This window comes from Gopherus evgoodei, unplaced genomic scaffold, assembly GCF_007399415.2.
Source record: "Gopherus evgoodei ecotype Sinaloan lineage unplaced genomic scaffold, rGopEvg1_v1.p scaffold_37_arrow_ctg1, whole genome shotgun sequence".
In the NCBI taxonomy this organism is placed as follows: domain Eukaryota; kingdom Metazoa; phylum Chordata; order Testudines; family Testudinidae; genus Gopherus; species Gopherus evgoodei.
In genome coordinates this window covers 249,401-391,879 of record NW_022060049.1, presented here as the reverse complement: position 1 = coordinate 391,879, position 142,479 = coordinate 249,401, and the positions used below count along the sequence as shown (strand labels likewise).

Sequence of the window (142,479 nt, the reverse complement as noted above, 5' to 3'; positions counted from 1 at the left end):
ATGTATGATATTGTGTTCCAAATCTGTTTGGAAGAAAATCACAGGCCTGCCCACTGAATATGAGAACAATGGACCTTCTTTGACTGAGCCAGTTTTTGTTTACTGGGTGGGGAAGAGGCAGCCTTGAGCATACTCAAAGAAAAACAATACCCAGGCGAGTTCTCAGAAGAGGAGCCTCCTGGGGTAAGAGACAACGATCTGTGTGTGTACAAAAATGAAGAATGGGCACAAGTGGGGACTCTGCTGGCAGGACCGGCACTAGGGTTTCTCGCGCCCTAGGCGCACGGCCATTTCGCCGCCCCCCGCGCTGATCCTGCGGCTCCGGTGGAGCTGCCGCAGTCATTCCTGCGGAGGGTCCGTTGGTCCGTGGCTCTGGTGGAGCTACCGCAGTCATGCCTGCGGGAGGTTCACTAGAGTTGCGGATCAACGGACCCTCCGCAGGCATGCCTGCAGCAGGTCAACCGGAGCCGCCTGCCGCCCCACCTGGCAAAATGCCGCCCCCTGAATAATCCTGGCGCCCTAGGCGATTGCCTAGGCTGCCTAAACGGTAGCGCCGGCCCTGTCTGCTGCTGTGGGACTCTCATGAAACTTGGATCCCAGTTTTTGGAACTGGACAAGCACTGCAAGGAATGACTTTTGGGTGAGAAGGACCTTAATTAGATAGGAAAGCGACGTGTTAAGACATGTAGGCTATAGATTGCATGTTATGGGTTTTCTTTTCTTTTTTTTAACCTGTAACCTTGTTTCCTAACCCTCACACTTCCTTCTAATTGAATTGTTCTCTCAAGCCCTGGTAGATGCACTTCAGTTTGGTTTTACTATAATGTGTCTCAGTGCCTTGAGCATTGAACTGAGGTGAAGTCAGTGAATGGGCTGCACTGCTTTCTCGGAGGCAGCAGTGTGGCCCAAAGACTCCTTGACACCAACTGGCAGAGGACACAGAAGTACACATGGGTTACAGTGTGGGATCTATGTACCAGACCCAGTCTGCCAAAAAAATATAATGTAAGGTCACTAATGAAAGCCTGTGTCACACTAGTCATAAAAATCATTGTGATACGTACAGACAGAAAATATGTGAAGAGTTACACTAAAAATTATGTTCTCTAGGTCTGTGCATTAAGACAGGTCACCAAAAGGTGAACCACAGACCTGTCAGGCAGAGGGGACGAGACACTTATCTCACTGAGGCTGGTTGTGTGCAAACTGAGATTGTCTGGTTCACAATGGTACCCAGGGACAGCCTGAGCAAAATGCTAATGGAAAGATTGAGGGGGCTGCAGGAAAAAACAAAAACAGCTGGGATTCTCCTGCTTATGAGTAAGACAATAAACTTCTGAAACTAGATCTGGGCTGCAGATGAACCCCCAGGTATTCTTTCAATCTGTGGACAAGCAGCCAGCTGGCTTGAAATCTGCAACTAGAAATAAGGTGTAAATTTTTCACGGTGAGGGGAAATAACCATTGAAACTTAACTTACTAAGGGTAGTGATGGATTCTCCATCATTGGCAAGTTTTAAATCCAGGTTGGTTGTTTTCCTAACAAATCTGCTGTTATTCGAACAAGAATTATTTTGGGGAAAGTCTCTGGCCTGTTCTATGCAGGAGGTCAGACTAGCTGATCACAGGGGTCCCTTATGGCCTTGGACTCAATGAACACATCTGCAGTGCTGTGTCCAGTTTTGGGACCCACACTACAAGAAGGATGTGGAAAAATTCGAAAGAGTCCAGCAGAAGATAAAATGATTAGGGGGCTGGAACACATGACTTAGGAGGAGAGACTGAGGGAACTGAGATTGTTTAGTCTGCAGAAGAGAAGAGTGAGGGGGGATTTGATAGCTGCTTTCAACTACCTGAAAGGAGGTTCCAAAGAGGATGGATCTAGACTGTTCTCAGCGGTGGCAGATGACAGAACAAGGAGTAACGGTCTCAAGTTGCAGTGGGGGAGGTTTAGGTTGGATCGTAGGGGAAACTTTTTCACTAGGAGGATGGTGAAGCACTGGAATGGGTTACCTAGGTAGGTGGTGGAATCCCCTTCCTCAGAGGTTTTTAAGGTCAGGCTTGACAAAGTCCTGGCTGCGATGATTTAGTTGGGGATTGGTCCTGCTTTGAGCAGGGGGTTGGACTAGATGACCTCTGAGGTCCCTTCCAACCCTGATATTCTGTGATTCTATGATCTTTGTCTGGGAGAGAGTTCTGGCTCTGGTGATACCATCTGTTATTGGTAACTGATTTTCAGCAGTCTCCCCAGTATGCAGACACAAAGGAAGGGATGGTCCTTGCCTTAAAGGGCTTACAGCCTCCAGTGTCTCATTTCCTATACCTGCCTGGCTGATTGTGGGGCATTTTTGCTCCTCCAGGAGCAGGCATTTTCACCCTGATGCACCAATGTTCCTGGCCCAGGTTTAGGAGAGTGGTGCTGAGGTCCTGGGAGTGGATAGTGCCTGGGCTTTCCTCCTCTCCTGGCATGGTTCCATTTGCTTCTAGGGCAGAGAGAAATCTTTGGAAGCACTTGCTAGGACTGAATGAACAGAAGAGCCACATGCATGGATGTGTCACCTACTTTGTTGGTTTGGCTCCTCACTGTGCAAGAGAATGTGTCTCCTTCCTGTCATGTGCTGTTCCTGCTTTGCCCCATGAAGGAGTTTGGCCACCTGCACTGTTGGGACTGTTGCTCTTTGTAAAAATATAATTTTGCTGAATGTCCCCAAGATGCCAAGTCTGGCTGCACATTGTTGCACTGGGGGCTGGGCAATCACACCCTGCTGAAGGTGTTGGGTGTGACAGCTGCCTTCCATCCAAGCTAAAGGAGGGAGCAATTAAATGCTTTTTTGCTTTTATGATAGCTGAGACAATGGAAAACCACTGCCCAACAACCACATCCTATGCAAGCTTGGGCAGTGTCTGAATCTTGCAGTCTAAGACGTTTCCTGGGGGTTGGGACATGATAAGAAAAGCAGGGGCAGGGGAGTTATTGGATTGAGATTGTGCATCTGTACTGCAGCAGAAATGCCAGAGAAGCACATGGAGAAGGCAGCAAGGAAGCCAATATCTCCTCCCCCACCCCAAAAAAATATCTGTTTGACCCTGAGAAAAGCTAGGAGAGAGTGAGCTTTTGGGCTGAGTGCTGGCTGGAAAGTGGTTGTAGTGTACTGAAAACTGTGTTAAAATTGTGATCTATCATTTTAAATTCTCAGGGGGTTTCCTGGTCCTGCTTGCAGGCTGGGAGCTCTGTAGGGAAGTGTATGATGTGCATCAGTCTGGAAAAAGCCAGCCTGCAGCAAGAAATGGTGTGTTGTATTTCTCTGCCAGAGAGAAGAGCCTACTTGGTCTCTATTTTGGATTCTTGTGCGTTATCTTTCTGAACTCTAAAAAAGAAACTACACTGGATTGGAAGCATAGGCCCCGACTTCTGCTGGCGCCACTGGGTGCTTGACACCCCCTCTGCCTCCCATCCCACCCTGACTCCACCCCTTCCCTGCCCCCTCCTGCCCCTGCCCCACCCCCATTCCAACCTCTTTCCCAAAGTCCCCGCCCCAACTCCACCCCTTCCCTGCCCTTATTCCAACCCCTTCCCCAAATCCCCACCCTGGCCCCGCCTCTTCCCTGCCTCCTCCCCGAACACGCCACGTTCCGCTCCTCTCCCCTCCCTCCCGGAGGTTGTTACACCATGAAACAGCTGTTTTGTGGCAGCAAGCGCTGAGAGGTAGGTGGAGAAGCGGGGACGCGGTGTGCTCAGGGGAGAAGGAGGAGGAGATGAGGTGGGGCGGGGAGGGGAACTTGGCTGCCAGTGGGTGCAGAGCACCTACCAATTTTTCCCCATGGGTGCTCCAGTCCCGGAGCACCCACGGAGTCAGCACCAATGATTGGAAGGGGTTAAGGAGCTGCTCTGGACCCAGGCTGCTCTGCACCACCACACCTGCAATGCATGCACAGGCTGCAGGAGGAGCTGAAAACAGGATCAGAGTAGCTCATTTGCTACCAGAAAGCAGAAGGGAAATAAAGAGAACCCACATTTCATTTAAAAAAAACCCTCATGATTTTTAAGCCAGTATCCTGATTTTGCAGGGTCTGACTCATGATTTTCCAATGGCAAGAGTTGGCAACACAGCGGTGGCTAGTGGCGGTGAGCAGATCTGCACTCTGACACTCTGCAGAAGGAGCCCTGAGGGGGGCCCAGCAGCCAAGGGCCCTGACTGTTGGTGGTCTACTCAACCTGCTGAGGGAAAAGGCTTCTGGGATTTGGCGAGGTTGGAGAAATATTCTTTGTTTTGTTTTGTTTGCATGGCTTTGCTGTGCCCTCTTGCTTGGGGACGCTGATAGGAAGTGACCCATGGAAGTAGCTGCACAATAGTGCAGAGTGCGGGAATCCTTTGGGTTCTGGATTGGAACCCGGTGGAGAAGATGGGCCTGGGCTTCCCTGCCTGTCCTGATGAAGCTGGAGGCACAAAGCCTATCCCTGATACTTCCGACTCAGGACTAGGAAGACCCCAATATCCCAGAGAGTCTTGGCTTGAAACTCTGGCCAGATGAAACCTGAAGCTCCTTTCTGGGCAGTGGAATTAGTCTCTGTTGGAGTCTTTACTTACCCTGGAAGGGGTGGACACAGTTTGTGACCCAGCTGGCTGAGTCACAGAAAGGGACAGGTCACTGCAGGACTGGAGTGTTTATCAACATGGGGTGCCAAGACAGAAGATTGCCTGTTTTGCCCTTGCCTGACCACTAAGTGGCGCCTGTGGGGAGCAGACACATCTGTGTGGAGGGAGAGAAGATAATGAAAAAGAGGAAGATTTGGCAAATCTGCACTCAGACTTGAGCAGCATTTTTATGCCAGTGCTATAGCAGCTACTGAGACACCAAGGGCTCTGTTCCCGACATTGGCGGGAAAACCACATTTGCAGTGCTGAAAGACTTCTGTTTTCCACGAGAGCCTGGTGAGCTGGACATAACAAGGACATGAGCCTCTAAAGTCGCAATATGTGCCCCCCCCCGCCCCAATTTTTTAAAAGAGCGAGATAAGTTTTATTGAAGAAACCAAAGGGGAAATGATCTCTGAATTTTTGGCAAGCCTGAAAAAACTGTCTGCTCCATGTCGGTTTGGGTAATTTTCTGACAGGGTCTCAGAGATTAATTTCTTTTTGGTGTAAAAATCCTGAATTAAGAGGGAAGCTGTTGAATGTTGTGTATAACAAGAAACTGCCACTAGAAGGAGCCATGGAGACTGCACTCTTTGAATCCACAAAGAAAACTGCACCATTTGAAAATAGCCTGGCCCCATGGGGCTAGGAAGAAGGGCCTCCACAGGAGGTGAGGATGATAATGACACAGGCTTGGACATATCATCCCCATCTTTATCTTAATGCAAAGGGAAATGATGTGACATTGACCCTGGAACTAGATACAGGAAGGGCAATGTCCGAGGTCACTCAGGGAGTTACAAATCACCCGGAGGAGGATTGAGAGACACTGAGGTGCTTTTACAGAATTACGATAATGGGCAGACAGAAGTATTAGGCAGTCTTCCCATCATTGCAATATATAAAGGTAGCTGTTCCCCATTAGAGTTAATTGTAATGGAAAGAAATGGTCCCCCACTGATGGGCAGAAAGTGAGTATCCAACGTTTGACTAGCTTGGAGTGTGGTGCACCACATGCCAGACAAAGAGAGGGAACTGAAGGAAAACTACAAAGCTGCATGTAGTATAGACATGGGATTGGTAGAAGGCACAGCAGCAAGGCTGGTTGCATCTGACAAGGCCATTTCTAAACTCCTGAAGGTTAGACTGTGACAAAGTGGGAATTTTCTGTAATATCTTTTATGAAGTTTATGTGTGCCTCAGTTTCCCCTATGAGCTTCAGAGTTACCCTAGGGGTAAAAAGGTTTGTTTGCGCTCTGCAGAGGCTCAGAGACTCTGGTGTGAATGGCTTCTAGCTGCCTGAGGCTTGGGTCCCATATCAATGGAGTTCTCAAGAAGACAATGGCAAACCCAATCACTGATACTTTGATACCAATGACTGGAGTTCTCAAGAAGACAATGGCAAACCCAATCACTGATACTTTGATACCAATGACTGGAGTTCTCAAGAAGACAATGGCAAACCCAGTCACTGATACTTTGATACCAATGACTGGAGTTCTCAAGAAGACAATGGCAAACCCAATCACTGATACTTTGATACCAATGACCATGGATGGCCCACCACTCCACAGAAAGCAAGTAGCGTTTGCCCAGATGGAGAACAAAGGACTGGGGAGGTGCCGGGGGGTGATTAAGTGTTGGCTCTTGAGGGCTTCTGGGCACACACCTGAACTAGGACAGAGCGATCAAAGGGACATAGCTTTGGGCTCTGTGCTTACCAAGACAGACTCTGCTGTAACTTCCTTTTCTCTGTGCTAACCAAGGACTTCCTTTGCTGTGGTGCAGCCAACTAATATACTCTTCTGTGTGACAGCGCTGGCTGGGTGTCCCTGCAGATGCTGGTGGAGGAGGAGTGTTAGGATATAGATATTGAGGCCTGTTTGCAAAGGCCTATACTTTAAGAATTTAGGTGTATTCTTATCACTTAGCTAGTTATAGCGGTATAAAAGAAAGAATCAAAGATCACTGTCTGTGTAATGGCCTTCTCTTATTGTGACAGTCTGAGGCCTGGTAAGCAGCAAAGGCAGCCATAAACTGGAAAGTGTATGGTCACATCCTCACATTCCAAACTAGTCACAGTGAAATAAAGTGCTATTGGGCTATTAGGAGTACAATCCTGCCCTGATATTTCTATCACTTCCAGAGAAAGGGAAGAGCCTAGAAGATAGTATCCTGTCTGGCAAGAACTCACTTGTCAATAGACACAGCTGTAAAACCCTTATGTCTGTATAGATGTAGTTGTGAAATCCTCAATTCTGTATTGTTTTGTATGTGTATTTGCATGGTCTCTGTCTGGTTCTGTGATTGTTTCTGTCTGCTGTATAATTAATTTTGTTGGGTGTAAACCAATGAAGGTGGTGGAATATAATTGGTTAATTAACCATGTTACAGTATGTTAGGATTGGTTAGTTAAATTTCAGTAAAATGATTGGTTAAGGAATAGCTAAGCTGAACTCAAGTTTTACTATATAGTCTGCAGTCAATCAGGAAGGGGCGGGGGGGATGAGAAGAGGGGGATGGGGGAATTAAAATCATGTCTTGCTAAAGGGGAAAATGGGAACAGGGGATGGGAACAGGAACAGGGACACAGGCAAGGTTCTGTGGTGTCAGAGCTGGGAAGGGGGACACTGAGGAAGGAAACTGGAATCATGCTTGCTGGAAGTTCACCCCAATAAACATCAAATTGTTTGCGCCTTTGGACTTCGGGTATCGTTGCTCTCTGTTCATGCGAGAAGGACCAGGGAAGTGAGAGAGTGAAGGAAGAAGCGCCCTAACAAGGAGCATTACTCCCTGTGATCGTACAAGTCTCCCTCAGAGATCTGACTCAGTTGGACTTGCTGAGTGGAGCACTCAGTGCGAAGCAGGGTGCTGAAGGCCCAGAGGTCCAGCCTAAGGAGACAGTGAAGCCATGTGCTTTCCCTGGAGGAAGAGTGAGGCCACTAGGGGGTCTGGCTCACTGAAGGAGTTCTCCCAGAGACTGTTGCAAAGCTGGGCTCATAGGGTCTTGTGGATTGGTGATGGAGACCTGTGCCGTATGCTCTGCGAGAAACAGAAGAAAACCAAATGGAGGAATCGCAAAAAGGTGTAAGTTCAAGTTCACTGAATGGGCTACCCCAGTTGTGTGTACCCCAAAGAGTGATGGCAACATAAGAATTTGTGGGGACTATAACATCAGCATAAACCCCAGGCTGAAAGTGGACCGATATCCAATTGCTAAACAATAAGATTTATTTGCAGAACTGGCAGCAGGAGTGGTTTCCCAAAGTAGACTTGTCTCACAGCTACCAGCAGGGGGTGCTGGAACCAGATTAAAAAATATCTGACAGTGAAGCCACATAAGGGTCTATTGGGTGTGAATGATGCCTTTATGACCACCTTGCGGGGGAGCTAGTGCAACCACTGTGTATCGAACAGTAATTGTCAGGCACTGCAGGAGATGAATGGTGATGTCTGTTATTTCGATGACCTATTAATAAAGGAAAGGAATTCAGAAGAACTTTTAGAAAGGCTAGAGGAGGTTCTACAGAGATTGTTAATTCTAACGCTATATTTTTGCAAAGAAAGTGTTACTCACTTGGAGCATTGTAGAGGTGGAGAAGGGTAAACTTGTTAAAAAAGAAGTCACTGAGAATGCACCAGTAGCACAGAATGTCTTGGAGCTTAGACTGTTTCTGGTCATGTTAAACTACTATGGAAGGCTACTTGCAAATGTAGCCACATTAAGCAGTACGATGTCTGTGCTGTTATGGAAAAATATGAAGTTGGACAGAAAATGAAAACAAGGCTTTTAGGCAGGGCCGGCTCCAGGCCACAGCGTGCCAAGCGCGTGCTTGGGGCGTAATGCCGCGGGGGGCGCTCTGCTGGTTGCTGGGAGGGCGGCAGGCGGCTTGGGTGGAGCTGCCGCAGGCGTGGCTGCGGACGGGCCGCTGGTCCGGCGGCTCCAGTGGACCTCCCGCAGACACGCCTGCGGCAGCTCCACCAGAACCACAGGATCATCGGACCCTCCGCAGAAATGCCTGCGGCAGGTCCACCGGAGCCGCGGGACCGGCTGACCGTCCGCAGAAACACCTGCGGGAGCTCCACTGGAGCTGTGGGACCAGCGAGCGGCAGAGTGCCCCCCGCGGCATGCCGCCATGCTTGGGGCAGCAAAATTGCTAGAGCCGGCCCTGCTTTTAGGTCACAAAAAAGAATCAGAGTTGTTCCAGGCTCATAGAAAATTTAGTCCGGGATCCTCCTAACGCTAGTCTGTGAGTGAGGCCTCTCCTGTAGGCGGTGGGGCTGTCGCCGCACACACTAGTAAAGATGGGAGTGAAAACCCCAGAGCAAGCAGCGTGTGGAGCCCTGAGTCCACCCTCCCCCAGGGGCCGCAGGGACATGGTTCCAGCTACTTTCCGGAGCGGAGCAGGACCAGGATCGGGGCTGGGGCCAGCAGCCTGCCCTGGCCCTGGTGTGCACCGCTGCCACCCCGGAGCCAGAAGCACCCCAACCCCCTGCTGCACCTCAACTCCCTGCCCTGAGCCCCAGCACACCGCTCATGCACCCTCTGGGGGCAGGGAGGGGGCGGAGTTGAGGTGGGGACTTCAGGAAAGGGTTTGGAATGGGGGCAGAGAAGGGGTGGGAAGAGGCGGGGCCTCATGGAAGGGGTGGAGTGGGGGCAGGGCGGGGGTCAGTGAGGGTGTGTGTGTGTCAGTTCATCAGCCCTCAGGCCAATGAGCCAACCTGTGGTCCTCGTGGTCATTTGAGACTACTGCCCTAGGCCCAAAGGCAGGTGTTCCACTGCTAGAGGCAGCTAAGCTTCAGAGATGCGCTGTGATCTCAGCTGCCTACCAGCATGATGTTTATCATACACCATCAGATTCACTGTCCCATTTGCTTCTTTACACAGGGAAACAGAGAGAAAATCCTGTGTATTCAAGCATCAGAGGGGTAGCCGTGTTAGTCTGGATCTGTAAAAGCAGCAAAGAGTCCTGTGGCACCTTATAGACCAGGGGTCGGTAACCTTTCAGAAGTACTGTGCCGTATCTTCATTTATTCACTCTAATATAAGGTTTCGTGCGCCAGTAATACATTTTAACATTTTTAGAAGGCCTCTTTCTATGTCTATAATATATAATTAAAGTATTGTTGTATGTAAAGTAAATAAGGTTTTTAAAATGTATAAGAAGCGTCATTTAAAATTAAATTAAAATGCAGAGCCCCCCGGACTGGTGGCCAGGACGCAGGCAGTGTGAGTGCCACTGAAAAGCAGCTTGTGTGCCGCCTTCGGCACCCGTGCCATAGGTTGCCTACCCCTGTTATAGACTAACAGACGTATTGGAGCATGAGCTTTTGTGGGTGAATACCCACTTCTTCGGATGCACGTGGTGGACTCTTTGCTGCCTGTGTATACAGTCTCTTACCTAAATCATCTCCCTATTGCAGCTAAGGAAGTTGCTCTGGTAATGAGCACAGACCCTGCTTTAGTTAAGGCCAATGCACTAAGCACTTTCAGGGTGGCCAAATCACACAAGCAAAGAGCAACTTGGCCCTTGCTATTTCAGGAAAGTGGAGTTATCCATGGAGAATGGTTGTTTGCCGTGGTGCCTATCAGGGCCGGCTCTGGCTTTTTTGCCGCCCCAAGAAAAGAAAAAAAAAAGGGCGGGGCCACTGGAGCTGCAAAGCAGGGGGGAAAAAAAAAGAACAGGCCAACTGGAGTGACAAAGCAGGGGGGGAACACGGCGTGGCTGGAGCAACAAAGCTAGGGGGGAACACAGCATGGCTGGAGCGGCAAAGCTAGGGGGGAACACGGCACGGCTGGAGCGGCAAAGCGGGGGGAACATGGCACAGCTGGAGTGGCAAAGCGGGGGGGAACACGGCGCAGCTGGAGCGGCAAAGCTGGGGGGGAACACGGTGTGGCTGGAGTGGCAAAGCTGGGGGGAACACAGCACGGCTGGAGTAGCAAAGCACGGGGGGAACACGGTGCGGCTGGAGCGGCAAAGTGGGGGGGAACACAGCACGGCTGGAGTAGCAAAGCAGGGGGGGAACACGGCGCGGCTGGAGCGGCAAAGTGGGGGCGGAACATGGAGCAGCTGGAGCGGTAAAGCAGGGGGGAACATGGAGCGGCAAAGCGGGGGGAACACGGCATGGCTGGAGCGGCAAAGCAGGTGGGGAACACGGTGTGGCCGGCAAAGCAGGGGAAAAATAAAACAAAAAACCCTACAGGGCGGCCAGAGCCAAGGGACTCCATGTGCTGCAGAGTGCGCCCCTGGTGTAATGGGAGGAAGGAGAGGGAGCAGAGTGGAGAGAAAAGGGGGGCGGCCAGCGCTTCAGTGGGGCGCTCGCCACGTGGTCCCGACTGCTGCGCTGCCTGCCGGGAAGGTTCCGCTCCGCTCCAGTCGCCGAGGAGGGAAGGACGCGGGCTGCCCTGCCTAGTTTGCTGCAGGGCGCTCCCCTCCTCCGCGCTGCAGCCCCCTACAGGGTGGCCAGAGCAGCGAACAAAAAAATGCTGCCCCGTAGAATCTGCTGCCCCAAGCACGAGCTTGCTCAGCTGGTGCCTGGAGCCGGCCCTGGTACCTATGAGTAATAATACCAGAAACCTTACAGAAAAGGCTGCTAGGGGAATTACATGAGCAGCACAAAGGGGTGGTAATAATGAAAGAGGAGGTGTGACATAGAGACTCCTTGGCAAAGGGTCCCCTGTTCTTTGCAAACATCTCTCACCTCTGACCTGACAAACTCTCTACACCAAACAGCACTTGAAGGATATTGCTCCATAAACAGTAATCTGTAAGGTTTCTACAGAAAGCTCATAACTTGTCAAGATTCATACTCATTACGGGACATACATATGTACAGGTAATATTTAAGGAATGATGTTTTTATATTGACAACATGCTTTATAAACTTGGAGTAAAAGTCAGTCACCGGCAATCTCAGTGATGGCCTGTTTAAGCAGGAGGGAGTTGTACCTGCTGTGGTTAGCTGGTGATGTAATGCAAGGCTCCATTGTCTGGCCTTGCTCCATCCCAAGACTATCCATGGAAAACCATCAGAGAGAACTGCAAACAACTGAAAATTATTTGAAATAAAAAAAAGGAACATTACAACAGACAGGTATTAACTCTTGGAAATTTAACTGTGGTTGGGCAGAGGCTGAAACATCAGATGTGGGCATGTACTTGTGGCAGGGGGTGTAGCGGGGTGACCACCTGCTCCAGCCTGGAAGGGGTTGGAAAAGCCCTGCAGAGGGCTGGGGCTGGGCAAGGTAAAACCCTGGCTGACTGGGGGACGTGGCTGCAGCTGGGTCCATGCCCCAAACTAAGCAACAGGAAAGGCCAGGGAAGCCAGAAGAAACTGTCTCTCTTGGCTTTTTGAGGGGAAGAGCCTGGCTGCAGGGAGCTAGAGACAGGGTACCTGAGTGAAGCAGGACTGGGGAAAGGCAGAGAAGCTGGGGAGCTCCAGCCTGGAAAGCCCCAGGCTACATCCTAGTACAAGGACAACAGGTACTGGGGGTTGCAGAGGGCAACCCAGGGGTAGACAAAGGCAGTAGGTCCAAACCCAACCTTGCCAGTGATGAGTAGGCTGATACTGCAGTGTGTCCCAGGGCACAGGGGCTAGACAATGATTGGCAGTAGCTATATACTGAAGTGAGGTGGGGATAGTGGGTGGGAGTTTCCCGGGGAGGGGAGACCCAAAGAGAGAGGGGGTATTGCTAGGGGAGCAGCACCCCAGATAAAGGGGCACTGGGTCCTGGGAGGGACTCGAGGGCCAGTGGCAGGTGGATCACCAGCCTGCAGAGGGCACTCTGGGCTGGAAATCGAGCTAATTCCCAAGGATGACCAGGAGTCTGAATGGCTACAGGGTGGAACAGGAAAAAGGCTCATAAAAGATGATCATTTGGGACAACAGGTATTACCAAATGGTGGAACCCTCTTGTGGTGCTCTCCAGTTGCTTTTTCTTCTATCCGTGGTGTTATCAGTCTCCGTAAGGTTGCATGTCAGTCAATAGTGGGAGCTTGCTTTATTCTGTACCTCCCTATGGCTGTAAGTATGCACAATACATGGCTCAGACACTCGGTGCCCAACTTCTGTCCTTGTCATCACTGCTGACAAGCTGGCAGGGTTCAGGAAAGAGCCACCAGAATGAGTCTCTTCTCCAGCTATTACTGTCACTCTGGGGCTGCTCCCTTTGTTGTTCTAGGCCTGAGGCCTCCACTTCTTATGAGGGGGATCACCATGAGGGGAATCATCCCATAAATGAGAGATTGAGTGCTGGGCCTCCAGCCCGTCTGCTTCTCGCCAGGGCTCCCCAGTGAGTCCAGCTGAGTGTAGAGCCCTGTGAGAGACTCAACCCCTTTGGCAGCAATGCAGCCAATAGGAATTGGCAGTGACACCACACAGCCTGTTGAGCCCATGCCCTCTTCCTTAGTCACCTGGATTCCAGGACCGAGGGGGGCAGGTTTGTCTGGGAAAGCCAAACTGAGCTCAGAGCCTGTGTTGGCAGCATCCCCTGTCCCTCTGCTCCCAAATCCCTGTGTTCCAGCTCTCTCTGCTGCACACCCCACACACCCACTTGGTCCCTTTGTCTCAGGTGCTGTCCTGCTGAGCACACATGTTCTGCTTCCCTTGATAGTTCATTCAAACCAACCCAGACTTACCTGCTTGAGACCTACACCCCTTCTCTCACCCTGTCCCAGAGGAAATATTAACCCGTTTACACCTAGGCTGTGGCACTACACAGTGTCCACATTCTCCACAACAGGTGACTAAGGGAAGTCAAAGGAACCACTGAAATATCAATGGCCAATAGGATTCAAGACAATAACATCAAGAAAATAAACACACCTTGTGCTGGTACAAGTCCTTTGCTAGATGTAGACAGTCACGTTGTAAATAGTGGTGCAGAAAAGGCAGAAATATTCAAGAACTATTTCTGTTCTGTCCTTGGAAAGAAGCACCCATCCCAGATGCTATGGCTAAAATAGAAAGCTTATGATCTGTAACACTGGAGGATGTGAAACGACATCTCCCCAAATTAACGGGTGACTTGCACACAGTCTATATGTAGCTACATGAGGAACAAATATTTGATAGTAGGTTTTTAACTCTGACAGATAAAGGTTTAACAAGATCCAATGGCTGGAAATCGAAGCTAGACGAATTCAGACTAGAAAAAAGGCACACATTTTTAACAGTGAAGGGAACCTGCCGTTGGAACACCAAGGACTGTGGTGAATTCTCCATCACTGGCCATTTTTTAATCAAGCTTGGATGTTTTTCAAAGAAATCTGCTCTAGTTCAAACAAGAAATATTTTGGGGAAGTTCTATGACGTGTGTTACACAAGAGATCAGATTAGACTAGTGGTTTTCAACTTTTTTTCATTTGCAGGCCCCTAAAAATTGTGATTGTATGTGCGGAACCCTTTGGAAATCTTAGACATACTCTGTAGACCCTCAGGGCTAGACGATCACCGTGGTTTCTTCTGCTCTTGGAATCTATGAATCTAACAAATCAAGCAAAAAGAATTAGAGGCTAAATATATAATTAATTCCAGTCAGCAGGGTTTCCCAGAGGGCAGGTCTTTTGAAACCAACTGATAGTCTTTTTTTGACAAGATTATGGCTCTGGTTGATACAGGTGTTGCTAGGCTATACTACTCAAGGCATTTGCCTTAGTACCCCATCACAGTTTGATTTAAAAACTCACAGTATATGGAATTAAAAGACCCCACATTAGATGGGTTAAAAATTGGTCACTGGCAGATCTTAAACTGTAGTAGTTAATGGGCAGTTATCAATGAGCAGGGCTGTTTCTGGCAGGGTCCCTCAGATAGCTGTTCTTGGTTCACTGCTGGTTCACATTTTTGATAACACTCGATATGATGATATAAAAATCTTTGCTGGCAGAGTTTGCAGATGTTCCAAGGTACATGGGGTGGGGAGAAATAATTGCTCAGTGACTAAAAATGGAGGTCAAAGTGCAGTTTACAGAGATCTCCTATTGGGCTTCCTTCTGCTTCAGCATGGAGTGCACAGCTCTCAGCATGACATCTCCAGCCATGTAGCAAGGCACCGTATATGTATGTACAGTGCCCAGGCCAATGGGGCTCCCTTTTGGCGCTACCGCAATACAATGACAATATGAACAGCTCTGAGGCGCAAGGCTGGGGTGTATGTGTAAACCTCCCAAAGTAAGTGCTAGGGATATTGGGGGTTTCAAATAATGGAAGATTTGGGCCCACTGGCCTTGGCACTGGTTTGTTGCTGTGCCAAGATGACATGATTCCATGCTCCTGAACAGATCTGTTTGCATCACTAATTGGACCTCATGCAAAACACACGGAGCTCAGTGGAATGACGCCCATTGACTTCACTGGGCACTGGGATTAGGCTCACAGAGATTATCTGGAATACAGAAAACAGCGCAGCTTGGGGACTCATAGATTCATAGACTTTAAGGGACCACTATGATCATCTAGTCTGACCTCCGACACAATGCAGGCCATACAATCTCACCCATTCTCTTCTATAACAAACCCCTAACCTATGTCTGAGTTACTGAAGTCCTCAAATTGTGGTTTGAAGACCTCAAGCTGCAGAGAATCCTCCAGCATGTGACCTGTGCCCCATGCTGCAGAGAAAGGCGAAAAACCTCCAGGGCCTCTACCAATCTGCCCTGGAGGAAAATTCCTTCCCGACCCCAAATATGGCCATCAGTTAAACCCTGAGCATCAGCCAGCACCCAGGAAAGAATTCTCTGTAGTAACTCAGATTCCATCCCCTCTAACATCCCATCCCAGACCACTGGGCATATTTACCTGCTGATAATTTGGCAACTGATCTTTGATTAATTGCCAAAATTAGGCTTTCCCATCATACCATCCCCTCCATAAACTTATTAAGCTTTGTCTTAAAGCCAGATATGTCTTTTGCCCCCATTACTCCCCTTGGAAGGCTGTTCCAGAACTTCACTCCTCTAATGGTTAGAAACCTTTGTCTAATTTCAAGTCTAAACTTCCTAGTGTCCAGTTTATACCCATTTGTTCTTGTGTCCACATTGGTACTAAGTTTAAATAATTCCTCTCCCTCTCCAATATTAATCCCTCTGATATATTTATAAAGAGCCATCATATCCCCCTCAACCTTCTTTTGGTTAGGCTAAACAAGCCCAGCTCTTTGAGGCTCCTTTCATAAGACAGGTTTTCCATTTCTCGGATCATCCTAGTAGCCCGTCTCTGAACCTGTTCCAGTTTGAATTCATCCTTCTTAAACTTGGGAGACCAGAACTGCACACAGTATTCCAGATGAGGTCTGACCAGTGCCTTGTATAATGGTACTAACACCTCCTTATCTTTGCTGGAAATATCTCGTCTGATGCATCCTAAAACTGCATTAGCTTTTTTAACGGCCATATCACATTGGCGGCTCATAGTCATCCTGTGATCAACCAATACTCCAAGGTCCTTCTCCTCTGTTATTTCCAACTGATGTGTCCCCAATTTATAACTAAAATTCTTGTTATTACTCCCTAAATGCATGATCTTGCACTTTTCACTTTTAAATTTCATCCTATTACTATTACTCCAGTTTACAAGGTTATCCAGATCTTCCTGTATGATATCCCGGTCCTTCTCTGTGTTAGCAATACCTCCCAGCTTTGTGTCATCCGCAAACTTTATTAGCACATTCCCACTTTTTGTGCCAAGGTCAGTAATAAAAAGATTTAATAAGATTGGCCCCAAAACCGATCCCCGAGGAACTCCATTAGTAACCTCCTTCCTGCCTGACAGTTCACCTTTCAGTACAACCCATTGTAGTCTCCTCTTTAACTAGTTCCTTATCCACCTTTCAGTTTTCCTATTGATCCCCATCTTTTCCAATTTAACTAATAATTCCCCATGTGGAACCATATCAAATGCCTTACTGAAATTGAGGTAAATTAGATCCACTGTGTTTCCTCTGTCTAAAAAATCTGTTACCTTCTCAAAGAAGGAGAGCAAGTTGGTTTGGCATGATGTACCTTTTGTAAAACCATTTTGTATTTTGTCCCAATTACCATTGACTTCAATGTCCTTAACTACTTTCTCCTTCAAAATTTTTTCCAAGACCTTACATATTACAGATGTCAAACTAACAGTCCTATAGTTACTTGGATCACTTTTTTTCCCTTTCTTAAAAAATAGGAACTATGTTAGCAATTCTCCAGTAGTACGGTACAACCCCTGAGTTTACTGATTCCTTAAAAATTCTTGCTAATGGGCTTGCAATTTCACATGCCAGTTCCTTTAATATTCTTGGATGAAGATTATCTGGGCCCTCCTATTTAGTCCCATTAAGCTGTCGAGTTTGGCTTCTACCTCAGATGTGGTAATATCTACCTCCATAGCCTCATTCCCATTTGTCATCCTACCAGTATCCCTAAGCTCCTCATTAGCCTCATTAAAGACTGAGGCAAAGTATTTATTTAGATATTGGGCCATGCCTAGATTATCCTTAACTTCCATTCCATCCTCAGTGTTTAGCGGTCCCACTTCTTCTTTCTTTGTTTTCTTCTTATTTATATGGCTATAGAACCTTTTACTATTGGTTTTAATTCCCTTTGCAAAGTCTAACTCTACATGGCTTTTAGCCTTTCTCACATGTTCTGACCTCAATAAGGTAGCTTACCTTGCTAATCCCACCTATCTTCCACTCCTTGTAGGCTTTCTGCTTTTCCTTAATCACCTCTCTGAGATGCTTGCTCATCCAGCTTGGACTACAACTCCTGCCTATGACTTTTTCTCCCTTTCTTGGAATGCAGGCTTCTGAAAGTTTCTGCAGCTTTGACTTGAAATAATTCCAAGCCTCCTCCGCCTGAAGTGGAATCTTAGATCGATTTACCTCTCGTCCTCACGGCGCGGAATCGACGTCCGCGGCTCCCCGTCGACTCCGCTACCGCCATTCACGCTGGTGGAGTTCCAGAGTCGATGGGAGTGCTTTCAGGGATCGATATATCATGTCTAGATGAGACGCGATATATTGATCCCTGAGAAATCGATCACTACCCGCCGATATGGCAGGTAGTCTAGACATACCCTAAGATACTAAAGAATTGGCTGTCAGTGTAGTATCTTGGGTAAAATCCAAACGGGTATTGATCGAGTAATGTGCTTGGCCTTTTGGGGTCAGAAGAACATTTTGTATAGTGAGCACAGTTTTAAATAACTTCTCACTTTACTGGACCTATTTGCTGATTGGGAGCCAGAGAACTAGAATGCAGCAAAGGGAACAGTGTGATTTCTTTTTTTTCTTCAGCGTCTCGATAACCAGTGTGGGGGATCCAGAGCATGGTTTGTCACTGGTTGGTGAATCTAGCTGCCGTGTTAACCACCAGTTTGGGGAGAATCTGCTCTCCTTTTTGCAGCCTGCCCTAACCTTGGCATTTTCAGTGTGGGCTACTCTAGGCATCTTGGGTCACACTGTGTAAATACATGTGGACGTGTGCACGTGCGAGCACATGTGTACACTGTGCACACATGTAGTATGGAGCAGGGATGATTTTTTTGTTCTGTGTTTTTACAGCACCTGTCACAATGAGGTCCTGGTCAAAGACCGAGCCTCCAAAGGGCCACCATAATACACCTAATAAATAATAATTGTGTGTGTGTGTGCTGTGGGCGGGGGGAGGGAGGGTACTTGTGTGCACTATATGTTTGGTATAGTATGTGTGTGTGCACCATGTGAATCTGTACACTGTGTGCATGAATGTGGAGTTTGTGGGCACGTGTGTGTAGAATTTCCTGGGGAGAAGCTGCGTCTCAGAGGGAGCTGTGCTTCAGAGTTGCTAGCTAAGCTCTCACAATTTTATCATGTCTTATGATCTTGGGGTGAGTTTTCAGGTGTGGTGAGCAACTGGGGCCAGCCAAGGGGGGACCTTGGGTAAAGGGCCCAGTGCCGAAAGATACCCCCCAGCCAAGGGTCCTTGCAGGCCAGACTGGGAGGGGGATCTTAACCCGATGGGGGGGGCTGGTGCTAGGAAGAATGGTCCCATCACCCAAAGCCTGGACGTGTGTGGCCACCACCAGAACAAGTGTCCAACCCGCAGTATCCCTGCAGCACAACTAGGGCATGAGAAAGAGTTCTGGGACCTACAAGGAAGAGACTGAAGTGCCCTGGGTTTTCCTTTAACCTGTCCCATTTTTCCTTATTCTTTTTTAAAATTAATTGTTAATTAAACAACTTGTATTTGCCTTAAATTGTATGAAATGATCAGTGGGTCAGGGAAGTGCCCAGTGCAGAGAGAGTACCCCGGAGTGGGGACACCCTAACCCCTGTCCCAGATGACCACAGCAGGGTTGGGGGTTGAACCCCCCCTCAGGAATCCTTTGCCAAGGGGTGCTGGTGTCACAATGAGCTTGGAGTGGCTGACAGAATGGGGCAGGGCACTGAGGCTGTTGGAGCAGGTAACACTGAGTGGCCTAGGGGGCAGGCGATGCCAGGATGGGGCAGGGGTGTTGCAGGCACAGAGGGTGCCTGAGGCGAGCAACAGTGGTTCGTGCCCGAAGTGCTTAGCGCCAATGAACACACACCAGGGTGGAGAAGCAAGCAAAGTTTATTTGAGATTTTAAAGTGGTGCTGGGAGACTTATCATGCCTTAGATTCAGCACCCTTACACAAGTGGCTTTTTCCTTTTCAAAAGTTTTTTTTTCCCCCCTCGTCCTTCCTCTCCCTGTAGCAGTTACGTAAGCGCAGGTGCATTAAGTAATCTTGGCCGCAGCAGCTCGTTAGTAAGTTTTCCTTCTGCAAGTTATTTTGTCCTTTTGCTAAAGGTGCACAGGCCTCATTATTTTTGCTTTAGACCAGTTAGAACTGTTGCAACTGATAATGGCTGTTACACCTGGCCTTTTAGGTCGATTAAAGTTCAAACATGGAGGGACTTTTGTCTGCTGAGGCCTAAAACCAGGAAGGCTTCATACCCTTGTGGCCTTCCACCCTCCCGAGTTACCTAGGGTTATGCTTAGTGACACCAACAGTTCCCTCCTTTGAGAAGACTTAATAAACTTTTGGCTGAGTTTTCTCATACTTTGAGGACAAAAAGCGATTAAGCTCTAGGGAGCTGGAGTGCTTTACAACAAGCAAGCAAGAGGAGAGTAACGATACACAACACCACACCAGTGAGCAGGAGGCAAACTATGCCTTCCCCTAGTCCCCCCAGGTTGGGTAACCAGCCCCAGAGGGAATCAGAAATAGTGGGTTCCCTTTTCTGGGCCTTCCAATGTTCAAAAGCCTGTTCGGCTGACAGGATGCACTTGTTAATATCCTGTGCGTTTTCTGGGACATAAGTACAGCATTTATCCCCTATAAAGGCACACACCCTGCCCTGGGAAGCCACACTTCCACCCAGGAAGTGTCCACGTATGTCTTCATGATCACAGATCAAATGGTATTTCTGATGCGTCTGTAAGGGCAGTGGGCCAAGTCTGGTACTCAGGATCACTCCGAATGGCCATCAGCTGGTCATTTAGGAAATCCCGAATTCCTAAACATACTAGATTTTACTGCAATGCCTTCCCAGCCTCAGTAATATTCAATACCATTTTTTCTTGGTGTAGTACTATATTACATTTGTTATTTAACTATTTTTAGGTACTTTTAAAAAGCATCAACATTAATAGCATGGGGGGTTTACATTATTAGTCACTTTCCAGGACACAGGGCGCAGCTTGTAGAATAAACCCCAAACTCCAATCAATACCACATTCCCAAGCATGAGTCCCACAAATGTCCTCCCGCCAGTGTATAATTCTTTGTTTCTTCACCAGGGTCAGTTCTTAATGTCCTTTCTAGTCAGGAATTCCTGGACTTTGGCAATTTCAGTGGAGTGAGTGTTCCTTCTTTTTTTTCAAAACAGTTGTGGTTCAGCATCCTACAGGGGAGAGGTTACCAGCACATCACCCTGTAATGGTTTTGATTCTTCTAGAAAAATTCAAAGGCACAGTAGATCTGTCAGTGGACAAGGGAGAAGTTACTAGTACTTCATCTTGTACTTTTCCCCTACTGTCCAGAAGGCATAGTGGAGCTAGAAGGAGAAATGGCTAATCATCAGTAGGCGAATTCTCCTGCAGTGGAGGGGTCTTTTTGCAGTGAGAATCTTGGGTACAGGCAGTCAGTCTCTGGCACTTCACAGCGGTGTTGGTAGTCAGCAGGACTTAATAAGGGCCTTTTCAGCATGGAGCCAAAGCAGTCTTTCATTGGTGGACCTTTACATCAGTCCAGTTTCCTGGTTCCAAGGAGTGGCAGGGCTGCTAGGGTCTTCGGGTAGCGCTTCCTTACCTGTGAGAAAAGAAACCTAACACATTTCATTCGTGCCTGGCAGTGTTTTGCAAACCTTATAGCTGCGTGGGCAAATTCAAGCCCTCCTTTTCCTGGTTGTTAGCCAAGTCTTGACTGTGAGCAGTGTCCTTGAGTGGAGTCGGTGTCTTATCTATAGCCTGAGCTTGCTAATTTTTTTTTTCAGTTAACTTATTTTGTTTTTTGTTTTTTTTGTTTTTTTTGGCTTTTTTTAACCTGCAAAGGAAACTTTTACTTTTTACTTATATATATTTTTTTAAAATGAACACATAAACATTGTTATTATACAGTACGTTCGTTTTATTATTTAGTATGTGCCACACATACACTTTTACTAAAATAACCTTATTACAGAACTTTGGAGCAACAAGCTAGAACAAGCACACCCACTTTGAGGAATTCATTTAATTTAACCTTTAGTTCAATAGCTTTCCACCATTCCCAGCCCCCTGGCTAGAAATCTGAGGTAGCCAGAAAGATCCCAGGTACAATATGGGGAGTGGGTTAACTTTTTATGTCCTTGCTTTTAAAGACTGTTGGTATGCAAATTTTAACAACAATTTTTGCAATTAACAATTTGGCCCATGAAATTTTTTATTTTTACTTAAGGAAATGCATTAGACTTTAGTATATTACATTTTTTGATTTATTTAAACACTTTGTATTTCAAGTTGAATAAAACAAGTATTTGCATTTTAATTTAATCTTTTTGTTTGATTTTAAACTAGACTGTTTTATAAAAATATTAAACACAATGATTTCGGCCACAAGACAAACACAACAAGACAGAACATAGAACACAAAACATAATTTCTGTTGTGCCAGTAAATGCATGGTACGTTGAATGCTGTTCAGCTGGCCTCAGTTTTCTCTGGTTATTTGAAAGACAAAAAAACCCAGAGGTCTACCCCTTCTGGGCAGACAGTTATTGCTTAAAATATACAAACACCCTTGTTGACCTCAGGCAAAACAGAAGAATTACCCCATATTTTTTTTGTATTTGTTTTATAGGCAGCCCAGGTTTTTAATTACATAACACTGTATACATTTTTTAGCTAATTTAACTAAATTGTTCATAGCCAAATTAAATGATTGCAATTCAATAATTTCTTTGCCTGAATTTATTTACAAACATTTTATAGACACCAAGAACTTTTTTTTTAGCATTTTTACAAAGTTTAACTGCTGTTTTTTTTAGCAACTACACAGTTAACTTCTTACTTTTTCTTAAATTACTTGCTTGTCTTTCAACAGCCACTTTTATTAACTTAACTCACCATTTCAAGTAAGTTCTGGGTATTTGAAATTTTTATGCTTACACTTACTGACTTCTTCCTTCCACTACACCCTCAAAGGTTTTCCAACCCGCTTTTCAATCTCTTTGTCTGTTGCCTGCCTGCCTGGGCCTGATCCTGCTTTCCTTGCTGAACCGTCCCTTCCATGGGCACCAACTTGTTCCACTACCAGTTTAGCTAGGAGGGTGGGCTTTTCAACTAGCCCCCACCCCTCCTGGTCTCTTCCCTTAAACATTCTTACTCACAAGACTACCTGAATCCTCCCTCGTGAGGCTTGTCACCTGGACAAAAACACATGGCACATATAATCCAAACCCCTTTAGAGGGTTTACCCAGAGACCCATCCATCTGTCTGCTGACACTTAAACAGAAAAGAGAATTACACAGAGCAGAGGAACTTACAGTTTAAGCCGGGCTTTCCCACTTCTATACACTGACCGCTACAGGGGACAGGACAGAAGGATCTCAATTCGACCTCAGAGCTTCCTCGCAGGCATGGCTTCCACTCCGAGGAATTACGAACGAGAGGTTCAGTTCCGCCCACACTCCTAACACCCAAATGAACAGAAGAGAAAAACAACAGTAACCGGTTAAACAGAACAGAACCAGTTAGCGTTTCCTTATCCTATTAGGGCTCACTTTTATTTATGCAGTTTTCAACATATAACACCAACAGTACCAAGCAAAACAAACATAATATAACAAGGGTAAAACAAATAGATGGTGTAAATTCTGCAGGGCTCCCCCCTTCTTAATTGCTCACCAAACTGTGACAAATTTCTGTTACCAATCTATTCCTCATGTCAGGTGATCAGGCTGACACTACAGGATCATTGGGGGAAGATAAAGAAGACACATCATATAACTGAATTTTTAAAGCTCCATTAATAAAATAATAAAACAACAACGGAGAGTGTTGGGAATGCTCCCACATCACTCAGGAAAAGATTAATGCCCCAAGCCCGAAGCACCTTTCATACTCACACACGTACGTCCAGACTGGCCACTTCTGTGTATAATGTTCAGAGAAGGGGGAGAGGTGGACAGGAGATTATCCTGTATACAGCTTGTCCAGAATTTCCAACATGCTTCCGCTCTTGGGAGGGCTGTTCTTTTACACCCTGGAATCTCCTGCAGCGTCTCTTTCAGAGATTCCAGTCCAGGTCAGCTGCCTGTGGCTTCTTTGGTGTTACCAAGCCACACCGGCTCCGGGGTCACAAAGGCACACTGCTGGACAGTTAAGCTTTGCAAATGTAATCTCAGTTCTGTAACTTATATTGCCTTTGATTCGCCTCTGTTAATTTTCCTTTTTCCACAGCCAGCTGGGGCTGAAAGCAGTTTTTCTTTGTACTTAGCATAGTCTGCGTTGATTCTTGACTTTGAACGCAGAGCAACTTTCTTTTTGTCCCTGAGCCAAGCTGAATTTCAAATTAACCCATTCCTTTCCTCAATAGACAAATTTGTTCACGCTGTGTCAAGGCTTTTTGGTGATTAAACGCTCTTCTTAGATGTATGATCTTATCTAGACTGAAGTACCTTCTAGTGGGCATTGCTTAGATGGATTTTCACATGTGTAAATATTCCAATTCTCTAAATACCTGCAGGTGGTTGAACCATTATGTATGTACATGTAATATGTGGGGGTAGCCTTAGGGGGTGAGGTGGAATGTTTAGACTGCCCCCCACCCATTTTCCACTTACACACACAGGGAGGTGCCATGTCCGTGCTAGTGGCTCATAAACTAAGGATTTTTCCCTACAGGGTACTCATACAGGAGAGGCTAACGAGGATGGCCACGACCCTCCTACACCTCCCTTCAGCAAAGAGCGTCGGCTAGTCTCTGAGAGACGGCGCCGCTTACTCTGATTGCATCCAGTGAGATGATCAGACTGTCAGTAGCCCACATGGAAAGGAAAGGGGGAGGGAAGATGGGTTCACACGCTCCTAGACCCAGGTAGCTTCCTCACCGGACGATGCCAAGCCAAGTCAGCCCACCATGGCTCGGACCTCCTAAAGATCCACTAGTTACCGGGCTTTCATTAGAGTAGTCCTAGTCACGAGCTTTTGCTTCACAGGGTACTCTGGGCATCTTCCGGTAACAGTCACTAACACTGGCCCCCAGCACCATTCTGCATCTGATCTTGCTTTTTAGCTACAACAGGGAGAGAGTGCGCTAGGACATAGGGTCTCCCCTTTCTAAACAGGTCCCTCCTTTGTCCCTGCACTATCCCTAACCTGCTTTTGAATCCTTGCACTCCGCCAGACAGGGAGAAGAACAGGAGCTACGGTGGGGGATTTTTACAAGAGCTCTCCATACAAACAGCTTCAGAAGCTACCCGTTCGCTGACAAAACAGGAGTAATTGGAGGATTGCGTTATAATTAATTGATCCTTCCAGTGGCCACCTTTTCTGGTCCTCTAGTTAATATTGAGACCAGTCTACTATACAGAACTTTTTAGTTTGCTTTTAGTTAGTGGATCTGATCCAAACACTTCCCAATTCACTAGAATGCATTCTAAGGGTGTACACCGTGCCCTGCCTGTACTCTGTCCCTGCCCCATATCCTAGGGTGACACTGGGCGTCCCCAGGTCCTAACAGGCAAAAATCCAGACCACTGGACTGTTCCTATCTTATCCAAGGGACTGGTTCCTCACCGTCGCCCTCAACTGCTTCTCCACTACTCGAGCGCTTTGCACAGTTGTGCCCTCTGGGGTCGGTCGAACTGCATCTCCGCCGAGGCCCCCGGTGAAGTTACTGGTGCACGCTGGGCGTCGGTTGTCGCCGCGATCCGCCGGCCGCCGAGAGGGTTCCAGGCAAGGCTGATTTTAGCCTCGACGCCCACCCAGGGATGCCAAAACTGTTGCAGGCACAGAGGGTGCCAGAGGCAAGCCACAGTGGTTCGTGCCCGGAGTGCTTAGTGCCAATGAACACACACCAGGGTGGAGAAGCAAGCAAAGTTTATTTGAGATCTTAAAGCGGTGCTGGGAGACTTAGCATGCCTCAGATCCAGCACCCCTACACAAGCGGCTTTTCCCTTTTTAAAAGTCCCCCTCCCCCTCCCCCTGTAGCAGTTACGTAAGCGCAGATGCATTAAGTAATCTTGGCCACGGCAGCTCGTTAATAAGTTTTCCTTCTGCAAGTTATCTTGTCCTTCTGCTAAAGGTGCACAGGCCTCATTATTTCTGCTTTAGACCAGTTAGAACTGTTGCAACTGATAACGGCTGTTACACCTGGCCTTTTAGGTCAATTAAAGTTCAAACATGGAGGGACTCTTGTCTGCTGAGGCCTAAAACCAGGAAGGCTCCATACCCTTGTGGCCTTCCACCCTCCCGAGTTACTTAGGGTTATGCTTAGTGACACCAACAGGGGCAGTTACCTGTCGGTCTCCAGCGCTCAGGCCGTGCCAGCAGCCTCTTCACCTCAGAGTCTCTCCTGCTTGCCCAGGGACAGCTTCTCCTGTCAGGCTGCCTGGCTGCTGCTGCTGCCGCGGCCGCCCAGGAGGATGCAGGCAGGGGTGTGTCGCGGAGGAGAAGCAAGGGGTTGAACTCAACTGGGGCCCTGCACCTGCCAGCCAAGAGCAGCAGGAACTGGGCACTGCTCCAGGGGAGATGGGCGGCTGGAGCCCAGGGCAGTGGCAGCCTCTGCAGCAGCAGGGACAGGCATGGAGCGTAGCCTGCCCTGGGGCAGGACAGGCCACACTGCTGCTGCTGCTGTTTCCTGCCTAGAGCCGTCCTTCTCCTATGCCCAGGAGCCGCAGAACCCGAGTGCGGCAAGGGAGAGGTGGGGGGGGCGCACAGGGTCCACTGCCCATATGCATCAGCTACTCCCCACTAGCAGCACTGCCACTTTTGCAGGACTGCTGCCTCCCTCCTCCCCCGCACCGCGCCGGCTCCTCCATGGCTGGGGCTCTGGCTTCCCATCCTCTGGAAGGCGGCTACTCCCTGCCAAGCCAGGGCACTGCTTTTTGGCATCCCCAACCACTTGGCACCCTAGGTGACCGCCTAATTCACCTAGTGATTGCACCAGCCCTGCTCCCGGGGTAACCAAAGTTCAACTAAAAATCTCAACAAAGAGGTTCTTCAGGGCGTCAGGGCGTCTCTTCAGCTCACTCACAGGGGCCTGTTCCCTGGGTTACTTTGGAGTCTTTCCCCGCTCTGGCCCCAAGATGGTTCCCCTGAAGCACCTTGCTTCCTGCAGGCCCTAGCTGCAGGGGCCAGCCAGCCTGCCTGCGGTTCCACACTCAGGAACACGTCAGTGGGCCAGACCCTTGAGGGGTCCTGCTCTTCCTTCAGATTAGCCCACGTGGCCTTCCACCTCTGAGACTGAGCCCCTGGGCTCCAGCCCTCCTGCTGCACTCTGTGAGCTCCACCCAGTGCATCCACCGGAGAAAGATGCCTGTCCAGAGACTTGCCAACTCCTCAGGGCCCAGCACACCCTGGCAAGGACGTACAGCAACACCAGGCAACATTTTCAAACAGTTGGGTTTATTAGTTGGCTGAAACCAGGCCGGGAAGTCCCCAGGTTAGCGCAGCAAAGCAAAGGCTAAGACACCATCCATCCTGGTCAAGTCAGCCAGCCACCCAGCCGTGGACTCCACTTTTGGTCCTTGCCCCCTGGCAGTCCCTGATGAGAGTTTGGTGTCTCTCCCAAAGCCAGATCTTCTCCCCCACCACAGATCCCTGCTGAGTTCACGTTCTGCCCACAAGACGCTCATGGGTAGGTGTCAATTGTTGGGGCTCCCTTTGTCTTTCCAGACCCTCCATTGACATGGTTTGGCCTGAAAGGACCCCTTCACTCCACCCCAGACAGTCACATGACCTAACACCTCATGGCTCCTGCTCTGCCCCAGAGCAGCCTTTTAACCCTTTTGCACCCACTGGGTAGCAACATAAAGTGCAGAGGGAAATTGAGGCACACACAGGCATAAAAATATTCCAGACAATTCTGACTTTGCCACCCTCTGTGATGGGGGATTGTTGGAAGGGCCCTTCCCAGGAGGAGGGAACTCTCTGTGAGTGTGGGGGTGCGTGGAAGAGCACCTTCATGAGGGAGAAGGGGAAGCAGCCCAAGGGGGGATGAGAATCCCCAGCCATGGATCCTCTGGGGTGCCTCAGTACAGGGCCCCCCCCTGCCTGCCCCTTGGTACACAAACTTCCAGTGTACCTGCACTCGGATTGTGGAACCCTTGCCTCAGCCAAAGGCTGGTACTTGGCACCCCCCAGCCTGGTGCATAGCAATTGGGCACAACGATGCCTGCTCTCAAATCAAACCGATAGGTGCTCCAGGGCTCTGAAGGCCTCTTTCCAGCCAGAGATCAACCCCTGCCCCAGTGTGGGGCTGGATCAAGCCCAAGGCAGCAGGGGGCTGAGGCCTACAAGGTGTCCCCACCCCCACCCTCCTCATTCTCCAGTCTCACACTGTAAAACAAAACAACCTCCTTCTGGGCAGACTCCCAATGGCTGCCGTGCTTAGCCAGTCCGGCTGCTCCAGCAGATGCTGCCTGAGTCCTGAAAATCAGGCCCAAGCTGGGGAGCCAGCCAGCCCCACAAGGCACTTGGGAACATCTTGGCCCAAGGCTAGGAAGTGCAGGTAGGTCAGAGCTAGGGGGATTCGAATGGAAATATGCCTGCAGGCCTCTCCCCTTCCTCTCCCTCCCACCACATGGACATGCTGGCACACAGACACCAGGGCTGCTGGCTGGTGGGTGCCATGTAGAAGAGCACAGGAGGAGCCCTTTGTGTCTTCACAGCAGCGACCGCCCTGAGAGTGGGACAGGGGAGCCAGTGTCTGGAGACTGCAGTGTGCCAGTGCTCGCTGCTCCCAGACAGCCTGCCTGGCCCCTGGAGGCAGGCAGCCCCCCTGAGGTTGCTGGGCTGGAGCATGGAGCTCCCAGCCAGGCTTCATTCTCTTGTTCTGCCATTTATCAAGAGATGCTCTGGCTGAGCCCTTGCAGACTGTGGGAGCACTGCGGGCCCCGGCTTCGCATTACAATGTTCAGGGCTCAGTGAAACTCTCTGCCTGCCAGAGATTCTCCTGAAATCCAACCAGATGGACATCCTGGGGCTGCAGGTCTCTGCATCATCCCCACCCACCCCTCTTAGTTCCCTGCAGGGGCTGCCCTCCACTGAACCACCAGGGAATTTGCTCGACTAAGCTGGCCTTTGAGGCAGAACATGGCAGGTAGGAGAGACAGAGAGGAAGGATGACTTCGCTCTATGCATCAGGGATGCCAGCCCAGCCCTGCCCTGCCTCGCCTCAGAGAGGCCTGAATCCCTGGGTGATGGGGCCAAACCAGAACCTCAAGTTCTTGGGTCCCTTTCCTCAGGATCCATGCTGGGCTGGCGTTATTCACCTAACACAGCTGGGGGGGGGAGGGGGTGTTCCTCACATCTGTGTGCCATGGACCTTCCCTTGCAAGGTGACAGCTGCTGCGATCTCACAAGAGTTTGTGTTGGTGTCACAGCAGCTGAACTGTATCACACGGGGGAGCTGGGGACGAGTGTAGGGTGACCAAATGTCCCGATTTTATAGGGACAGTCCTGATTTTTGGGTCTTTTTCTTATATAGGCTCCTATTACTCCCCCATCCCCTGTCCCGCTTTTTACATTCACTGTCTGGTCATCCTAGGGAATGTATGTGTGTGTGTGTGTCCCTAAGTGGTGCTACTCCAGCCCCTTCTGTTAACCCAAAAGCCCAGAGGCATCTAGGTCTAGCTCCTCAATGCAATTCAGGCGCCTCGCTCCTGTTGAAGCCAATGGAAGTGAGCCCTGATCTACACTACTAAACTGGGTCCTAGTAACTTGCCCTCAGAGCAGTGGGGACACACTCCCTCCCTCTTAGATCCTCCCTCCCAACTGTTCACCCCTCCCTCCCGCACCTGGCTCCATGCTGCGGCTTCCCCTCCCTGCAGTCATGAGCCAGGCAGAGCCCCTCCAGGACCAGAATGCACCTGTCCTCAGGAAGGCAACTCCTACAGGTGCTAGGAAACATTGGAGAGACAGGCTGCTTCAGGAGTCACCCCAAGACCCTGACTATCATCCCACTGCAAATGCACAGGCCAGCCTCTGCAGACAGGCCTGCTCCTAGGGGCTGAGGGGCGAGCTGGCTCTGTGCGTTGCTGGACTATCATGGGAGCAGAAGCCAGCTGTAGCTCTGAAATGGAGTGGTTTCCACTGTAAGGCTTTGTCTACACTGGACTTTCGTCAGTAAAACCTTTGTCGTTCGGACTGTGCATGAAAAAAACACTCTCCTCTCCCAAACGACACAAATTTTACAGACAAAAAGAGCTGATGTGAACAGCGTTTTATCAGAGGGCGCTCTCTCCTGCCGACAAAGCTACTGCCACTCGTTGGGGTGGGAGTTTTTTGTCGGTGGGAGAGCTCTCTCTTGCCAACAAAGAACAGCTATGCTGTGTGCCTTTTAGCTGCAAAAGCTATGTTGCTAAAAGGTGCGTAGTGTAGACATAGTCTAACGCCCTGAATTTGATGACCCTTCCCAGCTGGCCTGCCCAGGCCCAGTCTGCAGGGGATGGGGAATCAGTCCGGAGTTTGGGCCAAGTCATTTGGAGGACGAGAAGAGCTCACTCTCATCCCGAATATCCCCATTATTCTCGTTTTGCCCAGTTCCAGGGTCCCAGAGGTAGGGGACAGAGCTCGGAATGGCCCCAGTGAGCAGGGGACATGGGGACCTGGGAGAAGCTGGTTTGGAATTCAGCAAATGATAAACCTTTGCAAGTGACAGCCAGCCCTGATGTGCCCTCCCAGGTGTGCACTGCACACATGCTGGGTGCCAGCTGTGACGGGGCCTCAGCCTTGCAAGCCTTGGAAGGCGTCTGTGTGAGCGCTCTGGGGTGCAGGGAGAGACTTGCAGAAGTGCTCAGCCCCCAGCAGCACCCACTGAGAACAATGTGAGGCGCACATGTGTGTGCACATGTTGTGCCATGTGTGCACGCATACATGCATGTGTTGTTCCTGTATGTGCCTGTGCACGTGTGTGTGTGTGTGTGTGTGCATGAACAGCAGGGCTGGGAGTTTCTCAGTAGGAGCTGGGCTTTTCTAAAACCTGGCCCTGTGGCAAGAGACTCTCGGAGCTTGGTGCCTGCCATGCTTCCCTCTGAATCCTTGGGCCCTGGCCTGTCTGGTCCCATGTGGCGAGTGCTCCAGGCTCCAACCCACATGCTCGTCACAAAAGGCACTATGTTTACTGCCTGGCTGCAGGCGACCCTCAGAGACAAGGAAGGTTTTTGACAAAGCAGCCACTGCATTTCTGGCTCTGCAGGGAGTCATGGCCCAAGCACGAACCCGGAGACAAGCTCACTGTGGCAGCTCATCCCTGAATCCCCCAAGAGCCAAATGAGGCCTGAATACTGGTCCGGGCGCATCCCTTCTAGTCAGCCCCTGGCGCAGGGCTGGGCCTGTTGGCAGTTACTGGGCAGTGGCCCTGGGCAACTGGTGCTATGCAGCAGCCAGAGCCCCAGGGAAGCTTGGGCATGTTGGGGCAATGTTCCACTATGGGGATGGCAGCATGGGTATGACGAAGGGGGCAGCAAGGCATCGGGAGTGTGTGGGAGGAGTTCAGAAGGAAGCACCTGGGGACCCTTTGGATGCAGGAATAGGGAAGGGAACCCCAGTTGGGATGAGAGAGGGGCTGAATGGGCCTCTCACAAATCTGATCGCTCTCCACCACTCCTGGGGAGTGGAGAGCTGCAGGGGATTCACAGCAGCAGCCTGCAGCTCTCTGGGACTCCATTATCTGGAACAACATCCCTGGCAGACTCAGGACCTCCCAGGCTGGACTCATACCAGGAAAGAGCTGCTGGGCTTGGGTCTGTGACAAATTTCTAGAGACAAGGTCTGGCTGGCAGGGTATCCAAAGCGGGTGGCAGCTGCTGGGGTGGGATGCGTCCTACGCAGGGCCCAGGGGCTGGCCGTCTGGGCCCACCAAGCTGGCTAAACCTCCTGCCAGTCCTCGGCCCCGTCCTGTGGCGCTGGCATCAGCAGCGAGTTGGGTGGCTTGTCCTGGAATCCCGGCCGCTGACTGATGGCACAGAGCAGCTCGGCGTGTTCCCGCTCCAGGGCCGACAGGCGGCGCTCCTACAGGGACAAAGGGCTCAATAACCTCAGCCTGCTGCCCTGCTCCCCTAGTCAGACGCCCATAGCCGGCAGCACACGCCATGCTGCACAGATATCTGACGCCAAAGACAACTAGCACCATCACCCTCCACTCCTGGGCAAGGTGTGGGGCAGCTCCCTTCATTCCCAGGATCTCCCTCTTCCATGCTCCACCCCAGGAGAGACTGCCCTAAGGAACCCTCCCCTATCCCCTTCAGTGCTGCCTTCTTAGCCACCCTTCCACTCTGCCCCACAGGAGCTGTGGCTGAACTTACCCCACTCCCATGAGGTCTAGGAGACAAAGAGTATCAGGTGGGTCAGAGCAGGGGGGCTGGGAGTCAGGACTTCTGGGTTCTATTCCCAATGCTGGCAGGGGAGTGCTGGCTGGTGGGCAGAGCAAGGACTACTTCACCCCACTAATATCGGCCCTCCCAGCCCAATGGCTCTAGGAATTTTCCCGCTCTCTGAGCGCTAAGCAGGGATCAGCCATAAGGGTGGAGGACACTGGTCCCTCTTGTTTGACTCACTGTGGGTGTAGGAGGAACTCAGGTGCTGGGGTCCTGGTCCTTCCACCTAAGGGTCCAGGGGTCCCCAGCTCTGCTGGACGCAGGTACTGGGGGTCACCCATGGGCAATCTTGAGCCCCATCTGACTGGGCGGGAGAGGAACGGACATCACACACTCCTGGGGCTAACTCCCCCTACCTCCCCTCCTCCTCCCCATGCAGTGAAAGCAATGGGGCTGCACAGGCTGGAGCTGAGATCCAGCATGCCCCATAATACACTGTGCAGGGTGGCTCCCAGAATCCCCTCGGTTACTCCCTGATAGACCAATTGGGCGGAGCTGCTGGGCTCGTCAGCCCCAGGGGGACGTGGATTTTACCAGACGCTTCGTCCTCTCCTCGCTGGCCCTCAGCTTCTCCTGGTCCTTCCTCCGGCTGCCCTCTGCCGCCGCCACCCTGCAGGAGGGAGGGTGTCAGTGGATCTGCAGCTTGCTCTGCCCGGCTGCGAGAGCCCAGGCATTGGACACTTCCCTCTGCCCTGGCCCCAGGCACTTCACCGCATTGCTCCCCAGGCACCTCCCAACCTCTGGACACCTCACTGCCCCACCCCTGGGCACCTCACTGCCCCACCTCCAGACACCTCCCCATCCCTGAACACCTCACTGCCCCACCCCTGGGCACCTCACTGCCCCACCTCCAGGCACTTCCCCGCCCCTGAACACCTCAGTGCCCCACTCCTGGGCAACTCACCGCCCCTGGACACCTCACTGCCCCACCCCCAGGCACCTCCCCGCCCCTGAACACCTCACTGCCCCACCCCTGGGCACCTCACTGCCCCACCTCCAGACACCTCCCCATCCCTGAACACCTCACTGCCCCACCCCTGGGCACCTCACTGCCCCACCTCCAGGCACTTCCCCGCCCCTGAACACCTCACTGCCCCACCCCTGGGCACCTCACTGCCCCACCTCCAGACACCTCCCCATCCCTGAACACCTCACTGCCCCACCCCTGGGCACCTCACTGCCCCACCTCCAGGCACTTCCCCGCCCCTGAACACCTCACTGCCCCACCCCTGGGCACCTCACTGCCCCACCTCCAGACACCTCCCCATCCCTGAACACCTCACTGCCCCACCCCTGGGCACCTCACTGCCCCATCTCCAGGCACTTCCCCGCCCCTGGACACCTCACTGCCCCATCTCCAGGCACTTCCCCGCCCCTGAACACCTCAGTGCCCCACCCCTGGGCACCTCAGTGCCCCACCTCCAGGCACTTCCCTGCCCCTGAACACCTCAGTGCCCCACTCCTGGGCACCTCACCGCCCCTGGACACCTCACTGCCCCATCCCCAGGCACCTCACCGCCCCATGACACCTCACTGCCCCACCCCTGGGCACCTCCAGGCACCTCCCCGCCCCTGGACACCTCACTGCTGCACCCCTGGGCACCTCACTGCCCCACCTCCAGACACTTCCCCAACCCTGAACACCTCTCTGCCCCGCCCCAGGCACCTCCCCACCCCTGGACACCTCAGTGCCCCACTCCTGGGCACCTCACCGCCCCGGACACCTCACTGCCCCACCCCCAGCACCTCCCCGCCCCATGACACCTCACTGCCCCACCCCTGGGCACCTCACTACCCCACCTCCAGGCACCTCCCCGCCCCTGGACAGCTCACTGCCGCACCCCTGGGCACCTCACTGCCCCACCTCCAGACACTTCCCCATTCCTGAACACCTCACTGCCCCGCCCCAGGCACCTCCCCGCCCCTGGACACCTCAGTGCCCCACTCCTGGGCACCTCACCGCCCCGGACACCTCACTGCCCCACCCCCAGCACCTCCCCGCCCCATGACACCTCACTGCCCCACCCCTGGGCACCTCACTACCCCACCTCCAGGCACCTCCCCGCCCCTGGACACCTCACTGCCGCACCCCTGGGCACCTCACTGCCCCACCTCCAGACCCCTTCCCATCCCTGAACACCTCTCTGTCCCGCCCCAGGCACCTCCCCGCCCCTGGACACCTCACTGCCCCACTCCTGGGCACTCACCACCCCTGGACACCTCACTGCCCCATCCCCAGGCACCTCCCCGCCCCATGACACCTCACTGACCCACCCCTGGGCACCTCCAGGCACCTCCCCGCCCCTGGACACCTCACTGCTGCACCCCTGGGCACCTCACTGCCCCACCTCCAGACACTTCCCCATCCCTGAACACCTCTCTGCCCCGCCCCAGGCACCTCCCCGCCCCTGGACACCTCACTGCCACACTCCTGGGCACCTCAGCACCCCTGGACACCTCACTGCCCCACCCCCAGGCACCTCCCCGCCCCATGACACCTCACTGCCCCACCCCTGGGCACCTCCAGGCACCTCCCCGCCCCTGGACACCTCACTGCTGCACCCCTGGGCACCTCACTGCCCCACCTCCAGACACTTCCCCAACCCTGAACACCTCTCTGCCCCGCCCCAGGCACCTCCCCGCCCCTGGACACCTCAGTGCCCCACTCCTGGGCACCTCACCACCCCGGACACCTCACTGCCCCATCCCCAGGCACCTCCCCGCCCCATGACACCTCACTGCCCCACTCCTGGGCACCTCACTGCCCCATCTCCAGGCACCTCCCCGCCCCTGAATACCTCACTGCCCCGCCTCCAGGCACTTCCCTGCCCCTGGACACCTCACTGTCCCACCCCTAGGCACCTCCCTGCTCCTGGACACCTCACTGCCCCACCCCTGGGCACCTCACTGCTCCACCTCCAGACACCTCCCCATCCCTGGACACCTCACTACCTCACCCCTGGGCACCTTCCCGCCCCTGAACACCTCACTGCTCCACCCCTGGGCACTTCATTGCCCCACCTCCAGGCACCTCCCCATCCCTGGACACCTCAGTGCCCCGCCCCTAGGCACCTCCCCGCCTCTGGACACCTCCCTGCCCCACTCCTAGGAACCTCCCTGCCTCTGGATACCTCACTGCCCCACCCCCAGGCACCTCTTCACCCCTGGACACCTCCCTGCCCCGCCTCCATGCACCTCCCTGCCCCTGGACAGCTCACTGCCCCACTCCCAGGCACCTCCCCACCCCTGGACACCTCACTGCCCCATCCCCAGGCACCTCACCGCCCCTAGGCACCTCCCTGCCCCTGGACACCTCACGGCCCCACCCCCAGGCACCTCATCGCCTCTGGACACCTCACTGCCCTGCCTCCAGGCACCTCCCTGCCCCTGGACAGCTCACTGCCCCACTCCCAGGCACCTCCCCACCCCTGGACACCTCCCCACCCCGGGCACCTCCCTGCCCCTGGACATCTCACTGCCCCACCCCCAGGCACCTCCCCACCCCTGGACACCTCACTGCCCCACCCCCAGGCACCTCTCCACCCTTGGGCACCTCCCCGTCCCTGGACACCTCCCCTTGCCCTGTGCCCAGGCACCTCATCGGCCCGCCACCGGGCACTTCATCACTTTAACTCCAGACACCTCAGTGCTCTGCCGCAAAGCACCTCATTGTCCTACCCTCAGGCACCTCATCGCCCTACCCTTGGACACCTCACTCCTTCAACCCTGGGCACCTCACGGCCCTGCCTCCTGGCATCTCCCCCTGCCTTGCACCATGGCACCTCCCCCTGCCCTGCCCCCGACACCTCATCACTCTGCCCCTAAGCACCTCATCACCCCACCCCTAGGCACCTCACTGTCACACGTGTCAGTATACTCCTGGCCACTGGGCATCTCCTCATGCTCTGCCCACGGGCACCTCAACATCCCACCCCTGGACACCTCATCAACCCACCCCCTTGGCACCTCACTATCCTGCCCCTGGGCACCTCCCCCTGTCCTGGCCCTGGGCACCTCACTGCCCCACCCCCTGGCACCTCACTATACTGCCCCTGGGCACCTCCCCCTGTCTTGGCCCTGGGCACCTCACTGCCCCACCCCCCTGGCACCTCACTCTCCTGCCCCTGGGCACCTCCCCCTGTCCTGGCCCTGGGCACCTCACTGCCCCACCCCCCTGGCACATCACTATCCTGCCCCTGGGCACCTCCCCCTGCCATGCCCCTGAGCACCTCAATGCACTGCCTCTGCACACCTCCCCCTGCTCCTGGAAAACCTCACTCCACCTCACTCCGCACTGTTCCTGGGGTACCGCCCCACATCCTCTCGAAACCTGCCCCCCTTCCATCATGGGGCACCTCCCCCTGCCTCGCTGCACCAAATGGAATCAGCTTATCCGAGGGCCCTGACAGCTGCTGAACCTATCACGAACTGTGCAGGGGTGGGAGGGACCATCCTGGGGGCAGGTTGTGCCAGTCTTCCTGCCCCTTCCTAGCCACTGTCAGCAGGGCCAGGCCCCGGTGGGAACATGTGGGCCAGCTGCCATGGTCCTCAGTTTGGCCCAGATCCACCTGGACAGCAAGTTCCTGAGTCCCCTGAGAGCCGTCAGCAAGTGCCCAGCCCACCTTGGCTGGCATCTGAATCAGCCAGGACTCAAGCCGGGGAGGGACCTGAGGTGCCCCTGGGGACCCACTAGAAGCACTTGGCTCTCCTTGCGGCCTGGCTGCCCAGCATATGCCTGGGCCATGGAGGGGCACCCATGGCTCTCTGCTGAGCCAGCACCCAACATCACCCAGAGGCTCAGCAGGACCATGGTGCCCCGGTGCTGCCTTTCTCCCTGATGGGCTCCCTTACCTGGTGCTGAGGTTTGCCAGGTGGGTTTCCAGCTTCTCCAGCTGCCTCCGGAGTCTCTCCTCCTGCCCCTGGCTTTTGGCCTGCTCCTCCAGCAGTGTCTGGTTCTGGGTGACCAGCATTTCCAGCTGGCTCTCAAAGAGCCTCTGCTTCTCCCTGGACTCTGCCAACTCCTTCCTCAGCTCCTCAATTTGCTTCCCATGCTAGGGGAGCCCAAGACAAGATCAGCTTGTCATGGGGCATGCAGCACTCCACGGGCACAGAGAGGGCACCGTTCTGCCACATGGGCTCCTTACCCAGCTGCAGTACAGGCTGGCAGCAGGAGAGGTGCCTAGTGGTTAGAGCACTAGTGGCTGGGAGTCAGGACTCGTGGCTGTGTGTGTGAGGAGCTCTACGATCCTTGCCTGGAGGCCATAGGGTTGGGGAAAGGATGGTGACACATCTACCAGCCCCTACCAGGCTAACATGGTGAGGTTTGGGGGATGGCACTGTCCTTCCCATTGCAAGCATGGGGGCTGGTTCTGTGGACTGGGGTGGGTAGCAGTGATGCATCAGCACCCTGGCAGAGCCTGGGCATTGAGGTGGAGAGAAGAACCCTGGCATGGTCCCATAGGGCCTGCTCTGGAGCCTGGGGTCTCTGAGGGTGCAGAGTGTTACCTTCTCCAGCGGCCGCATGGCGTACAGCTCAGTCTGTGCCTTGGCTGCTTCCTCAGCGTGGCGCTGCCAGGGAACCGTGGACTTCCGGGGCAGCGAGGCAGATTGGCGGAGATTGGATCGCCCCTAGGACACACAGCACAGAGCCCTTCAGGGCGCTGCAGGCAGCACGGGCTAGCAGGGGGTCACGGTTCTGCCTGTCAGTGACATGGGGCCAGACGCCTCCCGGTTCGTCTCGGGATAGGCTGGAACAACTGGTGATTCCTGCTGGAGCCCATCACCCGACCCTACCCGGTGGCAAGGGAATGGGGACAAGAACAGCTCCAGGCCCAGCCCTGAACTGCCCTGTTTCTCTCTGAACCAGACCCTAGAATCAGAACTATCCCCCGAACGGCAGCCTAGAACCAGAAACATCCCCCAAACTGAACTATCCCCTGAACCCCAAAGCGAACAGAACTGCAATCGTCACCTGAACTAAAACCATCAACCACACCCAAACTGAACTGGAGTCATCACCAGAACCAGAACCATTTCCCAAACTGGAACCAGAATGGACTCCGGGCTCCAGTGCCCGCTCTCTGGGGCTGGGGTGGGGCCCTGGCACTGATAGTGCCCCAGGAAGGGCAGCCCTTGTTCTCCGGAGAGCAGGCTGTGGCTGGCCCCTGGGGAGCGGGGCACGAGGGGTGAGTGTGCTCAGCTCCATTCCCCCTGTCCTCAGTCCCCAGCAGGCATCAGGCGGAGCATGGCCTCTGTGGGGGTGGCTCTGGCAGTGATCGCTTTGCAGCTTGAGCAGCCTGCATGGGTCAGAGAAGGGGCGGGCAGCTGGGTGCCAAGACCCCCTTTCCAGGTGGACTTGGCCGTCCCCCAGGGTGGGAGCTGCCCAGAGCCCCTTACCGGGTGGGCTCGGCCATCCCGTGGGCGGAAGGTAGAGGGGCGAGGGCTCTCATCGTGACTCTCTTCTCCCTGGGACTCAACCACGTGCTCCATGCTGCTCTGCTTCTGCAGCCTGCGTCCTGCCTTGCTCTGGGCTGGCACACTCTGGGTGCGCTGCACCTTCCTCCTCTCCCAGGCCTGGCGTGGGGAGGCAGGCAGTTGCTGGAGATGCTGCTCATCCTCCTTCCCCCTGCCCTTCTGGATGTTGGTCATGGAGTGACTCTTGATCAGGGGGCTGTACTTGCTCAGCTCCCTCGGGGGCAGGAATCCTGGCTTCTCACCAGGGCTGAAACACAACGGTTGGGGCTGAGTGTCATTGGAGAGAGCTAGGAGCACTGTGCTGGACCAGAATCCAGAACCATACCATGAACCAGACCCTAGAATGGGAACTATCCCGAACCGCAACCTAGAACCAGAAACATCCCCCAAACTGTACTATCCCCTGAACCCCAAAGCGAACAGAACTGCAATCGTCACCTGAACCAAAACCATCAACCACACCCAAACTGAACTGGAGTCATCACCAGAACCAGAACCATTTCCCAAAACCATCAACCAAACCCAATCAGAACCATTTCCTGAACCCAAACCGTCACCCAAGCCCAAATCTCAAATTGAACCAGAACCCATCCCCTGAACCAGCCTGAATCAGAACCAAACTGCCAGCTAGTCACCCCAAATTCAAACCCAGCCTGACACCAGCACTTCAAGCAAACCCTTGGACTGGAGCCATCATGTTTATCTCCAACCCAACCCATTGTCTGAGTCTCTGCTCCCTGCTGTCCCTCTTCCCCATCCACCTGGCCCGGGAACCCAAAGCCACAGCCTAGCTTTGGTCCTGAGGCTCCAGACCCAAACTCTCTTCAGGCCCCACACTTGAGCTGCCTCCTAACCCCACACATAAGCTCAAACCCTCCCCCGGGCCTTATGATGGCCAGGCCCCACTCCCATAAGCCAGAGCACCATCACTTGTCTGAGCCCCACTGGCAGGATCAGCCCAGTCTGGAGCACATCTTGTGGGGAGTGGATTTCCCAAGACTCATTTCCCAACATCACCGCACAGTGCCAAGCTCTTCTAGCAACACCAACAGCCCTGTCCTGCTCCTCCTGCTGTCAATGACAGACCCCCCCCCGGCCCTTTGAGCCCTGCACCGCCTGGATCACCGCTCATGGAGAGGGGAGGGGAAGGGGAAGTACCTGTCCATGCCGGGGCCAAGTTTGATGGAGACAGGCACTGGCGTCCCCTCTTTGATGGCATAGAGGATGGTCGGCAGGGGCTCTAACTGCTCCCTCGTTCGCTGCCGGGAAACACAAAGGGAGAAGATTCACCGCTGTGGGTTTGCCAACAGCCGTGTCCCTCAGTCTCGTGTGAGACAAACCCAGCTTGGCCCTGCCAGATCTGTTGGAGGAGCTCTGACCAGCACAGCCAGGGGCAGCGGTAACAGATGCTTTTCTTCCTGTCTGGCGTATTGTCTGCTTCCTAGTGGAGGTCTGTTTGCACACTTAACTGGATGATAATCAAGATTGCAAAATCAAGGTGAGAGGAAAGCCATAGACGACTCAATCAGCAAGGCCGTTCTGTTTAGGAATAAGGGTGAAGGACTAGTCTGATGTATCTAGGGGAACCAAAGACGCTATTGATCCTTCACTGAGGTGGCAGTGTGGTTTGCTTCATGAAAAAAAGGTCACAACCTGCCTGGCTGTGAAGCTCTAGTGAGCAATACTTGATTAGCCAGGAGAGTAGCTCGCTAACTAAGTCTGGGTTCTAGAATGTGTTATGATTTCATTTGCTATGAAGCCATTTGTTTCCAATCCTTCTCCTTACTATTACTCAAATCTCTGCTTTGTTAAGTGAACCTATTGTGGATTTCACTATAGCCATATCTGTGCTGTGTGTTAAACAGAGCACTGATCTCAGTTGGGACTGGTAGGCGGGGGTGGATTGTTCCTTTGGAAGCAGTGAATCTGAATAATGCGGCGTCCAGTGGACCAGAGGCTGGACACTCCAGGGACACATTCAAGGGCCTTGGGGTCTGGGGTATGCCAACGGCTAACCGGCAGAGAGAGCAGGGCCTGCAGAGGCCTAGAGGGCAGGGCTTGTGTTGCCCGTGGCTGATGGAGTCGGGACCTGAACCTGGCAGGATGCTACCTAACCCTGGTTACCAGTGGAAAGTTTCACAGGGGCAACGCCCAGCTGGGTTGGCTCAACGCAGCTCCCATCAGCACATCCAAGGGGCGATGCCCAGCTGGGTCCAGCTCAGCATGGTTCCAACAGGAACAGCCATGCAGAGACAGTTTCCAGCTCAGACCAACGCAGCGTGGCCCATGCAGGTCCTATGGTCTCCGCTGATGGAGCTGCTCGAGGATGCTAGCAGGTTCCAGACATACACAGCAACACCAGCTGCTGGCTGTGGAACCCTGCAGTGGATAAGCCCTTTCTATCTTCTGGCCACAAGAGGGCAGATGTGCTCTGTCAATGCACTTCCATCCCATCATGGCGCCATTTCAGATTTGGCAGGGGGGTGGGTGGGGGGCATCTTTAACCGTGATTCCAAAGGCTACTTGGGAACCTGAAAAAAAAATTTTTTTTTTTTGCAGTTAATAGCTTAGATACAGTTCTCCTATCAGATAATAATTTCTAATTCCTATATAAAGAAAGAAAATTAAATTAAATATTAGACCCACTCAGCTCTAATACTTGTTCTGACATCTTGTGTGGATTCACTTAAGGGACACTGGTTAGGTTTAAAAATCAATGTAGAGTCTTACTCTGTTACTAATCCTTGAATACAACAATTGAAACAATTGTAGAAAAACCTAGACGACTTTCTATCACTTTTTTGCAGTTCTTCAAGCTTGGAATAGATCATTGAACTTTTGGAAACATCTTATTAGGGTAAGGCCCTGTGAGTTTATATTGCACCTGCCTGGGGCTGTAGAGGTGTTACCCCACTACAAATGATAGACTAGAAAATGACTTTGAACAGGAGTGAAACTGACACTTTCAAGTCACTTTCATAGTATTGCCAACTCCAAATGTTCAAAAATCAAGAATCAGGCTCACCAAAAATCATGAGATTGGCTTTAAAATAATGAGATTATGTAAAAAGAATAGATTTTGAGGTTTTTTTAATTTACATTCTGCTTTTTGAGTCTTTAGGGTGCACTGGGGCCACATTTTGAGGCTTTCTCCACAGCCACAAGGGCTAGAAACTTTACTTTTCTTTAAGAATGAAGGCTGACATCATCACACATCACTTGACTCCAGGATCTGGGGCTTTAAGGAAAACAATAATTATCATGAAACTCATGACAAAATCATAAGAGTTGGCAACACTGCTTTCACTTCTGTTTAAAAGCTAATTATTTTCCAGAAGGCTCCTAAATACTACAATGCTTGAGTTGCAGTTTTCACAGGAGAATATTTTAGATCAAACACCAAGAAAAGTCAACATTTTAAAGTTGGGGGGAAATTGAGACTTCTGAGGTATATCAGGGCCACTGCAGGTAGGAAAGGAAAATAGACACAGGAGCTCTGGGCAGCTCTTCCTCTTGAAAGAAAGTTGGAGGGTCAAATCTTCTAGTCCTTAATAAAGTAAAACTTCTATTGCCATCAGCACCTCCACTCATAGATATAAACATCACGGTGAACATGTGATAACATGTGGGGTCAATAACTATATACTTCATACTTAAATATCTTATCCAGAGTTACACATCTTATATTCATTGGCTCAGGGATTACATTTTCTCGCATATTCTGAACAGTGCTGCACACACAGATTGTGCCCAATGAATAATACAAATCATGACAATAATGGTTGACTTTATGGACTCTGTGGATTAATTTCTGTTCTTTGTTCTGGAATTGGTCTGAATACAGCTGAAACCCTAAGAATTTGATATATAATCACATCTGATACTCATATGACACTTTCTCATTCCTTCCTTTTCTCAAACTCAGAACAAAAAAATGACAAAACAAATGGTTTTCAGTTAAAATCTAAAATTGCACAGCAGGCATTGCTGTACAACTCAGCCTAGGGCAGAACCTGCCACCCATTGGCCGTTAAATGATCGCCTCTCATTCTCTTTCTTTCTTCAGCCTTCCTGACCTCTGTGCTGCTTTTGATACTGTCAACCATGACATTGTTCCCAATCATCTGGGACCATGTGCTGGAGTCTCAGAGAACTGGCCTTCTTGATTTTGCTCCCATCCATCAAAGGCCTCTTTTTTACAGCATACAGCAGAGAGAAAGGCTGATCCAGCAGATAGGGAGCTAGCCCTAAGAGACCTGGGTTCTACTCTGGCCTCTTCTCCCCCGACTTCCTGTATGACCTCAGGTCTGTGCCTTAGGGACAGAGTTTCAAAGGTTTTCAGGCACCCAAAGATGCAGGCACTTTTGAAAATCCCACTAGATGCCTAAATACATATAAAAACCTGGCTGTTAGTGTCTCTATGCCTCAGTGCCCCATCTGTACCATGGGGATAACAGCACGACTCTACCTCACCAAGGGGCTGGGATGTGACGCACGCAGATACTACAGTGATGGGGCCACAAAAGTACCAGAGGTAGAGTGGGAACTTCTCTATACCATTGCTAGCCCTTTCCTGAGTTTTGGCCCCTTCTTTTCACTTATGCCCCTTACATCTTCCTCTTTTCTGATTGTAACTTTGGCTCAGAAGGCTCAGAAGACTTGGCTGTATTCACCCCCCACCCCATTTTGGCCATCTGACAACTTCCAGATCCTTAATTTAATTACCAGCCTTTTCTTAATCCCCCAGCCTCTGTCTGTAAACAAAACACTGACTTCCTGCCCCAGGGACACAAGCTGGTAGAAGCACCTCTCTGCAGAACTCACATTTCACACTAATGCTGAGCAGTTAAGAACTGTGCCTGGGAGCACACCTCCTGTATGAAACTGGGGGCGGGGGAGAAGGGTGGAACGGACAGTCCCCTTCGACCTACCTAACTGGCTCTTTTGCACTCCATCCCCAGCCCGCAGTACCTGGTCCAGGCCAGTGAATATGTCGCAGAGCAGTGCGTGCAGGGTGGAGAGCTCCAGTGCCAGGTCCACATAGCCATCATAAGCCACCAGGCGGGCACTGCTGTCAGGGTTGGCCACACTCTGCAGGAACGACTTCATGCGGCTCCAGTTGTGCTCCAGGAATTCGTTCATGAACCCCATGTACGCCTCCTTCTCACCAAACCTGCAGGAGCCACAATGTCACGTGGGTGTCATGCACACAACACGGGCATGCACACAGCGCGGACGTCACGCACACAGCATGGGTGTCACGCACATGGCACAGGCATCATGTATACGGCATGGATGTCATGCACATGGTAGTGCTGTGTGGGTGTCATGCACTCAGCATGGGCATCACACACATGGCACGGTCAGCATGTGTATGGTACGGGTGTCACATACACGGTGTGGGTGTCACACACACAGCATGGGATCATGCACACGGCAGGGCAAGCACATTCCCACACATTCATACACATAAGCTCTAGGAGCCAGGGTCAGGTGAGTTGGTCCACGCTCAACAGTCTCATATTGAGCAGTGGCTCTTCAGGGGACAGCACGTAGCTGGTGAGGGGTTGTGACTAGCATTGCTGGAGATGTGAATGCCACAGCCTTATGCTGCCCTCTCCTGGTGGGGGAACCACAGATTCAGGTAATCACACTGCTCAAGTGCCCCTGCACATGGGGGCATCACAGCCACGTCTCCCTGCCTTCTGCCCAGTGTCTTTGCCTGGCTGCTGGGTGAATGGGCCACACAAACCGTAGGAGAAAATGAAAAGCTGACTCTGCAAGGGAAACTGAGCCCACCCCACATGCTGCTAAAGTGATGGGCACTGTAGTGCCTGGCTAGTGCTTGGGCCCTCAGGGCTACTGGTAACCATAGCCAAAAAGCTGCTGGTAGCTGAAGGATGGCCCTTTGGTTTGTGCACTAGCCTGGGAGTCAGGAAACCTGCGATCAAGCCCTTGATCTGACACAGACTCATTGTGTCCAAGTCACTCTGGGCCTTAGGTCCCCTCAGCCCCATGGGGACAGTAGCCCAGGAGAAGGGTACTGGTGATTGTGAAGTGCTCAGGTACTATGATAATGGAGGGCAAATAAGTGTGAGGGGAAGCCTGGGGGTTACACAGCACTGGCCTTTCGAATTGCTCTGGAGCGCACATGCATTTTGAGGTGACCTACCTGGGGTTCCTGCATGGCCTTTTCTAGTTGAGGAGGCTGGAAGGGTTTTTCCTGCTTCTTCTAATAATGTGACTTTGGGTCCCTGGCAAATAACCAGATCCTAACACCATGGGCCCCAGGGCTGGAGCCCAGCATCACAACTCCAAGGCCTGAGTGATGGAGATGGGGGCTGGGTGTTGTTCAGGCTCTTAAAGCTCTTTGGGGCTTGGTTAGAGCTCTTCAACTTGGGCTAGAGCTCAGAGTGACCTGGATTCAGCTCATGCCTGCTGGGAACCTCCCAGCCCACATCTCTATCAGGCCAAGCACCAAGCTCAGGGCTAGGATCCAGGTGGGACCGCCCAACATTTCTACAGGAACCCCCCAAAGTTTCTTCATCCCCCAGGGAGATGCAAACCCAGCACCTTTCCACAATTCCTTTTCTTGCCAGAGGCCCTTGAAATGCTACTAGGAAGGGGAAGACCCAGGCAGACTGAGGTAAGGGACTCAGACTGACACTGGGGCACAGCCTGGCTCGCTTGCCCAGAGCTGGGTCCACACGATAGGGGCCAGAGCTGTGTGCAAGATACAGACAGGATTGTCCTGCAGAGGGGCAGATCCCTGGGCAGAGCTGAGCTGTGATACAGAAAGGATCACCCCACAGAGGGGCAGATCCCTGGGCAGAGCTGAGCCATGATACAGAAAGGATCACCCCACAGAAGGGCAGAGCCTTGAGCAGAGCCGAACCATGATACAGACAGGATCACCCCACGGAGGGGCAGAGCCGAGCCGTGATACAGACAGGATTGTCCCGCAGAGGGTCAGAGCCCTGGGCAGAGCCGAGCCGTGATACAGACAGGATCACCCCGCAGAGGGGCAGAGCCCTGGGCAGAGCTGAGCCATGATACAGACAGGATTGCCCCACGGAGGGGCAGAGCCCTGGGCAAAGCCAAGCTGAGATACAGACAGGATTGCCCCGCAGAGGGGCAGAGCCGAGCTGCAATATAGACAGAATTGCCCCGCAGAGGGGCAGAGCTGAGCTGTGATACAGAAAGGATTGTCCTGCGGAGGGGCAGAGCCTTGGGGAGAGCCGAGCCATGATACAGACAGGATCACCCCACAGAGGGGCACAGCCGAGCCGTGATACAGACAGGATTGTCCCGCAGAGGGTCAGAGCCCTGGGCAGAGCTGAGCCGTGATACAGAAAGGATTGTCCTGCACAGGGGCAGAGACTTGGGTAGAGCCGAGCCATGATACAGAAGACAGGATCACTCCACAGAGGAGCAGAGCCGAGCCGTGATACAGACAGGACTGTCCCGCAGAGGGTCAAAGCCCTGGGCAGAGCCAAGCCGTGATACAGACAGGATTGCCCTGCAGAGGGGCAGAGTTGAGCCGTGATACAGACAGAATTGTCTTGCAGAGGGGCAGAGCTGAGCATGATACAGACAGGATCGCCCCGCAGAGGGGCAGAGCCCTGGGCAGAGCTGAGCCATGATACAGACAGGATTGCCTCGCAGAGGGGCAGAGCCGAGCTGCAATATAGACAGAATTGCCCCACAGAGGGGCAGAGCTGAGCCGTGATACAGACAGGATTGTCCTGCAGAGGGGCAGAGTTGAGCCGTGATACAGACAGAATTGTCTTGCAGAGGGGCAGAGCTGAGCATGATACAGACAGGATTGCCCCATGGAGGGGCAGAGCCCTGGGCAGAGCCAAGCCGTGATACAGACAGGATTGCCTCGCAGAGGGGCAGAGCCGAGCTGCAATATAGACAGAATTGCCCCACAGAGGGGCAGAGCTGAGCCGTGATACAGACAGGATTGTCCTGCAGAGGGGCACAGGCCTGGGCAGAGCCAAGCCGTGATACAGACAGGATCACCCTGCAGAGGGGCAGGCCCCTGGGCAGAGCCAAGCCATGATACATACGTAGCAAAATTGGCCAGGTTCTGGATGACTTTTGCCACCAGGGTGAGGGTGCGGGAGGTGGCATCATCTGGGTACTCCTGGGTGAGGCCAAACAGGCTGGGGGACATGATGGCTGGGCATAGGAAGCGCAGGAAGAGCGAGGCCGAGATGAGCCGCTGCCCAATGTTCTCCTTTTTCCGTTCCAGACAATCCCCCTGCCATGCTGCAAAGATCTCGCTGAGCTCCACTGGGAAGGCACTGAGGAGACAGGCACAGATGGTGAGGGGGAAGAGGCCAGTGCCATTTAAACACCAGCATCTCTCAGACAATCCCTGGCAGCCAATGGGACCAGAGGTCCTCACGGTGCCTCCCTGAGAAAACAGCCTGGGAAAGAAGGGGTTAACCTCCCCATATCCGCAGGTGCCAGCGCTGCCCCTGGAGTCCCAGAGCCAGGCCTCACCCCAATGTTCTGCTCATGCTCACATGTCCCTCATTCCCCCTGAGGTCAGGCCTGGCTACCCATTATTGTGTTGGCCCAGCTCCCACCCAGATTTGGGGTGATGGGAGCATAGTGGGTGATCCTCCAGACCCCCCTCCAACTCTAGGGCCGTGACTTCCAGCACAGACTGTCCAGTAGTGGCTCCCTCCCCTCAGGGCTGCCCCATGGAACACAGGCTCCCTGCGAATGGGCAGCCCTGACGGAGGCTGGTGGGAGTGCCGCTGCCCCTGCAATGGCCTCAGTCGGGGAGAAACAGGCCCCATGGCCATCCACCAGGAGACCCCACAGTGCCCACAGGAGCTGAGGAGGGGGGAATCCTTCCTGTGGCCAACCCAGCCACTGGAGTCAGGGAAGGAGAGACGTTAGTTCAGTGGGAGGTTTGGGGAACCCCTTGTGGGGCTTGGGACCCTAACAACCCCTTAGTGTCAATTGGCAAAGGGTTCCCTGGTCTGTAACAGCAATGCCTACCAGGCCTGACAAGCTCACTGCACCTAACACTTTGTTGTCATAGGGGAGGGATAGCTCACTGGTTTGAGCATTGGCCTGCTAAGCTCAGAGCTGTGAGTTCAATCCTTGAGGGGGCCATTTGGGGAACTGGGATAAAAATCTAGGGATTGATCCTGGTTTTAGCAGGGGGTTGGATTACATGATCTGCTGAGGTCCTTTCCAATCCTAATATTCTATGATTCTATTTATCTGCAGAGAGTCTGGGGTGTCAAATGAAAGCTTATAGCACACTTGTCATAGTAAGCACTGTGAGATCGATGTACAGTTGGCACACAAGAAGTTATGCATATCTACTACAATACGTTCTGAACTCAGCAGAACTGACAAACAAGTTTTCTTCCAGACACAGTATGTTTCTTCTCCTACCCCTGATGTAGATGATGCACTGTAAAGCCAACACAATGGGGACCCCATTTACGTGTGAAATTCAACATGAAAAACAGGTTGACAGGGGGCTATGCAACAAATAGGAGTGTGGGAGCACTCCCTGGGACCAGCACCCCAGGAAGGGAACCACATGGGTCAGCCTGGTTTCAGGGGAAAAAACAGAGAGTTTAGGGAAAGCTAAAGAGAAGCAAAAGGACATATGAGCATCCATTTTCTGAGGAAACCCCTTGAAGGGAGTGGGGAGTCATGAAACCCTGGATCCTGGTTGTGGCTGAAAACTAGCAGCTCTGTCAAAGGCTGTATCCACAGGAGAGAATCTACTCTATTAAACTGGAAAGGCCACCATGCGTGAGTGTGGGCCTGCGATTGCAGTTCATGTTTTGTTTTATCTGTGTACCCAGTTCCGTCTCCAATATTCTTACAACTCATCCGAGTCTTTGACTCACTATAAATAAATGTATTCTTCTTTTATCATAAACATAGCTCAGTGCTGTGGTATTAGGCAGTGTGAATCCTCAGCTGAACCAAACCAGCTGGTGTGTGCACTGTTCCCTTTGGGGGACAGCGAGCCTAGTAACACCAGCAAGTGCCCAGTAACAGTGGCTGGATATTACAGGGCTATGCTCTTTGAAGCGAGCTTGGGGATGGGGAGTACTGACTGTTAACCTACAAGCACAGTAGGACTGGTAAAGTCCTGAGAAGAGGGCATGAGCAGCTGGAAGGCTGGTGGTGCCAGGGAGCTGACTACCAGCTACCACAAGAAAGACTCCTTCATACTGGAGGCAACAGAGTGGCAAGAAAGCATCACAGGGCTGCTGGGACTTGTCCACGTGGGAGGACACTAAGCCTCTGCTTACCATAGGTGCCAACTTTCTCCGGCGCTGGTGGGTGCCCATGCCCCCCCACCCTGGCCCCGCCCTGACTCCACCCTTTTCCTGCCCCTGCCCCATTCCAACCCCCTCCCCAAAGTCCCCGCCCTAACTCCGCCCCCTCCCTGCCCAGTGAATCAGCTGTTTCACGGCGCAAGGACTGGGAGGGTAGGGGGAGAAGCAGGACGCAGCAGTGCATGCTTGCGGAGGAGGCGGAGGTAAGCTGGAGCTGGGGGTTGGGGTGGGGAACTACCGGAGGGTGCTGAGCACCCACCAATTTTTTTCTGTGAGTGCTCGAGCCCCGAAGCACCCATGAAGTCAGTGTCTATGGTGCTTATCCCTTTCCTTCCCCCTCCTCAGGCAAGCCCAGCCCTGTGTTGCCCCCCCAGGAAAGCCTGGCCCTGCTTTCGCCCCTCCCTTCCTGCAAGCCAAGTCCTGTCCCTTCTCCCTCAGGTAAGCCCAGCCCCTCGTCCCCCGAGGGTTCTCCCTCACTCGCAGGAGTTGGTGATTCTCTGGAAGACCTCCTCACACGCCTGCCGCAGATTGTTCTGGTTGTCAGACAGGTCATTGGCTGCACACTTGCTGGGGTCAACTTCACAGCTATCCTCCGACTCATACAACTGGGCAATAGCCTCCCCTGCAACACACATGGAAGAGCATAGACTGACACGGAGCCTCGGGGCGGGGGTCCAGAGATGAGGTGCCAGGGCTGTGGCCAGGCAGGACACAACAGGCATAGTACAATCCGGCTGGCCATTTGGAGATGCCCAAAGAACGTGCCCACTTGTGTGTGAGTATATGAGAGTGTGCATGCACATGTGTGTACATACGTGTACAAGTGGGCTCATGTGTGTGCATGTGTACATGTACAAGGATGTGTGTGCACAAGTGCATGTGTATGTTTGTACAAGTGTGTGTGTGCATGTATGTGCACATACAAGTGTGCATGTGTGGATGTGTACAAGGGTGTGCATGTATGCACATGTACCTGTGTGTACATGCATGAGTGTGTACGTGTGTTAACAGCTGCACTCTACTGCTGCCCTCTACTAGGTGAGGTCTGAGCCTGGCTAAGACTAGCATTGGCTGCCCCGCCCCATCTTGGGCACTGTGTGGCCAGAGTCAGGACTCTCTGATCAGAGCTGAAGGGCCGAAGCTCAGCCTGATGCAAATGCACTTGGCCATAGGGGCCGAGGGAGCAGGATCAGGACGTCACTGGCAGAAAGGAGAAAGCAAAGTGCTGCAAGGAACAGGCCCTGGAGGCCCATCTCGCTCCAAAGCCAGCATCCTCTCTCTGCACTCCCCCCCCCCCACAATGTGTATTGCCCCCCAGGGCATTAGCCTGCCACTACAAACTCACCAGTAAATTGGCTGGCCCATTACACACCCCCCTCCACGTGTTAGCCAACTGGCCTATTACACACACAAACACACACACTCTGTGGGCTAGCTGTCAATCCATTTCCCTCCCAGCCCGTTAGCCAAATGATCCATCTCCCTCTCTCTCACACACACACCGTTACCACCCCCACCCCCAGTGTGTTTGCTGGCTGGCCCGTACCCAGTGTGTCCAACAGGTACTGCCCCCCGACCAGCTTCATGTATTCGTCAATGGCCTTGGTTGCCAGTGTGTTCTCGCGGAAGATCAGTGCATCTCTGTCGTCGAAGCGGTCCAACTCTGCCACCCCCAGGTCGATGAGAAATGCCTATGGGGCCAGAGGGAGTGGGGTCACTGGGAACCAGACTTTCCATCCCCGGCCCCCAGCCCTGGGCCCACCTGGCCCCATCCCTGCAACACACACCCAGCTCAGGGGTGCTGCAGCACCGCCATGCTGGGTTTGGCTGTGGGGTCAGGGAGGGGGTGCTGCTAATGGCTTTTTGCTCCTCCAGGCACCGAGGAAAGGAGCTGGGGAAAGACCCTGACTACCCTTGCCCAGGGGCCTGTGAACGACTCACTGCCCAGGGGCCTGTGAACGACTCACAGTGCCACCCCCAGCCCTCCCCTCCCCCTGCCAGGCAGGACAGCCCTTCCTCTCTGGGCTGAGCCCTCCAATTATACCCCAGGAGGTGATGCTAGGCAGCCCACCAACCACATCCTGGGACAGAAGGGGGGATTCCCCCCCATAGGCCTGCAGAACAGCTCCCTGCCCCCTGCAGTGGGTCATGCCCTGGCTCCTGCCCCTAGGAGCACAGCAGGGCTCTCTGGCCCACATGGGGGCTGCTGAGCCGGCTCTAGCTCAGGCTCTCCAGTACAGTTCAGATGTCCTGGGGCTGAGAGCGCTCCCTGGTGGCTCGGCCATACCTTAGCTTTGCCTGTGCTCTGCAGCACATGCACCAGGGCATTGGCAAGTTCTTCTTTGTGGCGCACAGCAATAGCCGGCTCCAGCCTGGCACACAGCTCTCGGTAGTGGAAGGTGATGTACTCGGCGAACTCCTTGTAGTTCACAATGGGCAGCACCTGGATCTCCTGGTAGCGTCCGCGCAGCCGCAGAGAAGGTGCCCGACTGGGGGCAGCTCCACACAGAGGGTACCATTTCTCCAAGGGCTGGCGCGAGGCAGCCAGCTCCCTCAGTTGGATGATCACGGTGCCCAGGGGGCTGGTCTCCCGCCGCCGCCCCTCCTCCTCCCGCAGCACGCTGATCTGCAGCTCCCGCACTGCTGGTAGTGTGGCCAGCTCGAAGAGCTCGCCCCAAAAGAGTGCCCCATCCGCCCCCGCTGATTTGGCTGTAGTGCGGGCGTACAGGGCACCATCCAGGTGCACCTGGCAGAAGTAGCGCTTCTTGGGGGGCAGGTCTCGGGCCTCGTACACCCAGAGACTCAGGGTGTTCTCCACACGCTCGCAGTTGTCCTGGGGGAACGGCACAACATGAGGGGTGTGGACACGCCACAGCAATGCAGGAGAAGGGAGAGCTCCCCTGCTCACATGGAAGGGGAGCAGTTCATGGGGAGGGAGAAAGCCAGGATGCTGTGGGGCAGGGCAAAGGTGGGGGGGCGCTGAGGGGCCAGGTGATGTGAAGGACAACTGGCAGAGGATGAATTCCTTGTGCCCGGTGCAGATGGGAATGGCTGCACTCCCCCGCCCCAGCTGGTGAGTCAGGGGGGACACAGCCGTTCCCCAGCTGACATGTCGGGGTGCGGGGGAACGCAGCTACTTCCCAGCTGGAATGTTGGGGGGTGTAGATGGTATTTCGAGGACTGGTGGACATAGCCAATCCCCAGCTGGCATTTTGGGAGGGTGCAGCTGCTTCCCAACTGACATTGCGGGAGGGATAGCCATTCGCCAGCTGGCATTTCAGGGGGACATAGGCTTTCCCCAGCTAGTCTTTGGGGGGGCGCAGCTGCTCTCCAGCTGACATTGCAGAGAGAATAGCCATTCCCCAGCTGGAATTTTGGGGGACATAGCCACACCCCAGCTGGTGTTTTGGGGGGCACAGCTCCCCATCTGACACTGTGGGGGGGATAGCCATTCCCCAGCTGGCATTTCGGGGGGACATAGCCGTTCCCCAGCTAATGTTTGAGGGGGGCGCAGTTGCTCTCCAGCTGACATGGTGGGGGATAGCCGCTCCGCAGCTGGCATTTTGGGGCCATCTCACCTTGTTGGGCTGCACGGTTCTGCGTAAGTTCTCAATCCACCGGTCCCGCTCAGCCACTGATGTGCAGCCAAAACAGCGGCTCCCCTCAGCGTTGATTATCTGTGGGATGCGAGGGGAGGTCATCAGTGCGGGGAGCACAGCTGCAGTAAAGCAGAGGGGACCTGGTACGGGGTCATGCTGGGTCAGTGTTCAGCATTGCCATGGAGGGGAGGAGGGGACAAGAATCTGCTCGGGCTTGTCCTGTGTGCCCAGGACAGGGCTGGTGCTCATGGGTTGGGGCTGGTGCCTTGGAACCAGGGCTTGTGCTGCTCCATGGGTAACCCCCATTCAATCCTCGCCCTTGGTGCCGCAGGGCAACAATGCGCTCTGGCCCTGGAAGGGCTGGTCCCTAGGGCGTGCTGCACCGTGAGGTGCCCTGAGACCATGGGGGAGGCAGGGAGACCTGCCCAGAGTCCCTGGACCAGCAGCACCATTACCTGGAAGCAAAACTTCTCGCCAAGGATGCTGCTGTGCAGCGGGCGGATCACTACGTCCTCGCCACTCAGATCCAGCTCAGCTGCACTTGGCGCAGGCAGCAGGGACTCACGGGAGCCATGCCGGCTTGGCAGCCTGGGGGGAGAAGGAGCTGGTCATGTCCTGCCCAGCCCTCCTGCCGGTCCCAAACCAGTCTCTGCCCACAGCAAGGGGGCCGAGTTCAGAGCCTCCTCTGGAGCAGTGTCACGGAGTGTGGGGGGAGTCAGGGCCCTGCACCCCCCACTTCCTGTGATTCACCGTGTCTCAGCCAGCCAGTAAAACAGAAGGTTTATTAGACAACAGGAACACAGTCCCAAGCAGGGCTTGTAGGTACAACCAGGACCCCTCGGCCAGGTCCCTCAGAGGGGCAAAGATTTTAGACCCCAGACTTGGGGTTCCCTGCCTCTTCCCAGCCAGCCCAAAGCTGAAACCAAAACCCCTCCAGCAGGCTCTCTCCCCTTCCTTCTCTCCCCACTCCCGGCTCCCTTTGTCCATTTTCCTGGGCAAAGGTGTTGACTTGCCCCTCCCACCTTCCTGGCTCAGATTACAGGCACAGGTACTGTCCCTCACCTAAAGTCACCCCCTGCTGTCCCATACCCCATGTAGACAGCCCCAGTAAAACTAAATGACACTCCCAGGTCAATCCATCCCGCTCTCTACTGCGTCACATCTCTCCCCGCTTCGAGACTGAACTGAGCGGGGTCACTCTGACCGGTGACCTGGGGAAGTTCAAGGCCCCATCTCCAGGACAACGCATCTGCTATCATGTTGGCACTTCCCTTCACATGGGCCACGTCCATGTCATAGTCCTGCAGGAGCAGGCTCCACCTCAGGAGCATGGAGTTGACTCCTTTCAACAGGTGTAGCCTGGTCAGGGGAGAGTGGTCGGTGTACACGGTGAAGTGTCACCCAAACAGATATGGCTCTAGTTTCCTAAGGGCTCATACCATGGCCAGGCATTCCTTCTCAATGGTCGCGTAGTTCTGCTCCCAGGGTAGCAACTTTTTGCTCAGGTACATGATAGGATGTCTCTCCCCCTTTTCATCATCCTGCATTAACACCGCCCCTAGTCCCGTGTCTGAGGTGTCAGTTAACACCATAAAGGGCTCATCAAAGTCTGGGTTTGCCAGAACTGGGCCACTGACCAGAGCCTCCTTCAACACCCGGAGAGCCTCTTGGCACTCCTCGGTCCAGACCACCTTGTCTCGCTTCCCCTTCTTGCATAGTCCAGTGATGGGGGCAGCTATGGTGCTAGAGTGGGGCACAAACCTTCGATAGTACCCTGCCATCCCAATAAAGGCTTGGACCTGCTTTTTGGTTTGTGGAGTGGGCCAGTCTCTGATCACCTCCACCTTGGCTGGTTCCGGCTTTAGGCAGCCGCTCCCCACCTGATGGCCCAGGTAAGGTACTTCAGCCATCCCCACCTTGCACTTCTCAGCTTTTACGGTCAGCTCCGCCTCCTGGAGCTGGTCTAGCACTTGTTTAGCCTGGGACACGTGGTCCTCCCAGGTCTGGCTAAAGACCCAGATGTTGTCAATATACACCACGGCAAAACTCTCCATCCCCCTCAGTAGCTGATCCACCAGGCACTGGAAGGTGGCCAGCGCTCCCTTGAGGCTGAAGGGCAGGGTCAGAAACTCGTAGAGCCCCAGAGGGGTGATAAAGGCTGATTTCAGCCTGGCATCAGCATCCAGCAGCACTTGCCAGTAGCCCTTGGTAAGATCCATGGTGGTAAGGTACCAAGTGCATCCCCGCTTGTCTAGGAGTTTGTCAGGCCTGGGCATGGGGTAGGCATCAGAAATGGTGATGGCATTAAGCTTCCGATAGTCTACACAGAACCGGACAGACCCGTCCTTTTTGGGGACCAGCATCATCGGTGAGGCCCAAGGGCTGGAAAATGGCTGAATCACCACCAAAGCCAGTATCTCCCTGGCCTCTCTTTCCAGGTCCTGAGCAGTTTTTCCTGTGACACGGAAGGGGGAGCATCTTATAGGAGGATGTGATCTGGTCTCCACCCGATGGACAGTCAAATTAGTGCATCCAGGCTGATTGGAAAACAGCTGTCCATACAGATGGAGCACCCCTCTGATCTCAGCTTGCTGGGCAGGGGTTAGCTCAGAGGTTTCCAACGTGGTGCCCGCGGGCACCATGGCGCCTGTGAGGGCATATAAAGGCGCCCATGTCCTGGTCGGTGGTGGAGCATCCGCCGAAATGCCGCCGAATTTCAGCGGCATTTCGGCGGCAATGCCTCTCGATGACGCTGCTTGCCGCTGCCAAGTGACATCATCGAGAAGTGTTGCCGCTGAAATGCTGCAGAAATACAGTAGCATTTCGGCGGATGCTCCACCGCCGCCACAGTCCTTCATCTGGTGCCCGCCAGACGGAAAGGTTGGGGACCATTGGGTTAGCTGATCAGAGAGGAGAATTGTTTCCAGGGGGGAGCCAGCTCCTGTTTCAGGGAATAGATCTACTAAAGGGTCAGCTCCCTGCTCCTCCCAATATCCACACACGGCCAACACCACATTCCCCCTGTCATAATATGGCTTCATCATATTGACATGGTACACCCGGCGATGATGTGCCTGGTTAGACAGCTCCACCACATAGTTTACCTCATTGAGTTGCTTGAAGGGACCTTCCCAGACAGCCTGTTTTTCTCATGGGGATGGGAACCATCAACTGATTCCCGGTGGTGTAGGCGCGGGCCTGTGCCGTGCAGTCATATCAGACTCTTCCTGGCCAGGCCCATGAGCTCAGCCAGTCATTCTCAGAAGGTCAGGACATACTCCACCACGGATTCTCTATTGGGCGTGGCCTTCCCCTCCTATTCATTTCTCATCAGGTCCAGGGGCCCCCTTACCCTCCTGCCATATAACAGTTCGAAAGGTGAGAACCCAGTAGACTCCTGGGGTACTTCCCTGTACACGAACAGCAGGTGAGGTAAGTACTTGTCCCAGTCCTACGGGTGCTGGTTCATAAAGGTTTTCAGCATCATCTTTAGCGTTCCATTGAACTTCGCCATCAGCCCCTTGGATTGGGGGTGGTATGCTGAGGCCCAGGTGTGCTGGACCCCACATTTCTCCCACAAGCTCCAGAGCAGGGCTGACATGAAGTTGGACCCTAGGTTGGTCAAGACTTCCTTGGGGAACCCCACTCGGCTGAAAATGGTCAGCAGTGCATCCGCCACAGTGTCTGCTTCAATAGAAGCTAAGGGCACTCCCTAGGGGTAGTGGGTGGCAAAATCTACCACCACCAAAATGTATTTCTTCCCCGACCGGGTCGTCTTACTGAGAAGTCCCACTATGTCCATGGCCACCTTCTGGAAAGGTTCCTCTTTGATGGGCAAAGGTCTCAAAGCCGCTTTCCCTTTGTCCCGGGCCTTCCCCACCCACTGACAGGGTTCACAAGATCAGCAGTACTGTCAGACATGGGTAAAGACCCCAGGCCAGTAAAAGTTCTGTAGCAGCCTCTGCCTGGTGCGACGGATTCCCTGGTGCCCTGCGAGAGGGATGTCATGGGCCAGGTACAGTAACTTGCGGTGAAACTTCTGGGGGACCACCAGCTGCCTCCTGCTCCCCCATGACTCCACTTCCCCTGGGGGAGCCCATTCTCGGTATAGGAACACTCTTTCCCACAGGAGCCTCTCCTGGCAACCTCTCCTCATGGTATGTACCACACTGAGGTTGGCCAGATCCCTTAGCTTCTGCAAGGAGGGATCTTTCTGCAACTCGGCCTGAAACTCAGCAACTGGGGAAGGGATGTGGACTGGCTCCCTTTCGCTGGCTGGGTCTGAAGCTGCAGCCTCCCTGAGCTGTGTCCCTGGGCACGCCTCCCCTCCGGGATAGTATCCTGCATCTCGGGCTAGATACCCTCCCTGAAGTCAGGGCATAGTGCTTCTCACCGGCTCTGGCTACGAGTCATGACCAAGGCACCCTGGGGGTTGCTTGGCCAGTCCTCCAGGTCCCCCACCATTAATACCTCAGTGGGCAAATGGTGCACCCCTACTTCCTTGGGGCCCTCCTTAGCTCCCCATTTCAGGTGTACCCTCACCACAGGCACCTTGAATGGAGTCCTGCCCAACCCTGTCAGGGTCAGGTAGGTGTTGGGCATCACCCGATCTGAAGCTACCACCTCGGTCCAGGCCAGCGTCACCTCAGCGCCCATATCCCAGTGTCCATTGACCTTCTTCCCATCCATCTCCAGGGGAACAAGCCACTCATTCCACAGGGACAGCCCCGCACCCACCCTGTTAACGGAGAACATTGAGTCCGAGGCATCCAGTCCCCCAGAGGAGCTGGCCTGGGGGCCGCCTCCCTCATAACCAGTTGATAAGCTGCCAGCTCCCCTTGCCTGGGAAGCCTGTCCCTCGTCCAGCTTGGTCTCTACCCAGTTAACCCAGTGTGGGTTCGGTCTACTCAGTCTGTCCTTGAGTTTGGGGCACTGGGACCATAAGTGGCCTCTCTGGCCACAGTAATAGCAGCCCACGTCTCGCTGGTCCCCTCGAGCCGGTCGCTTGGCCCTGACACCAGGTATTCCCCTTGAGAGGGGGTTCTTCATACTCCTCTTTTGGGAGGTCCCAGGGTGACTCTCTGCATTGCGGTGGGCCTGTTCCTTTGGGACTCCTCCCTGCCACTCCCTGACTGGGTCTTCACAAACTCATTGGTCAGCCGCCCTGCATGTCGCGGGTTCTCTGGCTTTTTGTCCATCAACCTCAGCCTCAGGTCGGATGGGCACCGCCCATACAGTTGCTTTAGTATGATCAGTTAAACCAGGTCAACCTTTGTCTGGGCCCCAACAGCCCACTTGCTGGCGTATCCCTCCATGCGGCTGACTAGTTGCAGATATGAGACCTCAGGGGTTTTATGCTGGCTCCAGAACCTTTCCTGGTACATCTCAGGAATCAGCCCAAACTCGCATAGGAGGGCCTTTTTGAATAGTTTGTAGTCCCCTTTCTCCACCCCTTCCAGTTGGTGGTACAGTGCCACGGCTTTGAGGTCCAGTAAGGGGGTAAGAACCCAGAGCCTGTCCACAGGATCAACCTGGTGCAGCTCACAGGCCGTCTCAAAGGCATCCAGGAAGTCATCCACATCCTCCCCCTCCTTATGCTGGGCCAGCATGCTCTTATCAAAGCTCCACGCAGTCCTGGGTCCCCCCTCACTCACTGCAGCCGGGGGCTCACTGCCCCTCAGCCTCGCCAGCTCCAGTTCATGCTGCCTCTGTCTCTCTTTCTCCTCCAGTTCATGCTGCCTCTGTCTCTCGTCATGTTGTCTCTGTCTCTGTCTCCTCCAGCTCATGCTGTCTGTTTTTTGTGATCTTCCAGCTCTCTCAGTTTTAAATCTTCTTCCCATTCCAGTTGCTGAGCTTCGCCGGGAGGATCTCCTGATGGCCAGCGAGCTTCACTGGGAGGATCCCCTGCTGGCTGGGGGTGTCATGGTGCCCTCGGTATTCGCTGGGCTCCTCCCTGCCCTTCCCCTAGGCATAGGAAGGAGGGGTCTTGGGAAGCCCTCAGCAGCCAGCTGACCACTCCCAGCTGGGACAGACACTGGTGCCTGCGCTGCATCTGCCAGGCTGCTTCCCTCAGAGACAGGGATCAGTTCATTCAAGCGGTCTCCCTTCTCCAGCTGGGCAATCAGCTGTTCTTTGATGAGCCTCCCACTGCGCAGCCCCCTCTCCTTGCATAGCTCCACCAGGTTGCTCTTAAGCCATTTGGCATACATCTTCCTGCTGGCCACTCACAGGCCTGGGTGCTCGCCGCTCTCCACAGCTTCCAGGGAGACCCCTAGTGTGCCAGAACTTCTCGAGGTCACCACCTCTCTGCCAGGGTCGAGCAGCAGACTCGTCCGCCCCGGGATTGCTTGCTGTGATCCCCTGGGGGACCCTGTTACGGCACAAGTCCTTCTTGCTGGTCACACACTCCCAGGGGTTAATTGCCACCTGAAACCGTCCCTCGCTGACTCTTCAGCACGCCTGGTTCCTGTCAATCCCCCTTCATTTTACTGCTCCCCAGCCACTTACTGCAGGAAGCGCTGTCCACGGGGTGCAGTAGATCTCACCAGTTGTCACAGAATGTGGGGGAGTCAGGGCCCTGCAACCCCCACTTCCTGTGATTCACCGTGACTCTCAGCCAGCCAGTAAAACAGAAGGTTTATTAGATGACAGGAACACAGTCCCAAGCAGGGCTTGTAGGTACAACCAGGATCCCTCAGCCAGGTCCCTTTGGGGGGCAAGGATCTTAGACCCCAGATTTGGGGTTCTCTGCCTCTTCCCAGTCAGCCCGAAACTGAAACCAAAACCCCTGCAGCAGGCTCTTTCCCCCTCCTTCTCTCCCCCTCTCCCTTTGTCCATTTTCCCAGGCAAAGGTGTCGACTCGCCCCACCCCCTGTCCTGGCTCAGGTTACAGGCGCAGGCACTGTTCCTCACGTAGTCATCCCCTGCTCTCCCATCCCCCATACAGACAGTCCCAGTAAAACTAAATGACATTCCCAGGTCAATCCACCCCGCTCCCTACTGCGTCACAAACAGTGATCAGCATTTGCCCATGCCCGCTGCTTCCCTGCTGGAGACACCAGCTTCCTGGTGCCCAGAGCACTGGGGTGGCCTAGGGGCAAGGGGGTTCTGGTGCCGTGGATAAATGCTACACAGGATCCTTTGGCACCGCTGTACCCAGCTCCTAATGTGGGAAGTGATTCCACCCATCTGCCTAGGCCCCGGCCTCGAGGGCAGGGGGGCACACACTTGCAGCAGGGCCCCTAGGGGACACAGGGATGGCCTGCCCTAGACCTGGGAAGGGAGGAGGCTGCAGGGTGGGAGATCTTCCCAGGGGCATCCACACTTTCAGTCCTGTCTGGGGGGGAACTCCCAGCACCCTGCACACCAGGGGCTGCTGTTCTACTGAACCCTATATGGGTTGTTACACTGCCCTCACAACCAGGGCATCTGATCACCCTCACTGGCCTCCTTGTAGGGGTGCTCACGGGCTTTGCTCAGAGGAGGCATAGTCCCCAAACTCCTCAGATCCTAGGGCCTTGGCTGAGCAGGGGAATATGGGGCTGAGGCTTCTTGCTCTCATGCCAAGGGCAGTGGCGGTGTACCTGTCGCCGTCCGTAAGGAGCGCTGTTTGGGAATCGGGCTTGGATGCAGTCCGGCCCTTGCGTTCTCTTAGCCTCTTCCATATCAGCCCCTAAGATGAGGAATAGCCAACAGTAACAAGGCTCTTGTGCCACTCAGCCAGCGCTAGGGGTGGGGGGGGGGGGTGAGAGGGAGAAGAGCTACCCTGATAGCTAGGGGAGGGGACTGGACAAGGGCTGTGAGCCCAAGACAATGCTGGGGGCCAGAGAGGCAGGAGGCAGTCAACCAGACCAGCTGGGCACCTGGTAGTCTGCATGGCCACTGGGCTCAAGGTGCAGGTCTCTGTGTGCTCCTACATAGCCCTATGGGCATGTGTGAGCGTTCTTCGGTGTCCCCAGGGAGATGTGTGAGCATCTCTGGGATCTGTGTCCCTCTCTGGAGTTATGTCCCTGGGGTATGACACCTGGGGTCTGTCCCGTCTCCCATTCCCAGCTCCCTGGGTCAGGGCAAGATTCTCGTCCTAGCTCAGCAGCTGGGATTTTTTACCTTCACGTTACTGAACTGGGAGCCGGTTGACACGTCGCTCTCAGTGCCTCTTCCTGGGGCCCGAGGGCTGGGTGAGCTCTTCCCCTCAGAGGAGAGATCTACAAGAATCAACCACACTCAGCAAGAGATCCCAGCCCTCTGGGGGGTCAGCTCGGGGAGGGAACTGGAGAAGGGCTGCGAGCCCAGTGTGACGTTGCAGTCTATATGATTTTATAAAAATATGCTAATGAGTGGATATAATGTAACTGGAATATGCTTCATGCAAAAGGTCTCTTGTAAGGCATCATCACAAAGCTTATAATCTACTGAGTGTGATCATCCTATTTGTATAAATGTATCACTCCTGTATCTGAAACTAGAAATATGAAATATAACTCTGAGGGTCTATTGTAATTATGCAAAATGTGGGCCATTAATGGTGGTTTGGAATCTTGATGACTCCCATTAACCAGGACAATTGTCTTCAGCTGGCTAAAGAGAGAGCCTCTCCACCCTCACCCCACCACCAGGATATCTGAGAGAAAACTGGAACAAAGGGCAGTGACTGCAAAGGCATGAGTGATTGCTGGACCCAGGCTAAAAGGAGATTAGTCTGTAAAAGAGAGCATTCTGGAACCGGTGAGGATCTTATCTGTATTCAGTTTGATTAGACATAGATTTGTGTGTTTTATTTTATTTTGATTGGTTACTTACTTTGTTCTGTCTGTTACTACTTGGAACCACTTAAATCCTACTTTCTGTATTTAATAAAATCACTTTTTACTTATTAATTAACCCAGAGTATGTGTTAATACCTGGGGGAGCAAACAACTGTGCATGTCTCTCTATCAGTGTTATACAGGGTGAACAATTAATGAGTTGCTGTATAAACTTTATACAGGGTAAAACGGATTTATTTGTGTTTAGACCCCACTGGGAGTTGGGCATCTGAGGGCTGGTCTACACTACGGGGGAAAATCGATCTTAGATACGCAACTTCAGCTACGTGAATAACGTAGCTGAAGTTGAAGTATCTAAGATCGAATTACTCACTGTCCTCACAGCACGGGATCGATGTCCACGGCTCCCCCTGTTGATTCCGCAACTCCGTTGGGGTTGGTGGAGTTACGGAATCGATATAAGCGCGTTCGGGGATCGATATATCGTGTCTAGATGAGACACGATATATCGATCCCCGAGCAATCGATTGCTGCCCGCCGATACGGCGGGTAGTGAAGACGTATTCTCTGTGTTAAAGACAGGAACACTTCTGTTAGCTGCTTTCAGGTAAATCTGCAGCTTTGGGGCAAGTAATTCAGACCCTGGGTCTGTGTTGGAGGAGACGGGCATGTCTGGCTCAGCAAGACAAGGTGCTGGAGTCCTGAGCTGGCAGGGAAAGCAGGAGCAGAGGTAATCTTGGCACATTGGGTGGAAGCTCACAAGAGGGTTTCTGTGATCCAAACTGTCATACCCAGGACAGTGCTGGGGAGTCAGAGAGGCAGAAGAGAGTCAACCGAACCAGCTGGGTACCTGGGACAGGGGCCCTGAGAGCCTGAATGGCCACTGGGCTTGGGAATGTCATTGTGCAGGACTCCACCCAGCTCTTCCAGTGCCCCTCTGTCCTGGTTCGCAGTCCCCTGGTATCCCACTGTGGCTCTCTCCACAGCTCAGCCAGTGCCCCTCAATCCCAACCCACAGCCCCTGCCATCCCAGCTGAGGGCTTCCCTGCAGCTCTGCTAATGCCCCTTGGGCCCAATGCATAGACCCCTGCTATCTCAGCCCTGCCCTCTCCCCCTCCCACCCTCACTACAGCTCTTCTTGTGCCCCTCAGTCTTGAGCTCTCAATTGTCATGCTGGATCAGAGAGGATGGAATTCTCCCACCACTGACTCTGGCCAGCACCAGATATTCCCGAGGAAGGTACAGAGTTCCCCTTCGTGGCCAACTCTGGAATAACTGGCCTGTAGGGGGCATTTGTCCCAAAACCAGCCCTTATGGGGCAGCTCAGGGGACCAGGACAGGAGGGTTTGATCTCTTCTGCCTTTCTCGATGACTGTTCTGGCTCTGAGCTTCCTCTGATCCCTGCTTGGCTTGGCACCTACCCCAGCAGCCCTGGCCTGCACTGCTCCCCTCTCATGCAGAATTGATTCCCAGGATCCCTGGAGCTGCCCGTGCGATGCTGAGACTGAGAAGGCTAATGCCAGTGTATAGACAGAGCAGTCAAGGAGCAGCAGGCCAGGAACCGGACCCAGTCTCCAGTGATGGGCTCCTCGGTGCCAGATCCAGCAGTAAGACTCCCTGCTGCTCCTCGATAGCTCTGTCTATACCAGGGGTGGGTAAACTTTTTGGCTTGAGGGCCACACCAGGGAATAGAAATTGTATGGCAGGCCATGAATGCTCACAAAATTGGTGCTGGGGTTCAGGAGGGGTTGAAAACTCTGGTTGGGGTGCAGGCTCTGGGGTGGGGCTGGGGATGAGGAGTTTGGGGTGTAGGAGTGTGCTCTGGGCTGCAAGCAAGGTGTTTGGAGAGTAGGAGAAGGATGAGGGCTGGGGCAGGGGTGCAGGTTCCGGTTGGGGGTGCTGGCTCTGGGGTGGGGCTGGGGATGAGAGATTTGGGGTGCAGGAGGATGCTCCAGTCTGTGATCAAGGGGTTTGGAGAGTTGGAGGAGGATGAGGGCTGGGGCAGAGGGCTGGGGCATGGGGAGAGGCTCAGGGGTGCAGGCTCCTGGAAGCAGTGGCATGTCCCTTCTCTGGCTCCTACAAATGGAGCGGCCCCCAACTCTGCTAGTGCTGGAGCAGGACCATGCGGCTGCTTCTGGGAGCCGCGTGGTGCGGCCCCTGACCCTGCGCCCCGGAGCAGGGCCATGCCACATTTTCTGGGAGCTGAGTGGTGTGGCCTCTGACCCGGTGCCCCGGCTGGAGCAGGTCCAAGCCACACTGTGCGGCCCCCAACCTGACACCTCATCTGGAGCGCCGGAGCTGGGGAAGTCCCATACTCTGCTCCCCAGCAGGAGCTTGGGGGCCGGCTTAAAATGGATCCGGCCTGTGGGCCATAGTTTTCCCACCCCTGGTCTATACCCTGGCATTAGCCCTCTCAGTCCCAGTATTGCATGGGCAGCTCCTGGGCACTTGTGACCCCCTAAGTCCTTTCCAGTTGCTGCTCTCCAGGATGCAGCCCACCCTACCCCAGCAATGGGACCTGTATCCCCTTAGGGGACGTGCAGTTCCTGCCCTGGGGACATGGTGAGGCCCTTGCTATGCAGGGGGCTCAGGGCAGGGGGTTGGGGTGCAGGAGGGGGACTCTGGCCTGGCGTGCACAAGGGGAAGGGCAGGCTCCTGCCTGCCCTGCCCCTGTGCCGCCCCAGGAAGTGGACGGAACCTGGGGGAAAGGGGGCACAGGGGTGTGTGTGTTGCTGTTGCTTCAGGCACTGCCCCCAGCAGCCCTCATTGGCTGGGAACGCGGAACCGCGGCCAATGGGAGCTGCTGAGGGCAGGGCCTGAAGCAAGAGCAACACACAGATCCCTGTGTCCCCTCTTCCCCACGTTCCAGCCGCTTCCTCGAGCGGCGCGGGGGCAGGCCAGGCAGGGAGTCTGCCCTTCCCCTGGTGTGTGTAGAGCCAGAGCCGCTCTAGGTAAATGCTGGCGGGGAGGGGGTTCGAGGAGCTTACGGGCAGCAGAAAATAACTCCGCAGGCCACGTTTTTGAGACCCCTGGCACAGGGTGACCAGATGTCCTGATTTTATAGGGACAGTCCCGATTTTTGGGTGTTTTTCTTATAGGCTCCTATTACCCCCCAACTTCTGTCCCAATTTTTAACATTTGCTGTCTGGTCACCCTAGGCGTGTCTGATCCAGGGCTGGAGCCTCCCATAGGGGAGCAGGGATGGGGTTACCGCTCCCCCTGGAGGGGATCAAACCCTCATCAGTCCCAGTTCCTGCCCCCACCCCCATTAGTCAAGCTGCTCTGGGAGGAAGTGCGAGGTGCAGAGCCAGCCGCAGGGACAGGAAGAGGCTCAGCACAGAGCACCAGCCCCTGAGTGCTCAGAAAGTGTCACCTGGGGCTCAGCCACCCTCTGCAGATGGCCCCATCCCAGATCTGGATGTCTTTGGGGGGAGCAGAGGGAGAGCAGGCACTGGGGGCAGTGCTGAGGAGGGGATTGGGCCCCTGGAATGGGGAGAGTGTGATGTGGGAAGAGGAGCCCAGGGAGGGGGGAAGGCAGAGTGTGGGGAAGTTAATCACTAGGGGGAGCTGGGCAAGGCAACGAGTGGGGGAGCTGACCCCCAGGGGTTGGGTGGGGGTTGTTATAAAGGGCAGGGTGTGTGGGAGCTGACCCCCGGGGCAGAGCTGGGCTGGGCAGGGGGTGGGGGAGCTGACCCCACAGGGGCCTGGACAGGGCAGGGTGTGGGGGAGCTGATCCCCTGGGGCATGGCTTGGCAGGGCAAGGAGTAGGGGAGCTGAGCCCCAGGGGTGGGGGGTTGGGCAGGACAGGGGGTGGGGGAGCTGACCCCACTGGGGGCTGGGCAGGGCAGGGTGTAGGGGAGGTGGGCTCCTGGGAGGGGAGAGCAAGGTGTGGGGGAGCTGACCCCCTGGGGAGGTTGGGCAGGGCAGAGGGTTGGGGAGCTGACCCCCTGGAGGGGGTTGGGCAGGACAGGGGGCGGGGGAGCTGACCCCACTGGGGGCTGGGCAGGGTGGGGTGTGTGGGAGCTGGCACCCAAGAGGCAAGACAGGACGGTGGGGGCAGCAGATGGTACCCAGCCCCTTCTCAGAGCAAGGGATGGGGGTTCTTAAAGGGTCAGCACCAAATTTAAAAGTCATCTGAGTTCCCAGCACTTAGTAGGACCCTGGGAACAATCATGTGTCCTATTCTGTCACGCAGCCCCTTTGGACAGCAGTGCCATCCACTGGTGGGTGATGTCACTGCCCAGCTCTCAGCTACTAGCCCTGTGCTGCAATATCTGGGCTGTGTGTGCTCCAGGGAAGGGGGTTCACACAGGCACTAACCACAGAGGCACCAAGACCAGAGGTGGGCAAACTACAGTGGTCCGCGGGACTGTTCTGCCCAGCCCTTGAGCTCGAGGCTAGTCCCTGGCCCCTCCCCTGCTGTCCTCCTTGCCCGCAGCCACAGCTCGCTGTGCCGCCAGCACTCTGGGAGGCAGGAGCTGTGGGGGGCCACTTTGGGGGGCCCCACAGGCCCAGAGTGGCCCAAGGGATTAGTGGGGGCCGGGAGCAGCCTGCTCCACTTCCCTTGCCCCAGCCCCAGCCGTGTCACTTGTGGGGAGGAGGCTTGGGCGAAGGGATCCCCCACACACACTCATCAGCAGCAGCGAGAAGCGGACCAGCCCAGTCCCAGTTGTGTCACTCGGGGGGAGGAGGCTTGGGCGAAGGGATCCCCCCCCACTCACCAGCAGCAATGAGATGGGGAGCAGCCCAGCCCCAGCCCACTCTACTCCACCAGCTCCAAGTCACAGCACTCCGCTTCCCACTGCCAGTGAGAGTCAGGGACGGTCCTTTCCCTAACCTGAGCGACATGGCTGGGGCTGGGGCAAGCGAAGCGGAGCAGGCTGGAGCCGTGTCTCTCCGCTTCCCACCACCGGTGAGTGTGGAGGGAGATCCTTTCCCCGCACTCACCGGTGGCGGGAAGCGGAGTGCCGCGCCTGGGAGCTGGTGGAGTAGAGAGGGCTGGGGTCGGGTTGCTCCGCTTCCCACCGCTGCTGGTGAGTGCGGGGTTGCTGGGGGAAGTGGGGGTGGGCCAGGGGCAGAGCAGGGGGGAAGAGTAAGAGGCAGGGCCGAGGGAGTTGTTCAGGAGCCCCACACACCCCTAGGGACAGCCCTTCCCCTTGGGGCGTGCGGCCAAGGGCTAGTGCTAGTTGCCAGGACTGGTGCTGCTGCCAGGACATTGTGCTGCTGCCAGGACATGGTGCCCTACGCAGCTGCATATGCCTAAGGATGGCCGTGGGCACCGGGCCCACAAAAGATTAATCCGGGCCTGCCTGACTCCTAGACTATGCCGCCTTCTGGTCGCAATGCAATCATGACTGCTGCAAAACCAATAAAACCAATCTCTGCTCCCATTAGTAATAAAAAAAAACCCATGTGCCCCCAGTCCCCCACCAGTATCCTGCCTGTGGATACAGTGGAGCTATCCTTGCCCCTGTAATGCAGCTACCTTTGGGTTAGAGCCCAGCAGCTGCCAAACAGCATCTTTTGCCCCCATGATGTCTCTCCAACAGGCTGTTCTGAGCTCAGTGGAGGGACAAAGGACCAATTCCCAAACTGAACCACTGGAGTGGATCCCCTCCCTGCCCCTGCACCCCCACCCAGCTGGCGTGCTCCCCTTCAGGCCAAACTCAGCCCCAGCAGGAGCATCTGTGGCTGGCAGGGGGAGGCTCCTAGTGCTCCTGCTCCTAGCGCCATGGGGCAGGTGCCTGGAGGTGCTGGGGTGCCAACAGAGGGCAATCTGGCTGGGGCTGCCCTGACTCACCTCTCCGCGTGGCACAGAGCAGCCAGCACCATGAACCCATCACTCCAGCTGATCCCTGGGCTGGGGCGTCTCCCCCATCAGCGCCCTGGCAGCTGGGAGCCCTGGGCGGTGGGGAGGGGGAAGGAAAGAGCCTGGCCCTATCTCTCAGGATCAGCACACATAGCACAGAGGAAGCCATGACACACTCGAGACATCTCTGCTCAGAGCGCTTCCTCCCCAGAGCTGCATCCGCACAGCCCACAGCAGCATGGCTCACACACAGCACTGGGTAGCGGGCTACGGGTGGCATGTGTGTGTGCACGTATGTGAGAGTGCACGTGTAAGCGTACACATGTGAGTATGTGATTGTACCCATGTATGAATATGAGTGTGCATATAGAAGTGTGTGCGTATGAATGCATGCATGCACTTGTGTGTGTGTACATGTGTGTCAGTGTGCATGGCACTGTCAGGGCTCACTCACCGGTGTCCTTCCTGCTGCTCAGGGATGGATGAGCGTTGGTCTCCGAAATGGAGCTGCCAGTTCTGTTCCGGCTCTTGTACAAAACCTGGGAGTAAGGAACAGAGCCTAGAACATCAGCAACTGACTGACCCATTCCTCCACTGGGCCTCCCTCCTTCTCCCCCTCCCTGTCACCCCCCTCCCTCTGCTGGCCCCTCTCCTTCTATAATAATAATAATAATAATTGGAGATATACCAATCTCCTAGAACTGGAAGGGACCTTGAAAGGTCATCGAGTCCAGCCCCCTGCCTTCACTAGCAGGATTAAGTACTGATTTTTACCCCAGATCTCTAAGTGGCCCCCTCAAGCATTGAACTCACAACCCTGAGGTTAGCAGACCAATGCTCAAACCACTGAGCTTTCTCTGCCAACCCCATGGCCTCCATCCCTCCCCACGACCCCCATCCCTTCTGTTGGGCCTCCCTCACTACTGCTCCCATCCCCTGCACCTGCCTCCCTCCCCACAGCCCCCATCCCCTCCATCCGGCCTCCCTTCCTCCCTCCCCAAGGCCCCCGTCCCTTCTGCTAGGCCTCCCTCCCTACCAGTCCTATCCCCTGCACCTGGCCTCCCTCCCCATGGCCTCCATAGGCCTCCCTCCCACCCTGGCAATCCCAGCCCCTCTGCCTGGCCTCCCTCCCCGCAGTCTCCATCCCTTCACCTGGCCTCTCTCCCTCCCCATGCCTCCATCCCTCCACCCAGTCTCCATCCCTCCCTGACACCCCCATCCCCTCTGCCCAGCCTCCCTCCCTGCCACCTGCCCAGTCTCTCTGTTCCCCATGCCTCGCTTACCCCTCCATTGCTCACCCCTCCATTCCCCACACCTATCCCTGCCCAAGCCCAGAGGGTCTGCAAGGCTGGGCCCTCTCCCAGTGGTGCCTCTCCAGCAGAGCAGAGTCTCCCCCCACCAACCCTCCTGGGCAGTGGCTGCTGTGGGGCAGCTTCAGGCATTGGATCCTCCCCGCCCCGACCCCTGGTGCCAATTCCACCCCGACAATACACAGGCCCAAGAAGCTACCCTAGTCTCCAGCAGGGGGTTCAGGAACCGGCTCAGCCCAAGGGCAGCAAGTTCAGCCCCCAAGGGAGCCCTTGGTAGACTCTAAAGCTGCTCGGTAGGGACCCCTGGGGCTGGAGCAGGGGGTGAGGAGCCCTCAACAGATCCAGAGTCCAGTTGGGAGCACAGTGACTAATGGGGTGCAATGCTGGGAGCGACATCCCTGCCCCTACCACAGACCCCTCACCTCCTTGTCCCCTTCCCCCACCCAGGCCCGTCACCTCCTTGTCCCTATTCCCCCTACCCCAAGCCACTCACCTCTTTTCCCCATCATCTTCCAGGCCCTTCATCTCCTCATTTGCATCCTCTCATCCCACCCCTCAAGCCTCACCCCTCCTTTCCCCAACCTCCCCTTTATTCCCCCCAGGCCCCTCACCTCCTCATCCCTGGCCATCAGCACCAGCTGTCCATCCACCAGGGAGAAGTTCGAGACATCCCAGACAGGGACGTCGGGGGACGGAGCCAGTGGAATCTGCTGCACGGGGTGCACGCCATCTGGGGGGAGAGAGGCAGCTCGTCAGGAGGGTCAGGGTGACACCTGGCCTCAGGGATCAGATCTCCCCACATCTCCTGACTCCTCTCCACACCTCCGCCTCTGTCCATCTCCCCGCTCCTGTCCATCCTTTCCTTTCCCCCTCTCTTTACTTTTCCCCTGTTCCACTCTTCCACCTCCCTTCTGCTGTTCAGGTTTTTATACCATGCCCATCACCGTGGGATCTGGACAGTGCTGCAGTCAGGCTCTGGGCCTGGATCCCAGCTATGTTGCACTATGTGTGAGCAGCTGCCCCTTATATAAGAGGCTGGCCTGGCTGTGGGCCCATGGACCCCATCACACCATGCCACACTCTGGGTCTGCCCCTCTGCCCCCGGTGAGTTATGGGTCTGTGTCCATCCCCTTTGGGCTGCATGCATGCTCTGGCAGTGGCACTCTCTCTATAGATCAGCCTCACAGTTCAGCTCCAGGGAACCTGGGGGACTTGTGGCAATTGGTAAGCCAGGTTATTGGCGGGTCAGGCAAGCCCTGTGTTCACCAGCAGTTAGGGCCTTTGCGTGGCACTGTGGCAGGTGCTGCCCAGGTCCTGGGAGTCGGAGCTTTCCTGGGCACCTCCCTCTGCATTCATGCTCCCAGCTGGCTGGGCTGCCCCAGCTCCCAGCATCAGCGTCAGGAGCAAGCAGCCCAAGTCTGGGCTGGGATGGAATAGAGGGGGTGGGGACAAGGCCCCTCCTGTCCCCTGGAGGGGCTCCTGCCTGCACTTGTGTATTGCAGGCGTGGGCTGCCAGGGCATGGAGCCGGTTACACTGGAATTGGTGGCGGGGGATGGGGATGGGCAGCTGCAGGTTGTTGGGCACCTGCCGAGCCCAGCTCACTGCCTGGAACACACCCACTTTAGTTTCTTCACACAAGGTGGTGCCCGGCAGAACCAGCCACGCTGCACATTTAAAATACCACTGCAGCCTGCTCGAAGGGGATCCCTAATGCCAAGTGTGGACCCACAGGGTCTATGCTAGGCCCTCATCTGTCAGCCAGTCTCTTGGAGGAACTCCATACCGGTGCCAGACCCTCCTTCTCCAGGGCAGGCCACTCAGCCTCACTGACTCGTGAGACTGAACTGCTGGGCTTCAGCCCTCCTTCTTCTCCCCAGGAACTCTGCTCTGTGCTCCAGTTGAGAGAGACGCTGATAGAGACTTGTACACGCTTCAGGAATTAATGCCCCTCACCCCATAGTTACAGTGACACAGCGCTGTCAAAACAGTCAGGTTTATTAGTCACCTAGAACTCAGCATGGGAAGTCCTTAGGTCAGCACAGAGCAGTGATGGTTAAAGCACAGACCATTCTGGTTAGCCCAGTTCCTAGCCAAGCTGAAGTGAACAGCCTCTGATTGCCTCTCAGGCTGTCTACACTGCACTTTTGTCGATGAGACTTTTATCGGTCAGAGGTCTGAAAAAACACACCCCCGACCGACAAAACTTTTATCAACGAAAAGCACCGGTATCTTCCACCAACTAAGCTGCCGCCGCTTGTTGGGGGTGGTTTTATTTTGCCAGCAGGAGAGCTCTTTCCTGCCAGCAGAGAGTGGCTACGTGGGAGACCTTTGTGCTGCTGTACGGTACGCAGTGTAGACATAGCCTTAGTCTGACCTCCTTGGTCAGTTCCCAGGTGAGAGTCCAGCTTCCACCACAAGCCAACATTTATCCAGGACCGCCTGGGGGGGGGGGGCAAGTGGGACAATTTGCACTGGGCCCACAGGGGCCCCCATGAGAGTTTTTCAAGGCCCCTGGAGTGGGGTCCTTCACTCGCTCTGGGAGCCCCAGAAAACTGTCGTGGGGACCAGGCCCCCGGAGCTTCTTCTGCTCTGGGTCTTTGGTGGCAGTTCAGCAGTGGGAAGTCTTTCCGCTCCGAGACCCGCCGCTGAAGTGCCCCGAAGACCGGCAGAGGGGGGTCCTTTTGCCCGGGGACCCACTGCTGAAGTGCTGGGTCTTCGGCAACAATTTGGCGGCGGGGGGCCTCTGGGCGGCCCCATATTTATTCCCCACCTCAGTCCTCCCCAGTCCTCTGTTCTCAGGCGGGGGAAGGAGGGCAGTCTGGTCTGTGCTCACCTTCCCTGCTGAGAGTGTGGATCATTGAAGCTGGCATTGCCTCTCTGGGACACCCTGTTGATCTGGGTCAGATTCAACTGGTTCCTTAATTACGCCATTCATTCCACCCAGACAGGGAGGTAACACACACACCTATGTCTCTTAGCCTTCCCTGAGAGCAAACTTAGGCCATGTCTACACTATGAAGTTTTGTCGAAAAAAGTTATACCACTTAAAATAAACTGCTGTTGCATGTCCACATTAGTCCTTGTGTCTGCAGAGCGCATCCACATTAGCAGCTCTTGCATCAACACAGAGAGCAGTAGCTATCCCACTGTGCAACTGGCCACAAGCTGCTTTCGGAAAGGTTTGCAATGCCTCATGGGGCAGGTGTGTGGTGTCACATGATGCACGTTTCTCAATCCCATCCTTCCATAGGCATTCTACTGGATTGCCAGTGGGCTTTTCAACTGAAGTGTATGTATAGGGGAGGAGGGGAGAATGTGTTATAGAGAGTGAGGGGGGAGGGGGAAGACAGAAACAGTGTGTGTGTCGGGGAAGAGCATCTAGGCATGCTGTCTCTTTAAGTTCAGACAGCAGCCTGAGGGCTTGTCTACATCAGAAAGTTGCAGCGCTGGTGAGGGAGTTACAGCGCTGCAACTTTGAAGGTGTACACATCTGCAGGGCACCACCAGCGCTGCAACTCCCTGTTTGCAGCGCTGGCCGTACTCCCGTTTTGTCTCGGGTGTAGAGGATCCAGCGCTGGTGATCCAACGCTGGTAATCCAATGTAGACAGTTACCAGCGCTTTTCTTGACCTCCGTGGAAGGAGGAAGCCTCTGGTAATCAAGCTGGTTTCCTTTCCCGGTTTGCTGTCTCGGTCCCGGAGCCACCCAGCAAACCGCAGGGAAGGAGACCTGCTTGCTCGGGGTTCCGGGACCGAGAGAGCAAACCGGGAACGCCGCGGTTTGCTCTCTCGGTCCCGGAGCCACCCAGCAAACCGCAGGGAAGGAGACCTGCTTGCTCGGGGTTCCGGGACCGAGAGAGCAAACCGCGGCGAAGCTGGTTTCCTTTCCCGGTTTGCTCTCTCGGTCCCGGAACCCCGAGCAAGCAGGTCTCCTTCCCTGCGGTTTGCTGGCTGGCTCCGGGACCGAGAGAGCAAACCGCGGCGAAGCTGGTTTCCTTTCCCGGTTTGCTCTCTCGTCCCGGAACCCCCCTTGAAGCCGCCCAACAGCGCTGCAGTGTGGCCACATCTAACACCACTTGCAGCGCTGGTTGCTGTAAGTGTGGCCACTCTGCAGCGCTGGCCCTATACAGCTGTACTAATACAGCTGTAACAACCAGCGCTGCAAAATTTTAGATGTAGACATGGCCTGAGCAACCAATCCTGGGGGAGGGGACACCCTCCCACACCAGTCCCTAGCTCTGAACAGCACAGCAATCTCCCCACCTCCTGCAGCAGTGGCAGCCTGCTCTGCCTGCCTGCTGATTCCACATTAATGGTTCTGTGACTCCCTTTGAGTTCTCCCGCATGTTTGTATAATTTTTGGTAGTGCCCAAAATGGTGGTGCCCCCGCCCCCCGCTCCCACCCTGTAAGCTGATGTAAAATGAAGCTACAACACGTCAGCACCATAAGATTACAAGGGTCAATTAAAAGTGGAAAATCAGAAGCAGCACTTGCCTGCTTCAATATACGATATAATATTTTGTTGCATCTGTTGTGACAAAGTGGGAATGTTCTTAATGTTTTTCTGAATACTGTGTGGGTGCCTCAGTTTCCCCTGCAAGATGCCAGCTGAAGGTGTTGGGGACAAAGAGATCAGGTGGCCTCCTTGTCCAGAAGAGACACAAAGGCTAGAGGAGGGAGTATCAGTTTGGAGCTGGCTGGGGAAATGGGAAGAGGCCCAGAACTTGAGTCTAGGCTCCCCACCCTCCAAGATGGACCTGACTGAGGGGTCCTGTTTTCTGTACCTACAAGCTCTGTTTTAGACTGTGATCCTGTCATCTAATAAACCTTCTGTTTTACAGGCTGGTTGAGAGTCACGTGTCTGACTGCAGAGTTGGGGTGCAGGGACCTCTGGTTGCTCCAGGACCTGCCTGGGCACACTCGCTGCGGAAAGTGCACAGTGTGGAAGGGCGTGCTGAATGCTCTGAGGTCAGACGCAGGAAGGTGTAAGCGTCTTGCTCTGGAGACAGTATGCTCAGAAAGAGGAGGTTCCCCCAGAGTCCTGACTGGCTTTGTATGGAGTAGTTCCAAAGCATCCCAGCATCCTCTTCCACACCATGCGCTTCCCGGAAGTCTGCACAGGCACTGACACTCTCTCCTCTGGCCTTTGTCCCTTTTCCAGGAATTAGGAGGCCACCTGATCTCTTTGTTCTCCAACACCTTCAGTTGGCACCTTGCAGGAGAGCAGCCCAGGCCATCAGGTGCCCGGAGACAGGGTTTCGGCCATTCTCTGTGCAGATGGCATCACACTGGCACTCTAGGGCTCTACAACAATCACACACCCTTATCTCACCATCTAGATCCTTGAGAAATGCATAGGGGAAACTGAGGCACCCACTCAGTAGTCAGAGAAAACATTAAGAACATTCCCACTTTGTAACACCTGTATACTTTAAAGGGTGTAAAATAATCAAGTATTGTGCTAAACAGAATGATACTCCAAACTGACCACCAAATTTAAGTTGCACGTTTTTCCCCTCAAGTGAGGACTCTGAGGTGAGGCTGGGGATGAGGGGTTCGCACTGCAGCAGGGTGCTCAGGGTTGGGGTGCTGGGGGCGCAGGCTCTGGGGTGGGGCAGGGCTGGGGATAAGGAACTTGGGATGCAGACAGGCTTCCCCAGGGCTAGGGCCAGAGAGGACTCCCCCCCTTACTGACGGCAGCAAGCTCCAGGGGAGGGACCCCTCCTCTCCCCCCCTCGGGGAGGGGGCTTTGCCCTCATGTGTGGCCTCCCCTGCTGCTGCCCCTCACCATAGCCTCACTGGGGATTGGACTGCCCCTTGCCCAGCATGGGGCAGGAGTGGGGACTGCAGGGTGGTGGCTGGGGTGGGGGGTAGGATGTCACAAAATTCACCCAAGCCCCAGCTGCTCAGGTCTGGGAAGCTCCCCTCCTCCATCTCCCCTGTGGTGGGTGGGTGCTGGGGAGCGGCGGGGTGAAATTGCCAGCACATGTGGCTTCCTTCCTCCCCTGCTGCAGCCTGCTGCCCCTCACCCTTGTCTCACTGGGGGTGGGGCTGCCCCTTGCTCAGCATTGGGCAGGAGTGGGGCCTGCGGGGGGAGGGGGTGGATCACAGGGTCAAACCTCACCAAAGCCCCAGCAGCTGCTCAGGTTAAGTGAGGTCCACCCCAGATGTCCATCTCCTTGGCGTCTCCTCCATGTGGGTGCCGGGGGGAGAGAGCTCCCACGCACGTGTGTGCCTCCCTCCCCCCGTCCTCTCTCCCTCTTCCCCTCCCCTGGTGCTCCAAGAGGCTGCTGGCGGCTGATCTCTATAGCCTTAGCCAGGAGCAGCACAAGCAAGGGAGAGGCACCGGCTGTTTTCTTGGGACGGCCTGCTCCAGGCAGAGCCAGGGGAGAAACCCAGCTCCAAATATTGGTGGAGCGCAGCCCTCAGCCTTGAATATTCCTGGTGCTCCAGCGCCTTGAGCCCATATAACCTGCCGCCCCTGCCCACAGCCTCCTCAAGCAGCTCTGTGAGCTCTCCAGGCCGAGGAATGTCAAAACTTCTGGGAGCTTTGAACGGGGAGGGGCGCACGCCTGCCTGCCCAGTGGCTGAGATCAAAACAGTCAGCAGAGCGGTCATGATAGACATTGTGGGATACTGGGGGAGGCCAGTTATAGCTACACCAGTGGTCACCAACCTGTAGATCGCAACTGACAGTCGATCGCAATCTCCAGCTGCTAAAAGTCCAGCAGCACAGAGGGGCTAAGGCCTTGCCTGCCCTGGTCCCGCACCACTCCCAGAAGCATCCAGCATGCTCCTGCGGCCCTGGGAGGGGCGGGAGTCTCTGCACACTGCTCCTGCCTATAAGCACACTCCTACAGCTCCCATTGGCCGGGAATGGGTAACTGCTGCCAATGGGAGCTGCAGGGGCGGTGCCTGCAGGGATGGGCAGCATGCGGAGCCATGTGTCCCCCCAGGGGTGGCAGGGGCATGCTGGCTGTTTCCAGGAGTGGTATGGGGCCAGGACAGGCAGGAAGCCTACCTTAGCACTGCTGTGCTGCAAACCAGGAGCTGCCCGAGGTAAGTGCCACCCAGCGAGAGCTCGCACCCCTCATACATCCCAAACCCCAGCTCTGAGCTCCCTGCCAGAGCCAGCACCCCTACCCCCTCCAACACCCCAACACTCTGCCCCAGCCTGGAGCCCCCTCCTGCACTCCAACCCCCTGCCCCAGTCCCAGCCTGGAACCTGCTCCCACGCTCCAAACCCCTCAGCCCTAGCCCAGAGCCCACACTCCCTCCCACACCCCAACCCTCTGCCCCAGCCCGATGAAAGTGAATGAGGATGGGGGAGAGCAAGCGACAGAGGGAGGATGGAGTGAGTGGGGTGGCATCTCGGGGAAGGGGCATGGTAGATTCTGGGTTGAACTTAAAATTCAAAAAGTGATCTTGTGCGTTGTCATAAACAGATAGTTAAGGGTTAATGTCTCTTTTACCTGTAAAGGGTTAAGAAGCTCAGTAAACCTGGCTGACACCTGACCAGAGGACCAATAGGGGGACAAGATACTTTCCAGTCTTGGTGGAGGGAAGTCTTTGTTTGTGCTTTTTGTTTTGTTCGTTGTTCGCTCTTGGGACTAAGAGGGACCAGATGTACATCCAGGCTCTCCAAATCTTTCTGAATCAGTCTTTCATGTTTCAAAATTGTAAGTAATAGCCAGGCAAGGCAGATTAGTCTTATGTTTGTTTTCTCAACTTGTGAATGTTTCTTTTTGCTGGAAGGATTTTTACCTCTGTTTGCTGTAACTTTGAATCTTAGGCTGGGGGGGTCCCTCTGGTCTATATGAATCTGAGTACCCTGTAAAGCATTTTCCATCCGGATTTTACAGAGATGATTTTTACTTTTCTTTTTTTCTTTAATTAAAAGTTTTCTTTATAAGAATCTGATTGATTTTCCTTGTTTTAAGATCCAAGGAGATTGGGTCTGAACTCACCAGGGATTGGTGGGGGGAAAGGAGGGGGGATGGTTAATTCCTCCCTGTTTTAAGATCCAAGGAGTTTAAATCTGTGTTCACCAGGGAACTGGCAAAGTCTCTCAAGGCAACCCAGGGAGGGGAAGGTTTTGGGGGAACAGAAAGTGTGCCAGACACTAAATTCTGGCTGGTGGCAGCATTACCAGATCTAAGCTAGTAATTAAGCTTAGAAGGGTCCATACAGGTCCCCCACATTTGTACTCTAAAGTTCAGAGTGGGGAAAAAACCTCAACATGCGTAAAAAGGTTGGAGACCACTGGTCTACACTGACGCTTTTGCCTCAATAAGTTCTGTGCCTCTCATCAAGGTTGTTTTATTTTGTCATCAAAACAGCAGAGTTTTGCCGCCAAAAGTAGCTTTCTAGTGTGTACAGCTCCACTGTTTTGTCGGCAAAAGCTACCTTTTGCTGACAAAACTGTTTAATGTAAACATATCCTTTTTCCCACCTCTGGGTAGCAATGGGTCCCCAACATATAGGGGAAACTGAGGCACACACAGGCTTCATACAAAATATTACGATTCCCACTTTCTCACAGGCAGGCAGTGGTCCACAGAGCACAGTTCCAGGCAAGATCTGCCCTCACTGAGACTTGATTAGGCCTGATTCCCCCTCCTGAGGGTCCTGCCAAAGTTTTTGGGGGGGGCGGGAAGGGGGCTGGTGGAAATAAATAATAATAACTATAACCTAGCTCTTATCTAGTGCATTTCATCTGTAGATCTCAGCGATCAGTATTCCTATCCCCATTTAACAGGCACAGAAGAAGGCAAAGATACTTGCCCCAAACCACTCAACAGCCCAGTGGCAGGAATGGGAATAGAGGCCAGATCTCCTGAGTCCCAGCCCTGTGCTCTATCCACTAGGCAACACTATCTCCCAGCAAACACATAAAGCAAAGAGCCTACAAACCCCTGGGGGTGTAAATATGTTCCGTTCCCCACAGAGTGTTACAACTCCTCTTTGTGCCTGGTCATTGTGGAGGGAGGGAGGAGATTAACCACGAGTGCCAAAACTGGCCTGAAATAAAATCAGGGCAGATGTGTGCTGACTGTCAGGACAGCCTCTTGGCAGTGGAGGATGCGGCTGTGGGAAGGAGTGAGGAGGGTGCCCTGTTGCCAGCCAAACCAATGTACAATGGTGCACATGGTGGCTTTGCCACAGCAGGCAAGGAGCAGTGAGGTCCATCCTCATTGCAGGTGCAATGTGCCTGCCCTTACTAGGAGAACCCTGTGGCAGGGGAGAGCTCGGGGCCTCCCTGCTGGGACCTGAACCTCTCCTGATCCTGTCCTAGGGAAGGTTTCCTTTGAGCTGGGGGCACAGTGCCGCCTGTGCTAGGACAGCTCTCAATGCATAGTGAGACGGCCTCACCAACAAAGCCACAAGGGCCATGAGCCAAACATGTTGCGTGCCTTCCTGCACATCAGCAGCCCGAGCCCCATAAGGCTCAGGGCACCCAGCAAGGGGTGGAATTTCCAAACGGCCCCACCCCCAGCAGCTTCCACGCACACTGACAGAGTGATCCCCCACAGATGAGGAGGCACATGACTGGCTAGAGGAGGCCTCACCCTCACCTCAGTCCTGGCCTGGCCACAAAGAGGAACAAGGCTTGAGAAATCGCAGCACAGTGCACCGTGGAGATGCCCTTCCCCACCACACTAGCCAGGCCGGGCCCCTTTCTGGGCTTCTGGCTCAGGCCTCAGGCAGAAGGAGTCTCAAAACATGCAAGACTGAGCACTGGCCCCAGTACTCCCCCCGGCCAACCAAGGACAGCCACCAAGGCCATGCTCCCTGTGAGTTCCCAGCTGGCCTCTCCCTGCTGTGGATGTGGGAGGCAGAGAGAGCAGGACTCAGAGGAAGCAGGGACAGAACTTCTAGGGCACAGAAATTGCTGGAGGGCCGGGCCTGGAGATTTCTGTGCAAGAAAACTGCCGGCTGCTATTTGTTCTGCTGTGGTCAGGGAAAGTGGACTATGTATAAATTAAAAGATCCCACTGAGAATATGCTGACTAGGAGCAACGACTACTCCACCTAACGGAAGCAGCCTTGCAAAGTCCCAGCTATCTGCAAATTGCTCAAGTCAAAGGGGAGCAGCATGGGTCCATGCCCATCACTATCATCCATACAAGGGGACATGACAAAGCTAGGCAGAATGGCCCCAACACAACATGGAACCTGCCATCTTGTACTACAGACCTTGAGCTCAGCCCAGCCAGTCCAGGAATCCTGACATCGGTTTAGCTGGCTGAGCTGGCAGGACTCCCATCACCCACTCTATGCGTGTGCAGCCCTGGAGAGTCAGCCTTGGCCTTTCCGTGACCAGGACTTGCTGAGTGTCCATCCCCAGAGCTACAGTTCTCCCCAAAGACCCTGCCGCCCATTTCCCAATCCCCAGGGGCCTAGCTGTGGTGTCCTGGCCAAGTCCCCTCTTCAGTTGCCCCAGTGTTCCAAAACCAGGATTCAGCTCCATGTCCCAACCAAAGCTGTTGTGTAGTGTGGCTGAGTGGTGTTAAGCAGCTGCTGCATCCCACCCCCGAGATGGCTGCATTTCAATGGTGGGGGCAGTGAGTTCTCTTGATGTGTTTAGCACTTGGGGATGTGCTCTAGCGGATAGTGCTCTAGAAACATTTGCTAGGTGTATCCGGAGGATGGAGGTGTTTGATACTGTGAGGCCCCCTGACTAAAAGGAATTGTATGTCTGCCGTTTTTAGCTGCCCGGGTCTCAGAATTAGTCAGTCCCCGCTGTCTCTCGGTTGTGAGATGATTCACACAAGACACAAATGGCTCCTAACCTTCAAATCAGCCTTTTCTGGAGCACCAGCAGAGTCCTGAAGTGCCATGCAAATAGGTCACGGCCTTGTCTGAGTCCCTGCAGGCCCCAGGAGAGCAGCTCTTCAGTCCTGTCTGAGCCTCGCCAGGCCCTAGGAGAGCAAATCCCCAGCCCTCTCTGAGCCTCACTGGGCACCAGGACAGTGGATCTCCAGTCCTGTCTGAACTGTGCAGGGGCCCCAGGAAAGCAGCTCTAGGGGCTGCAGCCCACACAGTATTCAGCATCCTCCCTTCTCTGCAAATCCCTGCTGCCCACCTGAACCCTCCCCGCCCTCAAGGGCTGTGCAGCGAGACGTCCCCAACACCACAGGCTGATCCCAGGGAATGCGAGTTCATGGCCTGAGTTGGGGCTGGGGGTGTCTGAAGAGATGTCAGCAGGGCAGGTGGGAGCAGCTCTAAAGGGCTCTCACTCATTGGGGGCAGGGGCAGGGCACAAGCGACACATGCAGGATCGGGCCCTTCTTCCATAGAACCCTTGTTCCATAGGAAGAACAGCTCAATTCCACTGATGCAGGGGTGGGAGGGGAGATTCGCTGGAGGAGAAGGGGCTGGGCAGGCAGTGGGGGGGCATGCCCCCTGCCAGGCATGCTGCAGGCCTCATGCTGGGAGGAAGGGCAAGAGCTCCCAGGAGTGCTGGGGGGACATGAGGGGGAACTGCTGCCAGGTGGTGACTGTGGCAGGGGACAGGACCAGCTCTAGGCACCACCAAACCAAGCACGTGCTTGGGGCAGCACAATTACAGGGCGGCACAATCACAAGGCAGCATTCTGGGAGGTTTTTTTTTTTTTGCTTTGGCAGTTGCACTCTTGGAGGGTTTTTTTTTTTTTTTTTTTTTTTTTTTTTTTTTTTTTTTGCTTAGGGTGGGAAAACACCAAGAGCCGGCCCTGGCAGGGGGTAGGGGTGGGGCTGCTGTGACACCACTATGCCCTTCAGCTAGGGGGGCTGCTGTGCCATCGTGCTGTACTTTGTGAGACGCTATGCGGGGGTGGCAGCGCTGATTTCATAGCTATCTTACTTTGCAAGTCTGTCCACAGGGAGTGGGACTACCTGCCTGTATGGACTCCATGGGGACTCCACAGGGACTGGGCTGGGGCCCGCTCATCCCCCTGTATGGACTCCATGGGGATTGGGACTGCCTGCCGATATGGACTCTACAGGGACTGGGCTGGGGCCCGCTCATCCCCCTGTATGGACTCCATGGGGACCGGGACCAGGCCCATCTGCCCGTATGTGGACCGGGACTGCCCGCTGACATGGACTCCACTCGGTGGATTTGAATTAAATCAAATTGAATTAAACTGAATTAAATCATGATTTAAATCACTAGTCAGGAAGACTCGATTTAATCATGGATTTCTACATAAAAGTGCATTCTTGTTGGTTGTTGTAACCTTAATACAGGGGCTGGCAAACTTTTTGGCCTAAGGGCCGCATTGGGTTTCCAGAATTGTATGGAGTGTTGCTTAGGGGAGGCGTATTTTCTTTTTCTTATGGCCAACGCCCCCTATCTGACTCCCCTATTTCTCAACCTCTCATGGCCTCCCCGGGACTCCTGACCCATCCAACCCCCTGTTCCCTGTCCCCTGACATCCCCCCTTGGAATCCTGCCCCATTCACACACACACTCTGCTCCCTGTCCCTTGACCGCCCCGGACCTCCCTGTCCCCTGACTGTCCCCCACCGCCCCATCCAACACCTCATCTCATTCCTGACTACCCCCCTGGGACCTCTGCCCCATCCAACCACCCCTTCTCCCTAACCACCCCGGAACCCCTGCCCCTGACTGCCCCCCACCACCCCATCCAACCCCCCCTCCTTCATGACTGCCCCCCCAGACCCCTGCCCCCATGTTCCCCACCCTCTGACCGCCCCGACCCCATCCACACCGCCAGGAGCGGCGCCAGGGTTTCTGATGCGCTAGGCGGATGGCCATTTCGCCGCCCCCCGTGGGTCCGGTGGACCTACCACAGTCATACCGGCGGATGGTCCGCTGCTGGAAAGGCTCTGGTGGAGCTGCCGCAGTGATGCCGGCAGGCGGTCCGCTGGTCTAAAGGCTCCGGTGGACCTGCCGCAGGCATGACTGCGGTAGGTCCGCCGGAGCCTTTAGACCAGCGCACCGTCCACTGAAATGACTGCGGCAGCTCCACTGGAGCTTTTCCAGCAGCGGACCGTCCGCCGGCATGACTGTGGTAGGTCCACCGGACCCGCGTGCCGCCTCCCCCGGCAAAATAGCGCCCCCCCCAATTCTGGTGCCATAGGCTATTGCCTAGGTCGCCTAAATGGTAGCGCCGGCCCTGCACACTGCTGCCCCCTGACTACCACTCTGAACTCCCCTGCCGTCTTACTGAGCTGCCTGGAGCACCGGTGGCTGGTGGTGCTACAGCTGCACCGCCTGGACCACCAGGACAAGCAGCCATGCCACCGTGCAACACAGAGCACCGGGGCAGCACAGAGCATGCAATTGTGCAGCTGCACTGCCCCAGGAGCTTCCAGCCCCACCACCCAGAGCGTTGTGCTCGCGGCGCAGTGAGTTGAGGCTGTGGGGGAGAGGGAACAGCAGGGGAGGGACCAAGGGCTCAGGGGCCAGGCAGGAGGGTCCCGCAGGCCAGATGTGGCCCATGGCCCATAGTTTGCCCACCTCTGCCTTAATACATATTCTTCACAGGTAGAGGAACTTCATTAAAATATTCCCAAACTGGGTCTCTTTTATGGCCTGCTGCCATCATAGGTTTTCCCTTCTAGTGAGAGAATGGTATGGTAGATCTCACATCAATGAAGGCTACACTCAGAAAGACCTCAAGACTTCTGGAATATGCTGCTCAAACAGTTTCACTTTTGTTTCTACTGCCTGTCCCTCCCCTTCTCAAAATTATCTCCAGATTTATTCTCCATGTCCAGATCTATTCCGCCCCCAACAATCTTCTATTCATTTAACTTTCTGAAACTTTGCATTTTAGAGAGAGGTAAGGGATTGACTCTGTGTATACAAATTTGCAGGGGGCCAATAGGGTTGAGGTCTGTTGTTTCTCATCTCTACATATTATTTATTTATTTAATTTAAAAACATTTTTGCTGTTAATAAGCATGTTACCCCTGGAGACACAAATCCAAAGTTTGAGAATTGCAAAACTAAGCCTCTCTGATGGTATCTTCTAGACTGACATGGAGTCCCATTGGGTAGCTAGAAAGATTAACCTAAATACACACAGAAGCTCCTGGAACCTATAAGCTTGGGTCCTTAATCCATTAAGTATTGGAACTCATTTACAAAACTTTTCTAAAACATTGCATTAATAAATTGTCTCATACTATAGATTTAGAATTTATAATCCTTATTCCACTATGAGATATCTTTGATATAATGTATCTTAATTAAAACTATTTTTAGATAGGTTTTTTCCCTCAAAAAGCATTTTATTAAAAAATAATCTGATTTAAATAAAAAAAATCTGTTTTTTTTTTTAATTTTTTAATGGATTTTTATCTAACCTGACTCCACTGGTATGGTCCGGGGCCCTCTTGCCCACCTGTGTGGACTCCAGAGGAACCAGGAATGGCCTGCCTACCCATATGGATTCCACAGGGACTGGCCTGGGGCCTGCCTGCCTGTGGATTCCGTAGTGATTGGGCCAACATGCCTGTATGGACTCCACAGGGACTGGGTCTAACTGCCTTTCTGGTTTAGCATGATGGTTTCTGCTCATGGATTCTCACTGCCCTTGAGCTGGAGCAAAGCAAACAAGAATCAGCCTGTGTGATGTAGCAGGGACTGTCTGTGTGGTGGATGGGAGAGCCGGGATGACTTTAGGTGAGGGACAGGACCTGAGCCTGTAACCTGAGCCAGGGAGGGGGGAGGTGTGTCAGCACCTTTACCCGGAAGCCGGACAAAGGAAGGGGCCGGCTGGAGAGAGTTAGTTCAGTTTTGGTTTTGGGCTGGGTGGCTGGAATTCAGGGAATCCCAAGCTGGGAACTAAGCTTCCTGAACCCCAGAAGGACTTGATTGAGGGGTCCTGGTTGTGCCCACAAGCTCTGCTGTAGCCTGCGTTACTGTTGTCCAATAAACCTTCTGTTTTACTGGCTGGCTGAGAGTCACTGTGAGTCCCAGGAAGAGGGGTACAGGGCCCTGACTCCCCCACACTTGTGACAACCTGAATTTCCGTCTCCCAGCAGAGATGAACCCCTGAGCTGTGGCTGAAAGCCTGATCCTGCCTTGGCCAATGGCCAGTGCTCAGAGCAGCGCCCAGCAGCCACATCTGAGACACGGCTCAAATCACAGGCAGCCCATGTCAGAGTAGCAATGGTAGCATCTCCCGCCTGCAAATCTGAGGCTACGTCTACACTACAGGATAAATTCGAATTAGCTTAAACCGATTTTATAAAACAGATATTATAAAGTTGATTGTGCGCATCCACACTAGGCACATTAATTCGGTGGTGTGCGTCCATGGTCTGAGGCTAGTGTCGATTTCTGGAGCAGTGCACTGTGGGTAGCTACTGTAAAATAATGAGGCCAATAACGTCGATTTGCATCCACACTAACCCTAATCCAATATAGTAATATCGATTTTAGCGTTACTCCTCTCGTTTTGTAGGAGTACAGAAATCGATTTAAAGAGCCCTTTAAATCGATATAAAGAGCAGTGTAGTGTGGATGGGTGCAGCGTTAAATCGATTTAACGCTGTTAAAATCGGTTTAACAGCGTAGTGTAGACCAGGCCTTAGAAAACATCCTGAGACCAGTCTCTGCCCTGCCCGGGCAGGAGCCTTTGCTTTGCTCTGTCGTGGTGAGCTTAACGTGCTGACATGGGCTGGCATAGCCCAGCCCTGGAGATAGGGTCCTGCCTGCACAGAGCTGGCCCCACCACACAGCCCTGCGAGGTTCGCCTCTTCAGTCTCTGGCTTCTCTGCTGAGCCTGCCAGCAAGAGGGGCTCGGAAAGGTTTAATTGAGCCCCATCCCGCCACAGCCCACTGCCTGGCCTAGCCCCAAATCCAACTTGGAGCTACTTCCCCTGGGATTTGTACCAAGCTCCAATGCACACTCCAGCTCCAGCGTTGTATGTAGATTGTAAGGCACTTTATTGACCCCAGGAGGCTGTCTGTGTGCCCCACTGCTGCCTGCTGGTTATAGTTAGAACTTCAAATGTGTGTCACAGTCCCGCTGTCACTAACAGAATCCTCTTTACTCAAGCCACAGGGCCCTGAGCCTCTGGAGCAGGGGCATCTCCATTCTCTCCCTGCTGCCACCGTGATCTGCTGGAAGACTCTTAGCTGCAAGACTAGAACTCAGCTTGTGGGATCACAGCTTGGGAGGTAGCTGCTAGTAACAGGGGGAAGAGGCCTCGGCACAGCCAGAAACAGAATGCCTGTGATGTTGTAATGGGCTGATCACTAGCAACAAGTTCCCCTGTGGGGAGAGCTGCCAATCACTCTGTGGACGAATTGGAATGAGTGAAACAGGAGGAGGCACGGAACAGAAAAGGGGCTATAACCCAGGGAGTGGTCAACCGAGCACACATAGCTCCTCTGTGAGATGGCTGAGATTGCCGATCCACACACACCACACAAGGCCCAGCTGTACCATGGTTGGGATCCGCAACACACACTATACATGGCCAAGCTGTGCCACAACTAGGATCCCCGACTCATACACACCACACACAGCCCAGCTGTGCAGCAACTGGGATCCCCTACCCACAAGCAGCACACACAGTGCAGCTATGTCACAGCTGCGATCCCCAACCCACACACACCACACACGACTCATCTGTGCCACAGCTGGGATCCCTGACCCACACACATCACACACAGCACAGCTATGTCACAGCTGAAATCCCCGACCCACACGTATCACACATGGCCCAGCTGTGCCACAACTGTGATCCCTCACCCACACAGACCTCCCACAGCCCACCATGGCTGGGATTCCAAATCCACACACAAATCTCACACGGCCCAGCTCTGCCACAATTGGGATTCCTGACCCACACAGACTGCATGCGGTCTCGCTGTATGACACCTGGGATCCCCAGCCCACACATACTGCACACGGCCCAGCTGTACCACAACTGGTATCCCCGACAAACACGGACCTCACACAGTCCAGCTGTGCCATGGATGGGATTCCCAACCCACACACACCACACACAGCCGAGCTGTGCCATGACTGGGATACCCAACCCAAACACAGTCCAGCTGTACCGCGGCTGGGATCCCCGACACACACCACACATGGCCCAGCTGTGCTACTATTGGGATTCCCTACCCACACACACCATACACTGCCAAGCTGTGCCACAACTGGGATGCCCAAGCTCACACACCACACATGGCCGAGCTGTGTCACCTCTGTGGTCCCCGACACACACACACAACACAGGCCCCAGCTGTGCCACAACTGGAATCCCTGACCGAGACACAGATCACAGGGCCCATCTGTGCCACAGCTGGGATCCCCGACACACACAGACCTCAAAGAGCCCAGCTGTGCCACGGCTGGGTTCCCCAACCCACACACATACCTCACACGGCCCAGCTCTGCCTCAAATGGCCCAGCTCTGGGATTCCCGACCCACACGCACCACACACAGCCCTGCTGTACAACTGGGATCCCCAATCCACACATACTGCCGAGCTGTGCCACAACTGGGATCCCCAACACACACACACTGCACACGGATCTGCTGTACCATGGCTGGGACTGCCAACCCACACACACACACTGGGCCAACTGGGCCATGACTAGGATTCCCAACCCAAACACTGCACACAGCCCAGCTGTACCATGCCTGGGATCCCTGACACACACCATCACACGTGGCCCAGCTGTGTCACCTGTGGTATCCCCGACACACACACAAACAGCACAGGCCCCAGCTGCATGACAGCTGGGATCCCTGACTGAGACAGAGCTCACATGGACCATCTGTGCCACAGCTGGGATCCCCAACACACACAGACCCTAAAGAGCCCAGCTGTGTCACTGCTGGGTTCCGCAGCCCACATACAGACCTCACACAGCCCATCTGTGACATGACTGGGATTCCCAACCCACACACTCTGCACACATCCCAGCTGTACCACAGCTGGGATCCATGACACACACACACACGGTCGATCTGTGCCACAACTGGGATCCCCAACCCACACGCACCAGACACAGCCTGAGCCAAGCTATGTTACAGCTGCTATTCTGGATCCACACACACCATACACGACCTAACTGTGCCACATCTTGGATCTCAGACCATACACACCATACGCAGCCAGCTGCACCACAACTGGGATTCCTGACCCACACAGACCTCAGTTGGCCCAGCTGTGCCACAACTGGGATCCCTGACCCACACAAATGGACAGGGCCACGCTGTGCCATAACTGGGATCCCGTCCCACACATACTGCACACGGCCCACATGTGCCACAACTGGTATCCCCGACCCACACAGACCTCACACCGCCCAGCTGTATTACAGCTGGGATCCCTGACACACACCACACATTGCCCATCTATGCCAAAACTGACATTTCTGCCCCACACACATTGTGCAAGGGCCAGCTGTACCACGGCTGGGATCCCCAACCCCTACAGACCACACACAGCTCAGCTGCACCACAGCTGGGATTGCCGACTCAGACACAGCTCACACGGCCAAGCTATACCATGGCTGGGATCCCTGACCCACAGACACTGCACAAAGCCCAGCTGTGCCACGACTGGTATCCTGGACCCACACATACTGCACATGGCCCTGCTTTGTCAAAACTGGGATCCCCAATCCACACACAATACATATAACCCAGCTATGTCACAGTTGCAATTCCCGACCCACATGCACCACACATGACCCAGCTGCATCACAACTGGGATCCCTGACCGAGACACAGCTCACATGGCCTAGCTGTACCATAACTGGGTTTCCCGAACCACACACACCACACAGAACTAAGTTGTGCCACAACTGGGATCCCTGGCCCACACACACTTCACATGGCCCAGAGGTGCCATGACCCACACAAACCGCATATGGCCTAACAGTGCCACAACTGGGATCCCCTACCACACACACCACACACAGCCCAGCTATGTCACAGCTGCGATCCCTGACCTACACGCACCACACGTGGCCCAGCTGCATCACAACGGGGATCCCCAACCAAGACACAGCTCACACAGCCCAGTTGTGCCACAGCTCGGATCCCCAGTCCACATACACCGTACATGGACCAGCTGTGCTGAGCCTGGGATTCTCGACCCACACATACTGCACACGCTCTAACTTTGCCAAAAGTGGGATCCCCGACCCACATGCACCAAACACAGCCCAGCTATGTCACAACTGTGATCTCTGACCCACACGCACAATACAGGGCCCCGCTGTGCCACAGCTATGATCCCCAACCCACACACACCGCACAGGGCCCAGCTGTGCGGCAACTGGGATCCCTGACCCACACGTACTGCACACAGCCCAGCTTTGCAAAAATTGGGATCCCCGACCCACATGCACCACACACAGCCCATCTATGTCATGGCTCTGATCCTTGACCCACAAGCACCACACATGGCCCAGTTGTCTCACGACTAGGATTCCCAATCCACACACACTGCACACAGCCAAGCTGTACCACAGCTGGTATCCCTGACACACACCACACACGGCCCAGCTGTGCCACAATTTGAATTCCCTACCCACACACATTATACATGGCCAAGCTGTGGCACAACTGGGATCCTCGACACACATGCGCCGCACCCGGCCCAGCTGTATGATGTCTGCGATTCGCAACACACAGAGCCCATCTGTGCCCTAACTGTTTCCCGACCCACACATACCGTACATGTCCCAGTTTTGCCAAAATTGAGATCCCTGACCCACATGCACCACACACAGCCCAGCTATGTCATATCTGTGATCCCCAACCCACGTGCACGACACACAGCCCAGCTATGTCACAGCTGTGATCCCCAACCCACGCGCACTACACACGGCCCATCTGTGCCACGACTGGGATTCTCGATCCACACACACCGCACAGGCCCAGCTGTACCACGTCTGAGATCCCTCACACACACACACACACACACACACACACACACACACACACACACACACACACACACAGAGCCCATCTGTGTCCCAACTGTGTTTCCCGCCCCACACACACAGTACATAGCCAAGCTATGCCACAGCTGGGATCCTCAACCCACACACACCGCACAGGGCCCAGCTACACGACAACTGGGATCCCTGATCCACACAAACTGCACATAGAAAAGATTTGCCAAAATTGGGATCCTCGACCCACACGCACCACACACTGCCCATCTATGCCACAACCGGCATTCCTGACCCCCACACATCGTACACAGCCCAGCTGTGCCACAACTCGGATCCCCGACCCACACGCATCACACACGGCCCAACTGTGCCACAACTGGAATCACCTGTATTTTAAATATCAGAAGAGTAGCCATGTTAGTCTGGATCTGTAAAAAGCGACAAAGAGTCCTGTGGCTCTTTGTCGCTTTTTACTGTATTTTAAAGAATCCTTATTGAGGTTGCAGGAACAAACCTTCCCGATGTGTAGAAAGAATAGTAAATATGGCAGGCGACCAGCTTGGCTTAACAGTGAAATCCTTGCTGATCTTAAATGCAAAAAAGAAGCTTACAAGAAGTGGAAGATTGAACAAATGACCAGGGAGGAGTATAAAAATATTGCTCAGGCACGCAGAAGTGAAACCACACTTGGAGTTGCAGCTAGCAGGGATGTTAAGGGTTTCTTCAGGTATGTTAGCAACAAGAAGAAGGTCAAGGAAATTGTAGGCCCCTTACTGAATGAGGGAGGCAACCTAGTGACAGAGGATGTGGAAAAAGACAATCTACGCAATGCTTTTTTTGCCTCTGTCTTCACAAACAAGATGTGATGGCGCTGCCTGTGGGAGCCAGCTGAGGTCACTCAATTAGGGTGAACTGCAAACAGAACGGGGCAGACAAACCCCAAAAACTGATGCAAGCCAGCACAAAACAACTTCTATATTACCATACAGGTTATTCAGAAGTCCAAACGATGCAGTTCCCTTAAAGTACCCAGCCTCAGGCGCCCGTCCAGACACACACGTCAGATATGATGATGATTATTGAAAATCTTATCTCATCATAGAAAAGGTTCTTCCAACCCCAAAAGGTCAACCACATACCCAGGTCCAATTATAAATTAGATCTTACCCAAGATACACGCTATTAGCCAGTTCTTATTAACTAAGATAAAAGTTATTAAAAAAGAAAAGAGAGAGAGGGTTGGTTAAAAGATCAATATACATACAGACTTGAATTCAATTCTTGAGGTTCAGATACATAGTAGAGATGAGCTTGTAGTTGCCAAAAGTCCTTTTAGAAAGAGTTCATAGGTTATAGTCCAATGTCCATATTCAGGGTGACTCCAATCAATGACTGGGGATCTCAATCCTTATGGCTTAGGGTTTCCCCTTCTTGAAACCCAAAACAGATCTGAGATGAAGCAGGATCGTGTCTCAGGGTTCTTATACATTTCCAGCAGCCTTTCTGCCTGAGAAAACAATAGGCTTAACTCCTTCTCCCAAACATCCCAATTAGCACAGGGTAATTTATCCATTAAACAGTTCAGATACAGGTTACCACAACTTTCAGAGAGACACAGACAATAATACTATTTCACTCAAGTATCTTCCTAAATGTTAATATTCCTTTTTTGATCTTTGAATCAAAGCTATAGCAATAGTCAAGACTTGTTTGCTTACATCACAAGATCTGAGCAAACATCTCCCCTTCTATCTTTAATAATGCAGACTTGCATTTCAAAGCTCTGTTCATTTACATATTTCCCTAACAAGTCTCTAAAGTTCATCCATGGGTCAAGTCAGTCTGTTAGTTAATTAACTCTTTCTGGCCCTGTCATCCTTCAATGAGATATTAGATCAGACTCATAACATCACACAAGGTCAGCTCCCAAATGGACGAGCAGAAGTCCATGGGGCCACATACGCTGCATCCGAGGATGATAAAGGAGTTGGCAGATGTGATTGCAGAGCCGTTGGCCATTATCTTTGAAAACTCATGGTGAACGGAGGAGGTCCCAGATGACTGGAAAAAGGCTCATGTAGTGCCCTTCTTTTAAAAAGGGAAGAAGGAGGATCTGGGGAACTACAGGCCAGTCAGCCTCACCTCAGTCCCTGGAAAAATCATGGTGTAGGGCCTCAAGGAATCAATTCTGAAGCACTTAGAGGAAAGGAAAGTGATCAGGAACAGTCAGCATGGATTCACCAAGAGCAAGCCATGCCTGACTAACCTAATTGCCTTCTATGAGGAGATAACTGGCTCTGTGGATGAGGGGAAAGCAGTGTTATTCCTTGACTTTAGCAAAGCTTTTGATACGGTCTCCCACAGTATTCTTGCCAGCAAGTTAAAGAAGAATGGGCTAGATGAATGGATTATAAGGTCGATAGAAAGCTGGCTAGATCATCGGGCTCAACAGGTAGTGATCAATGGCTCCATGTCTAGTTGGCAGCCGGTATCAAGCGGAGTGCCCAAAGGGTCAGTCCTGGGGCTGGTTTTATTCAATATCTTCATTAATGATCTGGAGGATGGCGTGGACTGCACCCTCAGCAAGTCTGCAGATGACACTAAACTGGGAGGAGTGGTAGATACACTGGAGGGTAGGAGTAGGATACAGAAGGACCTAGATAAATTAGAGGATTGGGCCAAAAGAAACCAGATGAGGTTCAACAAAGACAAGTGCAGACACACACCACACACAGCCCAGCTGTGCCACAACTGGGATACCCAACCCACACATGGCCCAACTGTATCATGGCTGACACACACCACACACAGCTCATCTGTGCCACAACTGGCATTCCCGACCCACACACATTGCACATGGCCCAGCTGTGCTACAATTCAGATTCCCGACCCACACACACTGCACACGGCCAAGCTGTGCCACAACTGGGATCCCCAACCGACACACACTGCACATGGCACAGCTATACCAACAGCTGGATCCATAACACACGCAGCCCATCTGTGCCACAACTGGGATTCTCGACCAACACACACTGTACACGGCCCATCTGTGCCACAACTGGGATCCCCAACCAACACACAATACACAGGGTCCAGCTGTGCACATCTGGGATCCCCGACCCCAACACACCACATACAGGCCAGCTGTTCCATGACCGGGATCCTCGACCCACACACAGCACACATGGACCAGCTGCACTGCGGCTGGGATCCCCAACCCACACACACCTCACACGGCCCAGCTATGCCACATCTCAGATCCCCGACCCATACAGACCTCACATGGACCAGATGTGCCACAGCTGGGATCCCACAGACTGACCACAGACATCGCACAGCCCAGCTGTGCCATGGCTGAGATTCCCCGACTCACACAAACCTTGCATGGCCCAGCTGTGCCACAGCTGGGATCCCTGACCCAGACCCACCCCATACGGCCCAGCTTTGGCCAGTCTAGTTCCAATTGCCCCACTGCCCTGGATGCCCATTCCCCTGCTGGATACAGCTCACTGCCAGAGCATTCAGCCCCACGCTGGACCCACCTTACCTTTGGCTGCCTGTTGAGGTGCCTGCTCTGCCTTGAGCCCACTCTCCTGGCTCCTGCGGTGGGACTTGGAAAGCAGGTATTTTCGCAGGTTCAGCTTAATGCCCTCTTGGCCCTTGGGCTCCTTGGGCACCTTGTCCGGGGCAGAAAACGCCCTCTGGAACACAGACCTCCGGGCTGCTGCTTTGCTCCCCACAGGCTCTGGGGGCTCGGTGCCTGGGCTGCTCCTGGCCATGCGCACCTCGGGGGCATCAGTCTCAGGCTGGCTATGAGCACGCCTCCAGTTGTGCAGTTTGGCCCAGCGGCTGCTGGCAGGGGGCATGGGGTGCCGCTCGGGCTCCCTCTCCCCACCCTGGGGTCCTATCCGCCATTTGTAGGACTTCAGCGGGGATGGTGCCTCAGGTGCGGGTGGTGGTGTCATCTCCTCCATCTGCAGAGCAAGAGAAAGGTGGCATGGGACTGTGCCATGACAGTGACACATAGTCTGGCTTCGAAATGGCACCTTGGCACCAGAGCCACCACTTCCCATGGGAATGGAGACAGCAGGGGATGGGGATGGGATTGGGCAGCACAGAGAGGGTGCGAGAGGGCATTGGAGATGGGATGGAGTGTTAGATACACTGGAGGGTAGGGATAGGATACAGAGGGACCTAGACAAATTAGAAGATTGGGCCAAAATAAATCTGATGAGGTTCAACAAGGACAAGTACAGAGTCCTGTGCTTAGGACGGAAGAATCCCATGCACTGCTACAGACTAGGGACTGAGTGGCTAGGCAGCAGTTCTGCAGAAAAGGACCTAGGGGTTACAGTGGATGAGAAGCTGGATATGAGCTGACAGTGTGCCCTTGGTGCCAAGAAGGCTAACGACATTTTGGGCTGTATAAATAGGGGCATTGCCAGCAGATCGAGGGACGTGATCATTCCCCTCTATTCGACATTGGTGAGACCTCATCTGGAGTACTGTATCCAGTTTTGGGCCCCACACTACAAGAAGGATGTGGAAAAATTGGAAAGAGTCCAGTGGAGGGCAACAAAAATAATTAGGGGGCTGGAGCACAGGACCTATGAGGAGAGGCTGAGGGAACTGGGATTGTTTAGTCTGAAGAAGAGAAGAATGAGCGGGGGATTTGATAGCTGCTTTCAACTACCTGAAAGGGGGTTCCAAAGAGGATGGATCTGGTCTTTTCTCAGTGGTAGCAGATGACAGAATGAGTAATAATGGTCCCAAGTTGCAGTGGGGGAGGTTTAAGTTGGATATTAGGAAACATTATTTCACTAGGAGGATGGTGAAGCACTGGAACAGGTTACCTAGGGAGGTGGTAGAATCTCCTTCCTTAGAGGTTTTTAAAGTCAGGCTTGACAAAGCCCTGTCTGGGATGATTTAGTTGGGGATTGGTCCTGCTTTGAGCAGGGGGTTGGATTAGATGACCTTCTGAAGTCCCTTCCAACACTGATATTCTATGATTCTATGGGGCAGCAGAGAGAGGGTGGGATGGAGGCAGAGGGAATGGGATGGGGCAGCAGAAGAAGTGGGTGGCATGGGGCAGAAGGCATAGGTCAGCAGGGGAATGGGGCTAGTAATTGGACCCTCTGAGATTTCAATGTGCCCATGGTGCTTCTGACTGCCCACCAGCCTCTGGTGCACAGGCAGGCACCTCTGGTGCACAGGCAGTGGACATGAGTCAGATACCCATGAGTTCCAGGGCAAACCAGGCACTGGGGGAATGGAGAGACTGCACTGCCAAGACCTTGGGGGCATGCATGTGCCTCACGCAACAACAGTGCAGCTTGGCTGGGCTGAGCTGGGCATGGTGCAGGGCCTGGTAGGAAAGGTCTGGGGTGTCCCAAATGGAAGCCGATGGTTTCCCTGGTTGCTGTGGTTTCCCTGGGCTGTGTGCTGCCCCGCTAGCTCCCAGGGCTGTACATGCTGTGCCATGAGCTCTGGAGCATGGTGGCCTGCAGTGGGTGGCCGGGGACAGGTTCTTTCCTTCCTCTACTTTGGTGGTGCAGGCCTGGCTGGTCTCACCAGCATCCAGAGGCAGGTCCAAGCAGGCTGGTTTTGCGCATGTGAATCAGGCTGTCTTTCAGGGCTGGACCCAAAGAGAAGATAAAGGCCTACTGTTAGTGGTGATGAAGGGAGTCCTCCTGTAGCCCAAGTAGGGTGACCAGACATCCCAATATTATGGGCTTTGTCTGATATGCACAACTATACACACACACTCTCCTCGAACAAACTAAAGTGTCCTGATTTTTTACACTTGCTATCTGGTCATCTGAAGCCCAAACAGCTGAGACTTGGAATGCTGGAGTGGAGGTCGCTGGCCTAGTGTTGCAGCCTGTGAGAAACCTGAGGTTTGTAGCTCTGAATGGTGGGCGCCCAGCATTAGGTCTAGGCCAGCTACAGCTTGGCTGCTCAACAATGGGAGAGGGGCCTGGTGGGAACAGCAGGGGATGCAGGAAGGCTGGGGCAGGGTAGCCAGACCAGAGGGATCTGGTGTTCCATGTCTCCCCGTGGCACCTGACCAGGATAAGTCTGGGTCTCCCTGATGCTCTGGGTCTCCTTATGGCACCAGGGCTAGGCGAGGGGCTTGCTGCTCTGGGTCTCCCTGTGGCATCTGGCCAGGATGAGTGCTGGCTGGGGGAGGGGCCCCCAGTGCTCTGGGTCTCCCTGTGGCACCTGGCCAGGATGAGTACTGGCTGAGAGAGGGGTCCCGGTGCTCCAGGTATCCCTGTGGCACCAGGGCTAGGGGAAGGGCCTGGTGCTCTGAGTCTCCCTCTGGCACCCAGGCAAGGTGCACCTTGTGGGCGGCAGCACAGCTCCTCCCTGCCCTGCACAGAACCAGTCCTTCTGCTTCCCAGGCTGGGCAGAGATGCCAGGCTGGGACAGGTACGATGCTCAGGCCTGGGCTGAGCAGCCCTTGCCATGGGGTGCAGACAGCAGCACTTCCGCTTCCTCTGGCTGTTGTGGTGCTGCTGCCCTCCCCCCCCCCGAGCCATTTCCTCCCTCTGCACCTGGCCCTGTGCTCAGTCAGTTTCTGATGTAAATAAAAGGTCCCCAGGTTCCTGTGGCTGCAGGGGGGAGGGGGCAGTCCCTGGGGGCCTTTTCCCCTAATGCCAGAGCTCCTGGGGGCCAGACTGGAGTGCAAGGAGGGGCAGGGCTAGCCACAGCCCAGAGGCTGCTCACTGGGTACCAGCCCCCTGAAAAACCCGTGGCTCCACACATGAGCCATACCAGCCAATGGGGGAAGGGACACAACACCCCTACTTGGGCCACCTGGCCACCACCACACCCAGGGTTCTGGAGCCCAGACACCTTACATGCCCCCAGATCCCAGGTGGTTCTGCCCACATGGGTCCAGTGTCTGACCATGCTGGTGGGCAGGGGCAGCTCTAGACATTTTGCCACCCCAAGTACGGTGACATGCTGCGGGGGGCGCTCTGCCGGTCGCCGGTCCCGCGGCTCCGGTGGACCTCCCACAGGCGTGCTGCATAAGGCACCCTGCCTGCCACCCTCCCTGCGACCGGCAGAGCGCCCCCCGCGGCATGCCGCCCCAAGCACGCGCTTGGTGTGCTGGGGCCTGGAGCCGCCCCTGCTGGTGGTAGTGGGGGGTGAGGCCCAGAGCCCCTTGTGCCTGGCCTGGAGTTCCTGGGGCAGGCAGGAAGCAGTGCCCCCTCAAGTGCTGCTGACAAATGCGCAGGTGGTGGGGGGTTTTTGTGAGCACGCGGGCAAATGGGGCTGGGTTTCCCTAGCAGCACTGCGAGCATGGGGCTGACAGCTTTCCCTGATGACTGCCCATCCAAATCTTTTCCTCACCCTCCCCTCTCCCGTGGCCCCTTCTCCTCTCCCCCAGCTTCCTCATATCCTGTTTCCCCTTCTCTCCCCCGATCTGCCCATGTCCCCTGCTCCCTCCAGTCCCCTTCTACCCTCCTCAGTCCTCTGCTCCCTCCAGTCCCCACATGTCCCCTCTTCCCACCCCCTCCAGTTCCATCCTCCCACTGGTCTCCTGCTCCCCACATCTCCCCATGTCTCCTCCTCCCTCCAGTTCCCTCCTCCCCGCGGGACCCCTGCTCCCCCCATGTCTCCTCCTCTCCCTGGGATCCCTCCTCCCCCCAGTTCCCTCCTCTCACCCCCCACAGTTCCATCCTCCCACTGGTCTCCTGCTCCCCACATCTCCCCATGTCTCCTCCTCCCTCCAGTCCCCTCCTCCCCGCGGGACCCCTGCTCCCCCCATGTCTCCTCCTCCCCCTGGGATCCCTCCTCCCCCCAGTTCCCTCCTCTCACCCCCCACAGTTCCATCCTCCCACTGGTCTCCTGCTCCCCGCATCTCCCCATGTCTCCTCCCTCCAGTCCCCTCCTCCCCGCGGGACCCCGGTCTCCCCCATCCCTCACCCTCCCAGGCGCCCTGCTTCCCCCTCCGGCCCCCCGTGCCGAGCGGCTCTCACCCAGCAGCAGCAGCAGCAGCCCGCGCTGCCGGAGAGGTACCTTAGCTCCCTGCAGTCGCTCGCTCGCTCTCCGGCTGGTCCGTCCCGGCAGCGCTGAGCTGTGGCGAGGCACATGTGATCAGGCAGCGGATGCTAATCTCGCCCTCACCTCCGCCTGTGGCTGAGCGGCCCGATGGCATCTCCGCTCCCAGCAGCGAGGGGGTGGGATGGGGGCAGAGGGGATGGGATGAAGGAGCAGGAGAGAGGGTGGGAGGGGGCATTGGGGATGGGCGATGGGATGGGGCAGCAGGAGAGGTGGTAGGAGGGGGCATTGGCGATGGGGTGAGGGCATGGTTCTGGCTGGGCCCAGGCCCATCAGGCCAGGTGGTCTCAGGTACGTGTACCAGGTTGGGACTGTGCCAAGCTACACCCATGCCTGGCCCCATGGCAGGCTCGGCAGAGCCCAACCCCATTGCCCCTCTCTTCCTCTGAAGGCCTTGAACAGCCATGAAGCAGTTAACAATGGACATCCTCGTTAGGTTTCAGAGTTAACAGGACCAGGTCTCTCGGAGCTTCTGTACAGTGCTGTGCAGACTGCAGGAAAGTGAAGCATGGGTCACACGCCACACTGGCAAGGGATCTTTGCAGCTAGAAGGACCCAGACTAGGTTATTTTAAATGGAAGTTGAGATCCTTCAGCACAAGATGCAGCCACTGGGGAATTGGCACCAGAGGGACTTTGCAAACCATCAGCTCTTCAATGAACCATTGGCACAGACAGCCTGGTATTGCTGGGGCAGCTGGCCCATTTGCACCACCTCTGAGAACTTGCTGCTGTCCTCTGCCAGTGACACTGGTATGGCTGGTGCTGGCACAGACAACCCGTCAGCATTTCCAGTGGCTCGGTTGGTGCTGGCATGGTCAGTCTGTCAGCATTTCCAGTGGCACAGATGGTGCTGGCAAGGCCAGTCTGTTGGTATTCCACTGGCATGGCTGGTGCTGGCACGGTCAGTCCATTGGCATTCCCACTGGCATGGCTGGTACTGGCACGGTCAGTCCGTTGGTATCCCACTGGCATGGCTGGTGCTGGAATAGCCATTCTGTCCACAGCATCACCGGAATTGCTGATATGTCAGGGAGCAGGAGACTGGGATGTGGAGTGTGGCACCCCAGTGGGGCACGGTGGCAGGGACGGGAGCTCCGAACTGTGTTTGGCCAGGGACTGCCCTTCATTGAGCTCCTGATAGCGGCACCACAGCGCCCCCTGGTGAGTTCCCAGGGAACTCAAGCTTGCCTCCTGGAACAGCAGCAGCATCTGGACCCATGACTCCCCCTGCTTGGCACCACACCCCGACACAAGATATATTTAGTGCAGAGATCCCCGAGTGGTATCTAGGTGCTGGGTTGGATTGGGGCACTGGCTCGCCTGGGGCACTGGCTAGCCTGAAGTGCCAGCTCCTGCATGTTCCCAGCTGCTGAGTTGCACTGGAAGAAGCTCAAGCATCGAGCTCCTATGGGGTTTGGGTATGGCGTGGCAAAGAGCAGGGGTGTGGAGCTGGGGAGCAGGGTCAGTGGCTGGGTTAAGATTCGATGGACGTGGATGTCATGGGCTATTTTCCGAACATTTCCGTGGAAAGCAGGTGCAGTCTGTGAAACGCCCCATTCTTGTGAGGTTTTTGCCACCTCGGATAAATCTGCAGAAGGATCCTTCCAGTGTGACTCAGACCCAGAGCCTGGATCAGCCCCCCTCTCCCTAGAATCCCAAGGGCTGAGGCTCTGGGTTTGGCTCATTGCGGGCTCTCATGAGGGCTGGGACCTGAGTTGGGCTGCCTCACCCTGACTGAGCACACCTAGACACTGACAGCACGAATGCCAGGCACCTACTGAGGGCATTGACATCCTGGAGGGATGCCCTGGAGGGAGCGGTGCTGTGCCAGCAGGAGTTCATTTCTATAAAGGAGAGGGAAGTGATCCCTGCCCTGGGGCTGATGCTAGGGGCAGCTGCCTGCCACAAAGCCAGCCTATCCTGTGGCTGGTAAATTGCAACAAGAGCTTTATTGCTGGAGACTCAAGTCATCGGCCTATCCATGGGGCAGGGAGAGTACAAGCCCCTCAGTGCCAACTGGCCGAGGGCACACTATGGCATAACTCCCACGCATTGCCCCAACACACTGTTGGAATCTGAAAGGGGCCATGTGAGGAGTCATATGCAAACCGGAAACATGCTGGCATTAATGTCATTGCGTGATATGTGTACGGGCCGTGTACGAAGAAACACAGATGGTGCTGAAAATATGTTCTGAAAATGTGTTTGGCAAGCAGCCCAGCCTGTCCTAGCCAAAGGAAGGGGGCTTCACCCCTTGGCTTGGACTTCAGTGTAGACTGAGCAAGGGAAGGCCAGAAACAATGGAAATATATTTACATATAAGGTAAAAAAGCGATCACCCTAGCCAGCTGGGGAGCTGTACACTTAACAGTCATGAGGGGGCGGAGGCTGCACCCCGGGAAGCCTTCCTGGCTCTTGGAACAGAGAGAACAGCCTTTGGGAAATAGAAGCAGGAACAGAAAGTCATTTGGGCATCCAGTATGCGGAGACCATGAAAGGCCAGAGCTCTTGAAATTTGAGACAGGTGGATCCGTCAGCCGAGGGGCTGACATCTCTGGGAACTGACTTGAGATGAGAAAGCTGCTTAGACAGAGCATAACTTGCTGAAGTTAAGTTTTAGGCACTAGACAGCATGTTTGGTTTGTAACCTTTCCTGTCACTTTCACTCTGATTTGAAATCACTTAAGCTTCTGTTCTTTGGTCATAAATTAATTCCTGTTTTATTACAAACAATCTCAGTGCTGTGCATTAAAGCGAAGTGTGAGTCTTCAGCTAACCTGACTGTTGGCGTGGGCTCTGTGAAGATAGTGAACGTAACAACTTCTGTGAATGTCACAGTGAGAGGCACTGCACACTGCAGGGAGCCATCTCTGGGGAACATGGGAGCTGGGGCTCAATGACTGGTACCTGCAAGGCAAGGCTTGGACTGGCAGAGTCCTGGAGAGTTTGCTGGCAAGGCCAACGGGCTGGTATGACGCACAGCTTAGCAGCGTGGTAACAAAGTGGCTTGCGGCTATGCGTGACCTAAGCAAGCTTTCACACAAGCACACATACATACACATGCATGCACACTTACAACACACTGAAAATGTGTGTGCAAAGGTACACACACTGCACACTGAAAACACAAGCACACGCACACATGTTGCACACCCACTGCTCCTTGCCAGAGGAGAGCCCCCTCTTGTTCTCTTTGTGATGTGCTACCTCCCCAACCTTGCTGTCCTGGGGGGCCACAGTGCCACAAACACGGGAAATACATTTATATATAAGGAGGGAAAGCCATCAACCCTGCCGGGGAGATGAGCACTTAATGATCCTGATGGGGAATGGCACACGTCATCCCAGCCAGTGACTTGGCATCAGATTGTCAGGGTTCCTGGTGCCTGCTGAGCTGGGGTCACATTCAAGCTAGTGACCCAGAGACTATCAAGTCCCCTGTCCGAGGGATTGCAATCCTGAAGGGCTGGGGACAAGAGTCTGAGCCAGGACTTCTGGGTTCAGTTCATTATTTAATCCACCCTGCCCGGATGGGTGACCATAGGCAAGTCACATCCCCCCTCTGTCCCTCAGTTTCCCCGCCTCAGTCACAGTGGGGACGGAAGGGTAATGAGGGGGCCCTTGAGGAGCACTTTGCTCTGCTTAGCCGGGTGATGGCATTGGGACTCTCAAATGGAAGCCAGGCTGCAGTGACACTGAATCATGTTCCCATGACCTGCTTTATTGGAGGGGGATTTTCAGTACAGGAGCAAAGCAGCACATTGTAACTACTGGGGCTAGCAAAGCCCCCCTGGCCTCCCTTGAGCCACCGTCTTGGGAATAGGATGCTGCAGCCTGCTCCCATGGCAGTCTGAAAGCATGGTCCTGGTGGGATGTGTCCTGAACTGGGTCATTACCTGGATCATGACCCATGGCCGGGAGTTCTCACTGCAAAAGCAAAGAAAGAAAACATGGGTTTGATCTCAGTGTGTCCAGGAAATGCCCGATTCCTTCTAGCCTCCCGCACTCCAACACACTGAGCTCCAGAGAGCCTGCCCAGGGCATGAGCAAGGCCAAAAGAGCCAGCTCCCTGGAACTGCCCAGGGCAGCCGGAGCATGCCATTTCACCATCCCCAGGGGCAGGTGGCGATGAACAAATCTCAGCTTCCAGTTAGAAAGCCCTGGGGGTTGGAGAGAAAAGTTGGAAACTGTGAGTCCGAACAGCTCAGGAACCATAAGGCAAGGAGCCAGAACCCAGCAGTGATCAGCTGGAGACATCTCATGCAGTCTGAGCCAGTCTCATGACTTTGGGGGCTGGACTCCCCTGTAGACTGCAGGGGAGCAATCCCTGATGGGAGCCCTTGTTGCTGGGGTGGAGGGATTACAAGACGGGCCACTGGCTTGGAAGCCTTCATAGCATCTTCACACACCCACAGCCCCATTAGCAGAGTGCCCCCTAGTGGAGAGGGAGTGCTGGGGAGCATGCAGGAGAGGTCTCACCTTGAAGCCCTGCCATGTTTGGATCTCCCGGTAGAGTAGGTTCCCCGGGCATGCAGTGTGCACCATCTGCCGGTGCCCATGCACTGTGTAGTTGGCCCGGATCTTGGCGCCCTTCACCGCGCATGGCAGGAAATTGTCACGCACCAGTGTGAGGGCAAATGCTTCCGGCAGCGTATCCATGTAGTCTCCAATGAAACTCACGCCGTAGCCTTTACTGTTGTAGCCACGGGTGTGAGCGCCAACCCAGTGCCAACCCCGGCCCTGGTACATGTACCCATCTGATCCGACCACGAAGCTGCAGCAGGGCAAGAGCAGACAGAAGCTGAGAGGGAGACAGATCCTGTTTCCCTTGCAGTTTGGATCTGGGCTTTCAGCCCACTAGAGAGACGTGGGTTGGCTGCCAAACAGGGGTGCCAGTCCAACCCAGGGAGGGTGGATGGGGTTCCCCATGGCCTCCTGGGTGTCCACAGGGATAGAGGAAGGAAGCTTTAATTTGCAGCCAGGCCTTTATAGGGGTTTGCATGGATTCATTTTACCAAGCTGTGCTCCCTCCTGGCCCTTTTTTGAGTGGCACTGGCCTGCTGCCCTGCAAATCTCACCTACCTCACTTCCTTCAGCAGGCTCTCCCAGCACTTGGAACTGAATGGCTCTCTCAGGTGGTGCCCATGAGACCAGAGCAGGTCTGGCTGTCTGCATGAGCTTGGCAGTCCTTAGGGACAAAGCCCTGTACCAGGCACGTCCCTGCCCTTGGGGATTCAGGTTTCACAGCATTTAAGACTATAGGGAACCTGTATAAGCTAGGCCAGAGAATTTCACCACTTACTCCCGCCTGAAGCCCAGTAACTTGTGTTTGGCTAAAGCATCTGCCAGCCAGGCCCCCAGCCTGACTTTGGAGCCATCAAGAGCTGGAGAATCCACCACTTTCCCTTGGAGTTTGTGCCAGTGATTCACCCCCTCCCTGGTAAACACTTGTGCCTGATTTCTAGTTTGAATTTGTCTGGCTTTAACGTCCAGCCACTGTGTCTGGTTGTGCCATTCTCTGCTACAGCCCGGCAGTACCCAGTGTTCTCTGCAAGTGGCTCAGCAAGTCACTGCTCTATCTTTGTGATAAACTAAAATGATTGAGCTCTTCAAGTGTCTTGCTGTCGGGCACATTCTCCAGCCCACATGTCATTACTGTGGCTCTTTCCTGCACCTTCTCCAATTTCCCCACATCCTTTTAAAACCGTGGACACCTGAAGGAGGCACTGTATGCCAGTGTTGGTCCCCCCAGTGCCGTAGACAGAGGGAAAATCAGCCTCCGCACCTCTTTTTGTGCTACAACATTCCATGGGGGAGCTCATGTTGAGTTGTTTGTCCCCCTATGACCTCAAAAGGCTTTTTGGCCCCTGCTTTCCAGGATATAGGCCCCCACACTGTAGGTGTGACCTTGGTACTAGACTGGAGACCTTTGCATGCAACTGTATTACAATGCATTTTTTTGACTGGACCCAGGTTTCCAAGCAAACCTGATCATTTTGTATGACTGCTCTGTCTTCATCATTACTTCCCACCCTGCTAATCTTTTATCAGCAGCGATTTTTTATTTACTTCCGGATCATTGATAAAAGCGTTGAATAGTGCCAGGCCCAGAACCAATCCCTGTGAAGCGTCCCTCGAAACATTTCCATTTGATGATGGTTACCCATTGACAACTAGTTTTTGAGTTCTGTCATTTAGCCAGTGCCTCATCTATTTAATATATGCTCTATTGACAGTGTATAGTGCTGATTTTGTAATCAGAATACCATGTGGTACTAAGTAAAATGCCTTTCAAAAATCTATTACATCTACATAGTTACCTTTGTCAACTGAACTTGTAATATTCTCAAAGGATGAAATCCGGTTTGTTTGGCAAGACCTATTTTCAATATAATCGTGTTGACTGTTAGGATATAGATATTCAGGTCTGTTTGCAAAGGCCTATACTTAAAGAATTTAGGTGTATTCTTATCACTTAGCTAGTTATAGAGATATAAAAGAAAGAATCAAAATCACTCTCTGTCTATGTAATGGCCTTCTCTTACTGTGACAGTCTGAGGCCTGGTTCTTCAGCTAAGCAGAAGAGACCAGCCATAAACTGGGAAGTGTATGGTCACATCCTCACATTCCAAACTAGTCACAGTGAAATAAGGTGCTATTGGGCTATTAGGAATACAATCCTGTCCTGACATTCCTATCACCTCTAGAGAAAGGGAAGAGCCTAGAAGATGTAAAAGGAAACTTAGTTTGATAGCATCCTGTCTGGCAAGAACTCACTTATCAATAGCTGGGATGTGAAATCCTCATTTCAGTATTATTCTATCATTGTAATCTCCACTTCCCTATGGTTTGTCTGTATAATCTCTGTCTGGTTTTGTGTCTGTTTCTGTCTGCTGTATAATTAATTTTGTTGGATGTAAACCAATTAGGGTGGTGGGATATAATTGGTTAAATAACCATGTTACATGTTAGGATTGGTTAGTTAAATTTCAGTAAAATGATTGGTTAAGGAATAGCTAAGCTGAACTCAAGTTTTACTATATAGTCTGCAGTCAATCAGGAAGTAAGGCGGGGATGGGAACAGGGACTGGGGATAGGGGTAAGGGAATTGGGATCATGTTTTGCTAAAGGGGGAAATGGGAACAGGGGATGGGAACAGGAACAGGGGATGAGAACAGAAACAGGGACACAGGCAAGACTCTGTGGTGTCAGAGCTGGGAAGGGGCACACTAAGGAAGGAAACTAGAATCAGGCTTGCTGGAAGTTCACCCCAATAAACATCGAATTGTTTGCGCCTTTGGATTTTGGGTATTGTTTCTCTCTGTTCATGCGAGAAGGACCAGGGAAGTGAGAGGGTGAAGGAATAAGCCCCCTAACATTAACTGGCATTAATTATATTCCTATTGTTTAATTCTTTATCAAATAAATCCTCTTTCAGGTTTTTCCTTAGTTTGCCTGAGGATGATGTTGGGCTAACAGGCCCACAGTTACCCAGATCACACTGCTTACCCTTTGTGAATATTGGCACAATATTAGCACGCTTCCAGTCTTCTGGAATTTCCTCAATATCCCATCATTTATTAAAAATGAACATCTTTGGGCTGGAGATCTCAGTCAACTCTTCTAGGATTCTTGGGTGCAAATTATCAGGGTTTACTAATTTAAAATGTTTACCCTAGTAGCTGTTGCCTAAAATCCTTCTTCATCATCCCCATGTGAATCAAGATCATCCTGTTTCTTTCCAAATACAGACAGAAATATTTATTTAATACTTCTGCCTTATTTGCATTCTTATGAACAATTTTACCATCTTCGTCTAGTGATGGGCCTATGTTATTGTTGGGAATATTTTTTTATTTCTAATATACTTTAAAAACTCCTTATTATCCTTAGCCCTGCCAGCCATGTATTTTTCTCTGGTGTCTGTAGCTTCCTCATCAATTTCCTACCTTTCACCATTTCTAATTTATATTGATTGCCATCCATTTCTTTTTTTCTGTTTTTTATATATTGCTTTTTTATTTCTAATTTTGCTAGGATGGGCTTTTAGCCACAATCACCCTCTTTCTGAATCATGGAGTCATGGTGTTTTGGACACCTAATAAATTCTTCTTAAAAAACTCCCAATTTCCATTCACATTTTTTTTTCTGTCCAAATGTTTCCTCCCCATCTGTTTGGCTCATCCTCTCCCTCAGCTTGGGGAAGCTACTCCTGTTGAATCATCAAGACTGTATATTGCAATGTGGCGGGGGGCAGCTGCTGGGGTCAGAATCCTGCCTCAGGGCCTGTCCTGTCCTCTCATGTGGGGGGCTGTGTTTGAGCAATAGGAGGCTAGTGACCTCTGTGGAGCAGAGGGTGGTTCTAAGGTGGGGATGGGCATCCAGACTAGGGGGAAGGATGCTCAGAACCAGGGAGGGAATGGGAAGGGAGAAGTGAGTTGGGGAGGTATGGCACCCACTGCTCTTGTCAGGGTGGAATGAAAGTTGCTCACCTATGTGTCATAGCCCCAATTCCTCCAGCAGGCAAAGGAGAGTTGCTTTTATGTCAAGGAGTCACAGCCCGCACTGAGGCCCCCAGTGATCAGTGTACACTGTAGCCAGGACTGTGAAGGCTCAAGCTGGCCAAGGATCTGCTGCAGGGCTTGGTGGGAGGCCTGAAGCAGAGTCAGGACACAGCAGACACTGCACGTCATCAGTGCTGTTTCAGGGATGCAAAGCTCCAGGCGGCAAGGGCCCTCCCCCTAGGCTTTCTCATGGGCTGCCCAGTCCCAAACCATCTGATGGGCACTAGCCGAGCCCAGTGCATTCTGGGAAGGCCATGCCCCTGCTCACCTGTAGCCTATGTCATCCCAGCCACGGTCGTCCTGGTGGAAGCGCTGCATGGCCCTCATGTCAGCAGCGCACTCGGGGAAGGTCCGGCAGGGCTGGCTGGGTGAGCTGGTGTGGTGGATGTACACGAAGCTCAGGGGCAGTTTGAGCTGCGTGGGAGTCCCCTTGTAGGGCCTGGCCCCCCACATGCAGCGGGGAATGACAGCTGGGCATTCTGGAGGCAAACGCACAGGGTGAGACACACGCCCCCTGAACCCAAGCCCCTCATGCCTGGCATTGCAGTCTATTTGCCAGAGCGAGAGGAATAGCTGAATGCTGGGAGATCTGGTTCTGACCACAGTTCCCTCTGTATCCCACAAGTCCCCACCCCAGCGTGCCTCAGTTTTCCTCCTGGTACAGTTGTGTAATGCTGCCCCCTACCATCCCCAGGACACTGTGGGGCCGAGGTAGGGAACACGCTGCCAGGAGGGGAAGCCTAGCCAGGCTGCTTCTGAACAAGAAACAAGCAGTTTCTAAATGAGAAATGTTCAATCCCTTCCAGCCATTTGGGGGGTTTTCTTCCACATGTTTTCAAAAAAATGCTTAAAAAAAAAAAGTTTACTGGCAGGTTCCCCTCCCACTTTAGGAGAAGGGACAATGTGGGGAACCCACTCCCAAAGGGGTGTGTTTCAAATGAAAGAGGGGCCCAAACACAGAACTGGACCTGAACCTCACCGTCTCACAGCAACGGGCAGAACTGGACCCGAGCCCCAGAGCCACACCATGACCTGCAACAGGCAGAACCGGACCCGAGGCCCAGAGACGCACCGTGCCCTGCAACGGGCAGAACCGGACTCGAGCCTCAGAGCCACATGGTCTCCCTGCAATGAGTAGAACCGGACTCGAGCCTCAGAGCCACACCATGACCTGCAACAGGCAGAACGAGACCCGAGTTCCAGAGACACACCGTGACCTGCAACGGGCAGAACCAGACCCGAGTTCCAGAGACACACCGTGACCTGCAACGGGCAGAACTAGACCCGAGTTCCAGAGACACACAGTGATCTGCAATGGGCAGAACCGGACCTGAGCCTCAGAGCCACACTGTGACCTGCAACAGGCAGAACCAGACCCGAGTTCCAGAGACACACCGTGACCTGCAGTGGGCAGAACCGGACCCGAGCCTCAGATCCACACTGTGACCTGCAACAGGCAGAACCAGACCCGAGTTCCAGAGACACACCGTGACCTGCAACGGGCAGAACCGGACTCAAGCCTCAGAGCCGCACCATGACCTGTAGTGGGCAGAACCGGACCCAAGGCCCAGAGCCACATGGTCTCCCTGCAATGGGCAGAACGGACCCGAGCCCCAGAGCCACACCATGACCTGCAACAGGCAGAACCGGACCCGAGTTCCAGAGACACACCGTGACCTGCAACGGGCAGAACCAGACCCGAGTTCCAGAGACACACCGTGACCTGCAACGGGCAGAACCGGACCTGAGGCCCAGAGCCACATGGTCTACCTGCAATGGGCAGAACCGGACCTGAGCCCCAGAGCCACACCGTGACCTGCAACAGGCAGAACCGGACCTGAGCTCCAGAGATGCACCGTGACCTGCAATGGGCGGAACCGGACCCGAGTCTCAGAGCCACACCATGACCTGCAACAGGCAGAACCAGACCCGAGTTCCAGAGACAGACCGTGACCTGCAATGGGCAGAACCGGACCCAAGGCCCAGAGCTGCACCGTCTTTCTGCAATGGGCAGAACCGGACCCAAGGCCCAGAGCTGCACCATCTCCCTGCAATGGGCAGAACCGGACCCAAGCCCCAGAGCCACACTGTGACCTGCAACAGGCAGAACCGGACCCGAGGCCCAGAGATGCACCGTGACCTGCAATGGGCAGAACCGGACCCGAGGCCCAGAGATGCACTGTGACCTGCAACAGGCAGAACCGGACCCGAGGCCCAGAGATGCACCGTGACCTGCAATGGGCAGAACTGGACCCGAGTTCCAGAGACACACTGTGACCTGCAATGGGCAGAACCGGATCCAAGCCCCAGAGCCACACCGTCTCCCTGCAATGGGCAGAACCAGACCTGAGCCCCAGAGCCACACTGTCTCCTTGCAATGGGCAGAACTGGACCCGAGTTCCAGAGACACACCGTGACCTGCAATGGGCAGAACTGGACCCAAGGCCCAGAGCTGCACTGTCTCCCTGCAACGGGCAGAACTGGACCCGAGCCCCAGAGCCACACTGTGACCTGCAACAGGCAGAACCGGACCCGAGGCCCAGAGATGCACCGTGGCCTGCAATGGGCAGAACCAGACCCGAGCCTCAGAGCCACACTGTGACCTGCAATGGTCAGAACCAGACCCAAGTCCCAGAGTCACACCATCTCCCTGCAATGGGCAGAACCGGATGTGAGCCCCAGAGCCACACTATCTCCTTGCAATGGGCAGAACGAGACCTGCGGCCCAGAGCTGCACCGTCTCCCTGCAACGGGCAGAACCAGACCTGAGCCTCAGAGACGCACTGTAACCTGCAAGAGGCAAACCAGACCCAAGGCCCCAGAGCTGCACCGTGACCTGCAAGGGGCTGAACCGGACCCGAGGCCCCAGAGCCGCACCGTGACCTGCAAGGGGCTGAACCGGACCCGAGGCCCCAGAGCCGCACCGTGACCTGCAATGGGCAGAACCGGACCCGAGGCCCCAGAGCCACACCGTGACCTGCAAGGGGCAGAACCGGACCCAAGGCACCAGAGCCACACCGTGACCTGCAAGGGGCAAACCAGACCAGAGGCCCCAGAGCCGCATCGTCTCCTGCAATGGGCAGAACCGGACCCAAGGCCCAGAGACACACTGTGACCTGCAACAGGCAGAACCGAACCCGAGGCCCCAGATCCACACCATGACTTGCAGTGGGCAGAACTGGACCTGAGGCCCAGAGCCACACCGTGACCTGCAAGGGGAAGAACCAGACCTGAGGCCCAGAGCCACACCGTGACCTGCAAGGGGCAGAACTGGACCCGAGGCCCAGAGCTGCACCATGACCTGGAAGGGGCAGAACCGGACCTGAGGCCCAGAGCCGTACTGTGACCTGCAAGGGGCAAACCAGACCCAAGGCACAGAGCCACACTGTGACCTGCAAGGGGAAACCGAACCCGAGGCCCAGAGCCACACCGTGACCTGCAAGGGGCAGAACCAGACCCAAGGCCCCAGAGCTGCACTGTCTCCTGCAATGGGCAGTCCCCGAAGTGTGGATCTGGGGTTCTAGAGTTCAGATCTGAATGGGACTCCCCACAGCCCGGGACCTGGGATTCAGGAGGTGGCACTGTAAGCCCCACGTGGGCCAGGGGTTGGCATTTGCTCCAGGCTCATCTCTAGAACCATGTAGTCCTGTTAGTGTAGCATCGCCCTGGCTGGTGAGGGGAGAGAAATAAGCACCTACCCAGGTAGGCCTCCGTGAACTCCTGCACCGCCCGGCTCGCAGCAGCCAGCAGCTCCTCATCCCCAACCCCGCTAAGCAGCGGCGCCATCCGAGGTAGCGCTCGGAGCAGCTGGAGGGAACGCACCACCTGCTCCTCCAGCTGCCCAGCCTCGGTGAGCTGCACAAAGTTCTGGCGCCTGAAGTTGCTTCTGGCCTGGCTCTCCCCGGCCAGGCCGTCCCCAGTGTAGTACTCTCTCAGCAGGGTGCTCAGCGGGGCTGCGGGCTCACCTTGCCCTGCCAGGTGTGCCCCCAGGATCACCCCGTCCAGTGCCCCATTGATGAAGGCATCAGTGAGGGGTGACGGGCGGCCCAGGAGGGTGAAGTTCTGGGGCTCGGACACACTGTCCCAGCAGCCATTCGGCCCCATGGGCACCTGGCTCTCATTGGCCTGGGCCAGGAGAAAGGCCACGCCCAGGGCCTTGGCAATGGTCACTGCGTAGAGGGTGTCTATAGTCAGGGGCAGCTCCAGATGTGTCTGGTTCAAAGGCTCAGTTGTAACTAGCAAAAGCTCTAAAGCCTCAGGGGGCAGCGGCACCTCCCGCCTCCCCTTCAGCCCTGCTTCAATCCCAGCCAACAAGGGGCTCACGGCCACTGTGGTGCCATCAGGGAGCAACACCACCCCCTGCTCAGTCGAGGAGGCATGAACTTCGTGCTTCACGAGGCGCATGAGGAAGGATCTCTGCTCCTGGCTCAGGAAGGGCAGGTCTGGGGGCACGGCGGGTGCCTCCCCCAGCAGGAGCTGGTAGAACTCGCTGTCACAGCAGCCCAGGCCCCGGGCGAGCTCCGTCATGGTCAGGTTGAGGTGTCCGTCCAGGTGGTGAGATTCCAGCACTTCTACGACTTGGATCACGGAGTTCATGTGAAACGGGAGAGAGCCTGGGAGGGGAGGAGCAGGAGAGGCTGTCAGATCTCTGCTTGGCTGCCTGGCCCCTGCACTGCTCACTGGGCCAAGCAACGGGCAGCCCAAGTCAAGAAGTTTTGCACTCCCAGGGATGGGTGCTATTGGGGAAAACAGGCTAGTCTGAGAGCTCAGTGGTGCTCTGGGCCACCTGGGCTGAGGGACTGGAACAGCACAGAACTGTTGCCGTTGTGGCAGTTTACTGAGGTCTTGTCCACATGGCGCTGTGGTCTGGACTGAGGGGTGTGAACTGCTCTAACGTGCTGTGTTCAGACTGCCCCATGTGACCTGCTGGCATGCTCTAAAGGGAAGCTCATGCTGATCTAGACCTGTTTAAACAGGGCTACACTAATGTGCACTCGGTGCCCTTTCGTTCATGCCAGCAGCGTCTACATGGGGCACTGAGAGCAATACACAGCAGAGTACTCTGCAGGTTATACCCTGGAGTCCGGACTGCAGCATCATGAAAACAAGCCCTGGGTGTACTGGGGGTTCAAGCTGTGTGGCCTAACAGCCCCTACAAACCATCAGACACCCCACTGGCAGAGACTGTGGGAATCCTACCAAACCATCTCTCCCCCAGGCTGCTGGTGGCTGCAGCCAGGGCATCTCCACATTTCGAGATGGAGTCCAAAAGCAACTGAAACTGTTCCTGACTGTGCGGCTGGATTAAGGAAATTAACAGAGCGCTGCTAGTTTAGAGACAGTTGAAATGAGGCAACACAGGACTGATCAGTGTGTGGTCTGCAAAATGAAGCAATCCAAACCCGGATATTGACAGGCTGATTTGGCTGTAGGGTGTGCCCAAGAAATTGCTGCATCAATGGAGGCGGCTACTAAAGATGCTACAGAGTTTCAACAGCATCAAGTGATCTGTGCCACAGATACATTGGGGGTCAAGCAGAGAACACAACTCAGAGCCCGCTGGAAAGCTGTTTGCTTTCGCTGTCACAAACTGTCTTGCAATACAAGTGATTGGCTCAAGGACACACTCTGCTGGAATTGCAAGATATTGGAGCATACACAGAAGATGGGATGGTCAGGGCAAAACATGTTGCCCCAGGTGGCAAGAGCAGCATCAGATGATTTCATTCAGCTTGCTGATGGCAATGTGGAGTGCACCGAGGATGCTGGAGTACCTCCCCAGGGGCTTAGAAGACAACCTGAAGTGTTATTTGGATTCCTTTGCAGTTGGCAGTAATTTGTAGCATGGTGTGTATTACTGATAGTAATACATTGGTAATTCTTTCTGGCCTACCCTTTCGCACTAAAGGAGGAAGAGTATGTAGTGTACAGGATTTGGGTAATGTCCCTTTAATAGTTTGATACCTCTAGTGGCATCCCTGTCTTTCTGTTGCAGAAGCCAGCCAGACCCCTGCCCAAGGGCCGGGTGTTTGTACATCATTAACACGCATGGCTGTTTGGGATCCCGCTCTGCCAGTGTGGGGTCCCTGTATTGCTAATGCTGTGTAGAGAGCACGGTCGCTGCCCAACTCTCAGGCTGAAGATTTCGGGTTGTTTTGTAAAATAGTTTGAAGAAACATAACACTTAAGAGAGACGGGACAATGTGAACCCTCCACTCCTGTATGCCTGGCATCCCCTGCTATCGTCCCAGGTGATCCCTGAGATCCCACTCACTGAGAGCGACTGGAGGGAATAAATCCCACCCCAGCCACCCCCACCACACTTTCCCAGCTAGCTCCTTTGATCATTAGGCAGCAGATTGCAACGAGTCACTTTCATTCTGTGCCCCATACAGTCACTTTCCCCTTGCTGGTTGGTTGGGTATTTGCAGGCAAAACAGGAGGTCTGCTCCTCCAGTCCCAGTGTAGACATACCCTTATTTAGCCTCAGTTTCCATCTCTCAAACTGGGCATAGCTCTGCCCCATGTTGCGTGAGCGTTGACATGTTAAAGATGGAGATGTGCTCAGACACTCTGGTAATGGGGTCCCCAAGTACCTCAGCGAGCGAGGTAGCTAGATCTTCATAAACTAGGTTTAAATGCACTAGATTTCATGTTGGTCAGACATCCCCCAGCGAGCACTCCCATGCTTGGGGTCCTAATGAGAGCCTGCTGAGAGCGGAGCTTTTACCTAAAGACCCAGCTTCTGCAGTCCTGGGATAGGTCAGAATCTCATCTGTCATTATAAAAAAGGTGAGTTTCTAGCTCTCCTGCCAGCAGAGGTGACCCCAGTGTGACCCCAATGGCTCCAAAACCAGAACACAAAGAATCAGCTCTCAGAATGTATTGTTTCTTCTAAATCTCATGATTCAGGGGGTCAGACTCATGATTTCTTACCACGTGGGGGTGGCTTTGCGATCCCCTGCAGCTTTCCTAGTCCAGATATTGCATCTGGGGGTACATGAGAGCCTAGGAGAGAAATTGACTAGAAGTGGATTAGAAGCAAAGTGAAACTTGCAGAAGCCTGTCCCAAGCCTCGAACCTCCTGGCCCCCAGCCCCCTCACTCATCCTGAGCCTCTAGGGATGATCAGGAAAGGACAGATGCAATTTTACTCTCCAGTCACACAAACACTCCCTGGGGCTGGTGGTATTTGTCAGGGCAGCGCTAAGCTAGCATGAAACCGAACCCTCTGGCTCCAGTGCAGGAGCTGAATGAAACGCAGGAGGCAAAGAACCATCAGGGTGATATTCCCCACCTCTTCCCCGTGACCTGGGCTGGTATCAGAAAGGAAAGCTGTGGTTTTATTCCCATCCCTTTCAGCCTCTCACCTCACCTAAGCTGTTCTAGCAATCACACAGGTCTCCCCACTGCAGAGCAGCTCCGCCTATGCACCTACCTTTGCCAGGCTCCAGCCAGGTGCAGACACCCAGCAGCACAGCGAGGAACCACAGCTTTGTCTGGCCCATCTTCTCCAAGGACAGCGCCAGTCTCCTGGTCTTAGGAAGGAGCTAACAGCATGGCTCCCTACAGGGACACAGCAAAAATCAATAGACGGGTGTCAAAGTCTCCGTCCCCAGGGCTGCTGCACCTGTGGGTGGGTGAAGGGCAGTGCTGTGCACTCCCAGACTTTGCCCCTTCACCTTGGAGCTGAGCTTGCGCGTCAGAGTTCAGGGGCTGGTTGGGGAGTGGGTGACACATGGGGTAGGATGGCTCAGCCTCGCCGCTGAGCGCACATGAGAATCTGCAGCCCCACAGCCCTCCACAAACACAGAGATTCCCCCTACCCCTAGAGCATTCCCCTTAGGGATGGCACAGGCCCCAGAACACAGCCAGCCTGCAGCAAAGTCACTGCAGCGCCCCCTCCTGGCTGTCCACAGGCTTGTTCATCCTGTCCAGAGTCAACTGCCCCTGTCTCCCGGCAATCCTCCAGTCCATCCCTCCACCCGAGGGCTCCCTACCCCCTCCTGTCCCTCCATCCCAGCCCTCCCTGCCCCGTCCTGTCCCTCTGCCACCAGGGAACCCTGACCCCCGTACCTCTGCCCCAGTGCTCCCTATCCCCTCCTGTCCTTCCACCCCACCCTCCACCCCCTCCTGTCCTTCCATCCCATCCCTCCCTGCCCCCTCCTGTCCATCTGCCCCAGCACTACCTGCACCCTCCTTCCATCCCAGCTCTCCATGCCCCCTCCTGTCCCTCTGCCCCAGGGCTCCCTGCCCCTTCTGTCATAGAATAGAAGAGACCATCTAGTTCAACCCCCTGCTCAAAGCAGAGCCAACACCACCTAAATCATCCCAGCCAGGGCTTTGTCAAACCAGGCCTTAAAAACCTCTAAGGATGGAGATTCCACCACCTCCCTAGGTAACCCATTCCAGTGCTTCACCACCCTCCCAGTGAAATAGTGTTTCCTAATATCCAACCTAGACCTCCCTCACTGCAACTTGAGACCACTGCTCCTTGTTCTGCCATCTGCCACCACTGAGAGCAGCCTAGATCCATCCTCTTTGGACCCCGCCTTCAGGTAGTTGAAGGCTGTTATTAAATTCCCCCTCTCTTCTCTTCTTCAGACTAAACAAGCCCAATTCCCTCAGCCTCTCATAGACTTTAAGGTCAGAAGGGACCATTATGATCATCTAGTCTGACCTCCTGCACAATGCAGACCACAGAATCTCACCCACCCACTCCTGTAACAAACCCCTAACCTATGTCTGAGTTATTGAAGTCCTCAAATTGTGGTTTGAAGACCTCAAGCTGCAGAGAATCCTCCAGCAAGTGACCCGTGCCCCATGCTGCAGAGGAAGGCAAAAAACCTCCACGGCCTCTGCCATTCTGCCCTGGAGGAAAATTCCTTCCCGATCCCAAATATGGTGATCAGTTAAACCCTGAGCATGTGGGCAAAACTCACCAGCCAGCACTCAGGAAAGAATTCTCTGTAGTAACTCAGACCCCACCCCATCAAACATCCCATCACAGACCACTGGGCATACTTACCTGATGATAATCAAAGATCAGTTGCCAAATTAATTGCCAAAATTAGGCTATCCCATCATACCATCCCCTCCATAAACTTATCAAGCTTAGTCTTAAAGCCAGATATGTCTTTTGCCCCCACTACTCCCCTTGGAAGGCTGTTCCAGAATTTTACTCCTCTAACGGTTAGAAACCTTCATCTAATTTCAAGTCTAAACTTCCTAGTGTCCAGTTTATATCCATTTGTTCTTGTGTCCACATTGGTACAAAGCTTAAATAATTCCTCTCTCTCCCTAATATTTATCCCTCTGATATATTTATAAAGAGCAATCATATCCCACCTCAACCTTCTTTTGCTAAACAACCCAAGCTCTTTGAGGCTCCTTTCATAAGACAGATTTTCCATTCCTCGGATCATCCTAGTAGCCCTTCTCTGTACCTGTTCCAGTTTGAATTCATCCTTCTTAAACTTGGGAGACCAGAACTGCACACAGTATTCCAGATGAGGTCTCACCAGTGCCTTGTATAACGGTACTAACACCTCCTTATCTTTTCTGGAAATACCTCGTCTGATGCATCCTAAAACCGCATTAGCTTTTTTAAAGGCCTTATCACAGTGGCGGCTCATAGTCATCCTGTGATCAACAAATACTTCGAGGTCCTTCTCCTCCTCCTCTGTTATTTCCAACTGATGTGTCTTCAATTTATAACTAAAATTCTTGTTATTACTCCCTAAATGCATGACCTTGCAATTTTCACTATTAAATTTCATCCTGTTACCATTACTCCAGTTTACAAGGTCATCCAGATCTTCCTGTATGATATCCTGGTCCTTCTTTGTGTTAGCAATCCCTCCCAGCTTTGTGTCATCCGCAAACTTTATTAGCACATTCCCACTTTTTGTGCCAAGGTCCGTAATAAAAAGATTAAATAAGATTGGTCCCAAAACTGATCCCTGAGGAACTCCACTAGTAACCTCCCTCCAGCCTAACAGTTCACCTCTCAGTATGACCCGTTGTAGTCTCCCCTTTAACCAGTTCCTTATCCACCTTTCAATTTTCCTATTGATCCCCATCTTTTCCAATTTAACTAATAATTCCCCATGTGGAACCATATCAAATGCCTTACTGAAATCGAGGTAAATTAGATCCACTGCGTTTCCTTTGTCTAAAAAATCTGTTACCTTCTCAAAGAAGGAGATCAGGTTGGTCTGGCACAATTTACCTTTTGTAAAACCATGTTGTATTTTGTCCCAATGACCATTGATCTCAATGTCCTTAACTACTTTCTCCTTCAAAATTTTTTCCAAGACCTTACATACTACAGATGTCAAACTAACAGGCCTTTAGTTACTCTGCTCACGTTTTTTCCCTTTCTTAAAAATAGGAACTATGTTAGCAATTCTCCAGTCATAAGATACAACCCCTGAATTTACTGATTCCTTAAAAATTCTTGCTAATGAGCTTGAAATTTCATCTGGCAGTTCCTTTAAAATTCTTGGATGAAGATTATCTGGGCCCTCTTATTTAGTCCCATTAAGCTGTTTGAGTTTGGCTTCTACCTCGGATGTGGTAATATCTACCTCCATAGCCTCATTCCTATTTGTCATCCTACCATTATCCCTAAGCTCCTCATTAACCTCATTAAAGACTGAGGCAAAGTATTTGTTTAGATATTGGGCCATGCCTAGATTACACTGGTCTACAATTTTTGAGAAGTCGTCTGCTTCAGAGATAAAATGTACTATTTATTATGTATTTTGATGTGCTGAATTCAAATATGACAATTTAAACAACTGATTGGCTACTGTTTCTAAGATATTTACGTTTTTACATTTTATGTCTATGTATATTGTGTAGATAGTAGAGTTTTAATCATAAATTGTAAACCTAGGTCTTTTCATGTGTTTATGGTTGCTTTACATGATAATATTTCACCTGTCCCGTTTATGTAACACTTTAAAAATCAGCAAAAGGGTTATGTAAATAAAATTTAGTATGAAACAAAAGGCAAAAAACTATTATGTACATAGTTTAGTCCTATTCAGTGTCTACTCGGCGCTTCTTGGCTTGTGTCTTGTATTCATTAAATGGAGCATCTCTTGTCACTGTCCAGCAATAGTCTGCAAGCATTGATGGGCTCCATTTGCCCTGATAGCCTGCCAGGAGATTCCACTGAGGTAGTCTGGAGCCCAACAGCTCTGCCTTACTCTTGGGTAGTTCCAAATCCCTGACAAGGTCATTCAGTTCACTTTGTGTTATGAGGTGTGCTTCAGAGGAGGAGGATGGGAGAAAATGTGGGTCCTGTGACATTGATGGTTCAGGACTAGAAGTTTCATCCTCTTCCTCTTCCTCGTCTGACTCAAGTGAGAATGATTCTGGTGCATCAGGAACCAGCAGTCCTTCTCTGTGGGGTACTGGGCGTATAGCTGATGGAATGTTTGGATAACGCACAGTCCACTTTTTCTTCTTTGACACACCTTTCCCAACTGGAGGCACCATGCAGAAGTAACAATTGCGGGTATGATCTGTTGGCTCTCTCCAAATCATTGGCACTGCAAAAAGCATAGATTTCCTTTTCCTGTTCAACCACTGGTGAAGATTTGTTGCACAAGGGTTGCAGCATATGTGTGGGGCCCACCTCTTGTCTTGATCTCCAATTTTGCAGCCAAAAGAAAGGTGATAGGCTTTATTAACCATAGTGGTTAGACTGCGCTTTTGTGATGCAAAAGTCACTTCACCACAAACATAGCAGAAGTTATCTGCACTGTTCACACAAGTACGAGGCATCTCTGCTCGCTTTGGCTAAACAGAAATGTGTCCCTTTGCAAAATCAAACACTGACAAATAAGAGAGCACGACACTGTATGATTTCTAGAGCTGATATAGGGCAATTTGTTCAGCAGAGTGCCCTTCGTTATGATTGCATCATCCATGACTTCTAGGAATAACATGATGCAATTCTTATCATGTATGATGCAATACCAGCTTCAGATTGCATCATTCATTGTTTTGCCTAAAAAGCAAGTACTGTCCAAACCCAGTCATAGATTTATTCATAGATCCAGTTAAAGATGTATTTTAGTCATTTCTGGTTTACATTGAGATCCCTTCCCTTTATAACTCACTTATCCTCCGCCATTCCCAAGTCAAGGGTCGTATATACTGACCCAATAGCATATCTTGAAAACTAGAGCCAATCAACAATTTTAAGAATCATTTTCGTTCTCAGTGACCTAGAATTAGTAAAGTTGGACTACATTTATTTCAGAAGCATTTTGGCTGTAGAGCAGTGTTATCCTTAACCTCCACGCCATTCTCAATGTTTAGCGGTCCCACTTCTTCTTTCTTTGTTTTCTTCTTATTTGTATGGCTATAGAACCTTTTACTATTGGTTTTAATTCCCTTTGCAAGGTCCAACTCTACATGGCTTTTGGCCTTTCTCACTTTATCCCTACATGTTCTGACCTCAATAAGGTAGCTTTCCTTGTTGATCCCTCCCATCTTCCACTCCTTGTAGGCTTTCTGCTTTTTCTTAATCACCTCTCTGAGATGCTTGCTCATCCAGCTTGGTCTACAACTCCTGCCTATGATTTTTTTTCCCCTTTCTTGGGATGCAGGCTTCTGACAGTTTCTGCAACTTTGACCTGAAGTAATTCCAGGCCTCCTCTGCCTTTAGATCTACAAGTTCTTCAGTCCAATCCACTTCCCTAATTAATTTCCTTAATTCTTTAAAGTTAGCCCTTTTGAAATAAAAAACCCTAGTCCCAGATCTATTTTTGTTTATCCTTCCATGTAGTTTGAACTGAATTAGCTCATGATCGCTCAAACCAAGGTTGTCCCCTACAACCATTTCTTCTGTGAGGTCCTCACTACTCACCAAAACCAACTCTAAAATGGCATCCCATCTTGTTGGTTCTTCAACTACTTGGTGAAGAAATCCATCAGCTACCACATCCAGAAAAATGTGAGCCCTATTATTGTTACTAGCACTTGTCCTCCAGTCTATATCTGGGAAGTTTAAGTCTCCCATGATCACACAATTCTCATTAGTGTTTACTTCATTAAAAACATTAAAGAGGTCTCTGTCCATATCCAAATCAGATCCCGGTGGTCTATAGCACACCCCAAACACTATCTCAGCGGAGGCTCAAGTAGCTTTCTTTCCCAGTGTGATTTTAGCCCAGACAGACTCTGTCTTGTCCATTCCATCCCTTCTTATTTCTTTACAATCTACCTCATCATTGACATATAATGCTATTCCACCACCTTTGCCTTTATTTCTGTCTTTCCTAAACAGCACATAGCCTTCAATACCTGTACTCCAGTCATGACTACTATTCCACTATGTTTCTGTTATCTGTATAATATCCAGTTTCACTTCCTGAAACAGTAGCTCTAGTTCCTCCATTTTGTTACCTAGGCTCCTCGCATTAGTGTACAAATATCTTAATTTTTGCCGTTTGGTTTCACTGACATTCTTTACCCAATTAGGCACAGACATTCTACCACCTTTATCACCAATTAGACTGGTATCTATACTACTGTTCCTGCTTATGTCCATTCTCCTGCCCACGGCTGCATCCTCTCTTACTTTGTTTTCCTCCCTCTCAATGTTGAATTCCGGCGTGGAGATTACCTGGATATCTCCCAACCATCTTCCCCAAATTCCTAGTTTAAAGCTCTCTTAATCAGTTGTGCCAGCCTCCATCCTAGAAGTCTATTTCCCTCCTTAGTCAGGTGAAGTCCATCCCGAGAGAACAGTCCTCTGTCCGTGATTGCTTCCCAGTGGCCGTACATCCCAAAGCCCTCCCTATAGCACCACTGCCTGAGCCATCTGTTGATCACCATAATCTTGTCACACCTTTGTTGCCCTTCTGTAGGAACAGGCAGAATCTCACTGAAGATCACCTGAGCCTCGATTTCCTTAAGCATCTTCCCCAGTCGGGCATAGTCTCCCTTGATATGTTCCAACGAGAATCTAGCTGTATCATTTGTTCCCACATGAAGGACAATCAGCGGATTCTTGCCCTCTCCCATTAGGATCCTTTGCAGCTTCAGGTCCACATCTCGTATCTTAGCACCCAGCAGACAGCACACCCTTCTGTTCTCTGCATCAGCTCTAGTTACAGGCCTGTCTATTCTTCTCAGTAAGGAGTCCCCAATCACGTAGACCTGCCTTTTCCTGGTGACAATGTGATTCTCCGGTCTATCCCCTGTTCCCTCTGGCTGCAAGTCCTCTCAATTTCCATTGTCCCTTGCAATCCTCCGCAACCTATCCTGTATCCTCCTGGGGCTCATATTTGGTGTTATCTCCATTGACTCTTCCCCTCTTCCTATAGAACTAGCTGCTCTTCTCTTTTTCCTTGCCCTCTCACCTTCAGCGAGCGCCTGCTGTGCCCCTTCTTCATTTTCCAACTCTGCAAACCTGTTCCTGAGCTCTATTTGTCCTTCACTGGCCAGTCTTTTCCTCTGCCTGGTTCTCATAGTCACACGCTTCCACCGTCCACTTTCCTCACCCAGCTGTCTCCCCTCAGAATTCTTTGGTCCTGTTTCCATCTGCAAGTCTGAGCTTATCCCTTCAGCCTCCTCATGTCTTTGCTCCATCATCCGCTCGAACCCCCTTCTACACTCTACCAGAGTTTCCACCTGCATCTCCAATCCTCGGATCTTTTCTTCCATCAGCTTTATCAGACGGCACTTCATGCAGATGAAACTCTTTTCAGGTACCCCCTCCAGGATCATGTACATGCCACAGCTTCCACATCCAGTCATCCTCAATGTGTCTTTCACTGCTGCCTCTGTATCGGTCATAGCCTTCCCACCTAAAACCTGTTAGTCCAGGAAACACAAACCAAAACAAACCCCCAACAGGCACCAGAACACCGGCAGAACACCACCCACTCCCTTCACTAGGCTGTCAGTTCCTCAGCCTAGGTCTCTAACGGTATGTCTACACTACGGGATTATTCCGATTGTACATAAACCGTTTTGTAAAACAGATTGTATAAAGTCGAGTGCATGCGGCCACACTAAGCACATTAATTCGGCGGTGTGCATCCATGTACCGAGGCTAGCGTCGATTTCTGGAGCATTGCACTGGGGGTAGCTATCCCTTAGCTATGCCATAGTTCCCGCAGTCTCTCCCACCCATTGGAATTCTGGCTTGAGATCCCAATGCAAAAACAGTGTGGCGGGTGATTCTAGGTAAATGTCGTCACTCAATCGTTCCTCCGTGAAAGCAACGGCAGACAATCGTTTTGCGCCCTTTTTCCCTGGATTGCCCTGGCAGATGCCATAGCATGGCAACCATGGAGCCTGTTTTGCCTTTTGTCACTGTCACCGTATGTGTACTGGATGCTGCTAACAGAGGTGGTACTGCAACGCTACACAGCAGCATTCATTTGCCTTTGCAAGGTAGCAGAGACAGTTACCATCCCTATTGCAGCGTCTGCCATGCCAGTGTAAATTGGTGATGAGATGAAGGTTATCAGCCACTCTGTACCATCTACTGCTGTCATGGGTGCTCCTGGCTGGCCTCGCTGAGGTCGGTCGGGGGCGCATGGACAAAAATGGGAATGACTCCCTGGGTCATTCCCTTCTTTATGTTTTGTCTAAAAATAGAGTCAGTCCTGCCTAGAATATGGGGCAAGTGTACTAGAGAACCAGAAAGCACAGCCACTCCGTGTCAGAGCCCCAGAGATCCCGCAGAAATGATGAGTTGCATGCCATTCTAGGGGGTACCCCTGCAACAACCTCACCCGTTGCTTTCCTTCTCCCCCAACCCTCCTGGGCTACCGTGGCAGTGTCCCCCCATTTGTGTGATGAAGTAATAAAGAATGCAGGAATAAGAAACACTGACTTTTTAGTGAGATAAAATGAGGGGGAGGAAGCCTCCAGCTGCTATGATAGTCCAGGCAGGACATTAAAGGGTGGCGGGGGAGAGGAGCCCAACCTCCCGCTGCTATGATAGTCCAGGCAGTACAGAATCTTTTCTTTAGACATGAAAGGGGTGGGGAGGGGTGATGGAGCTCAGCCTCCAGTTGCTATGATGAAGATGGTTACCAGCCATTCTGTACCATCTGCCGGGAGTGACCAGGAGTCATTCTCATTTTTATCCAGGCGCCCCCGGCAGACCTTGCAGAGGCCAGCCAGCCAGGAGCACTCATGGGCTGATGATGATGAGGGATAGCAGTCATATTGTACCGTCTGCCACCGGGAAGGGGATGCTGGTGTTCAGCGCTGCAGCATGCAGTAGACATAGGGTGACATTGAAAAAAGGCAAGAAACGTTTTTTTTCCCTTTTCTTTCGGGAGGAGGGGAAGGGTGTAAATTGACGACATATACCCTGAAACACCCGGGAAAATGTTTTTGACACTTCAGGCATTGGGAGCTCAGCCAAGAATGCAAATGCTTTTAGGAGACTGCGGGGACAGTGGGATAGCTGGAGTCCTCAGTACCCCCTCCCTTCCTCCATGAGCGTCCATTTGATTCTTTGGCTTTCTGTTATGCTTGTCACACAGCACTGTGCTGTGGCCTCTGTCTATCATAGGCTGGAGATTTTTTCAAATGCTTTGTCATTTCGTCTTCTGTAACGGAGCTCTGATAGAACAGATTTGTCTCCCCATACAGCGATCAGATCCAGTATCTCCCGTACGGTCCATGCTGGAGCTCTTTTTGGATTTGGGACTGCATCGCCACCTGTGCTCATCAGAGCTCCATGCTGGGCAAATAGGAAATGAAATTCAAAAGTTCACAGGGCTTTTCCTGTCTACCTGGCCAGTGCATCCGAGTTTAGATTGCTTTCCAGAGTGGTCACAATGGTGCACTGTGGGATACCGCCCAGAGGCCAATACCGTCGATTTGCGGACACACTAACCCTAATCTGACATAGCAATACCGATTTCAGCGCTACTTCTCTCGTCGGGGAGGAGTACAGAAACTGCTTTAAAGAGTCCTTTATATCGCTATAAAGGGCCTCGTTGTGTGGATGGGTGCAGGGTTAAATCGGTTAACGCTGCTAAATTCGATTTAAACGCGTAGTGTAGACCAGGCCTAAGTCTCCCCCTGTAAACTCCCCTGTTTACAGCTCTGTTTGCTGGCTCCTGTGCCGCTGCAGCTGCCTATGTCGCTGCCTGACTGGCTGGCTACCTTTATAGGATCCCCAAAGGAGAGAAGCCCTGCCCCCTAAGCAGGGCTCAGCTTCTCTCCCAGCATACTGCCCCTACCAGCCTCCACAGATGCAAACTACATACTCTCCTCATATGTCATGTGTCCCAGAGTGTCCTTCCGCCCCAGCCCTCCCTGCCCCCTCCTGTCCCCCTGCCTGAGGGCTCCCTGCTCCCTCTGTCTTTCCATCCCTGCACTCCCTGCCTGCTCCTGTCCCCCTGCCTCAAAGCTTCCTGCTCCCCCTGTCCCTCTGCCATAGCCTGCTCTGTCCCCTCCTGTCCCTCTTCCACGGAGCTCCCTACTCCCTCCCATCCCATCACTTTCTGTTGCTCTGGAGGCCCCAGGCCTGCTGCCTGCACACCCGGAGTAACTCAGAAGGCAGGAGGGAAGCATGGGATGCAGTGAGCCCCCACAGGGGATTAGGCAGGAGGCCAGAGGGGGCAGTACCCAGCTGATCCTGAGTGTCACCTCAGGGTGGTGACTGTTACTCTCTGTGGAGCGAGCAATGGAGGCAAGCCGGAGCAAGATGGGGCATCTTACCCGGGGCTTCAGGGAAATATCTATCCCTGGCCACCAAGTAGCCATGGCAGGTGATTGGGGGCAAGTGCTGTCCAGCCCCAGCCAGGGAGCCCTGGCTCATGAGCTCCAGTCAGAGCAGCTCTGCTTTCAGTTCTGGCTCCCCAGTTCAACCCCAGTGTGGCCCACAGAGGACATGGTGGGTGGAGAGGGAGAACCTGGCTGTTCGGGATTTACAAACCCCATGGAGCACAGGCAGATGGGTGAGGAGAGTCCCCTGTGTGCATGCGAGCAGGCTGATCACGCCCAGGACAACTGCCTGACCTGCCAGCCATGGAGACAGGCACCCACAGGTATGACCAAGAGAGAAACCCAGACCTGCTCTAAACAGGCAAGAACAGAGGGGGAAGAAAAGCAGAAAGGGGTGTGTGTGTGCGCGTGTGTGCATTCATGTGTACATTTGTGTACACATGCATGAATGTGCATGTGTGTCTGTGCACGTGTGCATGAGCATGCACAAGTGCCTGTGTGCGTGTGTGCATGTGTGTGGGTGTGTTCATGTGTGTGTGACAGATAGGGACTGCAAGCCCTGGCAGTTGAAGGAGTGATAGACGCAATTCAAGGGGAGAGTTCATGAACGGATCTGATTGAAAGCAAACAGACGAGGGCCAGTTAGGGGCAGCTGGGTCTCCTGGAAAGGCTACACCAGGAGATGGGGATGCTGCCCCAGCTTGTGCCCTGAGTGGCACCTATGAAGCAGGTCCCATGCGGGCAGCAGGCACGGCAGGGCTGGGCTGCCAATGGCTCTGCCGCTCACTAGGTCTCCCTGCATAAGCCTTGGCCATGTGCCCATCAGTGCACTGCTGCCAGGCTCAGCAGTCAGTGGGCTCGGTTGGGTTTGCTGTGTCCTTGGAGCCAGAGGACACAGCTCACATCTAGTGTAGACATGTCTCCATGAAGGGCTGAGCCCCCATGCACTGCAGGGGAGGGACTTGGGCTGTGGGCTCCGGATGGGAAGTGGGCTCTGGAGCTGGGTGGCTCCCTGGGGAGTCAGCCCTGGATCTCGGTGGCTGAGGGGCTCCTGAGAAGACCTCTGGCCTGGTATGAATGGCTCAGCGCTGGCTGCCTGGGGCTGGTAGGGCTCCCCAGCACCTATCCTGGCATGGTGCTGATATGCCGGATGGGGGTGGAGGGGGAGGAGATTCTAAAGTGACCAGGCCCTCGCTAAGGGGAGGCAGGTGATGCGGATTTCCAGAGTGCAGCCAGGGACACTCACAGTGGAGGGGGGCTGCAGAGATCCTCTAGCCTGCTCCCTCCCCCAGCACAGGCCAGAGACCTTTCCCCAGACAATTCCAGCTGAGACTAGAGCAGATCTTTGGAAATCATCCAGGCTGGATTGAAAATCCCTGGTGCTGGGGAGTCCCTGTGGCCCGGCTAGGCTGTGTCAATGTTAGTAATTTGCATCTTATTTCCAGTCTGGGTCCATCTAGCTTCCATGCCCAGCCTCTGGCTGCTGTTAGACCCCTCTCAGCAGAACTCAAGGGCCCAGGGATAAATCACTGCTCCTCAGGTTGGTGAGTACAGCACCCTCCGGTGTGGAAGTGCAGTCGAGCCCGCAAACAGCCCTGCCCTGGCCCATCCCCCAGGCTGCCTGTGGAGCTATCCTTGCCAGGCTCCCCTGAACAGCAGAGCTCTGCTCCCTGCCCTGGTGCACTGGTTTGCCCCTGCCACGCCACTAGGACTGGACTTTCCAGGGGTCCCCAGAATGGCCTGACTTCTAAGGACACCTGCAGTTCTCTCAGATTCCCAGCTCATGGCACCATGCGGGGAGTGGAGGAGGGGGAGGAGAGCTGAGGTCTTTGGGGCCCTGACTGAACATTGTCAGCCTGTCCAGCTTGTACCTTGAACTCCAGCTGAATCTCCTGGCCTGGGACAATCACATCATCCTTGTCCTGGGCTCACCCTGATTTCCTGCTCTGAGCACTCAGCTCCCAGTGGTGTCAGGGGGGTGGGCAAGGTGCAACATTTGCCATGGGGGCCTCGGGGGGGGGCAGCAGACCCTACCCAGGAGAAACCCTGCCCTGGTCTGTCCCCCTCCACCTTCATCCCAGCGACTCTTTGCTGTGCTGGAAGGCCATGCTGAGTGTTCTGTGTGCTCGGTGGGTGCTTTCCCATTCACCACGCACCAGGTTCTGTGTGCTGGTATGGCAGCTCCTGGAGGGAAATGAACAGGGCCAGACAGCGCCGCTGGAGCCTTAGCACAGCAGGAACAGAGGTGAGAGGGAGGAAAACAAGATAGGGATGAGAGAGCTGGGGGCTGCGGGTCAGGAGTGAGGGGTGCCAGCAGAGATGTGACTGGAGTGCTCATGGCTGGGATAGCAGGGGCTGCGGGTCAGGCGTGAGAGCTGGGGGCAGGGCTGGGATAGCAGGGGCTGTGGGTGGGATTGAGGGGCACCAGCAGAAGGGTGCCTGGGATGCTCAGGGCTGGGATAGCAGGGGTTCCACGTCAGGGCAGGCAGTTGTGTGCAGAGTGTTCAGAGCTGCTCTGTGTCTGCCCTTTCTCTCTACTGTCCCTGCTCCCAGAATGCACCAGGCTCTGGACTGAACTCTTCCCCTGCGGGCTGAGCTGGTTTTGTTTGCTGTGATTCTGTTGGATGGGCAGAGGGGGAAGTGACAGTCCCAATCCACAGCCACCGCCCACCTCTGTCACCCAGCTCCCTTAGCTCTGGAGCAACCCAGCCTGGTCAGATGGGTTCGTCCTCCCTGCCTGGAGAAGAGAAACCAATGACTTGCCAAAGAGGTAGAGAGAGTGTGTGTGTGTGTGTGTGTGTGTGTGCGTGTGTTTTGCCATGACCACACTGCTGCTGTTAGTGCCCTAGCTTGGGCGGAAACTTCTGCGGCGATGGACCCTGAGTGTGAAGCAGGCACTAGGGGAAACCCGCCCCCAGGTGAGATTCCTGGGAGCTGCCCATCTGCATGGTTTGTGTGGCTGCCCCTCAGGCCCAGCAATAGCTTTGGAGGGCGACTCGCGTCACCTGGGGGGAGAGGTGACCCAGGCAGTGGGCGGCCAGGGGATCTGACTTCCTGATAAAATTGGCCTCTTCACTCCATGGTGCTCGGTGGCCTGGGTCAGTACTGGCAACTACCAGTAACAGGTCGGGACAGGGGGCAGCTGAGCCCAGAGAGGGGAAATGACTCCGTCCAGGCTGCCCAAGGAGTTGGTGGCAGAGCCAGGAATGGAGCTCAGGTCTCCTGGGCAGTGATGATTCTTAGGATCCACATAGCTCCTGGCATGGCCACAGCACCACATGGGGATTAGCCAAGGAATCCGCATGGCCCGGGGAGAGGATCCTCCTTGTTGGTCTGAGCTCCTGCGTCACTGTGCATTGCCCAGATGGGGGAGCTGAGGTAGACATGGGGGAGTGGGTCACCCCAGGCTGCAGTGACAGAGAAAAGCTGAAAGCTCAGGACTGCAGAAGGCGCCCATCCTAACCAAACCGTGCTGTGGGGAGGGGGAGCGCTCTGTCCAGTGGTGAGCGAGGGTGTTATGGGCATGGGAAGGTCCTTGCATTGTACCAAGCCATGGAGACCCCCTGTGTGTGGCACTTTGCCCAGGCCTGGGTACCCAGCCTCCAGGAGGGATCACTGCTCCAGCGCCACTTCGTCCCAGAAAAGAGTCTAAGATGGGCAGGAGAAGAAAGGAGACTTGATCCAACCTTCATCATCCCCTTCTAATGAACAGCGCTTACCTGGTGCTGAGCTCCCATGGGCCCCTTTTCCCTGCAGCCAGACACTTCCCACTCTCTGGCGTTCCTGGGCAGTAGGAGGCTCCGGTGGCTCTTATATATCCTGTGATTAGCTGGGACTGCATGAGAAATCTGCGATGACTTCACTGCAGTGGCACGTCCCCGTTCACTGCACAGCTAATGTTATCTCAGCCGGCTTCCTGCCTCAGTCGGGAATTCCCCAGGGATTCTGAACTGCTGCCTTCTCTGACCTGCCCAGGGAGCTCCCCTGCACCCACTAGCTCCACTTCCTGCCCCAGGAATTCCCCTTGCCACTCCAGCTGCTCTCTGTAGTAGGAACCTTCTTGGCCCTGCTCCTATGAAATGACGATCACCTCAGCCCTGGGCATGGAGCTGGCACTTCTCCCTATGGCTGTGAAAGGCCCAGGGCCAGGCAGGGAGCGTCAGACACACATGGGGCTCTGGAGAGAGCTGGCTTTGCTTGGCTGGTTTGTTCCAGCAGAGCAAATTAAAGTGAAAGCAGTGTGTGAGCCTGTGTGTGTGCATATGTGGGCAACCCCAGGCAACTGTGTGTACAAGCATGTGTGTATGAACATGAATGTATGTGGGCGTGTGTTCACATGCAGGGGTGTGTAGGTGTGTATGTAACCCACACACCTCCTGAGTGTGGTGGTCTGTCCCATCGAGTGGCACCACTTAAAAAGAGAGATTAATGAGTCTGCTCTACAGCTTTAACTAAGAGCCAGATGGCTTTTAGCTCATGCGGAAGAAGCTCATGCTTTAAGCTCCAGTGGTCAATCCCATCCGCCGACGACCGGGGTCCATTGGCATTACATGTGCACACATTCAGGTGTGTGTAGGAATGCGCACACATGCAGGCATATGTGAGTGTGTGCTCACATGCAGGTGTGTGCACACATGAAGAAGTGTGAAGGTGTATGGTCACATGCAGGGGTGTGTAGGTGTGTGCACACATGAATCATAGAATATCAGGGTTGGAAGGGTCCTCAGGAGGTCATCTAGTCCAACCCCCTGCTCAAAGCGGGACTAATCCCCAGCTAAATCATCTCAGCCAGGGCTTTGTCAAGCCTGACCTTAAAAACCTCTAAGGAAGCAGAGTCCACCACCTCCCTAGGTAACCCATTCCAGTGCTTCACCACCCTCCTAGTGAAAAAGTTTTTCCTAATATCCAACCTAAACCTCCCCCACTGCAACTTGAGACCGTTACTCCTTGTTCTGTCATCTGCTACCACTGAGAACAGTCTAGATCCATCCTCTTTGGAACCCCCTTTCAGTTAGTTGAAAGCAGCTATCAAATCCCCCCTCATTCTTCTCTTCTGCAGCCTAAACAATCCCAGTTCCCTCAGCCTCTCCTCATAAGTCATGTGCTCCAGCCCCTTAATCATTGTTGTTGCCCTCTGCTGGACTCTTTCCAATTTTTCCACATCCTTCTTGTAGTGTGTGGCCCAAAACTGGACACAGTACTCCAGATGAGGCCTCACCAATGTCAAATAGAGGGGAATGATCACGTCCCTCGATCTGCTGGCAATGCCTTTACTTATACAGCCATAAATGCTATTAGCCTTCTTGGCAACAAGGGACACACTGTTGACTCATATCCAGCTTCTTGTCCACTGTAACCCCTAGGTCCTTTTCTGCAGAACTGCTGCCTAGCCACTCGATCCCTAGTCTGTAACAGTGAATGGGATTCTTCTGTCCTAAGTGCAGGACTCTGCACTTGTCCTTGTTGAACCTCATCAGGTTTCTTTTGGCCCGGTCCTCTAATTTGTCTAGGTCCCTCTGTATCCTATCCCTACCCTCCAGCGTATCTACCATTCCTCCCAGTTTAGTGTCATCTGCAAACTTGCTGAGAGTGCAGTCCACACCATGCTCCAGATCATTAATGAAGATATTGAATAAAACCACCCCAGGACCGACCCTTGGGGCACTCTGCTTGAAACTGGCTGCCAACTAGACCTGGAGCCTTTGATCACTACCCGTTGAGCCCGACGATCTAGCCAGCTTTCTATCGACCTTATAGTCCATTCATCCAGCCCATACTTCTTGAACTTGCTGGCAAGAATACTGTGGGAGACCGTATGAAAAGCTTTGCCAAAGTCAAAGAATAACACATCCATTGCTTTCCCCTCATCCATAGACCCAGTTATCTCCTCATAGAAGGCAATTAGGTTAGTCAGGCAGAAGGAGTGTGTAGGTGTGTGCTCACATGCAGGTGCATGCTCCCAAGCAGGAGTGTGTAGGTATGTGCACACATGCAGGCATATATAGGCATGCACACACTTGTAGGTGTGTGTATGTGTCACTGTATCAGGGATTTGCTGGTTCAGGGCAAGCTGCATCGCTGCCCCATCTCAGTCTTTTTGTCTTCACCTGTTTCAGGTGGAATGCTGCCATTCTGTCGCTCTCTGAGCAAGCAAAGCCACTGCCACAGTACCCCTTATTACTCTACAGGTCCAGACACATGCCGGTGTATCTTCCCTGCGACCAAGAGCCCCTTCAGCCAGCACCTGCTTCTGCGGCCAAGTATCAGAGAATAGAGGGTTTTAACCTATCCAGGTCCTGTACTGATGTCTGTCGATCCCTGGGGAATAGGGGTGTTCAGAGCCTGAGGGGTAAATCCTAGTGCTAAGCAGCCAGCTGCAGTTTCCACACCAGGCTGCAAGCTGAGCTGAGCCCAGGCCCCTCCAGCGTCGTCACCTCGCCCTGAGGTGCTGTGGAAGCTGCAGCTACCTGGGCTGCTCTAGTGTGTCACTGGGGGTTGGCTAATGCAAGTGAAGGCCACACCTCTTTCCTAATGCAGATGCACCCCCCATTGACCATCTAGCTGGGCCTCTCTTCTCCAGGCCCCCATCAGGTGCCCCTAAGCCTGACTCAATCACACAGTGTCCTTCCCTGGCAGGATTTGGCCCTTCCTTGTCAAACCAGCTTGATAAACTGCCAGGAGCCTGAGCCAGCAGCAACTGCACAGCTAGTGCTGACCTTGTCCTCTAAGTGCTTCAGTGTCAGATGCCAGGTGCCTCTGTTGAGTCGCCTCCTCTTTCCTGCCATAGACTCCAAGGCAATCTAGTCTGCCCACCTGGGTACCTGGCCCCAGGACAGCCCAGCATTGCTGTCTGAACTCAAGCAGAGCTATGTGGACCAGGCAGACCCTGAAAGAGAAACTCTTAAACCAAAGGACTGATACAGAAAATGCCACCACTGTACCCAGGCCAACAAACAGGGCCCTTCACAGGTGTGGCACTGCATGTGGGTGTGAGTGGTTCAGAATGTGCGTTCACAAGCAAGTGGCTGTGTGACCCCCATGTGCCCTGGTTTCCCCTTGCCAGGTGGTCACATGCTCCAAGGCCGAAGGATTCTAAGCCAGCTGGCAAAGGGCAGCCTTCTCCTCCCCTTGCCAGCTGAGCACACCCTGGATCCTAACCCTAACCCTCCCTGTAGACAAGGGTCATGTGGTGTTAGCGAGCCCCAGCCACTACTGGGGCAATGAAGCCCCCCGAAATGGCTCAGGAGCCTTGCCCCAGTCCTCATGCAGGGTGCCTCCAACCCCCTTCCAACAGTACTGAGCCCCCTGCATCAAGCCATGGGGAGACATCACTCAGTCCTGTATCTGAGCCATCACTCACTCATCTTTCTCCCAGTTCCTGGTTGACATCAGTACCTGCAGAGATGCTGGCTAAGGGGAAGCTCAGCCAGACCAGTGCACTGCTGGTGGGAAGTGGGAAGCACTGGGAGAACACCCCTCCAGTGGACCATCCCACTGCTGAGGGCATCTGCCCTGGCATGGTATTGGTCACAGCCAAACCCCCTGGCATGCAGCAGCCCATCTGAGCAGCAGCAGGTGCCAGGCACCACCCCTCCCTCAAGCCTCAGGGGACAGAGGGCCCAGTTCAAAGTCTCTGAGTTAATATTCAGAGCTCTGCTCTGACTGGGGTGGCCTTGCTGCCGACCATGGTGTGGGGGTAGGGGGCAGTGCCAGAGGCTGGGCTAGGGAATCCGGTGCCACAAGAGAGCTGAGCCCCTGGGGCGCACAGCACCCAGAGCTCACTGCCACCTGTCCCTCCCGCAGCACCAACCTCCGCCCTCAGGAGCCAGACCCCCAAGATCACCAGATGATTTTAAAATGAACTGCTCTTGAGGAGCTGGTTCTTCCCTTGGGGGTCTCGTAGGCTTGTCCAGCTTTTCTCTGCACCCACGAAGGTTCCTTTCTCAAAGAGAGACAGCTTCCCCTCAGTAAATTCTACTCTCAGTGCACACACCTATGTATCCCCGTGCAGTGCACACACACGTACCCCAACTACAGTGCATACACACTGCCCCCAGTGTGTGTGCACACATGTAACTCCCACACACAGTGCACACACACGTCTGGCCCACATGCACAGACACACAGTGTCCACACATGTATCCACACACACAGTGCACACACGTGTGGACACACCTACCCCCTGTCACAAATTCACAGACCCATGCCCTCTTGGCTCTGTATGGTCCCTGGGAGTAACTCCCTTCAGTGTGAAAGCCCTTCATGAAGGTTTCACTCTCTCTTTGGGGTTAGGCCCTTTGGCCCTGCCGCCTCCTGGGACCTCATCTCTGAGCTTTCTGCATGCCTATCTCTCACCGTGGGCCCTTTCAGGGAGTCCACTCACGCTGGACCCCCAGGGCCTCCACACCCAGAGGGAACTAGTACTCGATCTCCAGACTGCAGTGACTCTTAGCCAGTGTAAAACAGAAGGTTTATAGAACATCTGAACACAACACAGGAAGCTCTCGGGGCCCTCAGGCCTAGAAACTCTCAGCACTGTCCATCTTGGTCTATGCTGCATCCAGGTGGCTCAGGCTGCTCTTTGTCTCCAGTCCTGAAGCCCCCTCCTTCCAGCTGACCACCTTAGAGCACCTGCCCCAACAGCCCCTTCTCCCTCCTTTGTGTTAGGTCCCAAGAAATCCAGATCACCTGGGCCCTCTCCCTTCCATTCTTTGTTCCTCACTGACTGAAACTGGCTCATCAGGTTGCCAGGGTCCTCTCTCCGTAGCCCTTTGTCCTCCAATTGGCCAGAACCGGGTGACTGCCAAGATGGGGTGGGCCTCCCAGTCACCAGCAGGGCTGGCTCCAGGCACCAGCGAAGGAAGCAGGTGCCTGGGGCGGCCAATAGAAAGGGGCGGCACTCTGTCTGTTGTTGGGGCAGCACGTCCGGGACTGTGGCAGCAATTCAGCGGCGGATCTGTCAGCCTTTTGCTTCCTCTTCAGCAGCAGTTTGGCAGCCGCTCAATCGTGTTTTGTTTTTCCTTCGCTGCTACTTGGGGAGGCAAAAAAGCTGGAGCCAGTCCTGGCTGGGCACATCCAAGATTCCTACAGCAGTTTCTAATCAATCAAACGTACAGTTTCTAATACACAGGTCAGAGCAGTTTCATAGAATCATAGATCTAATAAGGGTTGGAAGAGATCTCAGGAGATCATCTAGTCCAATCCCCTTTGGTATGGTCTGTTAGATGGCACCAGCAGGGTGCACATCAGGAGTTTTCACACAGCCCTGTGCTCTTTTGCCCCCCTGAAACCTTTGATGTCAAACTGGGATGGGTCCTTGTCACAGACTCCCCGGGCGATGCTCTGGAACTGCTCCTCACAAAGCCAGTCAGGACTTTGAGGAGCCTCCTCTCCCTTGGAGCAGACTGTCTTCAGGGCAAGAAGCTCACATGGCTTCACCTTCTGGGTTTCTCCTTGGAGCATTCAGCATATGCCCCTCCATGCGTTTCCCACAGCAAGTCTGCCCAGGCGGGATCCTGGGGAAGCCAGAGGGTCCTGAACCCCCACTCCACAGTCAGGTGTGACTCTTAGCCAGCCAGTAAAACAGAGGTTTATTTAGATGACAGGAACACAGTCCAGAACAGGTCTTGCTGGTACAGACAACAGGACCCCCTGTAGTTAGGTCCATCTGGGGTCCCCAGGGAGGCCACAGCCCCGTTAGGAAGCCCAAACCACATTGGGGCACCCCTCTCCATTTCCCAGCCAGTTCCAAAACTGAAACTCCCTCCAGCCTCCCCCCGACTCCTCCCCCAGCCTTTGTCCAGTGTCCCAGGCAGAGGTGTTACCTGGCCTCCAACCCCCCTCCTGGTTCTCATGTTACATGCTCAGGTATGCTCCCTTCCCCAAGGCAGGATCTCCCAGCGCAACTCCCCTGCAACCTTCCCAGCTCAATACTCCCCACTCAGCATTAACATAACACATCAAGAACACTCTCACATCATCACAGTCCTGACACTACTTCCTCGCACCTCCTATGCCAGGGTTCATGGAGTGGAGAGCACCCACATTCCTCCATGTGTCAGTGCGGGGCTGCAGCAGGGGGTGGCCTGATGCTTAGGTTATTGAGTGACCCCTTGAGGATTTGGGAGGCTCAGCATATGTTTGTCCCTCTGCAAGGTTGGACTTAACCCAGTCACATCTCTGGGGCTCTGATGTCCCAGGAGCTGGTTAGGCAGGGATGCAGGGTGCTTCCGTGCACTGACAGGCCCCTTCTGGAGCTGTGTCCCAACCCCAGGGCTGTGTGAATGCAAGCAGCCCATCTCCCCTCACATACATGTCTGGGCTCTCTGGGTTAAGAAAACCCACCCTGGCCATGACCACACTCTGAGCAGGGGTCTCTGTTACCAGCAGTGGCCATCTAGCTGTTTTACATTTCTCTGGTGCTTCTTGCAACCCTGGACAGGGCAAACACATTTGGCAGCCCCTGCCCTGCCCTGCCCTGCCCTGCCCTTGTCTCCCCAGCTCAACTGGGGTCTCAGCTACCGCAAAGCTCAGCCCAGCCTTTGCTTTCCCAGCGAGGCCAGGCTGTGAGCTAGCTCCCTGGGTCACAGCATCAGGTTTCAGGGAAGTTACTCCTGAGCCAGGGTGACTCACATCTCCACTGGGTCGTCCCCCACCCCACTCAGATCCAGGTGTCTGGTTACAGACAGGAAGGTGTCTTGAGCTTAGCAGCTTTTCCCCAGTGTTGCAAGCAAGGAGAAAAACCCCTCCTTGTCCCTAGTAGCAAAGCTATTTGCATTTTCACTCACAACATGCACTCTGAGCCATCTGGCTTAGGTTCAACTCCTGGGCTGGTACAGACACAGGAACTGCATTTTGTCTTAGAGTGATACAGTCATTCCCCAAATGGTGTCCAAGCTGATATCCTGGAGAACCCCAACTACCAGCCCCACCGATCCTTCCTGTGTCTGCACAGGGATCTAAGCCACAGGCAGGGCAAATGGCTTCACGTTTGGGACCTTCACCCAGGTTACACAGCCCTTCAGCATGTGATGGGGTTGCACCTCACATGGTTTGACCCAGAATCTCTCTACCTCATGACTGTCTTCCTATTAGCCAAAACCTTCTGCTCTCTATAGGATTCAGATGTCTGAGTCCAGGAGAGGATAGCAGGATATGTGTACCTGTGCCTGGAGTGGAAGTTCGTCTCTCACCACCCCGTGGGCCCCGGAGGAGCTGTCTGCCCAGCTGATGGCTTTCCTCCAAACATACAGACACACTCCTGGAGCCCAAGCTCAGGCTGCCTTCTTGGCTGCGCATATGGATGAGTTGCTAGCCCCTCTACCCAGGGTAAGCCTGATTTCATCAGTCCTCGGGCATTTTGCCCACTTATGCCCAGTTTTCCTGCAAACCTGAGCCCCCTTGGAGGAGCTATACCTGCAGTCACTGCTCCCCCCACTTCTGGTTAACTTGAGTACCACTTCTGAAGTAGGCCGCCATTGGTTTCCTTTCCCAGGAGCCATGCTTAGGCCAGTCTCTTGTCACTCATGGTCCTGCTGTTCCCAAACTAACCTGACAAGCAGCCTGCACTGTAAAGATCTTAAGGCTTCCTGGCCACTAAGCACATTTTAAGCTTTTGAGGGCAGATCTCATCAAGTTGTTCCAATCAACCAGACTGTACAAATTCTCCAACGTGGTGACACCTGCACCCGTACACCCTTTGTGGAAATATTCTCCCCTCAGGCTGGGGGCTTCCATTTAGGTCACACCCTTGGTCTTTTGCAAACCCCATAACCTTTTCCTATAAGCCCCAGGTATCAATTCTAACTTAAGCAGCACAGCATTTTGAACTGTTCGTAGTCCCCAGTATCAGCTCCGTACACCTAGAGTAAGGTGTACGGACAGAGTAAGGGGGTGAGAGTAAGGGGTGGAGTAAGGGGGTGAGATAGCAAAGCTGGTCTGCAGGGTCAGCCTGATTCAACTCACAAGCCTTTGCAAAGGCAGTGAGGTAGGTATTCCCCCGCTTCTTAATCTGAGGCAACAATTTGGTATTTAGGTTCCCTGCAGAGCCATCCTTAGGATTTATGGGGCCCTATGCAGTATTATTAAGCTGGTGCCCCTATGCCCTATGGCAGCTTGAGCTCACAGCCCGGTGAGGGAGGGGGAGGAGTAGGCTGACCAGATGTCCCGATTTTATAGGGACAGTCCCAATTTTGGGGTCTTTTTCTTATATAGGATCCTATTACCCCCTCACCCCCGTCCCGATTTTTCACACTTGCTGTCTGGTCACCCTAGGGAAGAGGGACGAGACAGCAAAGGATATGAGACGCCCGGCCTGTCTCACGGTAGCAGAGAGTCACAGTTCCCTGCAGAGACCCTCTCCCTCATGCAGAATGGACATGAAGAAGGTACCTAATTAAAAGCACTAAAACTTGGGAATAAAAAATGTCAGTCACAGGTATTTTGATATGCCCTGAAGTTTGTCAGACATTTATTTGCAAAAACTTTGTAGGAAGGGCGAGTCAGCTGTCCTGCTGAATACAACATTACATATAATGGAATACATGATGCAGCTCTTCTCTTTTACATTTTCTTAATCAGTATTTCTAAGCTGAATTTCTATTTTAAATGTACTCTTAAGCCTTAAACCATCATTCCAGATTACTATATATTTAACTCACAGAAACAAAGACATTCTTTTAAATTAATCAGTCACAGTGGTTTAGTGTGTTCACAACAATGTTCATTGCTTTTAGAAAAAGGGAAGACTAATTTACTTTGTGTGATCTCCATAACAATAGACATGTTTATGAAATTTCACCAACTTTAAAAAAACATGTTTCCAAAGATTTTAGGTATAACAAATGATTTTATATCTTACTAAGGTACTGATTTTGCTTGAGGGTTCTTTTAAAACTAGTTCATCGGATAGTCAGAAGTAAAGAAAAGGAAACGCTTTGTTCAGCTATCTAGAAGGGAAGGGCTGTTGTCCCTTTAAGGGCTCTCTTCAGTGGGGGGTGAGCGGAGAGGGGGTGAAGGGATGGACAGAAAGGACAGGAAGACTTGGAAGCAAGTTTTTTTTTTTAACCATAGTAATTAAAATGTGTATTTTAGATAAGGGAGGTCTTTTGAAAGATTTATTTAAAAAAATGTATGTCTGAAGATCCAAACATTTAAGGTTAAAGATGATTGTGCATCTAAAAGTCTATGCAAGGATTTTTTAGAGATGTGATTTTATAATCTTCACAGGCTCACTAATGAAATATTTTTAAAGCAAATTTTAAACTAAGATCCTGTAGACTGACATGTTCTGAGTTAATATTACATTAATGCACAACTGTTTTTTTCAGTAAAGTCTGAAACTGACAGTATAAAAATTTATTTGGGCATAAGCTTTCGTGAGGATCTGATGAAGTGGGTTCTAGTCCACGAAAGCTTATGCTCAGATAAATTTGTTAGGGTATGGCTACACTTGCAGCTGTACAGCGCTGGGAATTAAACCTGTCTTCATACAGCTGAGTAGGGAAAGTGCTGCTGTCGTTCACACTGACAGCTGACAGCGCACATTTGCAGCGGCATTGGGAGCGGTGCATTATGGGCAGCTATCTCAGTGTTCAAGTGGCTGCAACATGCTTTTCAAAAGGGTGGGGTGGAGTGTGACAGGGATCGTGGGGGGAGAGAGAGTGGGTTTTTGGAGTGTGGACACTGTGTCAGCACCCTGCCTTGCAAGTTCCGACCCTCCTCCACCCCTCTCCCACTCACTGAAAGCAAACAGCAGCTGTTTATTTTTTTCTCACAGACCAGTTAAGCAGCTGCTCCCCGAAAGGGACCCACCTCCCCCTGTGCACCGCCTCTCTCTTCAAGCAAACATTAGCTGTGGGCGTTCCAAAGGGAGCCCCCCGCCTGCCTCTACTCATTCACAGCAAACAGTAGCTGTGTTTGTTCTTTTGATAAGCAGCTCCCCGAGCCCAGAGTTCACAACAAAACAAAGAGAGGCATCACAACAAAACAAGGAGAGGAACCTTCACTTAAAAGGATTATGGGGCGTTTCCAGAGATCAATCGCTGCGTAATAAAGTTACTCCCCATTTACACTGGAGCACCAGCGTCTCAGCCACTCCGCAGCAGCTGTTATTCCTCTCGGGGAGGTGGAGTACCTGCAGCGCTGTAGCCACGGAGATACAGTGCTGTATGTGCCTTGCCAGTGTGGACAGGGAGAGAGTTACAGCGCTGTGGGTGGCTTTATTGCACTGTAACTCTCAAGTGTAGCCAAGGCCTCAGTCTCTAAGGTGCCACAAGGACTCCTTGTTGTTTTTGCTGATACAAACTAACAGGGATACCACTCTGAAACCTGTCAGTATATACCTGGGGTTTTGCAAATGCCTGTTAAATGGCTACATTACCCCCTTGAATGGCTCTTTAACACTTTCAATGTTGTGCACAAGCCGCCAAATCCGCAGGTCCCGTGGACCTCCCGCAGGCAATCCGCTGAAGGCTGCCTGACTGCCACCCTCGCAGGGATGACCGGCAGAGCGCCTCCCGCGGCTTGCTGCCCCAGGCATGCACTTGGAGCACTGGTGTCTGGAGCCGGTGCTGGCGCTAGCCAGCTTTCCTGTTATTCACAGTTTGCTCTTTGCGGTTACAAGCTTCTTCTAACACTAGCAGTGGGCAGTTATATTTCACAAACCTGGTGATTACAAATAGTTCTGCTTTGTATTTTTCCTTTACCCTGTCTCTAATAACCCCTCCCTCCCTTTCTTTCTGCCCTCCGGCCACCCATATGTTTAACTTGACCAATGTTTAGGCCTGAGCAAATTTTTCTACCACACTATGGCCTGCCCCGAGGCAGCCACTGCCAATGTCCCAGGCCATTCCCCCAACGTACGCTAGCTGCCAACCAACCCCATCAATGGGCTCACCAGCAGTCACCCAGCATCACTGTGCCCAAACCAGCCAGTGTCATCAGGAACACAGACCAATCTCTGTGGCCACTGCCTCATTGCACAAGCAGGCACCCTGGCCTCCCGCCCAGAGCCTGTGACCCAGCCCTATGGACCCAGACAAAACATCTGCTTATCGCCCCCCATATGTGCTCACACTACTCAGCCCAACGAGCCCTCCAACCAGTCAGGTACTAATACCTCCCCCACTGGCCCCCAACAAACTAGGTACCCGCATACCCTGCCAGCCACGCATTGCCTCCACCATCACTGCTAACCAGTACTACATCATCCCCACACACCTACCCCCACCAACCCACCATTATCTGCCACAACACCCCTAGGCAACAATATACTCCCTCACACCATCCCTTCACCTCGATACCTAGCACCACACCCCACCAACTGCCCTTTCCCCCAAGCCCAGAAACTCACCCTACGCACTGCCCCCTCCTGCGCTGCCAGCCACATACCCACCCAACCCTGACCCCACCACAGCTCCTCTCCCCACACCCACCCTATGCACTGCCCCCTCCTGCGCTGCCAGCCACATACCCACCCAACCCTGACCCCACCACAGCCCCTCCCCCCACACTCACCCTACGCACTGCCCCCTCCTGCGCTGCCAGCCACATACCCACCCAACCCTGACCCCACCACAGACCCTCCCCCCACACTCACCCTACGCACTGCCCCCTCCTGCGCTGCCAGCCACATACCCCCCACCCTGACCCCACCACAGCTCCTCTCCCCACACCCACCCTATGCACTGCCCCCTCCTGCGCTGCCAGCCACATACCCACCCCACCCTGACCCCACCACAGCTCCTCTCCCCACACCCACCCTATGCACTGCCCCCTCCTGCGCTGCCAGCCACATACCCACCCCACCCTGACCCCACCACAGCCCCTCCCCCTGACACCCATCCTATGCACTGCCCCCTCCTGCGCTGCCAGCCACATACCCCCCACCCTGACCCCACCACAGCCCCTCCCCCCACACTCACCCTACACACTGCCGCCGTGTGCACTGCCAGCCACATACTCACTTCACCCTGACCACACCACAGCCCCTCCCCCTGACACCCACCCTATGCACTGACCCCACCTGCACTGCCAGCCACATACCCAGCCCACCCTGACCCCACCACAGCCCCTCCCTGTACACTCACCCTACACACTGCCTCCGTCTGCACTGTCAGCCACATACTCACTTCACCCTGACCACACCACAACCCCTCCCCCACCATCCTCACCCTACACACTGCCCCTGCCTACTCTGCAAGCCACATAAATACCCACCCCGCCCTGACCCCACCACAGCCCCTCCCCGCACTCACCCTACACACTGCCTCCGTCTGCGCTGCCAGCCACATACCCACCCCACCCTGACCCCACCACAGCCCCTCCCCCCAGACACCCACCCTATACACTGCCCCCTTCCTGTGCTGCCAGCCACATACCCACCCACCCTGACCCCACCACAGCCCCTCCCTCCAGACACCCACCCTATACACTGCCCCCTTCCTGTGCTGCCAGCCACATACCCCTCCACCCTGACCCCACCACAGCCCCTCCCTCCAGATACCCACCCTACGCACTGCCTTCGCCTGTGCTGCCAGCCACATATCCACCCCACTCTGACCCCACCACAGCTCCTCTCCCCACACTCACCCTATACACTGCCCCCTTCCTGTGCTGCCAGCCACATACCCCCCCACCCTGACCCCACCACAGCCCATCCCCTCCCACACCCACCCTACGCACTTCCCCCACCTGTGCTGCCAGCCACATACCCACCCCACCCTGACCACACCACAGCCCCTCCCCCATGGATAGTCACTGACGCCGTACACTGCTCCCTGTCCACACCGCCAGCCCCACATCGTCCCTTTTCCCAACCCATGGGTTGCCCCCTGCCCATGCATCCAGCCACCCCCCCCACCCAGGGCCCTAGAAGCAGCTCCCTTGGGATCGTACACTCAACCCCTGCACCTACCTCAGTGGCCTCGCTGCAGCCTCCTGACTGGCTCCAGCCTCCACAGTAGTTGGGTCATGGTCCCTGTCAGGGTTCCCTCCCCACTCTGAACTCTGGGGTAGAGATGTGGGGACCTGCATGAAAGATCCCTAAGCTTATTTTTATGGGCTTAGGTTAAAAACTTCCCCAAGGCACAAATCCTTCCTTGCCCTTGGATGGTATCTCTGCCACCACCAAGTGAGTTAAACAAAGATTTAGGAAAAGGACCATTTGGAGTTCCTCTTTCTTCAAAATATCCCCCCAAGCCCCTTCACCCACTTTCCTGGGGAGGCTTGAGAATAATACACCAACCAAATAGGTAACCAAGGTGAGCATAGACCAGACCCTTGGGTTTTTAGGACACTAAAAACTCAATCAGATTTTTTTAAAAACAAAACTTTATTTTAAAGAAAAAAATAAAAGTAGCACCTCTGTAAAATCAGGATGGAAGGTAATTTTACAGGGCAGTCAGATTCAAAACACAGAGGATTCCCTCTAGGCAAAACTTTAAAGTTACAAAAACAGGGATAAACCTCCCTCTTAGCACAGGGAAAATTCACAAGCTAAAACAAAAGACACTCTAATGCATTTCCTTGCTATTACTTACTATTTTTGCAAGTTTAGATGTATCATTCAGTAGAAGTTAGATTACTTGCTTGGTCTCTCCCTCTCTTGTCTCCAGAGAGAACACTCACAGAGCACAAAACAAAGCCTCCCCCTCACCCAGATTTGAAAGTATCTTTTTTCCCCATTGGTCCTTCTGGTCAGGTGTCAACCAGGTTATCTGAGCTTCTTAACCCTTTACAGGTAAAGGAGGGTTTTTATGCTACCCTTAGCTGTATGTTTATGACACCCCATCCCAATCATAGACAGTGCTGGACAGCCTGCTCTACACTGGCTGTGATTTCTTCCTAGAGCTTTAGGAGAAAACAGAATTAACAAGACACATCCACCTATAGATATACTATTGCTTATATAAAAACTAACAATATTTTTAACATTTCAAGGGTGATTTTAATGAGTTGATTTTGGGAAACGTTCATGGGAGAGTGCATTAGCCACTTTGTTAAAATTTTGAAGAGTTAAACTCCACCGCAGAAGTTTTTTATTATTGTCCTTGACAGTATGAAGACATTTGAGTGCAGCATGGTTGGTTTGCAGGTGGAAACGCCATCCCCAAACATATGGGCGTAGCTTTTCCAGAGCACATAAAATGGCGTAACATTCCTTTTCGCTGATGGACCAGTGGCTTTCCCTCTCAGACAGTTTTTTGCTGATCAGGTCCTTCCTGTATTAAACTGCTCTCACACCATGCTCGGACACATCTGTGGTGACTAGGAAAGGTTTGTCAAAGTCTGGGGCCCTTAGCATGGGGTCAGACATGAGTGTTGCTTTAAGGCCTTTTGACACTTTTCAGTCCACTGCACTGCATTTGGCTGTTTCTTTTTGGTCAGGTCTGTCAGTGGGGAGGCAATTTGGCTGTAGTGTGGTATAAATCACCAGTAATATCCGGCCAAGCCTAAGAAGGATTGGACCTGTTTTTTTAACTTTGGGACAGGCCACTTTTGGATAGCACTCATTTTGGCCTGTAGGGGGTTGATAGTTCCTTGACCCACCTGGTGTATAAGGTAAGTTACTTTCTTTAGGCCTATTTGACACTTTTTAGCCTTAACAGTTAGTCCTGCCTCCGTTATGTGCTCGAAGACTTTTTGCAGATGCTCCAGATGTTCTGTCCATGAATCAGAAAGGATGGCCACATCATCAGGGTAAGCTACTGTAGATTCCCCCAATCCAGCTAGGAGACTATTGACAAGTTTCTGGAAAGTGGCAGGTGCATTTCACAGTCCGAAAGGATGCACATTAAATTTATACAGCCCTACACGGGTGATGAAGGCTGACCTTTCCTTGGCGGATTCATTCAGCGGTACTTGCTAGTACCCCTTGGTTAAGTCTAAGGTAGAGATGAACTGGGCACATCTCAGTTTCTTCAATAGCTCATCTGTGCATGACATTGGATGGTTGTTTGGGCCAGTTATAGCATTTAGCTTATGGTAGTCCATGCAAAAGCGTATCACCCTATCTGGTTTGGGAACTAGAACCACTGGAGATGCCCGTGCGCTGTTAGGGGGGGTGGATTACACCCATCTGTAGCATATCCTGGATGTTCCATTTGATAGCAGTTTTGACTTGAGGAGACACCCGGTGAAGTTGGGCTCTAATTGGGGGAGCATTACCTGTGTCAATGGAGAGGTGTGCCCATTCGGTCCATCCAGGGGTGGCTGAGAACATCATTGTGAAGCTAGTGCACAGCTCTTTGATCTGCTGTCGCTGCAAAAGGTCAAAGGGTTATGGAGAGGTTCACCTCTTCCACGCCACCATTACTTTTTCCTTTGTAGTAGACACCTTCAGGCCACTCAGCGTCATCTCCTCCCTGGGCTGTAAACTGACAGACCTTTGACTCTCTGGAATAAAAGGGAATTAGATAATTAACATGGTACACTTTAGGCTTTAGGTTTGAGGTGGGGAATGCTATGAGATAGTTAACAGCCAGGTGCTCTTGGAACGTGAATGGCTCTTCCCATGATGCTTCCGTCTTATGGGCCTGGTCCCCTGATTTGAAGGAATGCTGTCTGGCATGTTTATTGTACCAGGTCTTTTGCTTCTCCTGAGCATCTTTTAGGTTTTCTCTAGCAAGAGCTAAAGAGGCTTGGAGGGTGATTTGTAGGTTGTTTACAAAGTTCAGAATGTTAGTTCCTGGAGAAGTTGTAAACCCCTCCCATTGCTGCTTCACCAACTGTAATGTCCCCTTAGCCTCGCGGCCATACACAAGTTCAAATGGTGAAAACCCTAAGCTGGGATGTGGTACAGCCCTGTAGGCAAAAAGTAACTGCTGCAACACTAGGTCCCAATCATTGGAGTACTCATTTACATACCATAGCCCCCAATGTTCCATTAAATTTCTCCACCAGGCCATTTGTTTGATGGTGGTAAGGGGTGGCAACCAAGTGGTTCAACCCATGAGCTTCCCACAGGCTTTTCATGGTCCCTGCCAGGAAATTAGCTCCCGAATCTGTAAGGATGTCAGAGGGCCAACCTACCCTGGCAACATTGTCTGTTAATGTCTGGCACACACTTTTAGCCCTGGTGTTGCTTAGATTCAGTGGTGAGCTGGAGCCAGTTCGCACCGGTTCACAGGAACCGGTTGTTAAATTTAGAAGCCCTTTTAGAAAAGGTTGTTCTGGGACAATCGGTTCTATAAGGACTTTATTTAACAAAAGCTTCGGCAGCTGTCCACTCTGCCCCAGCCCCC

General features: G+C 53.5%; 2 protein-coding genes across 5 annotated transcripts; both read right to left on the bottom strand.

Moving 5' to 3' along the window:
- Nucleotides 1-28,823: 28,823 nt before the first annotated feature.
- On the bottom strand, nucleotides 28,824-95,947 carry RASAL3 (RAS protein activator like 3). Of its 4 annotated transcripts, none has more exons than XM_030545448.1 (19): nucleotides 95,909-95,947; nucleotides 91,428-91,854; nucleotides 68,600-68,718; nucleotides 67,133-67,217; nucleotides 60,211-60,308; nucleotides 59,688-59,776; nucleotides 52,560-52,692; nucleotides 52,084-52,182; nucleotides 50,793-51,338; nucleotides 50,052-50,196; nucleotides 48,983-49,127; nucleotides 46,250-46,486; nucleotides 43,149-43,350; nucleotides 39,336-39,436; nucleotides 38,100-38,424; nucleotides 37,209-37,331; nucleotides 36,555-36,754; nucleotides 32,238-32,313; nucleotides 28,824-31,338 (listed from the first exon to the last, which is right to left on the bottom strand). In XM_030545448.1, the coding sequence occupies exons 2-19, from the start codon at nucleotides 91,852-91,854 to the stop codon at nucleotides 31,195-31,197; spliced, it is 3,294 nt and encodes a 1,097-aa protein (XP_030401308.1). In that variant the 5' UTR covers nucleotides 95,909-95,947; the 3' UTR covers nucleotides 28,824-31,194. The 4 variants fall into 4 exon arrangements, with proteins under 4 accessions (XP_030401308.1, XP_030401309.1, XP_030401307.1 ...); XM_030545449.1 differs by having other exon boundaries at nucleotides 91,428-91,860; nucleotides 95,870-95,934; XM_030545447.1 differs by having other exon boundaries at nucleotides 95,869-95,928.
- A 3,705-nt stretch (nucleotides 95,948-99,652) lies between these two features.
- On the bottom strand, nucleotides 99,653-126,186 carry PGLYRP2 (peptidoglycan recognition protein 2). Its single transcript, XM_030545520.1, has 7 exons — nucleotides 125,956-126,186; nucleotides 111,954-112,081; nucleotides 111,453-111,524; nucleotides 108,215-109,129; nucleotides 104,785-104,995; nucleotides 100,432-100,726; nucleotides 99,653-99,879 (listed from the first exon to the last, which is right to left on the bottom strand). The coding sequence occupies exons 2-7, from the start codon at nucleotides 112,021-112,023 to the stop codon at nucleotides 99,877-99,879; spliced, it is 1,566 nt and encodes a 521-aa protein (XP_030401380.1). The 5' UTR covers nucleotides 112,024-112,081; nucleotides 125,956-126,186; the 3' UTR covers nucleotides 99,653-99,876.
- Nucleotides 126,187-142,479: the final 16,293 nt, after the last annotated feature.

What these genes read in the sequence shown, in the direction of transcription:
- PGLYRP2 (XM_030545520.1), bottom strand. Translation starts at nt 112,023, where the DNA reads ATGGGCCAGACAAAGCTGTGGTTCCTCGCTGTGCTGCTGGGTGTCTGC. An exon ending in CTGGCTGGAGCCTGGCAAAG is followed by an intron (nt 111,525 to 111,953) that starts GTAGGTGCATAG and finishes TTTCTCTCCTAG; the next exon opens with GCTCTCATGTACCCCCAGAT. An exon ending in CGCAAAGCCACCCCCACGTG is followed by an intron (nt 109,130 to 111,452) that starts GTAAGAAATCAT and finishes CTCCCCTCCCAG; the next exon opens with GCTCTCTCCCGTTTCACATG.
- RASAL3 (XM_030545448.1), bottom strand. Translation starts at nt 91,854, where the DNA reads ATGGAGGAGATGACACCACCACCCGCACCTGAGGCACCATCCCCGCTG. An exon ending in ACCTCAACAGGCAGCCAAAG is followed by an intron (nt 68,719 to 91,427) that starts GTAAGGTGGGTC and finishes CTCTCCCCCCAG; the next exon opens with ATGGCGTGCACCCCGTGCAG. An exon ending in CTGGCAAACCTCAGCACCAG is followed by an intron (nt 32,314 to 36,554) that starts GTAAGGGAGCCC and finishes TCCCTCCTGCAG; the next exon opens with GGTGGCGGCGGCAGAGGGCA.